Genomic DNA, 144,179 nt, shown 5'->3' with positions numbered 1-144,179 from the left:
TGTTATGCCGTAAAGTGAATTGCCTTTACAGTTGGCGAGATTTTTCTTCAAGGATGGCGAAGACATGACCCGCCCTACTCTGCCTCTGATTGGTTTATCCTGATATTCTTACCCCAACTCTAACCAATCTAAATGCTTATGCCTAAACCTAACCAACCCAACCAACGAAGGCAGCGAATACTAGCCAATCAGAGGCAGAGTAGGGCGGGCCATGACTTCACCGTCCTAGGAATAAAAGCATTATAATTGAGCTTCATTTATAATGAACAGACGACACTTTACGACACAAAAAATACGTAACTGGAAAATTGTCCCTGAGATGAATTGTACCTTTTGCCGCCCACAGTACAGCGACGGTCACACTCACACTACTTAAATGAGGAGACATATGAAAAATGTTTTTTATTTTTTTATATTTTTATAAACTGTTTTCTTGTATGGTGACTGAGAATGAGTTACAACAGCAGTCTACAACTGGCACAACCATAGATGAAAACTAGACAGATCACGCAAAGCTGCTTAAAAATACAATGAAGATTTGATATTTAATGGTAACTACTTAGTTGTATAATCAGAGTAGGGCTGCAATTTTCACCAGTGAAAGTCTTTGGTTAGATTTTTTATTTGATCAGGTAATTGAAATGCCTGTTACAATTTCTCTGAGACCAAGCTGATGTCATCAAACTGCTTTTTTTTATCAAATGGCATTGACAACTCATATATGTATAAATAAATAAATAAATATAGATAGATAAATCACTGAAACAAATAATTGATTCTCTCTCTCTCTCTCTCTCTCTCTCTCTCTCTCTCTCTCTCTCTCTCTCACACACACACACACACACACACACACACACACACACATTCTCCATTTACAAGTACAATCTACAGTGCTAAGACTTGCTCAAAGACACCCAAAAGAACAATAAAGAACAATGATTTTCGCAGCAGACATTTTGACATATAATTGTAGGAAAGACTGGGGTTACCAATAACATTAACAATGATTCTCTTCAATCAAGAGTCCCAGTACGCCATGACAGTGAGGCAGCACGCACAAAGCCAGGACCCTTAAACTGAAGCATCTAGCTTTATAGCTGTACTTTCCCTACTGTGGCATGTCAAAATGTCCTCTGTGAATTAAATTAAAGCAACAACAAAAAAAACCCTCTCTGTAAGCTATGAATGTTGTTTGTTTTTTTTAAATGTTTTACTTTAATATTCTTCTATATGTGCTTTGACCTCTGCATAGTAGGATGCAATTTTCTGCCTTATACCTCCTGCTACAAAAACTCATTCTTCTCTACTGTTCTCTGTCATTTTCAGTTCCTCTGATTTGCCTGGCTGTTGCACACTGATAAGGTTTTCTGCTTTTCTTACCCTGTAGCTCACTGTGATTGGGTCACTGGCTCAATCGCCTGAAACCAATCGCTTCCGGTGTTGCCAACATCATAGAGTATGGAGGTCGAGTGAGTGGCGTGAGAGGCTTAACTTTCACCCTAATCAGATGGGCCACGGTATCTGCCCCCCATATTAATTAGATCAATTTAAACTGTAATGATTTTCTCCTTCATGCCTGGAGAACATCTCCACAGATTATACCTTGGTAAAGCTCCAGTTAGAAAAAAATCATATGCATATCAGCGCCAATTTGAAGACTAACCCTTTCTGGCTTCATTTATGGAGGATCCTAGTGGGCCACATGCTATAGACATCATAGAATAATCTGCACTTTGCAATCTCTATGACATATTTATTCCAGGGTGTCATTTCCAACTTCCATCCTCCTATTGGTCCAGTGGCAATAAACACGGCAATTTAACACCAAAATCTTGGCTGTCATTATGTCTGGTGGGAACTGCACTGTTGTGCATAGTTGTTAACATTTGACATATTGGCGCTCTCCCACAAAATGCATATGATTTAGAATGCTGCAAGGTTGCAATGGAAGCTGTAAAAAAGCCTCAACCATAAAACTACACCTGTGCAGTATACTATTTGATGACTAAAGCCCTTGAATCTATTTTGGGTCTCTACATCGCCATTAGCCCATACCTCTCCCTGATGTATTTCCTCATCCCTTTTTATAACCATTGGATGGAATTCAGAAGAGCACTATGAAAGCGCTGTTCCACAGGACAAAGTATACAGTGTGGAAATGAAGGAGAGAGGTAAGTGAACTGGAAGACAAAACTGGCCGACCTGCTGAATGTGTAGAACAAACATCACTGCCAACAGAAACTGACTGAATATAATGCCAAGCTTTTTTGTTTTACCAATAAATAAAGAACATGTGCTTTTGATTTCTACACCAAACTAGATCTGACTCAATTAATCCAAATTGTTAGCAATAACCACTTCAGTTATTATACTACCAATATATAGAGCTACACTGAAGAGTCTGAAAAATAGCAGTAGATGGCAGCATTGATCCAATGATACGTCAGAGTAGAAGTGGGGACTTCATCTCTGTGGGGATGTGAGACAGTTGTTACTCACTGTGGACCATGGTCATTTTGTCTACAGATCTCTTTTTCTAATGGAGTACTTTTCTTCAGTTTAGGCAGAAAATGTTTGAGTGACAGCAAGTGTAGAGAACCTATTTGCATTTTACATTTGCAGCATACACTCATGACCAGTAATAAGGGGACATTTGGACATCATAAGGCCTTTGTTCTTTATAAGACCAGGCAGCCAATATCTTGTTTTACAGGGAGTCAAATTACATGTACATGTGTACGGATTGCTAAAACATCCCCCGAGACATCCCAGGTTCATTTTAATTGATAATCAGTTCACATCATATGTCATTAAAATATTTTTGCTGCCTTGAATATTCATTATTTCACACAACGCACTCAGCTGTTCAAGTTTATTGAACTGAAGAAACTCATAGAATTGCCTGTCTTTGTCTTCATGATCCAAGACATTGACAAGCGGAGCCCTGTTATGGCTTTTAATCTGTCTCTATACAAGTAGTGCTCATGCAGAAAAACATTGTGCTAATTTATGGCAATAACACAACACTTTCACAGCTAAATCCAGTATGAAACAGTGGAATGCACTTAAGCTTGAAAAGACATCAAATCATTAACATGAGTGCATCCATTTCTGTTTTTATGACTTAGTTCACGGATGCCTGCACATGAAATTTGGCTGCATTGTTTTAATTAATAGAGGAAGGAAAAAACATGACAAAATGGGAGTAATGCTCAAGGGCAAGATGGTAGCCAGTGAGCATTCAGCGAGGGGAGAAGTGACATGGCAGGACCTCAGAAATAGGCCCACACCAGCCACCCCTGCTCTGGTCAAATCTGGGTGAAATCTTATAGCATGTTTAGTGCCTTCACACAAGGTCACAGTAATGAGGCTATACATACGCACACACACAATGTCTTGTCAATTATGACCTCTGGGCAAGAGGGTCTGGTGGGACAGTGAAGTGATTGACTGGTGGCTAGACACATCCTTCTCCGCCAGCACCCTTGCTTTAGACTCCAACCTACAAGACAGACCCTTCCGCTGCTATTCCCTCCTGTTCATTCATATTCATAATTCATGTGGAATGAAATGATTCGGGATCATTAAACGCACATGAATATTTGTCGGATGAAACTTTAATTAAGCCATCCTTCTTTGAAGGCGTGATGTCACAGAGTGGCTTCCCACTCAATGTATCCAGTGCACGGCTTAATGGCCTGTACCTTTATAAGTGCTACTCAGCTATCCAGCAACAACCCCCACTATCCCCTCTTATTTTACACCTCTTGCGCTGCTATTGGATAAACACAAGTGGCTCCTAGGTTCCAATGCCATATGTGGATCAATCATACTTAACTCAGAAGAACAGGAGAACCACTTTTGTGAGGAATGCCATTTATTATTCAGGACTGCGGACTATACATACAGGCTCGCTTTTAGGCTACACTACTATTGTTGGAGCATGCATACTGCATGTTCCAACAATAGTAGTGTAGTGTATTTTTATGTATGCTGAATTCATTTACAACATGCATATGATCTGTTATGTTTGCATAATCCTGTATGGAAGATGATTTCAAAATATTCTTGGTATATTGCAGTAGAGCTACACTCATCCTTTCCGCAGTAGAATTGTAATAGTTTCTAATCAATCAATTTCTACAGGTTTGCTTCAAATATTAAGTGTACCACTTCAGGGAAATGTTCTGTCCTCACTTTGTAAGACACATCTGATGAAGTGACTCTCTCTCTCTCTCTCTCTCTCTCTCTCTCTCTCTCTCTCTCTCACACACACACACACACACACACACACACACACACACACACACACACATACACACACACACACTCAGACAAGAGCTCATCACTGGCAGCATGCCACCCCATTTCAGCACCGTCCTAAAACAAATGGATGCAAAGATCTTCTGAGGGGTGTCCGAGCCGCTTCATTTCTTTACAGTTTTCTCTCCCGTTGCTTGTTATCTCAATATCAGTGATGCATGTTGCTGCTGCGCTGACATGCTGTGACTTCATATTAATTTCTGACTCCCCTCTCACATTCTTTCTCCCTCTCTCAAACACAAACACACATACTCTCACACATACACACTAAAGGAAAAATCCACCCTGTTGCTACAGTGCTGCAGTACTGAGTAGCAGTATCAGAAAGAGGGAGAGGAGGGATGTCTGGCATCGGCCCCACACCACAAAACAGACTGCGGCAGGGCATCCAAAACTCCTTTTCCATTCCATCACTTACCTCTAACAGCACCCCCTTATTCCCCAGTTCCCCAGGGAGGGTGTCCGATGACTAATTTTAGCTTACAGTGTATGATTACGAGCATGGAAAGGAGCATCTGTTGCAATAAAAAGAATAAGGGGCATTTCTTTTGCATACCGCTACCCCACTCTCCCCCATTACCCCTACCCCTTTCACTGCTCCAAGAAGTAAAGTGTCAGCACATTTCAGATAGCCATGCTTAGCCCCAATGCCTGCCTGTTGAGGAACAGAATAATGTCCTTTGCAAAAGGTGCCATATGGAGGGTGTTTTATGGGAATGGAGGGGAAATGACTGTCCTAGAGGAATAATTAAGAAATGGATCTTCACAGCATAAAGCTCATCACATCACAAATCTCCAGCCACTCTGGATGTCCCATCTCCAACTCTTCTTCGCTTCTAATCTACGACACTCACTTTGCTGCTTTTTAAAGCCTCAAACACCCTCTGAGAAGATAATGAGCTCTGTCAAAAAAGTCTGCCTCTCCTTTTTTTCCCCTCTACCAAAGGTAAGCTTTTGCCTTTTCCCACTTCATTATAATCAACGGTGGAGTGTCCCATATTCCTGCTGCTGAGCAGAACATGCCCTCAGAGACAGTCAATATTGCACTCATAACCTATTACTCTGAGCTCAACCCCAGAAGAAGAAAGTTTCCCCTTTGAAGATTCTCATCACTATGCTAATCAGCCGATTGGAGGGTGTAATGCCAACTCCTTGTGATGCAAATATTTGCTTTACATGCAAAGTCTCTAGATTAGAACTCTAATTTGAGTTCTGGGTAGCAATCTGACCCCTGTCAGTGATGTAACTACAGAGGAAATGATACTCACTGGATAAAGAACAGTTAGGCCACCATCTGTAATGTCAGTGTATTGAAGATATTACACAGAAACTGGAAATAGATAAAACAGCTGTTCTCAAATAGGAGTTCCCCTCAATCAAACAGCACTTGAGAAGCAGAAATTTCATAATTCCTCTGAAGCAGTGGTGTCATCTTCCTTGTAGGTTTACAGTACGCAAAAAAAAAAAAGAGACAGACACTCTATACTGTAAAACCAGGCATGACTGCCACATAGTTAATAGGCTGTTAAACTGCCTTAGGCCCAGGCTAAAATTGCCATCCTCCTAGAAGTCAATGATGCAAATGAAATAAAATTGCATTTAGCCTTGTCATTTCATGGAGAAGCTGCATATGTGTTTATGGAGAGCATAAAAAGGTCAAAAAAATATTCAGTTTGCTGTTAATGCTTCGTGTGCATTGCTAGCAATATGGTTTTGTGGACTACTTGAACTGACTACCGGTCTTATATTGGCATAAAACCGCAGAACTAACCTTCAAATTTCTGAGTTGTTTTTTCCTCCTCACCCCAAGCCCTGGCCCTTTATCTTCACTGTCAGGGTGAAGCACGTTACTTCAAACCCATGCATGAGCTGCTCTGGGCTGTACTGTGCTCCAAACCATAAAATAATAGAATGAAAAGTTCAAGAGGAGTTTGACAGATACGGCAAGATGGGACCATGTCAAATCCATTGATGGCTGTTCCAAAGGTTTGGATCTGTCATTGTCACAACTAATTTTGTGTGGTCCCTTTATCCTTGGCTTGTGGGTTTCTCTGTACAAATGTTACACATTTGCCTTGACGTACAGTTAATTTATTTATGATGTCAAAGAACTGCAGATATAAAACTGCAAGAGAGACATTTCTGGGCTCAATGAAAACACAAGAATACAATCGCATTGTTTTAGGTAAACTGCCACCACTATTATGTCCACAGAACTATTTATCAGACTCATATGGGTTCTTAGGACAAAAAAAATAACCATTTGTGTATTGTAACTGATATATTTTAGTGCATATTAATTTCAAAACAGATGCACAGATAAAAGTACTATATAGATGAATACATTTATATTTTTTTCTTTTTCCTTGACTCCTCTGACTGGTGAAGTTTATCTCTATATCTCTATATAGATTTATGGCTCATTAATATGAAGCTTAGACTGTGTTATGAGTCACTTTATTGGTCCCAAATTTATAGACAAATAAGATTTTAGATCTTTACTTTTTTTGTAATGGCCATTTTGAGAAACCATTCAGATCTGAAATGTGACCGTGGCCCCTCAGGCAAGCTCTGGGCACATGCTGTGAGACCTGCAATTGTACCTCAAATGTCACAGTAGATAGCGCATATTTTAATAATTCCTTTTTAATATTTTAAAACATAGTCTATGAACATCTCAATTTTCAGGATTTGGTTTTACCAGGTATTCTCGAGTCTATTAATAAGTTTGTGTTTAAAGTCCTTCTTAGTCCTTCCTAATTAAATTGAATCACACCATTAAAACCTGTATTAACTATTCAAGCCATCAATTGCTAAAAATCATCTGTAGTTCCAATCAAAAGCAATCAACTAAGCAAACAGAAAGTCACTCTAACATCACAAGCTGTAACATAACATAAAGGTATTACTGTGTCCTCTGTGCATTCTTACATGGAGAAATATAGTTTCAGAAATAATGCTTCTCCTTAGTTATATGTTATTAGCATTGCATTTTGTAATTGGAGTTATATTGTTATTTTTGTGAAATGCTATTTAGTATCCTCCCAGTTTGCTGCACATCATTAAAGCATTTTGATCAAGTGTGACCACAATGGTCCTTCTAAGAGAAACAACAAAATGCATGGTTTCAGCAAGTAGCACAAAATGACAGAGTGCATTATAGTCTCTCGCCATAGTAATTATGACTGCAGCAAAGAAGGAAATCAGGTGATGTTATTATAGAGTCACAAAGTCCACATCAGGAGGATGTTAGTGATGATGGATGGGTCAACCAAATATTGGAGTGTAACACTGGAGATCACTTTTTGTTTTCTGTGACCAACCATGAATCAACATTGTTTATGTCAGGACAACATCATTTGTCCTGCCAATTAGGTTTACTGTCATAGCTACAATAATAACCACAGGGTTAAGGTTAGGGGACGATTGTAGTCACCCAAATGTAGCTGTCATTAATGGGTAAAGGTTGTATTTCCTGGAAGTTTTTATGACTAGACATAACATATTTAGTTTGGAACATTGAGTTTTGACACACAAAAAAAGTGATGTTGCTCTGCCAATAACTACAGATCAGAAATTGCTCTTATATGTCATGACCTCATGGACATAGTAGTAGTTCAAAGAAATTCTATTCTGATCCATTAACTACAATTGCAAACTGATATTCAGTCAGTCATAAATGTTTCTGTTTCCCAAATCCAGTTTAGATAAATACTTATTGTGTTCCCTGATGAAACAATGTCAGCTGTGTCAACATATGCCCTTCTGCTTTTCATAGTCCCAGACCACACTGATGCATGCTACAATGCATCAGTTGTCTGCCCCACTAGATTAAAGGAAAGAACCTTCCAAAAATAGCTCTTGTATCAACACTCCTACCAGCTGCTTCATGCTGCACCCGGGGACATCATATTCCATCAATCTTTCAACCATTTATTGACGGGATGTCCACATAAATTTGTCTGACAGGCGTTGGAGCACTATGAAATATTCATTTTTATATTCTCTGTCTGGTGTTCTTAGGTGTAGGGGCAAGTCCTGTCCCTCTGGAAACAAACAGTTGAGGCGCATGCATTAACTTAGCAGATAATGTTGATGGAATACTAAACAGTAGGGAATGTATTGATGACATGGCCTCATGTTCCACATAAGCACAGTGTGGAGTGACGACAAATGACAAAAAAAGTCACATTGTAATATGGGCAACAAGGGTGACCTAGTTATTAGAGAGACTGAATCATACACTCGTACATTTCATCCCCACAACAACAAATGTGCGTTCACCCTGATGAAGAGTTCTTGAGCAAGACGCTGAATCCCTACCAACTCACACAAGCTGTTGCCCTGGATAAGTGCTTCAGCTAAAAGTCGTCAAAAGGCTGGACGTAGATGTAAGTGACACTTGGAACCTGTTGTCACCACCTCGGGGAATTTGAGTGACAGTTCAGCTTGGTTGAGGACATCTCAGTGGACATACGTTTTATAATCAGGGTGGCATCAAAAAATACTTCATAGCCACTCATTGCGCTTTCATATTAAAGGGAACAGAGTGAGTCATTGCCTTCTAACTGTGGCCCTAGTAAGGGTGCGTAAAATAAAAGAAGGAAAATACATTTGCATATTCACACTTTGTTTTCTTCAAAGTGACAGGGATGTGGCTGCACTTGGGTGAGGCACCAAGGTTACTTCGTGGTTTGATGCTTCCTATTTAAAATCTGTCGGAAGGTAAATAAATTATGTACATCAATCCATGCAGCAAGTACAAGAAAAATGCTGTTGAGTGTAATTATAGCAGCAGATATAGATGGAATCGGAGGGGTGATGGTGGTGCTCCATAAATCATATCTGTACGGTGTAGAGCATACCATGTGGCTCTAATGGCAACACATGCCTCCACTTTATGGCTCTTCATTCCGATCTTCCAACCAGGATATCGCGAGCACATCACAATGACAGAGAATACAAACAGTAGATTTATTGTTTTCTTTATTGTGCTTTACAGATAGTCCGGACAAAGTCATAAACTGCAGCATGAGTGTATATCAACAGACTGTCAAGCTGTTGACAAGAAATATATATAAATGACTGGAACAGATAGAAATTCAAATTCAACAGATACAAAGATATAACAGGTGGAGTGAAGAGATTTTAATGATAGAGGGTAATCCCAAACCAATTCTTTATTCATCAGTGGGGTCAAGAAAGTGTTAGGCTGAGAGTTTGTGCAGTACAAAAATGATAGCACTAGAATAAGCAGTCCTTCCAGTGATATATGACTTAATTAATAGGTGACATGTAAAAGGGGAAAAGGTTAGGAGCATCACTTCTCTGGCAGCAAATGTTTTCCCCTGCGATCCAAACCTCTGCTCCCAATGTTTTAATCCCATTATGATGCAGGACAAAGATAAGCAGGCTGTTTGGTAAGTCAAAGACCTCTGACACTGAAATCAATATTGCTGTTTACCATGCAGCAGCTCAGTGACAATGTCTCTAAATTAAAATGACCATAAGAAACAGTCAATCTATTTTTTTGAGCAAGTCAGTAAAATATTGCAACCTGTGTCTGGTTTGTGTACTTTTTCAAATTGGTTTTAATTTATTCATGAGATAAACAGCATTTTTCTTCTTATGAAGATTCTTTATTAATTAATTAATTATTTATGTTAATATTCATCTTTGGTAAATGAATGTAACATCTTTAAATTTTTCCACCCTGCAGAGCCTTGCACCGGGGTAGGTCCTCTTATTATCCCATTTTAATAATTTCCATTTGGCTAATGAGGGCTTATTTTCACCGTGCCCAGAGGCACACTTGTTTGTATTGTTGTATTTCATCACTTGGTTAAATGTTAATTGAGTTTTTCATATCATTTTTGCTGAGCTAATGTCTTACTCAAAAGATTTCTCCCAAATTAGCTTTAAGGGTCTCTGCAGGTGTTGCTATCCCACTTGCAATTTTCATCTCACAATGTAATCATTGCAATACAGGATCTCTGTATGTGATTTTACAACTCCATTAGATCGTTGCTTTAACATAATCAATGGATTGCACTTTCAAAACACTTCTGTCTCATGGTACTGTAATTACTCCAACGTATTCCAACTACAGTCTTATTAGAATAATGCTAATCATACCAGAATGAGAGAAATGTGATGGAGTAGATAAATTTAGAATAGAAACAGTATTTGACAGGGGTCTGCAGTTGTTATATATATGATAACAGCATAGTAGCTTAAAATCCCACATGGCAGAAAAACAATATACAGAATTACAAAAGAGACTTTGGCCAAGGACATTTTCTGATCTGACTTCGGACAACATCACTAATCAGTGATTTTTAAAAGTATTCCAAATCACTGTTAGTAAAACACATTTCGAGTTGTTTAAAAAAAAAATTAAATCTAACAATGCTATGGTTTAGATATGGTTGGATTTAGGCAAAAAACACACTAAGAATAAGTGAATGAAAGTTGGCTGATTGGTGGAGGAAAAAGATGCTTGAGTAATTTTTGCATGGTGTAACAAAACCAGTTCAATCTGGTTTTGAAACACACACGCACATACACACACACACACACACACACCCTGGACAGCCTTTTAACCGTTCTAACTAAAAACAAGATGTACAATGTCTACATGTTATTCAAAGTATCCTAACATATGAAACACTGTTAAACTAATTGTTTGTAGTACTTTAAAAGGAAAGCATTGAATGTATCTACTCAACCACCACAGCCTCTTTCCCCTGTGGATTTTGTGGCTCTCCAACATTTGCACACGACTGCTCCTTTTGCTCCCAACAGACAACAATGATAAATACTATGGCTACTAGAGCGCTTTATCACAGGCACATAAAACATGTAATATTTTAGAATTTGTTGAAACAACTAATGCTGTCATTTTTCTAAGGAGGAATGTCTCACTTTATACAAAAGTTTCATATTTTGGGAAATACATTTCGCTGCCTTGTTGAGACTTAGAGGAGAAGATTTAAGACCATTCTCACATATGTACACGAAATATGAAGGGAGGGGGAACACAGCTATTTGTGTCCAGTTCTAAAGTTCACTAATTAACACGTATCTCATTTGTTTGATACGCACAAAACCAGAAGTGTAACTTCCTGGAGTCTCCACTGGTTGCCTGGCAACCGCTTAGAGCCAAATAAAAGTCAGACACATAACCCACTGTAAAACCACAACATGTCATTGTGAAAGTATTTTTTCCACCCTACTGTGAGAGTGCTTTAGATAGAAGGCTAACTCTTTCACTATTAATCATTCCAAACCCCTGACAACAGGAGCTGTCACAGTCTGTTATTCCAGGTAGGAGGTTCAACAAACTCTGAGTCTAACCCTGAACTCTGGGGTGACTTACTCTGAGATGGGAAACTCTGAGTATCCGGTTCCAGAACAGCTGATCTGAATTAGTTCAATCAACTCTGAGTATGTTCACCTTGAGTTTATCACGTGCACAATTTTACTTATTACACATATTGGAGTCATTGATTTTAAGATTAAAATGTGAGATCTGTAGGCCTACTGCATGAATATTAAATAAAATACTTTCTAAAAATAAGATTAACAAGAAGGCAGATATGTTAAGAAATGATTATGTAATGAACAGTGATACTGTTCTAACAGATATTCATCTCGGAATGAAAGCACATCCAATTGAGCCCTGAATACATCTCCCAACATAAAGCATTGCAAATTAATTCTGCCTCCATATCTATCAGATTGCGAAGAAACGGACAACCCATGTCTGGCAGCTTGCTTCAGGTAAGAAGAGACAGGTAGAAACTCAGGGTTTCTTAAAGAAAGAGTCACAGAGTCAGTTACCATGGTGACTGACTCAGAGTAGTGGGTTATGTGGAAAACTTACTCTGAGTTTTCCACATAACCCACTTTATGGAATACCCCCCTGCTCTTCTCCTGCTGCTGGTAACTTTCCATTCACCACACCCCTGCTCAACTGCTGCTAATCAGCCACACCCACCTCATCAGTTAACTCTGTTCACCTGGGCACTCAGCTGCAGCTCATCAGTAATCACCTGGACTCTCAGCTGCACCCCATCTGTAATAAAGCCTGTATATATACTCCTGTTGTCCACTGCTGACCTCCTCTCCTTGTGTCTTCCCCGGTAAATGCACCAGCTTTCTGTCCCTCACCTTGAGTATCGCCTGTTCCTGTTTGCCTGTGGCTGTGTGGTGTCCTCCAGCTTTGGTCCTGTTAGGAAGAGAGCCCAAAACTTCCAGCTTGGTCAACCTCATGTCCGTGAGTGCTACTAGCATAGTCTTACCTGCTGCCAACTGAGCCCTGCCTGTTGCCCTACACATTCTGCTTATACCTATTCAGTTACCTTGTGGACTCTAAAATAAAGATAATTTTAAAACTGTTCCCTGGTTCTGTGCTGCTATTAGGTTCTACCTCCACCTGTTACAGGATCCTCATATTGATGACATGCTTCATTATGATAACAGTTGTTGCTTCAGGGGCAGCAATCAATTAGCTATTGGACCGAAAGTAAACATACATCATCTAGTTTCCATATTCACGTACTACATCACTGTGTTAATGGATGCTTCAGAGAGGGCAGTCAGAAGCTTACAGCTGCCAGCTGCATAAACAAATGAATGGAGAAGGACAGAGTTTCATTTCATTCATGGAAACTGCAACTTAAAATAGCATGGATGTTGATGACTGAATTGAATCCCTTTCCTTTCTTAGACCTTTTTACTGTAGTGTAGTTAAAGTGAAACATTTAGTTTTGGCACTAGAGTAAATTACTTTCGGTTTTTGGCTACACAATACTTGTAAGTAGAATCAATGAAGTAATGGCTTTGTCTGCTACATGAGACTCATTAATGAAATAAAAGATACTACACTATATTAAGCATAAGCATGTTATATTTTTCATTGTTTTATTTATACATTTATAGAAGTAACCCATTAACTGCTCAAAAGTTTAAAAAAAAAAAAGGCAGTGCAATGGAAGCTTGAACGTGTTGAGAAAGATGAAGAACTGAAGTACAGGTAGAGAGAGGCATAGATCTACCGGAGCAGTGACCGGCAGGACTGGGAGTACAGTAGTGAGAGTTGCTCTGAGCATTGCCAAAATCATGCTCAGGGTTATGAGCATGCGACTGAGGCAATCTAGGTACTTCAGTGGCAGCAGTTTGTAATTATCACTGTATCAGCAACATGTCCTCTGTGTCGTCCATTTATTAAGCTACGCTACTGCTCCCAATATATTGCGGGGGAGCATCATTACCATCTCTCCCCCTTTCTTTTCATTCTCTATTCCATCTCTGATAAGAGTTAACAAGCTGCAGATTAAGAATATTGGATAGTTATCAGAGGTTTTGAAAACATATTTTTTTATATTCACAAGTTGAATGTGTTTTGTATTGGGGGAGTTTCTATCACATATTTACCTATGCCACACATACTGTGTGCTATGTGGCAAGCAACCACTTTAACTTTTTACAGTAAGGCATGGTGGAATTTTTTTGTTCAAACAGCAAGCCAAGGACCCTCTTCTGGGGTAAGAAATGCAGCTACCTGAAATTTGAGCAGGCTGGATAGCCGCAAGCAAAATCCAGCAGAGGAAACTACTAATGCATGAATAAAAACATAAATGTAAATGCAGATGTGCCTAAATATGCACATTCTTACCCACACGTAGACAAACACACAAAAGTTCTGGTTGCATCTAAGTTGGGAAGGGCACTGATAAAAGTGTTCAGCTGTCACAGAGACACATGGCAAAACATGGGCACAAGAGTTATTTACTTAAACGTAAGGCACACTCGATTCAGGAAAAAAAAAAAGAATTCTGGCTCTTTTTTAACCACTTCACCATATTTGACCATTTTAAGCAGGGGGAATGCATTCTGACAGCTTGAAATACTGCTATCAGAATGCGTTCCCCCTGCTTAAAATGGTCAAATATGGTGATATCAGCCTGAAAATCACAGGACTTATCAGTGGCGATGAAAGAAGTCAGCAGTATGAATTTGAAAGATGTGTGAGCTTCCCTTGATGAAAAACATAGGGGGAACAGTATCTGACAGTAATGTTCCAAGCTGTCAGGATGTGCTTTACCTGCTATAATGGAGCTGCATTTAAGACAAATATGATACATTAGCGATTTATATTTAGCCTATGAATGAATGAGCACACTTTCTTCCAAAAGTCCATAATATTAAAAATAATATTTGTATTGATAGAAATAACAGTAGTTGGTCGTGTCAATAAAGACATGAAAACACAAATACATGTGATATTGTCCCAGTCTAAAAATATAAGTAGACAGTCCTTAACCGTAGCTCTCTCCACAGTACCTCTGTGGTACGAGCACAACTGCTCGTGGACGAGCTTTCTGTGAACGCGAGCTTCCTTCGCCGTTCGGGCCATTTCGGACGGGGGCGGGACTAGGGGAAACGCATCTCGACGGGGAAACTCATCTCTCGATACGGATACAACAAGCTTAGTGTCATACACCGTTGGAAACCTCTGACTATTGGCTAAAAGGTTATCAACTTCATTTCACCGAATATTTCCATAGGCTAGAACAGCAGTCAATCAAAGCCATGTCGTCATTGTTGTCGGTCACGTGTCCTCATTGGCTTTGGAGACATGTACTGCCTAATCCTAAACACCGATTGGCTTGTGTGTGGTGTCGTCAGAAGCAGGAGAAGCTCACGGTCGTAAACATCTAGTCACGTGTACTCTGAGATGGACGTGCAGGTCAGGAAATGACGTAAACGGACCGTACAGGCTATGGTTTATTTGTGTTATTACGTTACGTGTTGGACTAAATACATTGGCATATTGAGGAAAGTATTTCGGTTTTATGGAAACGGATTTCATATTTCACAAGAATGGATACTTGGCGAGCTGTACAGAAAGTCCTGAGTCATAAGATGATCGTTGTGGATAAAGGGAAGACTTTGAAGGTATGTAGGCATTATAGCTTTTCTTACTTAGCTGAGTGGCTAGCCGAGCTAATCGCTAATACTATTACGGTTGTGAGCAACCATATAATTCGTGAGCGGTCTTGAATGAATCAGGACAATCTAAGCTTTCCAACGATGTACGGCATGAATATATATGTTTAAGGGTTGGTGTTTAAAACATTCAGAAGAACTTGTGGCTACCTCATAACATCCGTCCCGTCCCGTAGACGGAACAGCGTGTGTTAAGTGGTTAATGTCAAACTTGATCCAGTTTCATTAGTGATGATTTATGAGCAATAAGATCTAATCATAAGGCAAACTGAACAGCTCCATCATCTCCATCACCACCAACATCTTGCATTGGCATCTTTAGTTATGAGAGGCAGAAGTCCCCCCCACATTTATCCTGCACGAAGACATATTAAGGCCCATCTGCTCAGCAAGTTGTGAATGTGACATCAGCAATAGACTTCAACACACACACCCACAGATTTTTTTTATTTTGCCCTCCATGGATTCATAACTTTGGATTCAGGGGCTTTTAAGACCTTAGGTGACACATGTTGAGGGTAGAAATACTCCACATAAAAAAATAATAGCGTATTCTGTCACTGGGTATAGCAAATGGTCTTCGGATGTGCAGTCATCACATTTACACTTCAAACTGGCTTCTGAGTTTAGTCCCAACGTGACAAATCAAGTGCAAATTAAGCCCGCCTACATTACACAAACATGTCAAAACAGTGACGGCAATTCTCCCAATGAGATGAGAACGTCAGTCAAGATCATTTAGAACTTACTCAGTGTGTTGGCTGCAAGGAGCTGTAAGTGTATATTATATGATCTCCTCTTCAACTAGAAGACAGTGTGTAAGAGAGAGTAAGAGTCGGAGTGTGTGTGTGTGTGTGTGTGTGTGTGTGTAAGGGGGAAAAGTGGAGTAGGTTTCCCCTCATCATTTCTCTCTACCTGGCATAAATCATCCTCATCCAATTATGATAAAGTCTGTAGCCTAGATTACATGGTTTTACCGTGGGGTAGGGAAAGCATCTTTCTTACAGACATCTCCTACAGTGAATAAGAGTGAGATTTCATTTGAGCTTCAACGGGGCATGTCCTTTTAATTAATGGGACTCGGCAGAGTTGGTGATGGTGCAGCTATTTAAAATGCTAAATGGTTTTTCACACTTTCTCGCTCAACAGACCCACTCTTCATCAGTGCTGCACACAGACACACATAGGTTTATTTAAGTCACTTTTGCAGTATTAACATAGACTTACCTTCATTTCTGGAGACTTATCTTAACCATAACCACTATATGCCTAACTCTAACTCTTACCCCAATCTTAACCATAACCAAATCCTAATTTTAACTGCTCACACAAAATCAGCATTTTACCAACTCTGGTAACTTTTATCCCAAGTTGCACAAACTGTCACCAATCAACTGGTCTTAAGTCTGGGCGCTTCCCTCAAAGTGACTTAAGTCCCCCTTCCCCTCATCACACACACACACACACACACATATTACCTCTCTCTCCATGCTGTCACCCTCACTTTTGGTGGCTTCTGTGATTAATTTTGCCTGTGGTCAGAGCAGTGCTTGGTTTCTAGAGGAGGGTGTGAAGTGTGTGAAGTGTGTGTGTGCGTGGGTAGAGGTGGAAGAAGGCACAGAGCAGTGATGGGTTGATATACTGATGCCTAATGTCATCTGCAAAATGTTATTATATGCCAAGCGTTGTGATTCAGAGTGTTGTGTTGTGCAAAGAGCATTGGAAGCCAGAGCACAGCAGGACACAGCATCCACACTAACCTGGCATCTCTTGAATTTTGTCCTGAGGAATTTAATTAAAAGGAAAGGACAGACCCATATGTAGGGCAGCTTCAGATAAGCGGTTAGAAAAGTGGGCTAGTGACATGAATGTAGTAGCAAAAAATACATGAGGAACAATTTCAGTTAACAGCTATGAAAGACCAGAAACATTGCATTATTAAAGGGCCATTATGTTTCTGAATCCTTGAATGTAAAATATCCAGTTGTTAGAATAGCGCAAAAAGGAAGCTATTTGGCATACATGTTCAGAGGGATTCCCTCTGGATAAACTGAAAGCTTATTTGAATCATCAGGATGACAAAGGAGAAGTAATAATTATCCATTAGTGCATCAGGACATCATAGATTTCTGTTTTACAGAGTGGCTATGTTTTACTAAAGTACTAGCAGTTGGAATCAGTTTGTGCTGCTGCCTTAAAATAGACTAGATGTTTATATTTTCTTCTTATATAAAGGGTGCACTTTAGGATATACAAAATTTCATTTTCCTGTTGAGACTTAGATGAGAAGATCAATATTACTCTCATAGGTGTCCGCTGAATACGAGGGTCCAACCAGCAGTTGGTTAGCTTAGCTTAGCATATAGAGTTCTTTTTTCAAACAACTTTATTTATAAACCAGAGCAGGAGAATGACAGACAAATTCTTACACATACACATGACATATATACTGTATGTATTCCTTCAATAGTCTTGGAATGTGTCCCCTTTTTATGATATTAATAAGATTAGGCCTAAAACAGATAGCTTGCCGTTAGTAGTAGTAGTAGTAGTAGTAGTAGTAGTAGTAGTAGTAGTAGTAGTATCAACATCCTCATCCAACACTTGAATAAGCACATTTCCCAAACTGTGGAAATGTGCTCTAGTAGCCTGAAGGGACCAAAGGTTGTTAACCTTGAATGCCATGATGGCTTGACACAACAATCAATATATCTATATAGCATTTTCCTTAGCTGTGTCCATGTAGAATTGTACATTGTTACATTGGATAATTGTATTTGCACATCATAAGAAAGGGCAGATAGGTAGAGGGTGAGTTCTGGCTGCACTGTAGATAGTTTAACCTCAATAGCCCTTAATAACCTCCCAGCCCTCCTTCCCTCCCCATCATGCACCGTCACCCCACTCACCCCTTCCCACCTCCTTCCCCCTAACCCACTGGTCCCCGGGGCTACCATTTGTGAATTCATCTCTGCCCTCACAGCCCTGCTCAGCTGTCACATCGCATCTCGCACGCGTAGACAGTCAACGATAACAGTGTTAGGGCTTTTCATATTCCATACACCCATTTTCCACCTCCCACTATACCGATATGCAATGTTACCCACAGTCTCTACTATTACCCCAGTCTCGCTTCACCCAGCAACCACTGCTGTAGCTTGGCAGCAAAGACTTCAGCTCTTCCCTGATGTTTCTTTCAGTTTACGTTCTTTTTCTAAAATGTCTTGGATGTTTCTTTCACTGGGATCTTAGTAGTGATGGCCTTTAACTCCATGAGAAATAGTTTTTTAATTTACACCGCTTTCAGTACGGCTTCTTAAAAAATAATTACAAGGAATATTGAATGAATCATCTTAACATAGCAAATCTAGGAGGTTTAATTCAAAGTAAACGGCTAAAATACCATGGCAGCCACAGAGCTATAATATAAACACACACACACACACACAAAAAAAAACACACATACAAAGAAATTGTAATGAAACCATGTCAGAGGTTGATATCTCAAGGTCAGAGTTCCATTTCTACATAATATGTGAAAGTGTTTTCATTGCTGTGTTAAAAGTGACAATTGCCTCCCTTTATAGGGATGTTAAAGAGGCAAATTACTGCATTTCGTTAATTCATAAGTGGTGAGTACTTGAAAGTGCAACATTCAACTTTGCTGCTGTGTTTCTGTGCACCAAACATTTGCTGTAACTCAGTTTTCTCAGTTTGTGCATCATGTGAAACCATATTTTTTATGTTTAGAAGTTTTGCTCTGTTCTTTTATGTTTGGACAGCAGAAATAAAAACACTGTGAGGCACAGGGCCAGTCATTAAACAAAGCGTACCACATTTTTGAAATCCTGTTTACAGTTCATAAGACCCTTTTGAATATATGCAGCTTTGTTTGGGTCCAGAAATAAAGACAGCTTAACACCAGTGATCACTTACACATGAGATGAGTTCCCGTTAAATGCCAAATGAGTTCCAGAGAATTTTCACATGTTGGCAGGGTCTCATCACTACTATGCTGGAAGAAGTTGGGCCCCACACTGTCCCCATCATTATCAAACATGGTTGGTATTTGATACTGCCTCGCTGATTGTGTCACTCTTGCCAAACACGTGTGACATCTGAGCAATGCCTGCTGAGTGTGACTGAGAATTTTATCTACTGCCATTTTTAAGTCAAGAAGCAGCCCAAGTAGAACAGGGGTGGCAAATGGGGTCATTTTGGAGAGCAAATTGTTCTATTGCACCCACAAATACACATAATTTTGTACCCCATGTCATCAACTTATTTTCCAGTGCTGAATAAAGGTGTCTATGCCAGCAAAATCATAAAAAATAAATAAATACAAATTTAATTCAAATTCTCTCCTTTGTATCATCAGTTTCTTAATAGTTTATAAGTCCTATAAATGTCTTATTCTGTACTATGTGGAAATAACATCATCAAAAGAACTTAATCATAAACCTTGACGATTTGTGTTTTAATTGAAGGTAGAATTTAGGGCAGGATACAGGAGAATGAGCTTTGATAGGGGAAATAGAATGATTGTGAGAGCTGGTCAAATGCATTTTGGAGACTGCAGTGACAGGACAAGAGGCAAAGGATATGCCAAAGTGGAAGATGAAGCAACTCAAGAAATGTTTGTTTAAAGTGTACTGCTGAACAGTACCATAGACAAGACAGAAAAAAGAATCACTTAGAAGTCAATTTTACTCTTTTTTTTAGCTGGACTGGACATAAACCAGCTCTGTAATCCTAAATGTCTGTCACTGATTAACTCACTGAGTCAGTGACGGATGAAGGTGCACCATTGGTCAGTTGGCCCAGTGTTGGAATTTCCCCATTGACTGTTGCTCTTTCAAAATGAATCCATTCAATTCTATTACGTCCCCAGGGAGCGTTTACAGCAGAGCCCCAAGCATAGCTCACTCTCTGCAGGACTGAGAGTGAGAGCAGTCCTGAAATAAGTTTTAAAAACACACATTTACTGAGTGGAGCATTTCCTACAGAGGTTTAAAACTGACAGGAGCACCACCCCATAGATACAAAGAGATGTGACAGTAGCTAGCAGCTAGTTAGCATTGCTAACATTATTAGACTAGCCGTGACATGCTGTATGTAGCCCATAGAGTGTATAAAAATGAGGTGAAGCTGCAGTGTTTCCAGTTCAACAGCACTGTGTTGGGCAGGTGACTGGTGTATTTACTGTTTTTGTGCTCTGAAAGATGTCACGATATTTGATCTTGAAATTGCATTGCTACCTTTTTTTTTTTACTTTCACGTAACCAGAGCACGCTGAGAAGTGATAGATCCCACCGCACAGAAATTAATATAGCCTATAATATACAGAAATGAACAGAGGGGTAGGTAACTCTGCTGAGTTCACAGCTGTCCCGAGTTAGCGACCTATACCAGCCAATCAGAAAATATTGTAATTCTTGTTGCCTGGTAAATTCAGAAATTTGGTAGACTAATTATGCTGTGACGAGTCTGAATATGAACAGTGTGAGGGTTAAGGGGCTCATTTGGGGCCAAATATCTTTTTCTTATTGATCCATTTGGGATCAATATCATAAAATAATTTATTTCATATAGACAATTTGTCTTCTATTGGATTAACCCATCATGTTAATTTGTGCTGCTCAATTATGAATAGTATGTAAAATTGAACTGGTTTTCAAGTAGCAAAAATAACTTTGAGAACTGGTTAGTGCTGAGTAGCTGCTGCGGCCAAAAGGCACAGAATTTGGAGTGGCTCTGGTCCTAACAGATGTAATCTCACTCAAAACTTTTCATGAAACTTGAGAGCCCTGCATTAACATGTTATATGCTACTTCAGTACACTTTCACAACAAATATTACTGGAACCACTACAGATAATTGCAGATGAACATTTAATATCCAGGTATTCACACACACATTGTAGACACTACTGTGGCCACAATTACACACACTGACTATACATGATGCAGCCACATACTTGGTTTTGTTTTTGAAGAGACCGTCTATGGCACGACAACAGAAAATAATGATCAGTGTTCCGGAAATTGTTTTTGGTAAATTGCATTGCGTGCACAACCACAGCAGGACAAAGCAATGCAAAACATATCTGAGTAACAATTAAAATTCTCCCTCACAAACAGGAAATAAATAATTAGTTTTAATTTTATGGCTAAAATGTAACATGTAAAATCTAAAAGGTCATGTGAAGATGGCCCATGTACCGCATTAATTCAATCATTGGGCCAAAACTACAAATAGAAAACTTTCTTTTCATAGTATCAACTCACTGCTAAATACTCAACAATAACAATTAACAGTGTTATGTCAATATGTCAATCAATAATTAATAACAGTGATGTCACCTGACCTCAATTAAATTGTTAATACTGTTAGCAGACTAGACAGGTACACTCCAAGTACTCCAAGGAATTTTTTTGACAGTAAATCTGCCATTACAGTACCAGAGAGACAGCACTGCTGGACAGTAGGATGGAGAGACTTCAGACACATTTGGGTTGGAGTCTGTCAAATCGATAACACCACTATGTGCATCTCTGCCAAATCCGCTCCAATGACTGCATTAATGTGCAGTTTCAGACAGCTTGGGAAACTTTGCTACAAGTCATGTGAGCAAAGTAGATGAACCTCAAACATCAAGTTATTAAACATGATACACTCTCTCATTAGTGGTGCAAAACGTTTTTGGTCAGATGGTCCATCCATTATTTAAAACAGACGGAGGGCTGGAATACACTCTTCATAATCCAGGTCTATTCTGGTGCTTTAGACGAACACATTGTTTGAGAGATAAAGTCATGCAAAGCAGTGTTTGAAAGGTTGTCGTTGTGAATAACTGCGAGGACATGGTGAACCACTGAACCATTGCCTGTGTTGTGTCCTCTTGTGATGATATTCAGTTTTGCTGACAGTCCTTTCCTAAAACGCCTTTATCACCCATTCTCCCGGACATATTTTTGTAGCATGTCAAACGAAGGTCTCTCTCCTTCAGTCACAGGGATTCAACCTTCCAGATGCAGACATGCAAGTTTTCAGGTGTCATGAAAGAATGTTGCTTCAACCACCTGCCCCCTTCAGTGCAATGATGAGGAAAAAGTTGAACATGAGAGAAGAGGTGAAACAATAACACACTGTCACCCGACTTGTGTGAGTGAGTGACTGAACTTGTTATTGAACTACGTAAAGCTGACAAATAAAAAAGGAGATGAAAACACAGTATGTCAGTTCTTCAATTTCATGCAAGACTGCCTTGCATCATTGCAGTGTATCCCTATAATAAAGAGCCTTTGCGTTCTGAATAGTGATTACCTCTCCTCCTTCAGTGTGCTACACAGCTGCTCATCAAGCACCTAAGGACTCTTCACATACAGCGGCAGTTCACACCTGACCTCAATCCAGTCATATGAGGACACCTTGATGTTTTGTTTGCCTGCACATCTGTATGTTTGCTTATGTGCTAAAGCATTTGTTGAGCGTGAACGTGACATTGTGTAAGGGTCACTGGTGACATATTAAAGAGGAAGCCACAAAAGCAGGTGTCTTTCTGTCTCGACTTTGTCTTTGTCTGTGCCTTCCATATCTGCTGGGACACCTGTCACATGAACAGCCCTCTAGGGTACTACGCCGTTAAGGAAAAGAGAAGGAGAAACAAAGTGGTGCAAGAGGAATTAGGCCGACAAGGACACCTGTCAGACTAGCAGGCAGGTTGCCCAACATGGGCTTGCAACTGCGAATGTGATCGATATTGAGCTGACGTTGTAGACAGATACACACACACCACTACCACACGCATACCCTAAGCCACAACTATCTCTACTCCCTGATTACCCTAACTCACTTATTTGCGTGTCCACTTATGCCAGCAGGAAAAATGTCCTGCATCAGCATTGTGCCGCTGGGCTGTGTTTGCCATTAGGCTTTTGATTGCATTATGGGACATAAGCATGATTGATGCAAGAGGGGGAAATGGAGACGCTGCAGTGCACCTCCACACATAAATCGATATACTTGCAGACTGACCATTTTGATCATTGCATAAAAGACTTGTTCAAGTAAAGACTTGACTTAACTTTGTCAAAACATACATTGGAAACTACATAAGAAACACATACTGTACGGTCTGCATGTTTTTGTGGCTTGTCACAGTAGTTTTGGTACCACTTCTTGTTGTACCTTTTCCTTTCTAGAAAAGGTAACATTAGCTTATCTGCTCATCTGTTTCTGTTGGCTCTGTTAAATTTGTATTATTGCATTGGTGATAATCCGCTTATGATGTGTGGAACAATAATTCTGACACTTGAGGTCCACCCCAAATGTTTTGGCAGTGCGTCACTTAGCTGTAGCATGCCGATAGCATGCTAATTCATATATACTCACTTACTTAGCCAAATTACACTGGTTACCCATACTAACAAAATGTTGTTGCTGTCATTATTATTTAAATATGTGCTGTTATCCCTTTATTTAAAGAATATTGCATCTCCTCCACCTCCCTCCCTTCTTTGTGATGGTCAGCTAGAGCGCTATGCATAGGGTTGCCAACCGTCCCTTGAAAAACAGAATCTTCCCATGTTTAGAAACAAAATTACGCGTCCCATATTGAGCTGAAAAGGGATGCACTTTGTCCCGTATTTCCGTGAGAATCAAAATAGTCTGTAAAATGTCAATGAAATCAATGAGTGTTTTAGATGAACATTTATGGTAATCTTATTGCCAGCAGGACAGTTCTGTTAAAGAAAGATTTATTTCATTCTGTTAAGTTATGCAGGACAGATTTTTGTTAAAAAGATTTGGTTTTTTGCACTAAAGAATAAACTGTTGAATAATAATTTGTTTTCCATGTATTCGTATCACTCAAAAACCTGCATCGAATTAAATTCAGGTTCGATTTTTTTCAAATTTTAAAATCGTTTCACACACATAAAAAAGGCAAAAAATCTCACCAAGCCAGGAGGGGTGAACGCAATCGGGTCGGCCAGCCCTGCCAACTAGGTGTCCCTTATTTATTTTTCAGGGAGTTGGCAACCCTATGCTACTAAAATGCGTAATTGGAATGCACTATATCTAAGAGGCACCAGGAGTTTATCCACCCATGTTTTTTCTTTGGCCCATTTTTGGAGCTGACCTGTATTTGTTAATACTGACTACACCCCTGGTCATTATCAGAGACCTGGCTACTGTCTTTTATTCAATATGGTACATCACTTACAGGGACATAGAATTATTGAAAATCAAGATGCTGCTATAGTGCAATAGGCCAAGTGCCTTATTTAACTTCTGAAGAGGAGTGTATGTAAACTGTAGAGGAGAGAATATACAGTAGCAATCATCTCCTTTCTCGTTGCATAAAGATGCCTTAATATACTTGTTGGACTGCCGGCTTTTACTTACACAGACAAAAAGCTATTGTCTGAGTTTTGTTTTTTTTACAAAAAGTAGAAATGTAAAAAAAAAAAAAAAAAGCAAAAATGAAGAGCAGCAACAAAAGATCTTAATCAAAGCTTAACTATTTTTGACAGGCTTCAGCCTTATATGATGAATGGTGCCTTAGGATAGTGTTGCACTATAAAGAATGGTCCAGCATAAAAATGTCTCCTAATAATCCCCTTGTAGAATCATTAATTAATAGCCTGTTTAACTGAGTAAGGAGTAATTTACTATTATAATATGGCATTTGCCCTTTGAATTAGGCTTGGATTGCTGAGTCAGAGCTTCAACCTTGTTATTACCTTAGCACGCTCCTCAGGGCTGGGTCTACAGATGATGACCACAACTGATGACTTGGTTGTGCTGTTCTTGCCATCTGCATTTCTATTTCTTAGACCAAACATAGGGATTACTTTCATATCACTTCTGATTAAATCAGATATATGCCTGATGCTCTGTTGTTCTTTCTTTCTCATGATAGCCCTGTCACATCCACTCATCATTGCCATTTAATTCACTGCAGAGCTCCAGATGTAGATCCTAGTTTTGTTCATACAGCTGAAGTTAAGCATTAAGCACATTGTCATCTCATTTGGAGAGATTTGGTCACATCTGTATTTGAGTTCACAACAGAATACTCTATACCCCCATCCTCTACCGGCCCCCACCCACCCTCTTCTCTGCTGTTTCCTTATCAGTCTCAGTTGGCGAGAAATGACAGGCTGATGTTCTGGAGTCATCCAGACACGCTCTAGTGGATGGACTTTGGTGTAATGAGTGACAACTGCATGCAAGTCAGCCACAGCAAATCAAGAGTGAAAACAGAGAGAGCTGATCAGTAGGCCTAATGTAAAACACTGGTCCTGTAAGTGCCTGGCTAATGGGCCAGACACACACACGCACACACACACACAGAGAGAGAGTGAGAGAGAGAGAGAGAGAGAGAGAGAGAAGACACAGCAAAGTCAGAATGGATCCAATCCAAGGTTATTGGCCTTGCTAAAAATATTGTGAAATTCCACAGTTTTTTTGTCATTGCTACTACTTGACCATGTAAAGCTCAGAGAAAAAAGATGGACCTTTAAAATAGCAGAATATGTCTGTGCCAAGGCTCAAGGGAACTAGTGTACCCATTAATAATTCATGGTCAGACAATAAGAGAAAGACAGGTTGTCAGTTACCAGATTTTTTTTCTTAACAGTGTGTAGATGCAGGATACTCATTGCTGCAGGGGAGGGCAACTCTTCACTTTTTCTCCATTCTTTCCTGATGGCACATCCGGCCAAACCATTCTTTAGTTCCCCCAGGCAGAGCTGGTGGCAGACCAGGGTCATTAGTAACCGTCTGGACATCCTCCCCAAACAGCACCCACTATGGGAAAACCACCCAATATTAGGCCATGTGCCTATCATATTGTATTTCCCCTAAGCTGATGATGGCTGACACCTCTGTTGTCAAGTGTAGTCTCAACGCCCCCCATGCTCCAGTCCTGACAATATCCTGAAAATCCTGGACACCTTGTCTCCAACACCTCTTCAGTCACCCCCTCAGAGGCTGGCTGTGGTATGGATGGAGGGAGCCAGTGAGCCAATGGAGGAAAGACTATGCCTACAAAGGTCTTTTAGCAGCTCTTTGTGCATGCACTTTGATACACATGAGACAGACGAAAAGTAAATAATAGGGAGCTTTGTGAGAAGTAAAGAAGACAGGACTCACCTTATCTCAGTACTATGACCTTCCTGATTCTTTCTGTCACCTTTTATGGGGTTGCATCAGATCATCTTTTTGGAAGTGACATTGGTATTTATCTAGACTTCTGTCGAGAGTTATTCATATGAGACACATGCACCATGCAGTCCATGTTTGTAGAATATATTCTTAAGAAAACAAAACAGCTCCTGTTGATTACACACTATTTGATTGAAGATGGCAAGGCCTATGTAGTGCCATTTAATAAAGGATGATGTATAATGGTGGTGGTTCACAAGTGCATTTAAGCTGTGAGTAATGATGTTATTTTCTCACTTGTGTGGGTGCTAAAAGGTGAGCTTCCTCACTTGCACTAAACGAATAGTGCAAATAGGTGGTGCAGCAGTGGAATTGTGGTTTGTAACCAGCTTCTGGCTGAACTAAGCAGAGACTATCTGTAGGGGGAAACCACTGATCTTCTACTTATCCCTGCTGATGCCTCTCACTAAATGTAAACGGGCAGGAATCCTATCAGAGAGAGGCATGTAGCGTAACAGTGTGCGATCTGTGTGCCCACCAGCCCAACGTGAGTGTCTACTCCAATTATGATTCAATTTGCTATCTGGAGTGTGTTAGCCTACTTGAGTTTTCGCTTGTTTGGTGCCATAAGGTAACTGGCTCAATTATAGCCCTCACTGAAAAGGAAATGCCTGGATGTGAACTGAATTGCACCAAAGAAAGATAGTAAGAACAACTAAAAAAGAAAGGATTTTAGAAAATACAGAGATATGGAGGGTGGGGGGGTGGGTCAGTGTTGTGTCAGAACTAAACAAATGCACACTTCTCAAATGCATGAGTCAGCATGACTCACATTGATGATTTCCTGGCATATGATTCAGAAAAAGAGAAAATATTCTCTGTACCTGGGCACATTGTCAGAGCTGCCTCGGCGGTGTGATGCTTGCTCCTTCTGTGGGCACTTAGCCAACATTTGCATTTATTTATGCTGAAGCTCGCTCATCTAACAGGCCCCATGATATCCTGCCAGTATTAGAAATATCTGCTGCCTCACGACTTGGTGCAAACTTCCATTCTCACCTCAAGTCCCCTCACTGAGACATGAGTTGAATGATGCATGATCTCCTACCCTTACACATACATTATACACACATAGTATATTCCATTTATATTCCATTGTAACAAGACAAGTATGATTTTCAATTCATTTGACTTTTCTTGTTTAACAACCAATGGTTTTCCCAAATTGAATACAACATGTAAACTTTTTCAGTATGGTTTGGACAACCCATTGTAACAAATCGGAGGTGTAATCATACTTGGAGAAGTTTTATCATATTTTATAAGATACTTTTTGGAAGCAATCGCAACTGGCTCATGGAACACCTTATAGTACAGAAAAATAGTAAGATATGATATTAAAGTTCACCTGTTTGATTAGACATAGTACTTGCTATTTATGTTAGAAGGCATAACATATTTACCCATTCTTTTTTCAAGGTGTTGTCTCTGAACATTTTTCTAATCCTTTAACTGCTATTTTTGATATGCTATACTTCTCAAATTACCACTATTATAAACAGATCTATTTTTTCTAAAGGGGAAATGCTGTATTACTTTCTTTTTTCTTTTAACCTTAATTTAGTTATAATAGTTTTTCTTACAACTATTGTGCATTGTATACAACATAGCCTCAAAAACCTGGCCTAGCTCCATGATAAATGTATAACTTGGCTCGCAACTTCAATTAAACAGCAATATGACTGGAGGTGTAAGGAGATGGTAAATCCGTGTTAATTGGCAATTGGAGAATGTAGACAGGGTTAATGCCGAGGTTGTAAAGATTATTAAAAAAAATATGCTTTTCTACAGACTGCTGGATATCTGATCAAAAACATAATTACTAGTGTCATCCAATGGAAAGGTCATACTGACCCAATGAGTGGTGTTAACTTGTGTTCCTTGCAATCATCTTACTAATGAAATGGAAACTGAAAGTCTTCAGCTGACAAAATGCGATTATTTCAATATATGCAGAAATGTTAATTCATATGCTGTCACTTTTCCATCAACTTTTACCTGTTTAAAAGCAATCGTCACTTCATGATTGTTTTAGAATAGCAACACTGTATTACAATTACCATATTTTCTAATTTGATCAAAGCAAGGCTGTGCAACTGAGGAAGTTCTACATCTCATCTGAGGTGCAAAGGATTAACTCTGAAGCTCACAGGGCCTCAGAATGAAACTGTACAGTGTAACATAATCAGAGAAAAACATCACAGTTTACACTAAGTGGAAGAGTGACTCAAGTGTAAATAGAAGATTTCCTCCCCTCCGGTCTGGACTTGAAGTTTTGGTTTTTGTCACATTACCTGCCATGTAAATAGAGCACAGTGTCACAACATGTGAAAGAACATTGTGTCATGTACAAAGCACAGATCCCATACCTATCTGCCTTTCCTCAGTTTTCTCCTGTGTGTCTGTTTAGCTATTGCAAACGTGCACACGTGAGGGAGAAAAATAATGTGTCTCTGAAAGAAGTCCCTTTCCTGGATTCGCATATTTACAGGACTTTTGTTTTAAGTCGCCGTATCGTGAGAGTTTCCGTGCCTACAGGGTCTCCTTGTTCTCTGTAATTGCTTTCACTGCCAAACCAGCTCTTAGTGTTCTGTGCAGGATGTTGCCCGTCATCATCTCAAAATCCCAAAATAAACGGCCATACTTTCTTCTCCATGGGCCCATCTCTGAGGACGCCTCACCGACAGATGTCCAGGGATTACCCTATCCCAGTGGAAAAGCATAGGCTCTGTTTGCGTTTGAGAGTTTGCTTTATTCACTCGAAAATGTCAGGTATTTTTAGACGAGACTGTGCAGAAAAAGCTGAATAAATGGGCTGCGCAGAACATGCATCAACACACCGGATGTTTTCTATTCTAACAGCAGGTGATGCCTCATCCCACCAGGCTTCTGCTGCAGTATGGCTCAGCTTGATCTGCTTCCCAATTGTGTATGCACTGTATGAATGGGTCTGGACCAATATCAACAATTCAGGATCATTTATTCTATTTGCTTTCTAAATTAAGCTTTTCTTACAATTATGGTCACCCTTCATTCATCATTTATAATAATCTATAGACAAAGGTGATATCACTGAACATTTTTTTTATGGTATATATCTTTTTTGTTGTTTTATGTATAGATTGTGGTATGTTTAATGAAATACCAAGTAGAATTCTACTGTGTGTCTCTTAGCGCAGCAGTATCTATCTCTTCACCTCTCTCTCTCTATCTGTCTTAAAAGCTCTTCTGCTTGTCAGTTATTCTATTCCCACTCCCTGACTCCCTGCCATCTGGCTATCAGATGTATTGATACAGATTAGCACTGTAGAGACACACATTAAGTCATAAGAGAAAATTTAGTTAACCCTCTCTCACATGACAATCCATTTCCGCCAAGTTCCTCTGCAAACTATTTATGTTCTCCGCCTCCCACACTCCTATTAACCTTTTGTTTCACTCAATTGAATTTGCAAATGATTCTCTTGTGAAGGCAAACCCTGAGATAAATTCTCCATTGGACTGAGGTAATTGTCTATTGATGGAGATGTAGCAGTTTGAAGTGGTAGCTTGTGTGCCGCTGTGAAAGAGGATGTATGAGTGCATGTGATAACACATGCTACACGCACAAGCACATAATCACTCATACTCTAAGGACTGCTGCCTCAGTTAAATGAGAGACAGGCTGAAAGAGAGGTGACAGCGTCCAAGCCAAGGTGACCCTCTTAAAACTGTCAGCTGCTAGTAAGTGTATGCACGGTTGGGAGATACAGTGGGCTCCAGAGACAACAGCATGCCCACTAAATGTGGTTCCATCTAGGGATGATGACAAGCACATGCAGCTCTGAATAAACCTCTTTGTATACTGATGATGGGGTTTTTTTTCAAGGCTCAGCTGCAAAGTACAGTTTACAATGCTGCTACTGTATGTTATAAATGAATATATGAATGTATATTGATTAAAAATGTCTGAAACACAACCTTTTAATGGCAAAGGGTTGTGCACATCTGCAGTATATTTTATTGTATGTACTGGGCTTACAGTTAATTATAGTTATCATTGAATTATTCTATTGAGTTACTGTAGCTTACAGCAAGAGTTTGACATTTTGAGGAATACGCTTATACACTTTCTTGCTGAGAGTTAGATGAGAAGATCAATAACAATCTCATGTCTCATGTTTGTTGGGTAAATACAGACTACAACCAACAGCTGCTTAGCTTAGCTGCTTCCAGCCAATAAATAGTCCAGCACCCTGTAAATCCACAACTTGTGATTTTTACATTTAGGTTATTGTATAAATGAAACAAATGAGACATAATAAATAAATAATTCTTTAAAACTACAGTATGTCACATGTAGTTGTGACTGGTTATAGTTTGACGGATTTTTAGGGGCCAAAGTTTTCAGCATTTTTCACGAGTGAGGAAAAAAAGTGAAAAGTTAGGGGGGAGGGGGGGGGGGGGCACAACTGTATTCTTTCTTATACCTTTAATCATCTTTTGGCCTCAGATTTATTTTATTGACCCACAGATTAAAAGTGAATATAGGGATAAAAAGTGGCCTAATATTAATGTGCTTCCAGGGCCTCCCAGCTGAGCTCCGCTCTTAACACAGTCATAAAGACATATATTTACCTTCCTTAGATGTAATTAAAGTCCTCATCCACTGGGACCGTAAGACAAGCCTGCTCTCTCTGATATGCAGCTAATTGAGACCACCATCTTGTAATTCAAAGGTCACAGGGCGCCGTTCCCCGCCTTGCACAGAGCTCCTACAGTGCAGCCACGGCTACTGGGAATCATCCTTCAGGTATAAGTAGTACTGTGTTGACAGAGGGATGAAAATATATTCAATGAACCGTAACACCTCTGGGTCAATTTCACTGACGTGGTTGTCCTTGGGTTGTTGTTGAGGCAGGATTTCTATAAATGGTGGCACTTTTTCTTTGTCTGTGCTTATCCCCTTTTCCACACTTAGAAGCCAGTTCCTCTCTCTTTTCCTCTCACTCAATGTTACCCCCCACTAGCAAGAGTGCTTGCTCTTTCCTCCAGTTGCTTTGAGCAGACTAATTACAATAACTACACCTGCGGGATCCATTTTTTGGTTTGACACATTGGGTAATAGAAAGCAGCGATAAACCGCTGTGATTCATTGTTCACTGCAGTCATGTGACATGATGGGAGTTTGCGCTCCCTGCCCACTTAAATGTGTGCAGGTAGACATCTACTTTTTTTTCTTTTATTTTTAACTGCAGGCATTATTACAATAATAAACAATGTTATTTAGTGATTTTCTTTTTTTCATATCTGCCTTGGTGTGCTGGTTTTCAACTGAAATTAGTGACAAGCAATCAAAAATCAAAGAATAAACAATTTAATATCATCAATGGTTGTTCTATAAAGCAGAGATGTTATATAATATCTCTCCCTAATGACATTGGCCGATGGGTACACTAATGTGCTCCATAATTGTATGCACTGAGTAAACAACACCAACTGAGAAATTAGCCAGAGGAGCGCATAAACAAAATGTGTCCCTAAGCTTGTTAGCCCACCTTCTATCACAAACTAATTACAACAAAGTTCGATTTATCCATAAAATAATGAAAGTGTGTCCCTGGAAATACAAACACAATAGTCTCTGTGAGTGACACCTGCCAGCAGACAAGGCATCTGTCTGCATTTCCATTAAAGCTGATTCTTCAGGGCAAGGTTGCCTCCTCTGTCTGTTGTATGGACTCACCTTCCTTTGTCCTTTTAAAGGGGGTAAAAAAAAAAAAATCAATGCTGCTTTATTGTGGCGCACAGTCCACACATAGGGTTGTGAGTGCCTTGTAGAAGGGAAGTACCAAGTGAGGAGGGCCTTATGAGAATATCTGGATGAGATCAATATATTGCAGCAATAAAACTAATAAAAGTCATCAAATTCATCATTTTGTGTGCAAACTCTTGTGGAAAGTGCCTGTTTTGGTGTATTGATTTATAAAGCTTGAGTGCTTATCATTACATGTCAATTACAGCTTTGGAATAAAGTAATAACATGTTGAACTGGCAAAACAGACCACTGCAGTCGCCATTTTCCACAGTCATCTTCAAAGGGATTTGATTTGACTGTCCTACGGTCGTTCAGAGGTCCCATTGTATCCATTGAGCCACAGTTGAAGAAACTTCTTGGTAACAGGTTCCCGCCCTAGAAAATGAAAGCGGTGAAAGTAATCACCTCTTGAGTGAAGAAAGATAGGAAGTGGAGAACTTAAAAAGTGTGCTGTCAGGGTTTAGGACACTTTATATCATGGCCCTTTAAGACCAATCAGCCAAAGTCAACTCTATTCTTATACTGTGAAGGGCAACATTTAATTTTTCTACAAATCTGATGTATTTACATTACATTGATAGACATATGGAAATGTTTACAGCCAAGTTATTTAAATAGCACATTTATTTTTCTACAGACCTCGAGCAGCAGAGTGACCTCTTGGTGAACAACATTGCCTTTAGTTGCTGAAACCAGTGTGAGTCTTACTGTGAGTCAGTCAGCATGTTCAAGTCCTCTTCAGCAAAACACCTACCCACTGCCTTTATATTATATATTATATTATAAGCTGTTCTAGATATCTGCCTGTAAAATGGATATATCAGCCATCATCATTGGTCTGGGTGGTGGAAGGAAAAGACATATTCTACCTACAGGGAATCAAGGAATGACATAAATCATTCTATGGAGGATTTATTTTCTGGAGACTTAAAATATACGCACCAAATGTTATCATAATCCATTCCATAGGTGTCAAAATGTGCCATTCTAATGAAATACTGTAGCTTCATATGAACTAATATCAATTTCCTTATCTATTATTGTCATATCTAAAGAATGCAGAGGAACATTCTTTTATAGTCTTTCAAAGCTAATTCTGGCAAGATATTTGTCCAAGGCAGCATACTTATGTTGAAACTGCAGCTTGAAATAATAGAATTAGTCACTCATCTAAAGCACAATTTTGGGCACTTACCTACTTTCCATCCACAAGACTTAAATTCTGCGCCCAAGGACATCAGCTGCCCTGTGAAAATCTCCATCTGTCCAGTCCCATCTGTGAAGAAACAAGGATTTGCTCTCCGCTTGCTCACAGGTGAACTTGACCAATGATCAAGGTGAGCAACTGACAGTTGGGCAGAAGAAATATTTCAACCAAGAATCAAAGTGTTTCTCCTGAATGAGAATAATATTATAGATCTCAACAAACTGTTCTGTGAAATGACTGCTAACCTGCACTCGCTACTTACAGACAATCAATACTATTTTTCTGAGATGTCTTGCTACAGATAAAAATGGACACACATCCAAAAAGAGTGTTTTGTAACACAACGATCTATACTGCTTAATTTAATTTTACTTATCTTTTTTTATTTTTAAACGATATGAAAGTGTATTTCCGTTGTATTTTCCATCTGAGATAGAATCAATTTAACATGGTTATTACAAATCTGTATTAGGATTGTGCTGAAAAGATAAAGTGCCATGAGGCATTTTTTTTCTAATGTCAGCAACGTGCCAACATGGGGACAGTTCATCAAATATTCCTCCTAAAGTCATAGTTCCACTGACTAAGCGTTATGACCTTTTTAATTCAACTGACTAATCCAGCTATGACACTGTATCGTTCAGCACTTTTTCCATTCGGTGGGCAAAGCCAAAACAATGACAAGACTGTGCAGGAAGAAACCATCTGGCCTCCAATTTAGTGCATTAATATCTTATTGAAAATGTCCACAAGATAGCATTGTGTTCATTTTAAGTTCCAGCCTTATGTCCCATTTAGCCATCTCCTGTCAGCCCCATGCAAACTTGTCTCATGCACCCATGTTCAGTGTGGATGACGATCAGCAGAGGGGCTTTTGGACTTAAATTGTGGAGGCAATCTAGGCATCTATGCCTGTCTAAACGTCTCTTTTTCCCCCCCAAAGTGCTTTGAGAACAAAGCACAAGATGCATTTATGTCCGTGTGAATTACTTTATGAATTCCTAGCGAAAAATATCCCTGTTTGCTCTGTATTCTGTTTTTAGCTTTTAAGCTTTCAAGTGTGGATAGAGCTCAACTCCTTTGTTGTCAGTTCTATTCCACTCAGCAGACCTGGAGCTGTAATTGTGCCTGTTAGACAGAGAAAGTCTTAAGAAGTTCAACAAAGTTGCTGTCATGGTGTAAAAACGAGTGACTCATTTACAGTACATTTATTAACTCATGTACATGTGCTGTGGATTAAAGTGGAGACTGGAACATGGCCTGAAGAGTTTTCATGCACAGCAACAATCGTACACATCTTATGCACTACTTTCCCAAAGACTGTCCCTTAGGGAAAATGACTTGAATCATGTTATCCTAGATATTTTTTTTTTACATCACATTAAAGTGTTATGTCGACTTATAGGACCCGGGGGGGATGTAGATTTAGCAAAAATATTCTCTTGATCATTGCCTTTGAATTTTACACACTTTATGTTGAACTGTTTTTGTTACAATCACCAGTATCTGGTCTAAAAACTGTATCAGAAATGTAAAAAAATAGTTCATAACAGTCTTATGAATGTTTCAAGTTTGACCATGAACACACTAAATCTTGCATGTAAAATGTATGAAAATATGTTAGTGAGGAGGTGGAGCAAAACTTTGGCTTACAACAATTTATCGCAACTTTATCACCAGATAAGAATGTTGATGTTGGCAATTCTGCAAATTCCTGTATTACATTCAATGATAACATGTTTTATTATGTACTATCCCCACTAAGCCCTGAGAAACATAGTGTTTTTTTGGTTTGCTAGAGCTTTCATCACCAGCCACTTGTTTATTTCAGCTGTCCACCACTTTTTTTCTTGTTTTTAATAGAACATTAATGAAATCAACACAGTGTTTTAAACATGTCTGTATGTCCGCACTCGAACATCAACCCACCAGGTCTGCCTCTGACTCCTGAAAGTGGAGTCTGTTTGTCAGGAAGTGAAGTTTTAAGCCCTGCGGAGGACCAGACTGGAGCCTCATGGCAGCTCCGCAAAAGGGAGCTTTATTTTTAGCAGTTGAACAACAGGAAGGAGAAAAGGAGGCCAATTCTACCTGGCAAGATATGTAGGAATGATGACATCGGCTCAGTGGAGTGTAAACTGAGCATGGGGAGGTTGGTACAGTTTGATAGTTTGAACACTGTTGAGGGAAAGAGGAGGTGAAAAGTGAGGTAAAGAGAGAAAATAGACAGTGGAGCAGTAACAGAGGTCCCACAGCATTGGACAGAAGTCAGAAAGAACCTCTGATGATCAACCACAGGAATGACCTATAGATTTCCCACGGTTCTTTAGAAAAGGCAGGAAGTAGTATTCAATAAGTGCAGTTAAAGTTCAGGCATATACATTTAATACACCAGCTCATAACCCCAGTCAAAGTCATATTCTGGAGAAGCTATACATTTTTCTTCAAATATCAAACACAATTGCTCCTGTAAACAACTAACAGAAGGGCAAATGTACTACTACTAACATAACGTAGAGCCAACAAAAGCCATCAGTAAACAATAAGAGGTTTTAATGTTTAGCATTGCAGATAATATCAGCATATATTAAGTTTGCTATCATGTCTGAATTTATAATAAGAATATGACCTTTTACTGACTGTTGGCATTCACATGCACATAATAGGACAAGGAATACTTGCATATCAAAGTAACATCAGAAAATTAATATGAATATTAACAAAAATAACAAAGTCACAAAGCCAGAGGGCCTGGCTTTTAGTGTGTAGGGCAAACATAGTGTTGTACAACCACTTGTTTTGTACCACTTACAGATGACTTTATCAACAAGATACATGTGTCCTGCATCCTAGTGACCCAGATCGGTCTGCACGGTGGTGATAGCAAATACTAATTTGTTTTAATTCAGGATACTCAATGAAACTGATTTTTTCCTAGAGCACAATTAGCCCATTACTTATTCCTGGTGACCCATTATCAATTATCAAATTAAATAATGTTTGAAGAAATACCAATAGAGACATCTAAGTGAAATTATGTTTTTTTATTATTGTGAGAAACCTTGGAACTCTGTTCACAACAAGGCTTTTGTACATACTGAAGTGTAACTGTGTTGACTGCTGTCAGTAAAACTATGTGACTGTTACTGAAATCTCAAACTTGGCTGAGTGTGTCATTGATGGTACTGTACACTGGAGATACAGCTTGTCTCAGTGAGTGCTGCTTTTCAGCGATTCATTCAGGTACCAGAAACATTGAATTCAATGTTTGTCTCATGACAGGCTGTAGATACTGTGCCTGCAGGGTTTGGCGAGGCGGGCTTATGTGGCTTTGTTGTTATAGCTGTGTTGTTCTGAGTACTGGCGTGTTCGTGTATGAAAAGACATGAACTGCCAGGCAACACGTCAGCATTCATTTTTATGTAAAATACTGTACAGTATATGCTCTCAGTAAACTGTTTACCCAGATTCTTATATGTCAACCAAGATATGATAATAGCACCCTGGGTTTGAATTGTTTGAGATTTGTCAGAGTGAGAAACGACCTATAGGGTTCCCCACGTCCTTTGGCAAAGACTGGAAAGAGCATTCAATAAGTGCAGTTAGAGTTCAAGCATACACATTCTACACACCAGCTCATAACCCCAGTGTGTTTATAACAGAAGGAATGAATTGCACCCCGGCTTTGAACTGTTTGAGGTTGGCAGAGTGAGTATGGAATAATTCAGTTTGACATTCAGCAGCCCACAACGTGTCGTTTAAGACACACAGTGCAATAAGCATGCTCTCAATCCTAAGTGATCACAAAAGACAAGCATCATAATCTTAGCCTATGTTTCAGTCCATTGTCTTCTGTCTGAAACACCTGTATCTTGTGCAAACCACTGCCAGGTCCGCCTCCACCTGCCCATCCCTTGAAATACTGCCAGCACTTTAAATGCAAATAACATATCAGGCTGAAGTATACAGCCTGTTTAGGAGGCATTTTTGTAGATAGAGATTAGTGAATAATTTAATGGCAAATCCAATCTGCAAGTCACAGGGGTGGCATGAGTGTGTGTTAACTTGACTTACAAGGCAGTGCTGCAGGGGAAGGCCCTCTCTTCTTTTCATTACAGAGGGCAGATTGGGAAATGAATCAGGCTCTGCATTCATTAGTGTGCACGCAGAGGCGTGATTACGGCACACAGACCTCCAATTCCTCACCTGTCAGGATTTTCTCACAGGGAAGTATTCATCAAGGGGAGAAGGAATGTTCCCCCTCATAAACACCTTTGATTTCAGCTTTCTCCAAGTATGACAACCATTAGCAGTTAAGTGGCATTAGGTGCAATTAAAAGAAATGATGGGGAGGTAATCACAGGGCGCCCAGAGCTATCACCTTCACTGATGTGTCTGAAATACGCATAAGGAGAAGAAGGCTGTGGCTCTGGACCAGGTTCAACTTCTAATTAAGGGAGAATGCCCCCAGTAACTCAGGTGTCACAGAAACAACTTGATGGATAAAACCTCAGGGGATGAAAGGTCAAACTAGAGACTCAACAAATCAAGATAGTGTATTGTATGTAGACATAGCCTAAGAATATTGCAAACATCCCTCAAGCAGACTTACCAACCTCAAAGTCATAATATGATTATATATGGCCTTTGATTTTAATCTCTTATATTTTTAAGAAAGCTTCTCAGCTCTCACGGAGATCACTTTAATAATAGCCTTGTGAATCTGAATGCATAGTGAGCTAATTAACAAACATCTGATTTTCCACAATTCTTCCCCACTTTTGTATTTTTATTTTTTCAAAATGTTATCAATAAATAATGCTGGCAGCATCAGAGAGCGTGACTGAAATGCAAATGAGATTTGGTTTAATTCCCATGTTCCACTGTCGGTTTCTGGTCTTCCAGGGAGTTATTTTTGAGGCGAAATTGGGTCACGACTCACAAGGTGTTATTTTTAAACATCAGCCCCTTTAGCCAGTGTCTGAGCCACAATAAAGTCAGCCAGGCTTGATTTGCATTTTTTAAAAGGACAGCTTGGAGATTTGGTGTATTTTCTTGGTCCTATTCCTGTCTTCTTTACTCCCTGCTCAGATGCAAGTTATTTCAAGAACATGGACAGAAGCAAGTTGTTGTGTCTGGCTTTGCTCAGATCCATTGTGATGTGGAATGAGACAGATAGCGCTTGAAGACACTCAGTGTCTGAACACCCTCGCTCTCAGCATATTGAAGCGAAAGTGGCTGACTCGGATGCTTGCATGCGTCACACAGGCGGGCTTTAATTAGTTTCTCGGTTCCATGTTAAAATCCTTGCTGTCTATATTTGGATGTTGAAACACTTCTCATATTTGTTCTGCAGTTTAACTTCACCATTAGTGTTTGGCTCTGGTGACTGACCACATTTTGGCATTGGGTAAATGATATGAGAAAAATTACTTTGCAGGCCGCGGTAGGCGTGTGTGTCGCTTATGGCTTTTCCACTTGACCCCTTTTCCATTGCAGAGTTTGACAGAGCCAGTATTTAATATTCTGCTACTATTCTGGGCCTTTGAAAAATCCAATTAGGCTCCTGAATTTACTGGATTATGACACGACCATTTGGGATTTAAAAAGCCTTGGTTCAGTCTTTGTAGCCGAATTATCATAGATATTTTAGGGGGAGAAAATGTAATTGATGAACTATTTGTGTGTGAAAATATACAAACTTAGAATAAACTACGAATTTGCCCTCTGTTGTGATCAGAAATGCACACATCTTTTTTTTTACTGCAATTTTTAAATATCACAAATGAGAAAATGTGAGCAAATTTTGTCAGTACTGAGACACCGGGTGAACTGTGAACTGCAATGATGTTAAGTGTCTGTAAAATGTGTTCAGAATTTTATATGTGCTCAAGAATTTTGTGACAGAAATCACTGCAACTGACTCCGTGGAGTTAACTGTGTACTTGTACAGCTAATAATACTACCTACATCCAAGGAGAGTAGTAAGAGTTTATTTCTATCAGCATTACAGCGTGCCCTCAGAATGATCCCACAGTAACTCAATCAGATAATTCATTCAGTAGAACACTTAATTATGCTGTTTGTTTCGCACCTGCTCATGGTAACATACACACACTAATGTCATTCTGTTCTGTAAATGTATGCCATCTTGCTTCAAGGACTGCCTTCAGACGTTTTTGTGGAGGCACTGGTAGGGAAAAGTGTGGCCCACATGTTGTTAACAACAGTCTCTGTGTTACACTGCACATCCAATTTACACCTTCAGATGCTTTGTTTTGAAACAGTATTGCTTTTACATTGCCAAGGCAAATGGCAAATTAGGAATCATATTGCGGACGACTGGCTGTATTTGTTCTCCACTGCATTCTGAATTTCATCTGCTGTGCTTGAATGATGCCCCTCCCTCCTCCCCTCCCCCCCTCCCCTCCTTTCAAGTGGTGCAGAAGCCCACACCATTTGTCTTAGCGCCCGTGCACAGGAGGTCCCGTCTTTCTCTTTTCTCTTTTTCCTGTCACATTTTGAGTTATTTGTTTGCTGAATCACACAAAAGCCACTCTCAGTTCAACGAGCATCCCTCAGGTTCAGCCAGAAAAAAAAAAGTGTGCTCCTTCAAGCACAACTCTCATGTCCAAGCAATGTTCTGATATTTCCCCAGTTGTTTGGCATGCCAGGGCAAAACACACATTGTGTATTCACCAATCACAAACAGCAAGTGACAGAGGATATTCCGCCACAGTGGCCAGATATGTAAAATCTCCCAGAATGAGTTTCAGCCTGTACGGTGCCAGAGTGATCTGCAAGTATAATTATTCTGGCTTGCATGGGCTTATCCAAAGTAAGGGAAGTATTTAATGAATTTAAAAGACCTATTTAGTATTACACCATTGTGGAGAAAGGCATCCATCATTCGTGGGTGGATGTAATTAGAGTCATTGTATGGCACGGCCACACAATTAAGTGTGGCCGTCCAAGCATTGGTTACTTACCTCTTAAATATTTCCTCTAAGTGAGCTCCTCACTTGGCTTGGTGAATTCTCACTGTGTGTATGTTTTATGGTATGTCCGGAAATTATTCTTGTTTGCTGTGGACAAGCAAATAATATATCATCATGCCATCTCTGCCTTCCTCTTTCCCTCCATGTACTTCATTCCTGTCTGTTGGAGCTCATTAGACAGGGCTAAGGGACTGGGTGAAGTGAGCAGTATGTCCTGAGGAGGAAGCTTGTCTTCCAAAAGCATTACCATAACCTAGCGCATCTGTCCTCCAGGCATGTTGGTCTGCCTCTCCCCACTCTGTTTGCAGTGGCCACGAGCTATGTGTGTATATTTGCTATTATTAGGAAAATAACTGCTTGAAGGTATAATAAATGCCAGAGAGGGCAGCTATTTTTAACAGCTGGTGCTTGGCCTTGATCCTTCTTTTCCCTCCCTTTCTTGTCTTCTCTCTAACATCGTTGCAAATTGTATCATGTGCTGGCTGGGCATCAGTGCCGTTGCCCCCTCTTTCACCACCTGCCCAGTCCACCTCTGTGCTCATGTGCTGATAAATCATAAAGTGTCATGCTCTTACACCTCTTTTATCTCCCATATGGCAACAGACAATTAGACTTAAAAGTTGGCTGCAGGGAAAAAAGAAAATATAACAATAAAACATTCAGTAAAAATATCATACATTTGAATAGGCACTATTTTTAGGAGACTTATGCCTCTTTTAATTTGACTCATCCAGTAGCAAATTAATGAACAGCACAGACAGGCTTTTAAATAATCTCTTGCAGGGGCTATATATGTACAAATCCATTCATACAGTCAGTGATATACACTAGTCCTCACTGACATTGCAGTGCTAATGCAGGCAAGAGAACTCCTCCTCTTCCACTATGCAACCATCACAAGCTGAGAGCAGCAACAGAGCCAGCTCTATCTTTCTCTTTTGTGTTTTGAACTCACGTGTGCTTTCACACACTCTTCTTAAACATTTGTCATCTCAGTTTCGTTTGACTATCATTTCCCTCTCTCCCAACGAAAACTACAAAACCCCTCTCTCTTTCCATTCAGTTTTTTTTTCCTTTGACCCCTAACTATCCCTTTCCATCCTGTCAATGGAGAAGAAACAGAGCTGCCAGGAAAAAAAAAACTCTCCCATTTCCTCAGTTCAGCTGCTTGCCTCAGATACACAGAGCACAATGTTATCAACAACTTTAAAAATCTTCAGATAAGATAATATCTTGATTGCCTTGATCATATTGTTTCTGGGACACTTTTGAAGAGAGACAAAGACATGAGAATGATATGACTCTGTGATTATATCATCCTCTAAAAATATCCAATTTGTGAGCTGTCACTCTAGACTTGGAGAGTAGCAGCACAGTGGAACCTCTCCTCTGTTCCACCCATTCATCTGTAAAGAAAAGCAAAAAAAAAAGGTACGACTGTTCTGCATCCAGGGAGGTATTTTTGGTGCGGAATGTGGCATGTATAATTATGGTGGCCATATGGCGTTTTCTTATCTGTATTTGTATTTTGACGGCGGCGCAGAGGTCATTCCGCCAACCACGTTCAACACTGAAATGAACTGGGTTGTCAAGGCTACCACATGCAGGATGTGAGTGTGGCACAGAACACATCATTTTCTCATTCCACTTTTAAAGCCATGACAACAGACAACAGCCCATGCTTATGCATGGCCTAAATGTATTGCTCTGTATTCTTAATAGTCTGAACTGCTGATTAAGGACTTAACACCAATTTAAAAGAAGCTGCAATTTGTGTCTCATTTGAGCAGTAGTTGGAGAAGCAACTAACAGTGAATGTCCTCACCCACAGAGAAAGAGCAGGGAGAAAGAAAATGAAGGAAGACTGTACATGGAAAACAAGTTAAGAATTGACAGAATGTGAAAACAGAGAGGCTACACGACTGGCTTCGGCCCAACAAATTCATTTTGTGGGACCACAAATCAGTCAGTGTTATGTGAGTCAGAATCCACAACTTGTGTTTGCAATGAAACAGCAGCAAGTGCTCACAGTGTTGGAACACGATCAAAGTGGATTGCGATGCAAGTGAACACACCCACTGGAGAGGACCTGGAAAGCATTTTGCTTTTAATTCACTTGAGTTCCTTATTTAGCTTATTTTATAAACACTTGTGTTAGAAGCATTAAATACAACCCTGTTATCTACCTACAGCACAGCAACTGACCCAATGTGGTGCAGGCCAGTTCAGTCATGCATAAATGGCAAATATCCCCACAGGGCATGTTGTGTACAAAAGAATACCTTATTTAACCTTATCTTGTGAGTGTACATTCAGTAAAACTGACTTTCACCATTTTTGTAAGAAGGTAGCATTAAGCTTGACACCTCCTACAACAGAGTAATATTAGTGAATATTATTAAGTGTATATTACATACTACACACCACATCTTTTTTTTTCAGATCCTGAAATGCAAGGTGGATTTATTTTGTGTTGCATCAAACTGTGTCTTTATTATAAATACCTCTGAGACTGATTTATTTTTTTATGTTCAGCAGCCAGTGCAGTACAGTAATGAGCTAGGTGATATTTCGTGGGTGGCCCACCTGACTAAAGCAAAGTGACAGCTGCATGCTAGGTTGTAATTTGTTTCTTATAAAACCATAGTTCAGTGTCCAAGCTCGTTACGTTTGAGAATGTGTCAAGCTGTATTTCACTGGTAAGTAAACAGCAGTTTCATGCACACAAAACCTCCAATCACGAGGGCAGATGCAAGATGCAATCGTATCTATGCTGAGTTACAGTATACTGTATTGTACCAAACTGCAGTGTTGTGCATTTCAATGTAATGTGGTGTATATTTGGGGGGGGGGGGGGGGTTGTACTACTTATGGCTCATGAAGAATAAAAAGATTGTTTCATCAATCCGATTTATGTGTCACAATGGATTTTGTATTATGTAACTGCTTTATTAGAGGACGATATTTACACATATAACATTTAGGAACAATTTAGGAATTGTTTTGCCTTAGGACAGTTTGTACAGTGTTTCTAAACTTGCACCAGTCTTTCATGAAGCTTGAAATCAAAGCTATGAAGTCACTGAAATGTAATATCTGGGTCTGCTTCACAGACAGTCACACTTAAATGTATGCAGTTCAAATTATACATGACAAATGGGCAAAAAATACAATTTAAACCTAATATGTGTGCAAAAAGCTGCACAAAAAAATCTGATAGGCACACACAGTCAGTGCCCCATTTATATTTTTGCAGCAGTTCCAGATTTCACATCTTAACCCATAGATAAAAGATTGAGGAGATTCACTTTCCCCACTCTGACTAATGTTGGCATTGTGGTAAACTGTGTCATTAGACTTGAAAAGCTTCACTTCATCACCCAGAATGCTGTCAACCTCAAAACCTGTTGATTAGTAACACAATACCCTTTACTCTTCATCTGCCAATCAATTGATTGCACTGCCAGAGGCAGTACCATAAAGAGAAACTTGTAGGTAATGTTAGCCAAATAGCCGTCAGGATATGTCTCTTCATAATAAAGCAAGAAAGACATTCAGCCAGGAACAGATAAGTGCAACATGACACTTTCAGGAATACGCCAATGAAAATCTATCTTTTGAGTTTTGAATGTAAACCTCCTGTTAGCTTTAAAGAGTGGGCCTAGAAAGTTTGTAGCTTTAGCTTGCTCCTTTACTGAGGACTGTAGCAACATGTACCTTGGATCCACAACGGTTACATTGAAAACCAGCCAAAAATGTTTTGACACATATTATCAAAATGCTCACAAAATACTACTCAGACAGTATAACTGACTTCTGTGACAATAATCTAAATGTTCCAGATATTCAGAGTTTATCCACAAGGTATTTCCACTACTGTCTGTACTGCTGTTGAATCCTCATCATGTTGAAGATCCTCCACTTGACTTATTGGATAAGCAAAGACCTTTAATATAGGGGTCCCCTTTAAATTACCACACCTTCTGGCACTCTAGCTCACTAGCTCATTCAATGTAAATTTGTGAGTAGATTGTTTTCACAAATGTACATGCATATGAAACAGTACCCATTCTGCTTTATTTGTGTGGTTTGTGCATTTGAATAAATGGGAACAGCAAACTCTAAAGCCTTGTTTTCTTTGCGAGAGGTTGAAGCAATCTCTATTCAGAGTTAGCTGCAAGGCATCCCAGAGGACTCTGAGACTTGGAGCTGCATTTGATTGCGTTTCTTCTGTCCATGTCTCTGGAGCGTTTGCATCAACTCAAGCGTGATCGTTTCCACAGCATGTGCCACTTCACCTGATTCAAACTTGATTGACGTGAGACTGACCAAACCTCCATTATCATATTCATTACCTGTTATTGGAAACCGCACATGCAGGGCTGAGCTTTCTACCTTATATTCAGGTAATCACTCTCAGAAGACAAGAGGTTACTTGTGCGTCTTTTCTCTATAATGTTAGTCTTATATGGAACTACTCTCATCATGACTTGTCCTATCCAAGCTGTGACTGGGTCTGCACAATGGCGAGATCCTATCAGGGTAAATTAGGAGGACCATAAATAAATGTGTCTGTGAGGAAGGAGACAGAGTATCAAGACAGACATCAGAGGAGTGCCTCCAAGGCCTTAAAGTGAAGTTATTTGATTTACCCCAAATGGCCAGCCTGGATAAACCCAGAATGTTGGCGCTAACTGTTGTGCTTTCACCAGGAAGCAGAAGGAGTGATCTATATAGATATCTTTCTTTTCTCACTTTGGTGATGAATGAAACCTGTACCCAGCCTGAAAGATCGGGACAGAGATGAAGACTTGTGTGTCCAGTTGGAAATAAATCAAAATAGTGATAGCCAGAATTGAATTTTTTGTCCATATAGTCTGCTGCCTTGTTTTTGATAATCTGTTGCTGTACCGGCCAACTCATCTTTACCTTGAATCTTTAGTTTTCCACTTCCATTTTCCCTTTTTGAAGCAGACTTGTTATTTCATATGTGTGCATGTTTGTGCCAAAGGGTAATTCAATAGTTGTTTGAGATAGCTGGAATAAAAAAATCAAGCTGAACCAAACACCAGTTTGGACTCCTTATGAGTGGACAAATCAATTAATTGATTTGTTTAAGTGTGTAAATCCTGGTTGCCTGCAGATGGTCCTTAAATCCCCCCAGCATGATTAACAGCATCCCACTGAGAATGTTAAGTATCCCAAACGGCACAGATATCAGAGCTTGGACAGAGGGGGAAGAGTGAATGTTGGGGTATGTCTAAGGGCTACCGGCAACCTTTGATACTTCACTACAAGCGAGTTCTTTTACTTGTTTGATCACTGCACTGAGACTTTGCCACTGCAGATATATTTATAGAGCATCACTGGTATTTGATCAGAGTAACTCCAACTCAGTGAAGCAATGTGGGGCCTTGTGATCATTTGTAATAAAAGAAATCTCCGCATAATGAGATGTGTGTGTCACATGGTCCACAGCACCTATTAAGAGTGACATTACTTTTTTGCTGAACTTTTTGTTTCTCGTCATTCTTTCTTGGTGGTAGGCCTTGTCAAAGAAATGATCTTGCTTCACTGGCCACTACATCAGTCACGCATCAGCCCATAGTTTCTTTGGAAAATTGCTTGGACTTTAAAATAGTCCCCAGCTTGAGGGCATACGACCAATAACATTTTTTCCTTTTGAAAATGATTGTTTTGGGGTTTTGGAGTTTTTTTTATACCAATTATTGGGGTTATTCAAGCAGTCCCTAAAGCATACACAATACACATAGTTCCCTTATATTCATGTTGTAGAAATTAGATGACACCAGCTCACAATCATGCCCATGTATTACTACTGTGTACTTTCAGTATGACACAACACCTTTACAGAGCCTACATCTAATTAACCCTACTGTTTTGTTGACATTTACTTCCTCATTGTTTGGGTCCCACCAAACCAAGGAACCTATAAAATCATTGCCTTCAAATATCTGTTTTTCTTGTCATCTGACTGTTTCAAAACTCAATATGTAGAAAAGTTATCAATGAGTTTGACATACAGAAATTACCATAAAGTATAGTTATTACACCAAATAAGGAATACTCATAATTTTCTGTAATAGAGTTCAGAAACCTGTTCAAAATTGTGCATATTAGGAAAATAGGCAAATTTGGAAAAGTCATGAAGTATCAAGCAGATAAACCTTACCTGTTGGTCTCTTGGACCAAATAGAACATCAGGGTTAAGCATTGTTACTTTATCAAAATAAAGAGTGACTTTTATTTGTGTCTGTACTTGCTATGTGTATGGACTGCTGAGACAGAGTCCTAGTTAGTCCTTCGTGGCATGATCTAGCTCTATATGCTTGTTGGGACTTGAAGCAGAATCTAATGAGATGCATTTGAAGGCATATTTTAAACCCCAAATATCAGAGCCAGAATTAACATGCATACATCTACTTTCTTAACTGCAATGGCATATTTGTGTGATCAATGTGTTTTCTGCTTCACTCTCACAAGTGCATAATCATTCCCTTGCTCAAGCCTTGCTCTATAACAGATGAGTCATGTCTATAAATTGAAATAAAGTCATTTTAGCGATTGCTAAGGGAAGAATCGTGTGGTGCAAATCATCCTTTCAAAAATGCAATCACACACTTGACCTTGCTGGCTCCGCTGGTCTGGAGATCATAAGGGAATAGAGAAGCATCCTTCAGTCGTTTAACAGACAAATGGAATAGGTTTGTTCAAAAGTACCTTGACATGACAAAAGCTTTCACCTTTTAACATGCAGTTTGCTTGGTTGCTCTTCACAATCACAATGAGATGTATCTTTTTTGTACAGACTTGTGCTTCAGTTTCCATTGAGTACAGATTTAGATACCACTATTTAAGTAATTGGTTCCCTAGTGATATGAATACACTATCTGTTGGAAAGGGTAATTCTTAAATATACCCTGTGGTATTATACTCAAATTGTTTATCAACAGCTTGGTTATTTCCTCAAGTGATGACTAGAGATGTGTGGAAGATGGATGCCCCTCCAGCTACACCCACACCTGACACACAGTATGATTCAAAGCACCTGCTGATTTACACTGGCTCTTCACCACCATATGGCTCACATCAGTCACTCCCCAATGACCAGGATGGAGACCACTTCACCAAGGAAAGAGCAGCAGTAGTAATAGTCGTGTTTAGGATTGGAAAAGCGGGGTAAAAAGGGGACCGGAATCTCAAAATCAGTCAAATCAAACAAACGGCCTTAGCACCCCATCCAGCACCCACGCCCCCACCCCTTCCATACTTATTCCTCAATCAACCTCGGCTTGTTTGTTTGCTAAATGAAAACAGGCTCGCAAGCTCTCCGTCCCGTGCCAATAAAGCTAAAGAGGCAAGGCAATCAATAACAAAGAAGGCATTCAATTTATGTTTAAATCCGAGGCTAATTAGCTAATTTGCATGGTTCAATGTGGTATCCTAAGCTCTGCACAAAAGCTACTCAAATGTCCTGGTAATGAATGTAAAGATTGTTTTCTCATTTAACAGAAGTCGTTTGACTGTGGTCAGAGGGGTTGAGTTGTATAACTGTTACAATTTCTCACATGTGTTAGCTGTCAGAAATGTCATTATTGAGTTATAAAGCTACAAAAGGACAGAATGTGCTTTTTTCAGGGGGTGGGGTGGGAATTGATACTATTAGTAGATCATGGAATAATAATCATAATGAATTAAAGACAGTTTGTGTAAAATTCAGTTTATGTGTCAGGGAGCAAGATAAAGAATGGGACTGATTAAGGTGCATTTTTAAGTGTAGAAAAGGGAAAGAAGTTGTCAGACTACATACAGTATGATACCTTGATGGTGGTAGTGTGGTGTTGGTGTTCATGTCCATCCCCTAATCCACTAATGAAAACAATGTCAAAATAAAGCAAACAACCTCCTTTAATTAAAAATGCAGGTGCTCTTTTTGGTTGGGTTTCTAGAGACAGGCAGGCTGCAATGTTTTCCTGTATCTGCAAGTGTGGAAAATGCCAGTGTTCAGAAAAACAAATAGTAATGCAGCGTGCAATGTGGTGGAAATTATATTCAAATGTGATTGATCTGTTTATCCTGGACTGGAGCAGGCTACAATTTAACATTATTACCTTTCCCAAAGATGGAGTCATGCAATTTAAAATAAACAGCAATCAGTCTTATTTCACTCTTCCAAATGACACCATCATGTGTGTTAGGTTTATGCAGCCATTTACTCTTGCTTCGGCTGATGAATTCATTCATTCACTCAGTCATTCAATCATTCCCATTCAGCTCATTCAGTTACCCATTCACCGCAGACACAGGCCAACAGATGCAAAATGAAACAGGTTTGCTGCTGGGTTTCCTGGATGGGATTCAGTTGTCAGGCTCGCCTTTAATTAGAGCATGATAACGTGTTTAAACTCTATCCCTCTCTACCTCGTGTTCCCAGAGAAAAGCTCATAAATAAATTGAGGAGAAACATCTACTTTTGAACTCACTGGGCTTTACAGTACAAGAAGACGAGCAATGTGCTCACAGGAATGTGGAGCATTGACAAGAAATGGTCTACAACGGGCATCAGTTCCTTCTCCTTTATTGCAGCTTATAATTGATTATGTACGTGGTGACAGCAAAACAAATAATGTGGGGTTGCTGCTTAAAAAATATGAACAAAATCTGCTCAATATTTTCAGACAAGATTAAAAGAGCTTGTTAATATATTATGATTAGAAACATGGTGAACTTAAGTTGTTAAACCTTTAGGCACTCAGCTTTGCATTAAAAACATTTTTTAGAACTAAATTGACTTTGAATTCACAGTAGTTCTCAGAAAGGTTATTGATGTTCATTCTGTGTTCCATAAAGAACTTTACCTTCAGTTAACTGATTTTCAGTTCACTATATTAAAGAGAAAGTCTTTTCCATAGTTATTAGGTTTTTTTGGAAGAGATCATAGTCAGCTGCTTTCAATACATATTATACATATAATATCATCAACCAGGATCCTCAAATCCAAAATGTTATATTAATATGATTTCTCAAACCAAATATGATTAAAGGAATATTCCTTGCAAATGAACTGTTGAACAATTGAAATCATGTCTCATAAAGTAGTATACGGTTTGTTTCTGATTTGTGACCAACTCTGGTAGTTATACCACAGATCTGGAATAGGACACTTGTTATGTACGCAACAAATTACATGTTATTCTTACAATAACAATACAACATGGATGAAATAGAGAAAAAATAAACAAGAAAAAATATTAGTTATACATACATCTCAAAAAAATATTTGCACTAGCAGTACAAATGTATCCCATGGGGGAAAGTTTTTACATGCATCTACACACCTGTGACGTGTCCATTAGAATTTTACAACTAATGTACAGATAGTTGCCTAAAGAAAATCCTAAAGAAAAAAAAGGACTACCAATCAATGTGACTTGTACACATTTTCTGAGGACTAAGAGTCATTCTGTCATTTATTGAAGAGTGGATCTCAGTTTACACCTCAAATTTTCATCGTTTTCCTTTTAACCACAGTGTTTGGTGATGTAAGGGATGATGAACAAGGAAACAAACTGCATCTCTTAATCACATAATTCATTAGAAATATATATAAAATATGTGAAATTTAAAAGATATGTCAAATGAAATAGGTTCACATGGTTGTTGGACTTTGCACATAATGTATTCTGTAAATGAATAAACTTACATCTGTATTAAAGTCATGCATGACATGGAAAAGGGATGCAGAACCTTTACAGTATCAACTGCAGCCCCTTTACATCCATGCTTATTCTGCAGCATGACATTGCTGTTGAACGCATCTCAGGATCTGCTGTATGTTTAAAGAGGGGCTAAAATAATGAACATTGACCAGGGGTACATTTATTTTATTGGCTTAAGAAGAGGCTGACAATTTGTATGTTCCTGGGGTGGGGCTGCATGATGCAGGAGGGGAAAAGCTTTACTGAGTCATAAACAAACATCTGATTTGGATCAATAAGCCGAGTGGCCAATGCCGCCTTGAGATTCTTGCCATAAATCTCTGAGGGTTGCCCTCTCCCTCATTAAATTATAAGGGTTCTGTGAGCCGTGAAACACTAACGGTGAAGCATCACACTGGTGGCTAAAAATAGAGAGGCCTAAACAAAAGAATTTTTTTGCCTCTACATCCGTATTGTTACTCAAGAATCCTTTTAACTATCCACTCCTCTCATTCCCTGAGGTAAGAAGAGAGTGGTGGCCAGAGCCAGACAATCCCAGCGTGCTCGTGTGTGTTTGCAGGGTGTCGTCAGTGCGTCAACAAAACACTGACACGTCCCTGTGATGTCATGATGAAGGAGATACAGCTGTTCTGATGGATGGAAACACTCTTGGTGAGGCGCTCCGTCTCTGCCGGGAGGTCCGAGGTGCATCTTGTTGCTGCAATTTAAATTGCTAATCTACTTAAAGTGCATAAATCAAGAGTACTACCAGCTAAAATGCAAGCCATGTTAGGTCTGGAAGTTTTTAAAAATATCATGGACCTTGCACTTAGGAGAATTACATTTTTATGCAATAAAAAGAAAAATGGAGGGTGAGTGCCTACACATCATCATATCAAAAAAAAGGGACAGCACATACGATAAATAATGCTTATTCTACCACAATATCATACTTTTCTCCTAATGTCTTAAGATAAGTGTAATATCTAGACATATGTTTTCAGTGCAGAGAGAAACGGGTGCAGAGAGATTGTTGTGCTCTTGGTGATGTGAAACTAATCAGGGAGAAAGAGCAGTTTCCACACTAGTGACTTTTCAAGGCCCTGTGGTATAAATATCAACCATCTGTGAGGCCATCTGCATTGGGGTGCTATATCATGCACCAAGGCCAAGGCACCAAACGCAGACAGGTTGCCTCCCATGACACTATCTGGACTGCATGAGACAAGTAACCTATCGCAGAATCGTTGCTATCAACAATGCATCTGCCTCATCTCTCATGTGGAGTAGGTACCAGTTTCTATGTAAGTGAGGTAATCTTTTAAGGTAACAATCATGATAACCTCAGCGTTGTATAATTTGACAACTGCATGCTGTAGTCTGCTATAACATCTCATCTCTCTGGAGGAAAAAGAACCTGTTTTTGGGGTGGTCGGAATTGCAACATAGATTTAATATGTTGGCTGTAAGGTGAATTTCCAATCAAATCTTTTTATATCTGAACTTGGATTACAGAGGGACTGATGTGATTGCAGGTGCAAACATCTCTCTTATATCCAGCCATCCATCATAGTTTGACAGTTGATATTGCACCAGTTTAGAGTAGTAACCAATTTTATTTCTTTTTTTTGCTATTGTATTTTACTACACTTCTGTGAACATAGACTTCTGCAGAGATGAGTTGACCGTGACCTTTTACATTCAGCTGGTAATACAAAGAAAAACAGAGCAAAACGAGAAAAGGAAAAAAGAGGCTGGGTCTTTTTATGTTTAAACAAGACAGCAGACAGCACTCATTGGTGTGTCTTATCTGCTTCTTGCAACATCTGGAATTATGTTGTGTATTTGTTGCTCTGTCTCCCATCAACTGTTTTCTGTGTTTATGTATTTCTTCAATGTGTGTGTGTGTATGTGAAGGAGAGGCAGAAAGGGAGAGAGAGAGAGAGAGAGAGAGAGAGAGAGAGAGAGAGAGATTGTCTGTGTGGCTGCTTGTGCATGTGAGACATTGTTTCAAGCTATCTAGTTATTGGAACGGAAAGGAATGGAAGGCTGGTGCTGAAGTACAGGCCACTTGAGGGGGAAAGAGAGAACAAGACAGCAGTGGGGCCACCGGCAAGTGAAAATCCTTTTGTTATGTCTGTAGATTGTTGAGACACAGTGTAGGGGGATTAATTTGTCTCAAGGTCTGAGAGCAGCCATCAGCAGACAGCAGCATCCTCCTCTGCTGTTTGTTTACCCAACTTAGACTACGCTGCTCTTGTAAAGCATCTCTAACCCATAGCTGGTTATAATAAACCTTATGTAGCAGCTTTGAAAAGATTGATAGAATAATTCCAAGATTGAGAAGCGAGTGGACAAAATAAGGGAAATTGTAAACGGGGAACAATATGCCCTCTGGATTGAAACAGATGTTTAAACTGCCTTTGATCACAAACATGTGTCATCATAGCAAGAAAAATATGAACAGCCTCAAAATATATCATTTGAATTTGAAAGGTTACAGTAATTCTTGATTCAATTTACCCAGTTAGCCTCACATAAAGAATAACTTAATAATACTAATTAATATTGTAATTACTCATTTGTATGTATTTTTTGTACAAAAAGAGTCTACAAATAGCACTGTGAAAATTCTAATTATGCATAGTATACTACAGAAATCGTATTATGATAAGCTACAATATCGGATTGCAAAATATTGTGGTTATATAAATCCACCAAGGGCTCACTTTAAAACCACACTGTAGTTCTTTATTGTAAGACTGTGATTAGCTCATACTATGCTTTTTCATCAAGAGCAACTTTAATTCCAATCATATCAAAGACATCAGCTCAAAGAAATCGCGCATGCAAAACTTAACAATCGGACCTAGAGCAGCATACCAAGCCTTTACGTTTCTTTTTTGGATTGCAGGATGCTCGGGCTGTGCAAGAGAACTTCAGACTCTAGAGGTCTCCATCCTTCAGCATCCCCTCATCATCCACCTATTCTCCCTCCTCCTCCTCCTCCTCCTCCTCCTCCTCTCTGGCATTTTGTGCGGCGGAGGAGCAAAGGAGGAGAGACCGCTGAGGAGGAGACAGAGGGGACCCTGAGACAACACGTCCCACGCCAGAGCCAGACAAGCCAGGGAACTTAGATTTGACGCCAAGTAGCCTGCGATGAAGATGACGGTGAAGAGAAAGAGCCACGTTTCTACTTCTTCTTGGGAGGCTTAGACATGTCGGGCGTGTGCAACATATGATGTCCTTGGACTCATATGCTCTATGAAGATTTATTTCTCTCTGATTTCGCTCTTTAATTCGCTGATGGTGCCGCTTCGTTGTGCCTGCACTTAGGTCAGCCGAATGCGTTTGAAGGCAGTCTGAGCGCATTGTTTCCAGCTCCGTTGCATATGGGATTTCCAGCCGTGATGTCTGCAATATTTCGCTCTTTGTTTCTGGGTAAGTCACTTCCCATGCCTTTCAAAGATGATTTATTCATTTAAAAAGCAGTGGAGCATTTGTCTGTCAATTGTCACTGCGGACGTGGACGATTATGTATGCCGTTGTCATATTTGCAGTGATTTTATGTTTTATATGCATTTCTCAATCTTTAACACAATACATCTGGGAAATGTTTTCAGCCTCGATTCAGTCTGTTGATGTTTTTTTTTCTTTTCTTTTATTGCGCTCTGTCATTCCTACACTTCATTTCTGGAAGTGCACAAATTCAAATATTTCAATCGAATTCAATTTCCATATAGGCTGCTCTAATTGTTGCAGCCCTCAAAACGGGCACATTTAGAGAGGATAAAAGTTCATATGACCCCTCCCTTTAAATGGACTGTAGGCTACAGATTTTCTGAGACTGTATGTGCATATATTGACAACCAGCTCTTCAAAGGTAGGCCTGCTGCAGATGAAATAGCTTTTTGCCAGACAAAGGCAAACAATTCAAAATGTTGCACATACAGTACCCCCCCTTAGATGAGACATTTTCCATATGCGGGTGCTTACTGTTTGGCTTGTTTCAAGTGTTCTGAGCATCAGTTTTATTTATATTATTACATTTATTATTTCTTTTTTAGTTGGAAATAGAACTTGAAAAATATGTTTTCTCATGTCTCCAAATGTCCCATCTTCTATTTAGAGAAATAGACACTTCTGTTGTCTATCAACAATGACAGTAGTTTATTTAATCACTGCTACAATTGCCGCTGTTATTACTTGCACTACTTCTATTCAAGTAATGTACTGTGGAGGGCCTGGAGGAGCTTCAGGGTTCTGAGCTGAATAAGGGATTGTTTAATTCCACTGTGACTTCTCTGACTGGAAGTTACTGTACCACTGTGAGACCATGTGTAAAAACGAATTCCAGTAAGAGGTTTCACAATCTGCACTGCTGCCTCATCACCTGCGGTAAAACAGGAGAAAAAAAAGATCCCCTTTTTGCGTGGAACTGAAACTGTCTGGTGTGTCTATAAGCGTACTTGGCATGAAAAAGTTTGGAAACCAGAGTTTTATTAAGATCTGGAGGCTTGTTTGCTCTGATTTCATTCCAAAAAATGTGTTCTAGTCTATGTGACGCTTGCTGTTCATGATATTGGAGAGAAATCCAGCGACCACATCATTTGTGTTTCATTTTTCATACCATTAGTGTAGACATAGAGCTGATGTTATTTGCTTACGCAAGATGTGGCTTGTATTGGTGGTTTGTAATTGCCTCAGAGATCTTCATCTTCCATTATTCAGTTGGAAGATGTCAGTTATTCAGTCATAATGGTGACCTGTCTGTATTGGACCCTGCTCCTCTCCCAATGCATTATGGGATAGACTCCAGTCCCCTGTGACCCTGAATAGAATAAGTAGTATGAAAGATGGAAAAAAAAAAGTTGACGTAATATGTGGTCCTGCATACATGCTGATTTGTTAAGGCTTACAATGGTCTACCAGTGAATGTGCGGTATGTGCTCAGTGGTGATGGTCACTGATCCTGCACTTCAACTAAAGGAGCTGACTCAGCAGCAGACCCTGCATACCAGCACATTTTTGGTTTAGTTCATCAGCCCTGTTCTTTTTGATAATTATATGATTCACATTAAACACACAGATTATCTAAATACTAGTGCCTTACTGATGATGGTGATGAGGCGGAGGAGGATGAATGCGGAGCCAGCAATGGCAAGGCAGAAACCAAAAACAATATACACAATATTCACAATATCACATTTGTAAATCTTTCTTAAAAATAACCATCAGTTTGTGTCTAGAGTATTAGGTGATTTGTTGTTGCCATGGTGAGGCAATTTCTCCTTCCCATGTCACATCACAAGAAAGGACTATATAAAACAATCCATGCAGCTGAAAATGTTAGCCAAAAGAACATTGTATGTAGCCCTTCAGGCTAGACTGCTGTGCTGTGCAAGACCAAAAGATATTTACCTAAAGTTATCACCTGTATTAATTCAAGATCAACACCGAAGCCAAGTAAAGAGGGGAAGTAAATTTTATTATAAAAAAATCAATAGGCATTAATAGTGGCTCATTTCCTTTTTATTTAGCTTCAGCCTTGCAAGTCCTGAGACATCCTTAATTTAATATCTGTCGGAGATGTAATATCCACTGTTCACATTACAGATAAGTAGCGCAATTAATAGCCACAGAGAGTTCCATAGCTCCCTTCTGTAACTCTGCTGATAGAAGGTAAGAAACAGAACCAGGTCAAATAAAGTAACTCAGTAACAGCACGGTTCAGCCAGGTAAAAGAGACTAGTGATGGATTGCTGCTCTGTCCTTGTGCTGCCAGGAATAAATGATTTCAAATGAGGGAATTTGAAAATGACTGTCCAAGAAGTAATAACATAGTGTAAGTCACTTGACAGAAATGTAATTGGAAAGAATGATCAGCTTTTATATGTGAGATTCTAACCTCTGCAGCCTGACTTGGTGCGCCGCTTTGGAGTCTTATGTTCATTTGAGCATCGATCTATACGACTGTCAGAGATCATGGGAATGCACTAGAGTCTTAAAATTTGTGTGCAGGGATGTGGGGGCTTCTACATGTGTTTACACGCATGTACGCATGTGTATATGAGTGAAAAGATGGCAGCGCCTATGCATCATGTTAGATGTAGATAAAGAGAGCAGTGGATCCAAACAGAAATTCTGTCCCCATTCTATATTTAGCATGTCTGCCGGGGTAGGCAGAGGATCTCTGAAATGTGAAGATGACAGGAGCCTCCTGAGCCAGAGGTTATGAAGTGACATCTTGATGTGTTTGCGCCTGAATCACACTCCCACACACACCCAGCCACCGACTTCTGACATTCCTACAAACCCACAGACATTTCAATACTTGACATCTAGTTACCATACATTAAGGCTTGGTTTTGATCTCCTTTTCACTCACATTATTTTTGCCTCCTCATGTGGCATCCCCTATGTATATTCTCAGCTTTGAAAATATTTGTTTTTTTAGAGCGTGTGTTGAATTTGGCAGATACGCTTTGTGGGACCTGAACTCGTAAGATATTTGAAGCATTTGACAGTTAGGTTGAGAATCTTGCAAAATGTGTTGGCTTTAACCTTCATCTCACATTGCAAGAGCGTGAACCTTTAAATGACTTCCGTTCTCACTTTAATTGGCAGCTACAGTTAATTTACAGTTTTAATTTGATGAACGTGATGCAGAGACATTCTAACACTTTGAGAGTTTCAGCACATTCTTACATACAGGCTGAGCAAAAGGACAATACAAAACATCATCTATGCACTCAAGAATCAATATGTAATAGATATTGCATTCAAGCTGCAGGACATACAGTGCAGTACAGCTGCAGCTGTGGAAGGAAAAATAGCAAATAGCTAGCATTGCATTGCTCCAAATAGTTAAATGACTTCCCTTCCACCTACAATGTCAGCGATTTGACATGCAGAACAAAGTGTAAACAGATTTCCATCAAGAGAGGATTGTATTACTCAAAGCAAAAGTGGCAAATCTGAATGGCTCAGCAAGGGCACAGAAGTCTGGAATACAAAACCTTTACCAAGGGTGACTGAGGAGGCCTACAGATGAGCACAGAGGTCCAGTCGTCCTCAAAACAATTGACCCATATCATTAACAAACAGTGATTTGCCTCCCAAGCACTTTCCCCCTGATGTGTGAGGCCTTTGAATGACAGTATGCTTCCCTGAATAACAATTTGTACCAGAGGGATTCTTCATGTTTCATTGATTGTGGTGCTTTTAGTCAGAAGGTCTTTCTATTTTGTCGCAGAAAGCTGGATGCCACACTTAGAATGGGAGTGTTTGTAGGTAAAAGTGTACCTGCTTAGTACAGTAAGTGCTTTTATGTCTACTAGTAGAGGGTCGAAGTAGGTTGTATTTTTATAGCAGTCAAAGACATCTGAGGCCAAAATAAAGGTCACACTGATGGAATGAAAGTATTGAATTTGTCGGCTGATTCAACAATATTTCTTTCTTTCTTTATCTTTTTTTTCCCCCTGGTGTGTTTCAGCCACACCCATAATTTCTACGCTATCCAAGCATTCTTCTGTATGAGCCTTTTGTCACTTCTTGTAAAACACAAGACACATGCCGAGACAGAGCTGGGTTTGTGTAGAGTTTGTGACCTATAAACCCTCCCCCTTTTCATCCTTCACTAGGAAAATTACTGCCAGATTATTTTGGAACATATGAACAGGAACTGCCTATTTCACTTTACTGCTAATCTTTGACAGATGTTCTGGAGAGACTCACATTCACATTAACTGGAGCCACATGCACATCTACACATGACGTTACACGACACTAGCATGCTGCACTGCTGTACACAGACCATTAAAGACATTTTGTGCAGATAAAATTTAAAGTTTTATTATTTAAAAAAATAGGTCGACCATGGGCTCATTTTTATTAAACAAACAAATCATCAGGAAGATTGAGATGAGAAACATTTCATATGAATCTTTAAGTTTTGCAATACTGAGGACATGGATTTGATGCTAATGCCAATTTGACACATATTATACTATAGTTTAATGCTGAAACAATTAGTTTTTTAATCAATTATTTGATCAACAGAAAATTAATTTGTTGCTTGTAGAGTAAAACAGAGATGTCACCTTGACCTCTGGGAAAAGCTATCTTCTGGCATTTAGTAGACTCCGGTATCCATTGATCAACACAAAAAACTGTTGCACAACAAGCCATCAACGCTATTTTGCATACAGTGGTTTATTAGGCAACCACAAGACGGTAATGGCAATAGTAATCACCTGAGAAGATAACCTTTCACCTCTTAAATCTGTTCATCATACTGCCTTGGATTTTACCCACAGCTGACATAAGCAGAAATTGATTCAGATGACCATTTAATCAACAATAAAATGCTTTGGCATTGCATTCAGGCATCATGAATGGATGTTCTATGTGACCGCAAATGCCTCTATTCATTTTGGATAACTAATTGAAAATAGAGTATGATAATGACAGAAAGTAGGGTGCAAAAAGCATGTAAATTAAAATCAGCCACTCCAAAACTAACAGAAGAAGGAATCCCTTTAAAACCTATTGAAATGTTATTTTAGTCGCTAGTTTCCTGTAATCCTTACAGGCATGGCCATTCCCACCAAAGGGAGGATTTCTGATTTCTTTGCAGTGAATGAGTAGTGAATGACCATGAAAGTCAATGAAGCGGGCGCAATTACAGCTTTCTATTTTCTTAGAAAATGTGAAGTTATTTGCTTGAGAGCATAAATATTTTAATCAAGGTCTATGATTGTTTTATGCAAGCAGTGAGGAGATCAAAGAGAGAACAAAACGGTGAGATAAACGCTGATGCTGTCGGCGAGGCGGAGCATGGAATTGTCTCCCATTGATTCACCCCACTGAAGGTCTGTCTCGATATTAATTCTTTGCAGCTATTGACATTTCAGGAAATGGGATTCCATCTATTACCGACCGAGTGCTCCCCAAGAGTAAGGGTGATCAAAATTCACACGTCTTACAAAAATACTATTTAAAATGTTTGTTTGCTTATCAGTATTTGGGGGTTAAGATGCTATCATCACAGAGCTCCCAGCCCTGTTGTGGTGCTTTCAAGTGCTTTCTGCCTTAGTGAAAACTGGCAGTGTGGAATAAAGCTGGCATGCTTTTCTTCTCTAAGCAGAACATGCTTTTGATCTATGTTCTCTGTCGCTGAAACCAGGTATATCTGTTTTCTGTGCAGCTGTGTGATCCAACTGTGCAGGAAAATAAACAGCTCAAAAAAAGCAAAATCCCCATTTCTGAGGTGTCTTTCACTTTCAAGCAGCTTAGTATAGTGCTTACATCAATGACACAAAGGAAGAAAAAGCAAACTCTTGATGAAACATTTACATTCAGTGAGCAGCTCAGGAGTGGCATTGGTTGTGTTACAGTGAGGGTTAAACAGGTGTGTCTCTTTAAAGATTACCCTTGTCATCTAGAGAGTCTGGAAGCATGACTGATGTTGACCAAGTCTGATATTGCTGATTGCATGCATCAGGTCAAGATTGTATGAAATCATTGTGTCCTTATTTAGCAGAGAGTGGATATTTAAGTGTTTACATTGCTGCATGAGGCTGGTCTCATGTTGGTTGGTCTAACATTTTCAGTTGAGTGACAGAGTGTCAAAAACCCCAGTAAACTGTCTGCCAATAATTGATCATTTCATATCAGTCGCTTAGCACTTTAATTGGTCATGGGGTGCACCTGTCATACCCCAACCTGTGTGGTGCCTCATCTCACACTGTGATTATTGATTATCATGTCCAAATATCAACTTGGACTTTCAAACATGCTGCTGAGATGAGAATGAGCAAGAGAATACAGCTCAGTGCCAGACTGCCCCCGCAGGGAGTCTCCCCCACTAATCTTAAAGCACCAAATTTTTCATGCATACAGAAAGAACTTTGAAGTGTACATTTATTTAATGTATTCCAGTGTGGTGCAGATGCTCAAAATATTGACTTTCCTTTCAATCTACATTGCATTTAGGTGTAATTCAATCGCCAGAATTGATTGCAGATGAATAAAAGCAACTTCTGCTGTACCAAACAATGGCAACCCAGGCGAGTTTTTTTTTCCCCTCCTCTCCCGCTTTTCCAATTGGGAACTGACTGAATGAACAGGAGGAAATGTTCCTCGTCGCTCTATTTAGACGCCTGCTGTTCCTTTCAATTTGAAGCACTCTATTAGCCCAGCAAGCAGGACACTCCATTAGGTGTTTTGAACCTGCATGCTCCATTGTCTCACTCCATTTCCTCTTTTGCTTGCCAGTCTTCCCTAAAGCATTTGTGTCTTTAATCAGTAGAGGCCCTTCTGCCCTTCAGACATTTATCTTCAGTCGCTTTTGGTCGTCACAGAGCAGCCTGGAAAGACCTAAAGATGGATGGTGTTTGGAAGGGAGGGAATTCGGTGGCCATTGATTAGAGTGGTGGAAGACAAAGCGGTTACCTGCACAAGACCTGAACACCATCTGGAGGATCCCATTCACTCTTAGTGCATGATAGCTGAAGTCAGGACTCAGCCATCTGTCCAGTTTAGATCTAAACTGAATATGAGGAAGAAAGGAATTTGGTTTGGTTGGAAAAGCAAAAAGATAATTGACTATTCAGTACCTTTAAAGAGTTTGTTTAATCTATTTATTGACTGTAACAAAAATCTGGAAATTGCCTTTAAAGCTATTTTAAGCTCTTAGATTTGTAGTTCTGCTGATTAACTCTTTATAGGGATGAGATCCTTCATCATCAAACCATACCTCATCTAATTGCCCCTCAGTAAGAACTGTGAAGTGCAATAACTTACGTCCAGTCCAGTTGTAGTTGTCATTCCTGTTCTCTTGCAGGGGATGTTGTGTGATGGATGGTTTAATTATCCAACCACAATGACAGCCATTCGGCCATTCATACCACAGAGGAAAACACTGTGAACTGGATATCACTGATCAATTGCTAGGTTGTCCACAATTAAGTATGCAATGCCACTGATTGCACTACAGCTCTACCCGCAGTATTACATAGTAAAGATTGCGGAGCCCTTTATGAGGTCGAAAGATTGTGAGTTTGTTTCCACAGGAGATGAAATTGCTTATTCAGGGGCTCAGGCTGTGGCCAGAGTACAGTGCTGGAAAAGCTTTCTCCCTTCTTGTCCCCATGCTTCTTTTCCCTCTTTTCCAGTAAAGTGGTTCAGAACAGATGGCACTACCACCTTTGTTTTTTCCGACTCGTTAGACTTGACTTGTTGATGAAATGGAGCCTTTACGCTGTACTGCCCATGCAGATGTGTAGCTGTACATTTTTTAATGTTGCGTCTGCGGTAAAGTGCTCCCCAGTAAGGGTGGAATAATCCGCAATCTCAAGTACCTACAGTATATGGATGTAGTATTTTATCTTACAAGGCTCTACAGTATGTTATGCTTTCCCAATAGAAGGCTTGCCAGCTTTGTACATGGACATGAGCCCAGTGTATGTACAGTACATCAAGTGCATCTGTGCTTGTTAGCTGTAAGTTAGTAATGCTCTTGTAACTGTGTAAACTCACCACAGCAATCTAGTGTGGTGAGTCACATCAAAACTCGTAAGTACATCCAGTAAAACCATTTGTTTGTGTCATTTTCTGCATTTCAGTTTCATGCACACTTTTTTTAGCCTGGCCCATCATGCAGTTTGTCAGACCCAACTTATAGATCACCACATCTCTATTCGTGAAACAGACAGCGGCTTAGGACTGCATTCAAAACGCCCGTCATGGTTTGGCATTGTTGTCCAAACTGTCACACTTTGTATGAAATTATCTTATTGTGGTTTCTGGATGAGGACTGTGATGTTCCTTCAGCGTGTGAACGGCAGTGTAGTTGAGTGAAAACTGTGCTGTGCTCCGCGCTTCATGTCTCTCTCAAAATTATTAAACATGAGGCTTTTTTGGACCTCACATTCTCTACCAGCAGCGGACATCATTTTTTATTTTGTGTGTCTTTTTTCAAGAGGGAAATCAAGAGTGTTAGCGTTTGGCTTGATTTGCTGTCTAGGGTCCAAAGCCACTGTAGAGGAGGAAATAGTGGCGTTTGCAAATTCAAGCTCTTAAAATAATTAAAGTTGGCATGATGACTCTGCTTTCTAGACGGCTCGAAGCTTGAAACAGGACAGCTTTGGGAGTTACCACAAAGTAACAGTAAGCTGTGTTATTCTCTGAAATGAGTAATAATGAAGAGTAGAATATGCAATGTGCCAATAAGATGAAATCAATAGCATAATTCTGTCATTGGAGTGTAATGAAGCTTTTGCCCCCTGACACATAATACACGAAGCAAACATTTTTCCATTTAGGACAGGGATGCTATTTACTCTATTAACCTTTCCTCTCAGTTGCACTCTTGACATTGAACAATGTGGAAGAGGCCAACTCCTCATTGGCCCTTTTGCTAATGAGGCAATTAAGTCTATCTTGCCTTGGTTGAGCAAGGGGCAGAGAGAGCAAGGCAAGTCATCTGCTGTCTCAGCAAACACCAAGCATCTTAGCCGCACTACTGTCAGAATACATAACAGACCTCCTTTTGCTGTAATGGTTGCCCAGTCGCTGTGGTTCTCCCTTGTCAGTGCGACCCTTAGCACAGCTGGAGATCACAGGCAGCATCAGGCCATATTTATCTATGTGCACTGAATCGGAGCAAAGGGAAATGGAAGGAAAACACTGAAATAAAATGATGTTTGCACTCTTCTTGTAAGCTATTGTGAAGACAGCGTGGGGGACAATAATAATATAGCCACAACTATTTGTGCATTATTGTTGGATAACACGAATAGCACTGTGTATCGATCAAGTAATGGACTCAATGCATTACAGAGCATTTCAGGATAAATACTGTCTGATATTTATTTTTTTATGCTTCACAGTCTGTCTGAAGCAAAATTATAACTAAAGAAAGCAAATTAATAACCACAATATTATATCCAGAGCACTAAATGGATGTCAATGCTGCCTACATTTCCAGAAAAAAATACTTGTTTCATTTTTTAGCCTCTGTGTCCTGTTGATGTGAGTATTTACAATGCTTCCATTATGTTATGAGTTATTCATGCAGCTAAAAGAGCTCTTTCTGGTTGACAGACTGAGAGGAAGTTGGACTGCTGAAGGCCAGTGATAGAAGTAGCATGCACTTCAGTGGGAGACATACTGTACATACTGTACATGAGTGGAGTGAGGATGTTGCTCTGATTCTAGTCTAACAAGACTCATGAGAAAAGCAAGGTTCTTCCTCTCTTTTCTACCTGTATACTGATAAACAGAAGCCCAATCCAGTGTATGTATGACAAAAAAAGGACAAAAATATGAATATAGAAGTGCGTGTATGCAAACATAGTTAAGTGTCTGTCAGTGTGTTTGTGCTTGTGCCTGATTTTATCATTAGATTCCCTCACTGACACATGTTTAAGGGATAGAGTGGAGTTGCAGGCACCTCAAGAGCTTTCCAGGAGAACGTTGATTGCTGTCAAATGTGCTGATCCTCTGCATTCATTAAAAAAAACACCCTTATTACCCGATTAAATGAGTTTGACAGCAATTAGCATCTTTCTTCCATCCTAGCCTAGTGACTGGCTGCTATGAGCAGCTGCCGTGTCATACAAAAGAGGCCAGCATTAAGGTCTAAGTTAATGTGTTTAAGGGATGCACAATTCTAACGAGTGATAACGGAAAGGCTTACGGATGCTCAGAAGGGATTAGGGGACATAGTTGTCTGTCTTAAAGCTCAGGCTTAACTATCATACACTTTTTTTTCCCTGCAATCCTCCCTCTTCCATCTCTCCTCCCTGGTAATGGATCGTCGGTGTTTCCTGACACAAGGCATGAAAAAGAGCGTCTTACTCGGCAGCGGAATGAAGACGGCTGCTCATTAGCTGTGGAAAGGTGTACCGAACCAGAAAGAGGAGATGTCTGGACAGATTTGCTTGAAATCAATGCTTGTCTTCTGAAGCTTCCTCTACAGTATGTGGCTGCCACTACTTATCAGACCAAATTCATAGGAGGTTATGTAGGCAGGTAAAGGTGTGCTTAAACCACACAGACAGGGTTTCACGAGCAAGGACCACACCACCAATGAGATACATATGACGAATTTATTAACGAGATTTGAATGAATCGTTTGTGCTCTTGATGTGGTGTGGGGAGGCCGTATGGGAAAGGAGAGAAGAACAGAAAGAGAGGGCGGGGGGTGGGGGAACTCGAATACGAGAGCAAAAGAGGGGAAAGAGAAGAGGGTTGGCTTTGTAATATAGGAGCCGGAAGGGATGTAATTGGGGTGTGTTGCCGCTCCTGAAACTGTGCTTCACAAGCTTCGATTAAACAACAGGAAGAAAGTGAACATTGAGTCCTTTTAGCATCAAATTTCAGCCCTCTTGCTTAGGTTTTCAATGTCCACTTTAACATATTTGCCTTTGCCACATGACCAAATCAATATTGAGAGATTACCTCTGCTCGGTGTGTGAGACACGGATGATCCTGAAGTGGCAGCGGTGAAAAATAACAGAGCTGACGGTTTTCAGTTACAGGACACTAAAGATGCATAGTGGCAAGGACACCAGAAAAAGTGCACAGTTAGCAAAGGCCACTGAACACGTTTGTAAAATTACACTGACACTTGATGCCTTTACTGCAAAATACACTGAATATCACAGAAACCACCATCGTCACACATATGCAGTCATTTCTTTCTTTCTTCACTAGGATCCCCATTAGCACCAGTATAAGCAATGGCTATTCGTCCAGGGGTCCACCACCCATACGGTCATAAATACAACAAACCCTACCCTCTTTTTCTCATTTTAGAGACTGAGCATTTATGTCAGCATTTCTCTGAGAAATGCCTCTTTCATTCAATATTCAGCTCACATAGCGCAGCAGCACAAGACAATGAAAGACTCTTTCAGTATTTTGTTGTACTGAGCACATGAGCTAATGTGCTAGAGTCATTGTTTGATGCAGTCTGTTGCTACAGACCCTGGGCAGATGATATGACTAACCTTTGGCTTCATGTCTATACCAATCCTGTCCTTTAGCACAAGCGAGTAACCCTCCTGTGAAGACTGTTAAGCCTGGGTGCATTTTTTCTGAAGTGATGTCAATATTGTTGTCACTCACCCCTCTGCTGCCCCTGTGAAGTGTATCGGGAGACCTTTTCACTGACATGCAAGTTGGCGCCATTCTGTCATCTGGTAACTGCCTGTTCAGGAAAATCATCATGTAACAGTGCCAGCCCATTTTTGTATATAATGAAAGTTATTGCGTTGAAGCACGGAGCTCTCTTTGCAGCCTAGTTAGAGCACCGCCCCATCTCCAGTTTCTTTTTTCCACTTCATTTCACTATTATCATCTTCCTTAGCTAGACTAACTGCATATATAATCACTTTCTGCAATTGATCTGATGGAAGGGAGGTGTAGCAAGTATGGGTAGGGCAACAACAAGCATTTAATCTGATCAGACCGGTGGGTGGACATTTTGATGTTTTGTTTGCTCATTTTATCCTCTGAATGCATTAGCATGATCAGCAGAACATAGCCTGTGAAAGACCTCATTATTCTGCTATTGATTTTTGTTTAACTTCACCTGTAGTTTCAACTCAAGTAATCCCACTTTTTGTTTATTTATCACATTTGTCACAGCATTAAAATTTGATCGGAGGGTAGAAAAACAATTGGATTTTATATTTTTTCACACACCCCAAATAGCCTCTGTTTGCCATTGTTTGGCGACATGGCATTGGGACACAATAGAAGTATGAATGATGTTTCACTAGACTGACCAGCATGGTCATTAATCCTAATATATATATACTGTAGCCGCCATCCACTCCCAGCCGCAGCCTGACTACAAGTAATCATAGCCATACACCCTTGTGTACTGTGCTGCAGGAAAAACACTACAAGTGCAGAAGCTTAGTCCATCAATCTAAGTGGCCAGACTTTTTTTTTTCCTCCAAGCCCAGGATTTTACATGTCACCCTCCCCCCATCTTCAGGGAATATGTTTATGAACCCTTTTTCTTACTGTCCTGTCTCTTCCCAATCCCCCTCCTCTTATGAGACGAGGGATCCAAGCGGACCGAGTGTGCATACCTTTCTGCTGCGGGGTCGTGATGGATGGCCACTCAGCTATACGTGCCTTGCTCACCAGAGGCCAGCCATATTTCTCCTTCACTGCCCATGTAAACCTGCATCTGCATGAGGACAGTCGGGGATGTAGCTTTCTGTGAGCTCAGCAGAGCCAAGGAGGAGTATTTGATTAGATGTAATGGAATTACAGTAATCTGATTCCAAAAAGATGATATCTGTAATCTGTTGCAGTTACTGTAAATATGCAGTAATTAGATCATGGATGCCTATGATGCTTCAGAGTTTAACTTATTGCATTGCTCACTGCAAATGTGACATCTAGTTTGTGGAATTTCTTCATGTCTTGCAGAATTTTAGATTAAAATAAACCCTATTTAACCGATTGCTCTCATAGGAGAGTGATATAAATTAACTTTTCCAGCAGCACTGGTTACAATTTTTCACAAGTAATCAGCACTTTAAGTAATTGCCTTTGAATGTAATCCCCCTAACCCTCATCACTGGTGGTGTGGTGAGTGGTTCGCTGGTCGGGTTGGTGGGATATGTGGGGGATGGATGGATATGTTGAGGTGGAGTATTAGCAACGGGTTGACCCAAGGGCCTTATTGGAGGCTACTGCTCGGTCATTGAAGGAATAAACGCTGCAGGGTGCTCTGCATGGCAACGTGCTCATGCTTTTGGGTCAGAGAAACGAGGGGAGAGAGAGAGAGAGGATCTGTCATTGATCCTGTGGCATTAGCCTGGGCTGCAGTCATAATGAAGCCAGTGCTGTGTGCTCTTTGTGTGATTGTGTATATGTGTATGTGTAACGGACAACTCCTGTAAATATCTGCATTTGTAGTGTTTATATCCCAGTGATTTATTATAACACGTGTGGACACTAAAAAAAGTGTGCGTGCACATGCATGTGTTTATATTTGTGTATCCCCAAATGGCCTTGTGTGAGCATATTTGTATTTATATTTGTGTGTGTATTTTGTTTGTGCAGGCTTGTGTGTGAGTGCAGATGTATGCATCCAGAGATGCCTTTGTGTGAACATATTGCAGGCTATAAATTGTCATTGTGTGATTAAACTATGTACATGTATTTCCCTGACTTTGAGTGCATGTTTGTGTTTGTGTGTGACTATGTGTGTGTGTGTGTGTGTGTGTGTGTGTGTGTGTGTGTGCGTGCGTGTGTGTGTGTGCGTGCACGCGTGTGTGTGTATGTGTGTGGGTGTGTGTGTGTGTGGGTGTATGTGCAAACAGTGATGAAGCAGGAGAGGCTGCTTGGCGACTCATCCATCATTTTCCCCCCTGGCCCGCGGTGCCCCTCAGAGGAGCACTGTGCTGTCACGGTGACATTGGGCTCATTTTGGACTAGAAAAATGGTGCATCCGCCCCCAGTGTTGCCAACGCACATCGCAGCCCCCCTTGCCCCCCTTGCCCCACCCTCCAGCAAGCCAACTAGCTTAGAAGCCGCAGTAACTGTCCCTCTAACCATCTCAGACTCATTCCCTCGCCGTTAGCTTTACACACTGTATCCACAGGGACAGATTGCTAATCATCGCCAGCGCTCTATTGAAGGGCCCTCGCTTTTTCCACAGTCGTTTAGTGAAGCTGCTTCAGGTGGGCTGTTGCCTTCTCTGACCCTCCCCATCCCCATCACTGCTACCCTTCAACCCCCACCCCTTGCTGGATAACCTTGGACTGAGTGCGAAGGGTGGACGAAAGGAAGCAGATGGGGGAAGAGAAGGGGGGAGATGGGGCTGCTTGATGAGTATCTTGCAGTCTCTGTGCCCCATTCTGCATCTCTCCCTTGCTGGTAATGTACAGAGTGAGTCAGCACTGAGCAACTGCGGTATAGCGGTCCAATCAATCTGTTTACGCTTACCTCCGAAAAGACAATGCCAACACCAAGCTGCAGCTGCTGCTGCTGCTGCTGTTTTGTGTCTCAGGGAGGTGAATGTTTTTGCATGTCCTGCAACTCCCTCCACAGATTTTCCCACGCAGGATAGCACTGGCACACTCAGGACAAACTTCTGTCACTCCTGACAAAAGTGATATGTGTCATATGCTCAAGGGGACATGCTGTGAAATAAATATTCAATCTAGCAATGATGAAGGAGGAAAAAGTGCAGCAGATAGTGAGAAAATGTTATATGCTGGCATGATTTTTCTCGGCCTCAGATTAGTGCGTGCTGCTGCAGCTGGCCTGATGCAACACACACTAAAATGTCACTTTCTTCCTCATTGAGAGTTAGAAAGACAGTGCTTATGGTGCATTTACCACATTTGTGCAATGTGTGTATTGCAGGTAGGCTTCTCTGGACACACAATAATTAACACATGATGTAAACAACCATATTTATTCACAACCATACACACAGTCAGATGGCGTTGCTTAATATGTAGACAAATGAAAAGTCACAGATGCATGCAGAAACAGCTCATCCACCATCTCCCATTATGTAACTGCAGTCACCACATTTTAATTTTATTCCTCTCAAAACAGCACCTTCCGAGGGGATAACATTTGAAGGAAGAGTGGCTTGAAGGGAAAGAACAGAGGGACTGTGAGAGGCAGAAAGTGAAATTTGAGGAGGAAAAGAGGAGTTGAGGGTTTGCAGCATGTTTGCCCCTCTGCCATCTTGTCTCCTGTATCTGCAGCCACAAACATTTGCTAATCATTCCTGCCCCTTCACGCACAAATAGCCGTAAATATATGAGGAAAGAGGAAAACACTATATATATATATATATATATATATATATATATATATATATATATATATATGCTCAAAAAACTACTGATACATCAGCAGAGGCAGCACACAGATGCACACACACAGCTTTTCCTCAATAAGCCTCCTTTCATAGATAACCCCTCTCCAGCTGACAATAGCAACAATAGCATAAATCCTGATCCCAACGACAACAACAATAACAACAACAACAACAGTGATGGACAGCCGCATCCTTCACTGAACTCACGTCAGCAGATTTATACCCCTTTCTGTCTGTTCTCCAAAACTGTCTCTTTATTTTAAAAAGGATCAGTTTCCTAGGCTGCAAGCATCCTGTTAGGACGTGCCGAGTCGGTGGCCGATTGATCAGCCTTTTCTGTCACTCGCGATCAATTGCCATCCGTCTTCTTCTATTGGAGATCTTGTTTCCTCCATTTGCCTGGAGCAGTGTGCCTGGCAACCTTATATTCCCAGCTGACCTCACCATTACCAAGTCAGGCCGAAGGTCAATGCCTGTTATTAATTTGCATGACCTTGTCGTCTGTAATGTCCTATTGAGCTGCTGCATACCTGTATTGTCTTTCATACAGGCCTGAGTATAACTTCCTTCCTGTGCAGGGGATCAATAATGTAGCATAGGCCATAAGAAATATTATGCTATTTCCCTCCCAATAATGACAGGAATCGTGGAGAGTATATGCTGGCCAGGCGGAATCAATAGCCCCAATGTAAATGTAAACTCTTCCCTTCCTGTTTCGGTGATGCTTTAGTGGTTTGTCTAGGTACATTTCTATACGTTAAGAGGAGATTTCAATCTGAGAAAACTACATCAAAAAGCATTTCATTGTGTAGCTTACAGATATCACTTTTGAATATCACAGCCAAGCATTGTGATGCATTGCTCCATAGCCTCCTATCACAGCCTCTCACCATGAAGGAATGGTGAATAGCACATTTCAATCATCCTGTCATGGGAGAACTATAATCTTTTTCTTCTGCATGGCATATGTCCTTCCACTTCTAACTAATCCTTATTATGCCTCAGAAGCGAAGGTCATTGTCAAAGCCGAGGGGTGATTAAGTTAATCCACTTGTTTTCTGAATCCGATTTACCTCATTTTCCAAACTAGGGAACAATGTTCCGGCACAAAGACATCAAGATGATAGTGTGGCACGCATTAAGGAGGAGGGCCCCTACACTGGAGAATGCTGCTATTATCAGTCTGCATCATCTGCATCCCATTCTGCTTCCCAGTTCTATCAGCGGATTTCTAATGACTTCATTCAAAGCTATCTCTGCCGTATGGAGAGTAAGAATGATAATACAACAGTAGGGCACACAAGTTAAAAGCAGCGTCTCTTTTATTCATGAATCGATCTATGTCGCTGCAGTATAACCCACTAGCAAAGGAAGGCACAGTGCCCTGGTGAGCAGTAGCCCCATGCTGCAGCCGGCCAGCCTCAGTGAGTTACGCAGTGCAGTGGCATACAGTTGACTTCATTAGCAGGTCCCTCCCTTCAAGGGAATGGGTTATTTACTACTGCACCGGGCATGGACAGATGCTCCACACATATTATACCTTAGAGATTTGTGCAAATAGTTGTGTCAGTAGGTGCATGTGTATTTGTGTTGGAGGAGCAACACTCTTTGTATCCTGTACAATCAGTGCATCAAGTTTAACCCATAATGAATGCTGACTTAACTATATTTTAATTTGAATATTTTATATTCAGTAGAGGCAAATAAAATGCATCCATGTGAAAGCAAGTGAATTTGCGTGATTGATTTTAACTGTAACTCTGCATGTTACCTCACATACAGTACAGGAAGTGGCACTACCATGCTTTGTAATGTATGTCACACAGTGTGTGTGTGTGTGTTCATATGTCATGTAAGTCTGCATTTATGAATATTTATTTATAGATTTGTTAATGTGCGTGTCTGTCAGAACATTAGCGTTACCATTAGCATCTCCCTGTCCAATCTGATCACTCTCCTCTGCTTTATCCTCTCATGGCATGTGAGCTGCTATTAGACGTAGAGGGAAAGGAAGAATGTGGCTTTGAACACACTACACTTATGTCACATATATTTGCCCAATTGCAGATACAATTTCACTTTTACCTCCCACATAGTTAGCTCAGATGTACATGTATGAAGTGTCAAGGCTTTTATGTGTCTCGTAATGCAGACACACTCCTGTAGCATCATCAGGAACCCTGTCCAGCAGGTTAAAAATCAGAAAAATTACAAGAATAAAGGTTTTTTATTTTTCCAGTTGTGTGAGGGATTACATTTTCATGAGATCATGGGACTGTGCGCAATTAGAGCATATGTGATCTCAGTCTTTGAAGATCTGTATCCATACAAACATTTGGTTAAAAATTCAGCCCAAACCTGATCAGGTGTGTTTCATTCAGGTCCAAGTCCACCCATTACCAGCTGTAAAAATGAAGACAAACAGTGGTAACCTAGTTCTCACAGAGCATTAGTAAGGCAACCACACACCTCAGACAATATGTTGCCAAATGGCTTAATTGGCAGGTAGAACCTGTGTGCTTGAGCAAGAAATCTAAATGACTGTGCTGCAGAATATGTGTTTGATATAGTTAATCAAGGAGATAAAAAGATGTATAAACAGTATGCCATTGCAATTGTTTTAACTGGTATACTTAATAATAGCATTTATTTTGCAAATCCTACACAAAACACCAGGAGTACTGACATAAAAATGGGCTCGAACTCTGCTTAAATATGTCAAGCTCATCTGGAGTTTGGGTTGTGATACTGATCTCTATCATGTATACAAAGCAGGAGGTAGGAGAGGGGAAAAAAGACAGACACTCAAGAGGCACAGAGAGGGAGAAAAAGTTAGAGAGGGAACCAGAGAGTGAAAGGGAGATACTGAACAAATGTGGGGCAAACAAATAAACAGACAGTAAGTTGAAAGGAAGGAGGCACAAGTGAAAAAAAAGTGCAGATGTTTAAGGGCGTTTAGCAGTTCCTGTTGCGAAGCTCTCAGTCAGTCATAATAAACAGGCCTAATGCACAATTAAAAACACCTGGAGCCCCTCCATCACTTATTAAGTCAAGCTTATGATCACCAGGGGGAGTGTGTGTGTGTGTGGGGGGGGGGCAACGTGTGTGTGTGTGTGTGTGTGTGTGTGTGTGTGTGTGTGTAATGTTATTCCTCTCTGTGTCTGTCACTCCCACAGCTTTGCAAATTAAGGTGTGACCGAGCCAGAATGAGATCTCTTCTTAGCCAAGACAAACACCATAACAGGCATTTCCAACACAGACCCTATTATTTTTCTGTGACGGCTCGGCTGTTTTTTACAATATGTGACGCTGTTTTCATCAGCTTTGGTTCCAGATCTTTCATCGTCTCCATTCTGTTCAAACTTGTACCCTCCAGATAAACCCTCATTTTCACCCTACAGATTTGAATCATGAAGTTTATTTCCTCTCTCGTAAATGTCTTACTCCTACGCTCAACATTAATAATTATGTAACAGAAAGGTGGATCAGTTTTATCAGAGGAAATGCACAACTGACAGATTTGCTTGAAGAAAAAAATGGAGCAGATCAAGGTCACCTGAGAAGAGCTGTTTTCCACTATTTTACTATTTTTAAGCCTTTAACATGAAAGTAAAGCTAAAATCCAACAGCAGGCAGATAATGTGAAAACCACTAGTAATTGTTATTCGCCCATTTCAAAGCTATAAAATGATAAAAGATATTTCTAGTGTCTCAAAGTGGAAATCTGGTTTAAAAATAATGTCTGAGTTTTCAGGGTACATGTGCTTCTATTAGATGTGATTTTTGTAGAACAAGGCAGAAAGATAGAACTTGTCCCCATTTATTTTCATCTCTGAGGGAGTTTAAACTACACATGATGTAAGGATACTTTTTTTTCCCTGTTTTGGCTTTGTGCTGTGAAGATTATGCAGCAGCTGGTTGCATGAGTTGTGTTTGACTTGGACGCAAGTGCCAATATATACAACGTGTATTTTATCTTCTATGTTGCTCTCCAGCTCATATCCAGAACCGCATCTGTGCTTGCTGCACAGTTTTGGGTTGTTTATGTTGCTGGCCGGTGGAGGTAGAGCAAACTGCAATCAGCAGAACTTTGAAGTATGCTGCTTTTCTTTTTTAGTCCACCTGTGTAGCCAACCACCCAGGGTTTCTGCATGTCTGCCATATTTAGCAAAGCAAGTCTGCTAAACAAAGCCTTTGAACTCTGGCTGACTTAGGCTCATTTAGACAAAAGAGCAGAGGGAACAATCATTCCCAAGATGTAGGAGTTGCACCAATGTAAATATTTTATTACCTCAGACTCTGGAAGATGGCTGCATCGAAAAGAGGGAATGAGTAACTTTTGCTGAGCTACCTTTTCTCTTAAGGTCTCCTGACTGTGTCTACCACGATTAAACCCAAAATTAATTGTGAGCATTTCATTAGAAAAAAAAACAAGTACATGCAAGGGGCAGCTTAATTGCATCCCATTTGTTGTTTTATTATTTCCTGGTTGACTGTGATGATGAAGCGTTGTTGGTAGTTTCCAGTGTGGGAGCATGAATGTATTATAAGAGCTGGATAGTGCACCACTGCTCAGCCTATGAGCCAAATTTTCTCAGTGGCCACTCGCATTATTGCAGATAAAATTCCCAGAAATCATTTTCTCTATAGCCCACTATTGTAAAAGAGATGTTTATAAAAGGGTAACAGGACACCTTGAACTGCAAATAAAGTAAATTATGTTTTTGCGCATATTCACAGGGCTGCATAACACAGAAGCAAATCTGGAAAGTAGATTTTTTTTTTTTTACGTTTGCAGCCAACCAATTCTTATAGGGCTGAATGGGCACCATCTTAAATCTGGTATCCAGCTCTCATAATACATGCAAGTGTGGGAGCCGATCCTTATCAATTAGGTTCTCATGGCTTTTGCCAGATGGAGCTCTTGGTGGCAATTTCTGAGCTGCAGCACAGTGAAGCAGGAAGTACAACACACTAATGATAGAGGGCCTTAATGGTTAAAAGTGTTAAACCTTGTCTTCCCACACATGCTTATGTACTATTAGAGTTTATTTTAATTAGCTTGTTTAACAGCCCGACTGACCTCTTTTGGTCTGTCTATGCTCTTCCTTGAATCCTCCTGCCTACAAATGATCACAGGTACTTGAATCAGGGATGACTATGAGTTGGGGGGTTTTAAGAATGGCATTAGCTAATATACTAGTCCAACAGGATTTTATTAGAGGCTTGTTTTTCTCTCAGGTTTTTTTCATTTGTTGTAGGAGTTATGATGACTTTTGTTAACCCCTTTAACATCTTTCCACACCCTAGCCATCCAACTTAATCAGTCTACTCTGAGACTCTGTCCCTACAAATTATCTCTTGCCTCATCCTGGGAGCCGGAGTGCAATGATCCATTTGAGCAAAAGAGACACCGCCCCCATTACTCTGAGATTGAGCTTGGCACCCCTCACACTGCATGCTGGTCGTAGTAGATGGGGCAGAGTGGAAATCGTTTGTGTTTGAAAGAGGGCGTTAAAGCGCATTAATCTGCCTAAAATGGATAAAACTGGTAAATTTGAGAAGCTGCACCTGCATCCTAATAAGTCAAGATGCCATTTACAAAAGCTCAATTTACAAAGGCCATTGCAGCATCAATGAAAATTAGCAAGGGATACAAACAGACAACGACAGCAAAGCCTGAGAATCAGACATGACTGATAATAAGATGATTTGGTGAGTGAAATGCGTATTTGACTCACCGAGAGAGCCATTGAAGATGAGACTCAGAGGTTACGGGAGTGTGGTAAATGCTGTTTCATCCTTGAGGAACAGGAAGGCGACTAAGAGTCTGTACAGCTCAAGGTGTGCACTGTTATTTATTGAGAGGACAGACAGAGATCACAGGAAACCAAGATCCTTGGCTACTCGTTGCTTTCTGTTGCTGCGTATTGTTCTTTACTTATAGGGATTTTTACACTGTGGCAAAAAATATCAGTTTGCCAAATGTAATTACTACAATCAAACAATAATGAAAACAGTGTCATTTAGTGATATGCTGCAGCAGGAATAGAGTTTTGAAAAGCCACATAAGGCCCTGGAGGTGCATCTGATCAAGCTTTGCATATTTCACACAGTTACATTCCATTTAGTTCTCTGAAAGCTACTGATTCTGACACCTCGGCTCCACTTCATCTACATAGCTGCTAATTTGCCAATCACAATAAAACTGCCGACAATCCAAAATGCAAGAGGAAATGAGATTCACTTGGTGATAGCAAGTGCAAATCCTCTGGCACGCAATCAACATGTTTTTATTTGTACCATTTTTTTTTTTTTGTTACCAGAGCTGTTCCCCATCAGTCTTAATCACTTCATTATAGTACAGCTGTACTTCACCCTGCTTTGCGTAGGTTTTCTGTTAGGTTATTTGATGAATTAGCAATTTAGATGAACTGTAACTTCAACACAGTACATTAGAATTCAACTCAATATATTTAGTTTCTAATTACAACACTAGCAAATATCACAATAAAGTATTTGAGTTCAGTTAAGGAAGGGAAGTCAGAAGGAGCCCATGAGTGTATAACTTCAGACAGGCCTGTCAAAGCCCGGTTGGATTCACTAAATGAGAGGCCAGGGGGCTAGAGGAATCCAGTTTCTCGGTCACTGATGAGCTGGGATGGGTTGGGTGCCAGATGTTTGTGGACATGCAAGGAATATGGCAAGACTGACCCTTCCAGCATGCTGTGAGATGTGAAATAGCTTGGCACAGTTAAGGCGGTTCTCTCCTTGGCACAATGTGCTTGTGTGCAACCTTAATCCCAGTCCTTCTTCTTCCCAGCTTCAAACCAAATCCCAATCCACAGATATCATGTTCCTCTGATGTCATTATTTTTAACCACCCTTGCTATTTCTCACTCTTCTTTTTTTCCTTATAAGTCCCTGCTCATCATTTTTCTAATGCTGTGCTTTATTAGAGAACATGAAAGCATATTTTAGTGACATTATTTATTACAAGGGTATGATATTGTTCAAACACTCTGATATAAGATAAACAACCTCATTCAAATTCAGGGAATTTAAAGCGGGAAACTAATCGGGGAAATTAGCAATCACTATCTTTAGTGTAGCTCCTCTTGCTTCTTGCTGTACTGGCATCCGGTGGATCTTTGCAATCATCTCAGTAGAGGCCCTATATAATCCTGATTGTCTCTTCCGTTTCATACTGTCGTGCAGAATCAACGCTATTACAGGTAGACTGAGTTAAGAGATAGCACTTTGATTTCTAGTAATTGATCCAATGAAGAAGATAGATTGTGTCCACTGCTCACATTCATCTTGCAAATATGTCTGGTCTCAAGGTTGTTACTCCTCATGGCTGATGCCTATTTCATCCTGGGTTTATGGTGCAGCATTTTGCTAACTTGTCACTATCATGCCTAAGGGGTCAACTGGAGGGCCTGATCACTGACCTTCTGGGTCTCTACAGCCATGTTTCGATGACCCCACCACCCACTGCATCGATGACGGATTGCCTGTTAGCGTCACAGGGAGTGCCCATGCGTCCCTGGAGCTGATTAAAACACAAGCTGATGGATGTTATTTACTGCATGGCCCATGTGTGTATATCATGTGTTCTGTTTATGTGTGCTTGTGTCTCAAGGACTCTGGCCCCAACAGGCTCTTGGCCTCATAACCCACCCCCTTACCCCCCCCCCCCTCCCCACCCCCAATCTCACAGCCGTGCAATGGATCATGTGAAGGAAGGAGAAAGAGGAGGGGGAAGGCCAAGATGGCTTTCATTTCTTTCTGCTGGATGTGTCACCTCTTTAGCCTTGGTGAGAAGCTGGTTGAAGGTTGAAGGCTGCTGACATACGCTCAGAGCATTATATGCCAGAATGTGCCGAGTGTTCAGTGTTTGTGTGCATGTGTGTGAGTCGGTGCTCCTGATTGTTTTGTGTGGCCTATTACTTCATACTGTATGTGTTTGCACGCGCATTCATGCTTGTGCGTGCATGTATGTGTATGCACCTTGGACAGCATTGCAGCTGATGGCTTGTCACTGATAGTGGCCCCACTGTGAAACGAAGGTCACAGCACTCTCTGGGTTTCATCTGGCCCTCTCATAGGAGTACCGCTGTAGCTGTCAGCTAATGAGACAGTAGAAGGGAGTGAGGGTGTGTGTTAATGAGAGTAGAAAGGATAGAGTAAGAGAAACAGAAAGAGAAAGAGAAAGAAAACTAGAAAGACAAAGAGAAAAAATAAAGTCAGAACAAAATATGGGAGAGAAGAGAACGAGGACAGAAAGGGGAAAACAAGAAACCAAGAAATGTACTGCAGCAGCAAAAAAGAGAGAAGTCAGAGAGACAGAGTTACGCTCATGGGAAAACAGTAGACAATGGGGACAGACTTGGATGACAGACTTGAAGAAAATTAAAAACAAAACTCTGTCTCAACTCTATTTTCAAGCAAGTCATAAAATGTATATCCTCAAAGCAGCAGAGAGCTGTGGCAGAAATAGTATGGGAGTGGTCTCCTGCAGTCTGCCATGGCCACTGACTTGCACCACACCTCCTACTGAGAGCATCCTGTCCTGTCTCCCTTACCTACCCTCTATTTCCTTGTGCGTCTGTCTGTAGCTCAGTCTTTCTGTTTTGCTCCCTTTTTGACGTTTGCTCTTTTGTCGCCCCCCCCCTGCCCCCACCCCAATTCCTTTAGAGAGAAGGAGAGAGAGCTCCCAGACAGTGCCTTGAGGCCACCGTACTCAGGAATGATGGATTGGGTTGAGGGTGCATGGAAGCAGAGGGGGTTGCGGAGCACTGCAGTGTAGCATGACTGATGGGAACATGCATTATTTTCCTGGAGGGATCGGCCAGCGAGGGCCAGAATGTAGTATATCGCTAGCGCACGTTAAAGGGGCCTGCAGCACAGAGAAATGGGTCCTTTTATAATGGTCATTCTGTAACCCTGAATCATGACCTGCTATTGCAATCAGTGTGTATTAGCTCATGGTAGCGACAGAGGAGGATATTGGCAGATGTTCAAGCCGCACTACAACATTTGCTCCTTGATGGTTTTCAGAACAACCCTTGTTCTCCACCACAGACTTCAGAGCAAGTTAACGTGTCCGTAAAAGGCTGCTTGGCTGAGGCACTATCCAGTGACTCACCTCCACCATGGGACATCATCCCACGCCCACTGGCCTCACCGTTATACATCATACAAATGCAATGCTTGGGCCACCACCTACCAAGTTTTGTTTTTTCTCTTTCCAGGGTGAGGGAATAAGGTGGAGTCATATACAAAATAGCAATAAGCATCCACCCAGCTGCTCCTTCTATGCTTTTAAGTCGTGTCATAATATTTTAACTTAAAATCATTATTCTGCACCATGAATTTCCTGTGAATTGGTAAAAATGTCTGTAAATGCCCCTTCCCACTGTGTCTGTCATGCTGTGCATATGCACTGTAGCCTCGGCCTGGCTCATTCATTTATAATGAGTCGGTTATGACTCCCCTGAGTCACGCTGGAGACTACAGTCTTACTGTTCAGTCAACCAGAACCTCCTGTTGTAGCAGGAAGGCAGGGATGTGCCACCATACAGTGTTTATAACACAGGGGCTTGGACATTCTGCTGTGATATTAGCATCTAGTGCACAAAGGAGATGGAATAAACAGTTCTATTTAACATGTGGTGTTTGGTTGTAATTGTAAATGTATCACTTCAAAGAAAGCAAATACAAAAGAATTTATTTCACGGAAGCCAAATTTAAAAATCCACAACAAAATCTTGTTATGTCATGATTGATCAGTGTGAGAATAGACCCATTATCCTATCTTAAGATACTTTATTTTAAAGTTAACAATACATGCACGTATCTCTGTGCATGACATTTAAAAGGTTTCATTTTCTTTCAACATACCCACACATGACACCATTTCCTTAAACCATTTGCTTATAAATGTTTGATTTATACTTTGCCAACTAAGAGCTATTAGCCTTTTAGCTTCCCATGCATGCTGTTTCACGACTTCCCGCAAATGCATATTGGCTTTATGTTCAAATCATTGGGGTATAAATTCATAATGTATATTAGACACTAACAGAAGCTCACAAGTCATTTATCCTACACTTCCATTGGCAATGTAACAGCATTTTTTATGATCACTGCATGTAGCACATGTCTGTAACTTTATTGTCAGACTTCTTTCTGATTCCTTTGATTCATGGGCCTTGATACATGCAAACAAATCAGCCAATGACAAGCCAGTATTTATTTATGAACTCTGTGCCTGAGATCTAATGAGCCGAAAATAATGAGAGATCAGAAGTTTAACAATACTTTAATAGGTTTTCCATGAAGGAGATGACTGGAAAAGTGAAACAAATGTTTGCTTTTGCCCTGCATGCAAAACATATGTATATGTTTACGAAAGAAGTATACTTTTTAGGTCAAATTTGTCTTTGAATTCTTAGTCGGTCATCTTACACATGCAATTCCAATGCCCAATTTACAGTCTTGTTTTAAAAGTGAATCAAGCAGGGAAAAAATAATAATAATCTCCATACTTTAGATAACTCACATAGATTATAGCTGAAATATTATCCAAGTGTGGTGTATTGAAAACCCAGCCAAGTGGTTCAGCTATTATTCACACAGGAAAGTGCCACAATAATAATCATAGTGGTAATAGCCTGGGTGCAGTCTGCCCGTGTCAAATTCACAGAGCTCTGCAGGGTCCACACTTGGAAAAGGTCAAGAGTCCTGAACCAATACTATCAGACAAAACAGTGTGGGGGCCAAATCCCTAGAAAAATATCATCATTTCATTGTTTTGTTTTTAATAATTCAGCAGCTTTGTCAAACATTTGCCTTTCTTGTATGACACCTTAGAGTATGTAAAAAGTCGAGCTAGGAACAGACTTCTGTGCCTGGTGAGGAGTTTATCTTTCAGCAGATGTTGCACTACGTCTTCTATGTATCAGCAGTATAATCTGTGAAAATGAATAAAGGTGCCATTTTATATCACAGTGTCTTTGGCTTTAGCTGCTGTAAGTTTCTGTGCCCTACAACTCCTGGAATTTTTGCCTCAGCTAGTGGTAATGGTGCGTTAAGCTCTTTCCTTTCCCGCTAAAGATGTGGATGCAGGAATTCAGATGTCCAGGAATACACACATTTTCCATTTTCTTAGGTAGACCTACCAGTCAGAAGTTTTCTGCAACTCTGGCAGTCCACTATCTACACAATCTACTTAATTTTGTTATATTTTATCCTCGTGATTTGCTCTGTGCACCTGGAATACCTTCATTTGATAGGTGATAATTTGATATTTGACTTCTGACAACACCCATCAACATCAGCTAAAGCTCACATTATTTTAGATTAGCTTGTGCTGGTCTTTGTCAATTTTCTGCACAGGTGTAAGCAGTCAGATTCAATCTTTCATTCACCTCCAATGCGTAAATCTGTTTTGGCATTTTGATATAAGCTGGATACATTTGGCAGGCCATTTGATTAAGTCCTACGTCTCCTCAGTATTTATTTTAACAGTTTGTCAAAGTGTCAAGTCTCGTTGCTGTTCATCCTTGTGCCATAGCCTGTAAAATTATATTTTATTACATTGCATTATCCTTTTAGCCCTCAACACAAAAGAAGTCCCAACCCGTTTTATGTTACACGTCAGCAGATAGAACCCGTCTATGAAAGGATGACTCCATATTTATAATAAAGACAGGACTTAGTGTGCATTAACTCAAGCTGTTGAGAAGCTGAAGGTACATACTATTCCACACACTGCTGTCACAGTCCAGCCATCTTCACTCAGCTTGGATCTTGTGGGAGTCTCTCAGGTGTTTAGGAGTCTGGGAACAGAGGCTTTGTGAGGGGAAGAGGCTGGTGCCAAACGACTAAACCTAAACACTGTTAGAGCACACTTCATCCCCTCTGTCTCCTGCCGTGTCTTCCTCAGTTCTTTCATCTCTCTTCCTCTGCCACAGCCCTGTTCTCGCTCCTTCTCTCTCTCTCCCTCCTCCATCCTATCCATTTTCAATCTGCCCCTGCTTTTTATCTTTGTTTCTCCATCTTTCTCCCTCCCCCATCCTCTCCTGCTGCGAACTAGTTGAGCTGCAGAGAACACAGAGCCTGAGGACAGGATGTCAGGAAGTCAGCTCCCATGAAAGGCAATGGGTCGCCACCATGCCTGTATAAGGCCAGATGACTGGCCAGGAGTGTGTGTGTGTGTGTGTGCGTGCGTGTGTGTGTGTGTATGTGTGTGTGTGTGTATTTGAGTAAACGTATTTATCGTTCCTACGCACACAAAAAGGTTTTGGGTTTGCCCGTGTAGGCCATATGTGTGTGAGTGTGTGCACTCACTTGAGTATGTCGTGTCAGTGTGTGTGTATCTTTGTGTGACTGCAGGCCAGCAGCAGGCTGACGTGTGCCGTGCAGCCACAGGGACCAAAAAGGGGCTCTGCTCTCTCTCAGCTAATCCAAACAAAGCTCAGGCTGAGCTAGAATGAAGAATGTCTGCACTGTTGGCCGCAAAGGGTCAACCAGGATGAGTGTGCTGGGAGGAGAGGCGGGTGGTGGGGATGGTATGGTGTTTTTGTTTGTCTATGTGTGTGTGAGAGACACACACCATCTTTATGTTTGGTCCATGTGTGTTCTTGTATTTTCCTGCAAGTGCACACTTGTGTGTTTGCCTGCATGTGACTCAGTATTCTCATTGTATACTTGAATCAAAGTGCTGTGTTAACTTGGAGGCATCTCTTGGTGAGCAGGCTATTCTTATCCTCAGACTTACCTGATTGCCATGTACAGTCACAGAGAGATGATGAATTCACCCTTGTTATAACATATTCAGTCTGCATCAGAGTCATACACAAGGGAGAAAAACACATTCAAACACATACATACACATAAAAGGGCACCATAGCAACAGTTTTCTTTCTCACAATATCAATGTGATTCTTCTTCATGTGTTTATCTGAGTCTGAGTGTTTCCTCCAAGACTCAAAAGTTCTGTATACAAAAACAACTCATTTTATTTCCAAAAAGTGGAAAGCCCATATAAGTTTGTTGTTTTTTTTCTATCCCATTCCAGTAACATTTGCTCAACACATTCCCTTTTGGCTCTGTCCTCAGATTCCTGTTGCATTTCAAAACTCTAACCACTGAGAGTGAATCTGTACTTTTAGTCAGGGTGACTGGCGAAATGCGAAGTTGAGGTTTGGAAAGTTGACTGTTTGCCTGAGCCAAAGGGATCATTAGTCGCTTGTCAACAACAAGGCTATGTCGCGGGTTTTCCAGTGAGCTAAGAGGTCCGATGAGCACACATGAGGTTTGTCTTCACAGCCAACTTACTCTGAAGATCACAGAAATTTCCTCGTTACTTTTCTTAAACTGAGTCAAATCAACAGAAGAGCTCACATTTGAATGTAGACTCATCAAAGCTAAAGAGAAAGAAATATGATCTGTCCCCTAAGACCTACTCTCGCTGCAAAAATCTAGGATGTGGAAAAACTAAGGTTGAATCACGATGTGTTAACAGTCTCATAGCTGCACTGTCATGTATATGAGCAAATAATTGGAACTAAATTCACTGCAGTGTGTCTGAAGTGGTCGAAAGGCTATTGTGAGGCCTGGCACAAGTGGACACACCCATCACACACCCAGCAGTGTCACTGTGGTCAAATGGGAGAAAGAAGTTAGCAAAAGAGTTTGGTATGTGATGTGATATACAGTATACAGCATGTGTTTGTGATTGTATGCTTGTGTGTATCCGTGTGTATAAAGGAGAAGGAGAAACATAATGTAACATAACATCCTTTTCTCATCCTGTCAGTATTTCTGGATGTTCGTGGGTGTTCTATAAATTCATCCAGTCTGTTAATATGTGGGTAACATAATGAATGTCATCCTGGATAAAATATTTTTGTAGACTATAATGTCACTGACGCCCTTTTCGCTATGTTTGAGTATGCATGTGTGTATGTGTGTGGCAGAAAGAGAAACGACAAGTAAATTTGAACATGTGTGTGTCTGATTAGTCTCCATGTGTCCCGAGAGGCCATCGGCTATGGATTTTAGAGCAGCTGTGACTGGTTTGACCTCTGACCTCTGAATATTTTACTGCAAGGGTACATCCCTGGGTACTGCATTTGCTTCTATAGACTGATGTTTTATTTTGTTTTTTTTTCTTGGCTGTACTGTGCAACTGAAATGCTGTGGGTCTGTTACTGTAATCAGAAAGCAAATGCAGAAAGCTTTTATATATGATGATAATGAAACTATTTTGGCATTGAAAGTGAATCTTTTACCTTCTGTGCACTTTCCTCACACCCCATCATGAAGAATTTGTGGCTGTTATGAAACAATATAGCAGCGTAGGAGGCCATTTACGATGGGGTTCAGTCCATTTGCAGTGGAACATACTCAGACACTCTCAGTATTTGGCTCAGGCTCTTGTGCACTTCACCATAGCTTAGCCCCAAAACTGAAACTAGTTACAATATAATGAAATATTTGACAATTTATGTAAACCCCCTGCTATCCATCCATAGCTCCCAGGCACAAAGTAACACTGCCATTTCACAAGCAGGCCAATTAAAAGCCAGTGACATTCAGGTGTGGGAGACAAAGTGACATTATAAGTAATTCCTGCTAAAACCCAGTGACATTACATAACTAGAGCACAGGCGTTCACTGACCATCTTTAATCTACTGGGTTCTTTAGAGAAGAATGGGGTACTGTGTTGGGATCGCTGGCGGGAACTTTGTAGCAATGAGCAGCCCTTCAAATGTCATTAGGCATTTTTCTCTGTCATTTTAGCAGTTGAGATGGTCTACTGTACAGGGTAGCAGGGGGATTGAAGGGGAGATTTCCTTTTTCTAGCCGTGATCAGAATCTAAATCACCTTTATTACCAAGGATATTAACATGTTAGATTCATTTGTGAAGCATGCATTAAACACTCTTTTGTTACTTATAGATATGCATGCTGGGTATGAGTGAAGGGAATTGCACATTGTTACGGTAGTGACCAGAATACATTAGTTATTCAGAATAGACCTGCTAAGAAAGAGGGGGAGTCCCCTCCTCACACCTATTCTCCTGTTATATCCCCGCTCTCGTGCTTATGCAGATGTTATCCCCACCACCACCCCTTTGCATTAGTGTGGGATAGTAGCACTGAAGGCACTAATAAAGGACATCTCAAAGACGAAGGACATTGGGGTTTGAAGGTCGCACCACATTGCTTAGAGCAGCATTACTCCCTTACTCAAGTGTGCGTGCACGTGCATGTTTACAAATCTGCTAGGTGTGCATAATCTAAGTAGTGTGTATGTGAGTGCTTGTGCCACGTCTGCTTGCACAAACGCGTAATTAAGTATGCATGCTCTATCTAGTGAGTCAATGGGAAGAGAAGTAGACATTCTGTCTATCTGCTGGATGTGTGCTTGCTCCCAAAGACCTGGCTTCGGGCTAAACTCCTCTGCTCATTAAACCATACAGGAAAAGTCCCATCACTCTTGCACACAGAGCCTTAATCAGCATACGGTGCAGTCCTGATCGCACTGCCTACCCACCAAATGAACATCTGCATTAACAAGTCCATGACATCTCACTTACTGTATGTGCTCATATGCATTTACCATATGGCTATGCAGGCACAGATTATGTATATATGGCGCAGACTAGCAGTGGTGACAGATCTCAGGTGGAAAGAAATGTCTGTCTCCCTGACCTGACCTCTTCTTCTTTCCACCTATTAGCCTGGCTTCTCATGCGGAGCCACAAGTGTCACATCGCATCATTGGGAGGCACCACTAGTAGAAATATTAATATGGGCGTCCTAGAAGCCGAACGGTTACTGTGCATGCCACATAATCACAATGCCCCTGGTTCAGTTCCATCCAGGGAGCTTTGATGCATGTCATACACATCTATCTTTCCTTGTTTCCTGTCTGCCTCTTCAGTAATGTCTGTCAAATAAAGGCAAAGTGTCAAAAAAATAAGTTTAAAAAATAAAAGCTATTCCTCCTTGGCACCTTTCATGTCAGCCTCTGTCATTAGCATTTGAATAGGTGAATGTGGCATGTATTGTAAAACATTTTGAGTGGTCAAAAGACTAGAAGGGTGCTGTATAAATGTAGTCCATTTACCATGTATCATAATATGGTGAAGATTAGAGAGAAAAGCTTTTTTCGCTCCCTCTCTCTCTCTTTTTACCCTCAGCAAACAGATTAGTACCTAATCCACCAGGGATAAGGGGAGATGAATTGTTCCTGATTAGCTACATTGGGATAAAAAATCATGTCTGTTGCAAATGGATCCACGCTGCAGAAGGCATTTTTTATCAGTTAATCATTTATTTTCATGTTTAGTCTTAAAAATCCAACTTTCTGTGAAATCATTGAATTCTCCACTTTCTCTTCTTTTCAGTTTTAAGTACAATAAGTTAGATTGATCTATAAGTTTAAAGAAAACTTTTTACAGTACGGTACACATTAATTTGCACTGGATACAAATTAAATTTCCTCACCCTATCCAACATGAAAGGATTTTTTTACATGGGTCTTTCCCATCCTTCTCTGTCAGCTTAATCCTTTTCTTTCTTTGGTGTTTCTCTTATTATAAGGCATACAGTGCCAGTCAACAGTTTGGACACATCTTCCTACTCCCTTTAATGCTGAAGTGTGTTCATACTTTTGACTAGTACTGAATGTCTTTTTGTGGCCTTGGTTTAAGCAAGGCTGCATTTTGGCCTTGATATCAACTGGGGTGTTCTTACTTATTCCTTGATACTTCTTCAAATAGAATTAGCTGTTAGAAATGTACCAGGCCAGCATGTGGCACGTCAGAGCAGAGGTAAGATGTGTGAACAGTTTCTTCTTTTGGACTCAGGGGAGAACATTGTCATCTTTGTGGCATTGGTCCAGCCATGCATGGCACAGGCATTATGTACTCTTGGGTGAGCAGGCGCCATGCAGGGGCAAAAAGCGTGTTTCCCTGGCAATGACTATGTCTGTGCATTCTCTATGAGGTCTGACGTACAACAAGGCTAAGTGATAAGAGCGGTGTAAGATAAATGATGATGGTGGGGGATGGGGCAGTAGAGCTGATGTTGGTAGTAACCTCTCCCTTTTGGCTGCCAGCCTAATTTCCCATCTGAACAGACAAACAGGTAAAACATGTAAAAATGGAGACTGTGCAGTGCACTTTACAGCAAAGATCGAGGGTTGCTGTGTAGCCAATGGCACATTTCTTCTATATCAGGTCATTAAAGTTGTCTTTTTTTCAACACTCTTCTTCGGAGGCCCCCAGGTTAGCCAGCGGGATTTGCACTTTTCATTTTATTTAATCATGCATGAAGGTTCTATGCTAATCCTGAACATTGTCAAGTACAATTTGATGTCCACACCTGCTCCTTTTAGACACACAGCAAGAGATTCTAATAATTTATCCCAAGGACAACCCGGTACAACATTTGAGCAGTTTCACTACATCAGATCAGCGTACAGTAGGTGTAAATAATGTAACTAATCTGAATCCCGGAGCCTGGCGAAAAGTTCAGACTTGTTTTCCTTAGTTCCTGAAAAAAAATCTGGATACATCAGAGAGCTTGTAAGTCACCTAATGTCGGCCAGACAGATGAGATCTATAATTTCCAACTGGATCTCTGAATCATTCCTCAATATAATAATAGCTAATGCAGCACACCCATACAATGTTCAGGTTGCTTGTTATACAGTACAAAGCCTTTTCCTGACACAGACATACATTTACCAGATTGTTTGTTAACTTTGTGGACATGGACACAGACACTGCAGAAAACATGAATTCAAAATTTGGGCTAATGGCATTTATTTTGTAGAGTTAACTGGAATTTGACAGCACAAGAAAGACAGAGGCAAACTAAGTTGCAGATCATTTTTTGAAATACAGCTGAGCTTCACTATTTTTTTATTTGTTGTTCTGGTAAAAAATGGAAGAGAGAGGGTACAATAAAAGAATTGCTTTGCAGAGTGAGCAGAACATTCTCAGTGGCGAGCCGCATAAACCTTTCACTGGTCAGAGGCCGTTTTTAACCTTTGTGTGGGATCCAAAATGCCAAAGAGCCAAACGTCTTTCATTAATCTCAAGACACAAAGCTCCTTGCATCAGCACAACCTGCAGAGTGCTGGCAAAGTGAGAATCATATCCCAAACTTTTAGAGAAAAAAGAATCCACCATCAGGCTGCTCCCATCTCGGTTACAGCACACTGCCTACATCGCTTTCCTTCTCCACCTTGTTATTTTTTTAATTAGGGAGGAAATGTTGCCATAGGGCTGATGCATAAGGGACAAAGCACTTAGCATGTCTGGCCCTAACTAAGATTCTACATTCTGGTTCCTAAAATAAATCAATTTATTACTCCCTCCTGGGTATGCTTTCTCATGCCTAAAAGAAGCACGATGTTGATTATATCTTTAGCTGCCATACTCTGTAGACTACCCAAGCTTAAGCTGTGTGGCCAAATTTAAATGAAAGGACTGTGGGACATGAATTTGCATAATACACACATGGAGAAAAAGAGGGGGCATGAAGGTAGAGCCTGAGATGAAGTGACTGCTTCTTCTATGAAGCAAAAATTAAAGCCCCATCGCCCCTCCAAATCTCCATCCCACATCCAGATGCTATCTTCTGTTAATGTAAATCACAACCTCAACTCAATGACATACAATATCCTCAGATACACCTCATCCACATTCATCCTAATGTTTAATTCTCTTGAAAGTTGATCACAGGGCATGTTTTTCTTTCTCTCCACTCCCTTTTTTTCTCCGTCTCCCCGTGGCGATGTCACAGGGGATTAAGTCATGGCGGCCAAGGGACTTGTTTATGATTCATCTGGAGGGGGGCTGGAGCCGGTAGTAGTACCCACAGGGCAGGCAGCTAGCAGGCCACTTTCCCAACTCCCTCGCTTTCCTGGATGCTAACAGAGCACTGAATCTCTAAATGGGTCTTGTAGAGATGACGTAGGGGGATAACTCTTTTACATTCAGATTACACATTTCAAACTGACGTACATCTTTGTGTGACGTAAATCCTGCATCATGTGGTATATATTAAAATTCTGATAAATTAACATATATATATATATGATTTTTCATTTGCTGTTATAGAAAGGAGATAAAGGATGATTGAATTTTTTTTAATTAATAAATTACCTGATTGAATGTCCCGGTACAATCATTTCCAATCTTATTTTGCCAGGAAGGCACCACATCTCACCTTTATGCTTTCCTTTAAGCCACAATGTGGTGTATCTTTTCTTAATTTTTTATCTATCCTAACACAATAGTTGCTCAAAATGAACAGTGACTAGTTTTTGCTGCAATCATTCTGCCTGTACATACTGGTCATTAAGAGATTCATTATGCATTTACAATGTAAGTGATGGAGGAAAAAATCCACAGGCTTTGTTTTGAGTAAAATTTTATTTAAAAGTTTGAGTCAGCCATCAACCATTGAGTCAATGTCTTTGAAATGTATTGTATTTTTAATACCAGAGTCCCTCTATTTTCACTCTACCACCGCTGAACACATAAACACTGTCATGTGAGACACAAAGAGAATTTTAAATAAAAATGTGAAAAATATCCACTTTATTTTCTAACTCAGTTGAAAAAAATAAAGGCATGGTCAGTATGAACAGGAAGAATGATTGCAGAGATAAAACCTGTTTTAGTGTTTATATGGACTATTGTTAAGACAGACTTCAAAAATTGTGAACCTATCCTTTAATCCAGCATCAACTCTAACCCTCCTTTACAATTTCTAGTCTTGTGCAAATCCTCCATAGCTTCCCAGAAAGATTCCAAGTCCTGTTTTATCCGTATTCCCTTACGGAGTTCATCTAAGTGCTCTAAGCTCAACTAATTGCATGTCATATTTTAAACAACCTGTAATAGTTCATTAACAGCCTTAATAAGTGTGTGTCTATACTGTGGTGAGGCTTGTTTTTAATAAGGCTTCTCACAGTAGGTAAACCACAACTAGTGCTAAAGCTTAGTTTGAAGCACATGTGCAACCACAAAACAAGCAAGTCTCATGCCAGGTTTTATTTCCTATTGTTGTCCCATTACTATTCTCTTTAGTTGAGAATGAAAAGTGGTTTTTCTATTAGTGACAGACTACAGGAGAATAGTGTTATTCAACTGCACTGCACTGGCGTCAAGGGAACTAACATATTACTGCCATTCAGTGGGACTTACTGTCTTCTTTTAATTGCTCTTTTAATTAACTTGTGTTTAGCCCTCATCTTGTCAGAGGACGCCCGAGCATGCCATTTAGCACAAGGTAATGAGATTAACCTCTCGTTGACCACGCAAATGTAGATTAAACATTATGGTCAAATGAAATGAGCTGGGCTTTATTTACTCATGTGTACAGGCAGGCGGCAGGGAGGCGAGCCACAACTCTCTCAGCAGTAACATAGCTAAAATGTCAAGGGGATAGAGGGGAGTGTGTTTGGCATTGAGTCGTGAGTGTGGCCAACCAGCTGCATGGGGAGGAAAGAGAAAGCAGCCAGCGCTGGAAAATAGTACGAAATTCTCCCACTGCTTCTCTATCTCAGGAGAGGCGACTGCAAACAGTTGATGAAAACGCTGCTAATCAGTCAGTCACACTCACACGTGTTAAGCTTCACACACAAACACAGACATACACACCTACAGCACCCCGGACTCCTTCTACGACTTTTTCTCTCGCTGTCTCTCTGTACACATTTAGTTAGAAGGGAATGCAAATGACACCCTCTCCCTCCCTCATATACACGTATACAATGACATGACCTAAACTGAGAAGACACGCAGTGGGTGATCACGCTAAACGGCCCAGGCAGGAGGGAACAACACGTGGCATGTTTAGCTGGGTTTTTGTCCTTTCCTCTTCATCCCAGTGAATTCTTTTCCAAACATTGTAACATTGCACAACATTGATTGTAATGTCTGAGGACAAACACATGAACACTGTTCCTCAGAGATCTTGAGAACAGAGTCATATCCTCACAGTGTTCAGGACTTATTCTTAACTTACACACAATAAATTCCACTGTTCCTTCAAGGATCTGTAGCTACATGTCATATGAATCTTTTAAGGACTCCCGATACATGTAGAAACATACATTCTCAATGATTTGTTTTTTTAAAGGCATTGTCAGCACCATTCGGGGAAAAAAACATCATAATGTCATCGTAATGTAGTATCATGCCACATTCTACAGTGTATGTAACTCTGATCCTAGTAGTTGTTGCTCCACAATTCTTGCAATTTGCCCTCATTTCCTTTGGCACATCAGTTAACAGTTTCCATGCCAATGGCCTACTTTATACCTCCTCAGCCGCTGTACCCCCCTCCAAAAAAAAGGGGCACGTGACCCCTTGTTTTTAGGCTGAATCAAGTTCAGTCAAAGGTATCTTTAAGTAAAGAACTGTGCTTTTATTTTGTCTGTTAAAAATTTTGATCTCTGGCTTTGCTTTATCGAGGGAACCTTTAATGGAACAGTGTGAGCCGATTGCAGAGACTTAAGTTGTGACCTTCACCTCGTTTCCTGCTCGTCTGAGGTGTCACTGCAAGCAAATGTCCTTCTCCCTGCCGGAATAAAGCTTCCTTGGCCCAGCTAGTGCCACACCTCGTTTTAATCAGGCTTTGGGGAGTAAAATATAGGCCTGGCGAGCAGGCTGCGCCCGAGCTCCATTCATCTGGTTTCAATCTTCTCTGCGCCCTCGGATGTGGCTGCGTGGGCATTCCTTTTCTAGACATTTGGGGGGGTGGGATGATGTGGTGCTGAGCAGCACAAAGGGCAGTATTTGTTTGGAGGAGTGTGTGTGTGTGTGTGTGTGTGTGTGTGTGTGTGTGTGTGGTTATATCATTGTTAAGAGTCAGAAACATGCAGACAGTTACTACTAATACATGGCGCTGCCTTTCTGATGTGGACAACACATATGTCTTGAGTAGATAGTAGATAGTAATTCATACTTATATTGGCCAATGAATGCATTCCACTTACATGGTCTTTGGATTTTACATCTTGTTTTTTAATTGCAGACATATCCTGTAGGTTACTTTGTATGTTTGTTGTTCCTACCACATATATGAATAATCTGTAGGTGTGTTTCGTACGTATGAGTGTGTATGTAGGTGAATACGGTTAGTGTCCTGTATGAATGGACTTAGCTAATCATACAGACAGATGGTAGGTTGGTCCATTAGCTCTCCTAAATTAGCATAAGTGAGGCCTTTCCTGGAAGCCTTGCAGGGCCTGTTGACCTCCCTAGCCATCGTGCAAACACCACTCTGCCTATGTCAGCTGCCCCACTAGTCAACACCTTTCAGCATACAGCTGCCAAAACAGACGTGGCATCTGCTCACCTCTGGGGAAATGGCAGCCATCAATGTGTCCTTCCCAGTCACTGGCTTCGATGGATAGGTTACCTCTTTGTCCTTTGCAGCAGCTGTAACGCTATAATCTTCTCATTTGTGTATGAGGCGCCCCCTGCTTTGTTTTTTTCCACTCAACCGATCAAGTAAAATGATATGTCAGATGCATACCATAGGACTGGCGACAGCGCTAATATGTCAGTGACGCAGCGCACTAGTGCTGGGCGGATGGAGAGAGGGAGTTAGCGTCCCGTCTGTTTTCAATTAGCCGATGAAATGTACAACATGGGAGCTGCTCTGTTGTGTTCAGTTCCTATTCTCCCATGAATCCAGTGAAGTAAATTAGTGCCTTCGCTGAGAGAGGCTTCACTGTCTAACCCCAGGTGAACTTGGACTTTAGACAGTGATAAATAATCACAGTGACCTAAATAATGGAATTAAATCTGTGTGTGCAGAGAGGCGAGGAAGAGGAGGAGAAGAATAGGAGTGTCCAGATTCCCTACATGCTCCCAATGTAACACTATAAGCTCTCAATGTGTACTGCTTATATGTCCCGATTGGGGTTATCTCCCAGTTCTTCTAAAGATGAGTTTAATGTTACTCTAAAGTAGCAGTAGCTCTTGTCTTGTTTTGGCCCCGTTCTCCTTGTTCGTCACGTGCTGCCAAACTTAACCATATACCCCACTGTGGCTTTTATTGTCTTCCCACAAGTTGTTAAATGCTTCTTTGAAACAGCACTGGGGTATTGAATTGCATTTAATAAAAGTCAGGGGTGCAGTACTTTATAGTGCATGAGGCAGATAGTATTTGAAGTTTTCATCAGCCTCACACTATTGTGAAGCATCCATCATCAGAGAGAACCTGGGCGACCGCGATACATTCCACTTCCTGTGGTCATACACCTAGTCAGCTCTATTTTCAACCTAATGGACATAAAAAATTGCAGATTGCAGCAAAATGGACTTGGCAGCACAAAAGCTTATTAAGTATTGATCCGCTGAGGTCAGTGCCCATGTGCAGCTACTCCAACAATGTGAGAGGAGTTCGTTCACACTCTTGCCAGCCGCAAATTGAGATTAGACCACATAAATAACTGGGGAAATTGAGGAGCATTTTGTGTCTTTGGGACCAGAGAACTGTGCCTGTGGTTGGCTGATGTGCCAGGATAAGGGGTAGGAGAAAAAGGTTGTTTATATGTGCACTGTAGGCATTATGGCTGTTTATATCACAGCTAGTCCATCTGTCCAAACTCCAGCAGTGCTTTGCTGATGTATACCATATCAATGCCCAACAGGAGAGCTTTAAGTTGATCAGCAGCAGGCGTGCCTGTCTTCTAAAGTGTTTTAATGAATACAGCTCATCTTGTCTCTCACTGTACCATCTGTCAGGCATGCAGGGTCAAACAGAGCTTTCACTGTGTTGTCTATACTGTGGTGTCTGTTCCTCAAGATCTCTGTCATGAATATTATCCCCTTATTTTCAAAACCCCACCAACAAAAATACCTTTATGCCCCTCAGGGACAAAAGCTTTTTGAATACAAATGAATAAGAAAAATATTCTTTGCAAGAATTAAATTCTTGTTGGTGATAGGAAACCAAATTTGATATCTGTCAAAACAAATGTAATTTTTCTTACTGGATTTGGAGTTGTGCTTTTTTGATAGCCCTACTTGCTGACTTACACAGCCATTCTCTTCTGACTTATACACTTTTTAGTGAAAATGAGTTTCAGCAGATGTTCTTGGAAACAGCAAAAAAATGTTTTATTTTAAAGTGAATCATTTTTGTCAGTGTCTCAATTTGTCAAAGGATCCACTCACCTCCATCAAAATGTGTTTTCTCAGTGGGGGACTGCAGGTTTATTTGAGGCTGTGTACGCTTGCTGCAGGGAGGAATTGCCCTTTACATACAGACTCAGTAACCTTGGTGATACATTTCTGGAAGGCATTAACTCTCTCATCTTTGCTGCTTGCTCTCCATAGACTCAGATGTTGAGATCCTCATGCAGAACAAAGTGAATGTGCACACATGCTGGTTTGTTTAGACCTTGCCAGATGTTGGGTGGATCTGTTGCTGTAGCGAAATAGAGAGGTCACTGTCCAAGCCCCATTTAACTGAAGCGTGTTATCTGGTGCAAAACAGACCATTTGACATTTAGACCTTGTTCAGTCTGAACACATTAAATAGAGGAAAAATGTGTTGAATGCTGTTTTTGAAGCTGAATGTAACCCTGTAAACGGTTTAACACCACATAAGCTTCCAGAGATTATTCTGCAAGTCAAGCTGAAGTCTCTAAGATGCATTGCTGCAATTAACATTTTAAATGGGGACCATGCTTTCCAAAAATTATGAATTGTTTTTTAATTAGAAAAGAAAAGAAAAAAAACATCCAGCCACTGACAATCACTTTTCTTTGTGGAAGAGACTGGAGTTCTTCAAAGTCTCCTGCATGTCATTCTTTCCACTTGGTCACGTCTCCAGTTGCAGTTTTTACAAAAGCCACAATAAGGTGGAAAAAATCTAAAGTCAGACTGCTTACAATAATGTTTAGTGTCTAAGAGCTCTTTTCCATTTGAAAAAAACATAGTAAACTGTACAAAGATGGTAAAGGGAGCGGCCCTCGGAAACTCACAGACCACTGTGCATAGCCAATCTTCTCACGTGATGCTAATAAAATCTGTACACACGAAGAGACTCAACTGTCAGTTAGATACACACGGAGAAAAGAGTCAATATGTGTTGAGATGTTTTGTTATAAAGTAATTAACTTTATAACAAAATAACAAGTTGAGTGTAAATACTAATAAATGTTGCCATATTATAGAATTCTACTGTATTTATTTGACAGTCTACAATCTACCCTATAGACATAAATGCTGATGTAACTACAATGCTACTTCAAAATACTGAAAAATAACACAGACACTATGATGTTGTGGACCTTCACTTTAGGAAATTTTCAGTACTGGACTTCAGTGAATTTGAACACCCTTGCCCTAGACCGCCAATTAAAATAATGAGAAAATCCCTTAAAAAAACCCTTTACCTTAAAAAAAGGAAGAAACCTCAAGAAGAGCAACAGGGGAGGAACAGGCATGCAATAGATGTTGCGTGTGCACAGTAGAACACAAATTACAGAATACAGGATGAAAAAAAAAAAGATTTATATATGTAAAGAGTGTGATGAGGAGGATGGCAACTGGCTTCCAGGTGCCACCGGAACAAAATAAGACCGGAGCCACATGACCTCCATCCACATGAAGACCTGGCAGGAAGACAGACTACATATGCACACTGGGGAGACCCACAACACACCATTCACGTACACAGGAGAGAGAGATAATAAAATACATTACTCACACAGGAGAGAGAGAGAAAAATAATGTGTCTCTCATAGAGAGAGACATGAGTTGAGGTTGAACTCCTGCAGGATGCGGAACCAGCTCCAAAACCTCATGAAATGGCACCTACAGTCAGGGATTCAGAGCAGTTCTAGGATGGGTGCTGGTCCAGCAAAAGATGCGTTAAGAGAGGACAGGAGGAGATAAAGGGGAATATAGAGGGGCACACAGCTCAGATGCTCACAAACAAACAGAAGGTTAGGGAGATGCAATGATTATCAGAACAGTTGCAATGCAGGTTGGTGCATGGGGCCTGTGTAGGCCTTTATGAGGAGCTCTGTGCTCTTTGGACCATTTCATTTAAATGCAGAAGATTTATGGAGCAACCGTAGCATCTTCGACAGCTACACCCATGAGTGTGGGTGACTCCACCAGATGCAGCATTGATAAGATGAGTATAGCACTGTAAGCAGGTTTCACTGACTCTCCCTCCCTTGGGGTATGTCGTAATTAGCTTTTTCCCCCATCTCCTCCCTACTTCCTTATTTTGCTGATGGAAAGTGCAGTATACTTTGGAGGAATTGGAAGTGCTTGTTGTGAAACTAATTTCGGATCTATTTTGGGGATCTGACAGCGGGATGGCATCCCAGTCGCTCAATGTGACAGCAATGACAAGACCATGAAAGGGATTCTAATGAAGGCAATAAGAGCAGCACAAGGTGAACATTTACCACAGGGCCTTACATTTTCCAGGCATCAGTGACATTTTATCTCCTTCTTTGCCATTCCCAGTGGTCTTCCCTCTCTTTTCCCATTTGCTTCCCGCTCCAGGTTCAAGGGAATAGCTTGGAAATGATTCCATCCCTTCTTTTTCTCCTCAAATCTAGTTCTTAGAAACCCCTCATCAAAGATGAACATAAAAAAGATGGCCCTCATTTTTAGATGTTTTCCTCTCAAGCTTCAGTTGGCTCACTCCTCTAGTGGCTCTCATAACTAGAGGAACATAATATGATACATATGGTGGCTCTCATAACATAACTGTAGTGGCACAGAATGGTGCTGCAAATAAAGGCAATATAAAAGGGTGACACTCATGCTAAATAGCACATAACAAATAATTATTTCTCATAAAAGCTCGGAATGATAAATTACCTGCTAGCAATCCCTAATTACCAGTTATTTGTTCCTTACTCATTCCTTGGTAATGACTTAATGTACGTTATTGTAAAATGTTACCAACAAAAGTTCCATGTCAGCAGAAGGGTGTGTTGGTCGCTGGGTGTGAGGCAAGGAGGATTATGGGATTTTATCCCTTCAAAGAGCCAGCCTCCAGTCAGGGTTAAAAAAACCCAGCCCCTTTGATTTTCACAGGAGCAACATATTCATGAGTTGGACCTTGAAACTACAAGGAGACTAGTGTAGTGTGCCATATGCAAAACATGTGTTTTAATAGGGCATGATAACTTAGTTAATTTAAAGAGACATACCCCTTAAGAAGCTGTAATTAAAAAGGGAGCTGTGGCTGTGTGGAAAAAATGGTCTCTCATAGTGAGCATGAGGGTTGTTTTTGTCAGCAATCTGTTTTTGCTAATAACTGGAGGTGGGCTCTTGTCTGCTGAGACATCTGAAGATTTTCTTCTTTTTTTGCCATTTCAAGCAAAGCTGTCTCAAAATCTTTAAAGACAGTAGGAAAACGAAAAGGTCAAGATGTAACTTCCGATATGTGAATCTCTGTGCCACATTGGTGGTATTTATAGTATATAATGTTTGTCATCTGAATAACTAATTCAGGTCACACAAGACTGCTGTACGGTTGGGGCAGATGCAGGCTTTTAAACAGGCAACTGAGCTGTGAGCATTTCCCCATTATCTCATCAGCCCTATGCTCCTCTCAGCATGTCCCCAACCAGCTAAAAAAAGTAGCTATATGTCAGCAATAAGAATTGATGCTTTGTATTTATATTTGACATGTCAGATTTTGATAATTACATGCATGAAATTCTATTTTAGTGCATTTGTGTGGAGGTTATACAGCCCAAACGCTTCTCTTTTTCTGTAACGCCATGAGCCTATAATTGACAGAACATAGACAGTTTCTGTGCTGATTGGCAGGGTTGGGAGATGATTGTTACTGTTTCCTGCTGCAGTGAGGCATGTGACTTGAGTCTGTATGTCTGATGATGGCTGTATTCCAAACCATAGGTCTCTATGCGAAGGCATTGTGATTTCCTGTCAGTAAAATATAGTCCTCCACATCTCCTTTATGCAGATAGGCGGAAGCGGAACTGTGTATCTGACAGAGCATAAAGCTAATTCATCATACACACCAGCAATCATGCATGTACATTATATGTAGATAAGCACACACGTATTCTACACACAAAAAGCAGTGTGAATGCATTGGGAAATAGTCAGCAGAAATAAACAGTGATACCCCCAATCTTTTCTGCTATTGTGTATTTTCTAACCTGTGTCTAAAACCACCTTTGTGATACTATAATCCATCCTCCACACCAGTGACTTACAGTAAGTGCTCAAAATAAGGCATTGCACCATCCCTCCACCCCTCCCTCAACCCATTTTCTTCCCTTTCACTCCACCCCTCTATCTCTCTCCATGTCCCTCTCCCTTCTCTGATCTGCTGTGTTTGAGTACCAGAGGTCATAAGCTTTGGACATGGCAAAGGCCTCGGTCAGACCGATGTGCTGACTGAGGGGATATGGGGCTTGACTTTGGGCAGTGTGAAAGATCCAGGCCTGCCTTGTTTGTCTGTCTGTCCGTCTCACAGGCCACACTATAATAAGATTGCGGGGCTCTGTAAGGCGGATTTACTGGAGCACAACTCCCCCTAGGGCCTTTTCATAGAAATTGGTTCCTCCATATTTCACCCTAGCTTCTCACTCTCCCCCTTTGTCAAAAGTGTCTATCTTATTCTCTCACTCCCTCACTCTCTCGTTCTAAACCTCTGGTGTTGCTCCCCACTTTCTTTTGTTAATTATGATATGCTTCTTTCTTTTCTTTCTGTGGGTGAAGATTGAACTTAGCCACAAATGGAAGCATGAAGCTGAGCCAAATGGAGCTGCAAAAAGCAGACACAATGAAAGAGAAAGAGGGATGTGGAGAATATGTCCTGGGATATGGTTAAAGTTACCATTTAAAAAGTCCTCTCCACATGTATGTCTCTCTCTCACACCATGTTTATTCAGATGGATTTTCCCATGTCCTTATGGAATCTCATAGAGACATGTGAATTTTTACACAGCACTGCTATAAGGAATTTTACATACATGTCTGGCTTTAAGCTAATGTGGTTCACAGTTTTTAATGTTTCTAGGTCACCTTGCTGCAATTTGAAGGGCCATGAACCCACAAAATGTTTTTTTTCATACTATGTGTGCAACGCTGCCACAGAGGTGAAATCTGCTGTGTCTCATTATTGATGTTGACACAAATGATGTGGTCTTGCAGTCCAATCATCCCAGCTGTGCACACTGTGACTGAGGCCAATACAAAGCAAGCACAAACTCACACCAAGGCTAGCTTATTTTTGGACCACTGTGTCATCCATTCCAGAGCACAAAAGCCCTTCTGCAAGACCATAACTAAGCGGGAAAGTTAGGAGCAGTGATTGTATACCTCTCTGATTTCTCTGCAGAGTCTTTCTGGTAAAAACTAAGACAGATTACTTTCTGTTACAGATACAACATATGTGCTACCCATTGCATCTTTGAAATGCAAACAATTTATGGCACTCTGAGCCTCATTGTTGGGCAATGAAGCATATTTTGGCACAGTTAGTGAGGTGATCCTTGTTTGAGGGTCAATTTAAAGTTGGTTAGTGAAAAGTCAAGTGCATTTTGTGGAAAAAGATTGCAATGCCTCACTTTATCTATTTTTCAAGCGAACTCTTCCATTTACAGAGCCTGCAGCTGAAGCGGTGGGCAGTTGAAGGGGAGGTGGGAGGTGAGAAAGGAAGCAGGGAGCTCTTATCAGGCCTGCTACACTGTGCAAGGTTCAGGCCTGGGCTGCTGATGAGTGATTGCAGAGGCACTGATCACAAAGGCTAGCCTGAGGAGTTGAAGGAAGACAGTGGGCAGACCAGCAGACCCCTTAACCACCATCAGACATTAACTCGCCCCATTAGGTCAAACCAGCTGACAGTGTGACCCTTCTCCCTCTTGAATATTCTTTAAACTGCAAAGCTCTCTCTCTTCTGACATCCAAACTAATATGGGTGGGGAGTCCACAACATGACTGACCCTGCAAATGCTACATTAAAAAGTCATAAACCATGATACCTTCAGGTCCAGGAGCTCCTCACTGAGGAGGCCTTTATTTTTGTGCTGACTGATGATTTGAATCTAGTAGGTGGTCCAACAGTAGGAGAAGGACCTCAGTACTCTTGGGCTGCCAAAAGGACACACAAACACACTGACACTAAAAGGACACACAAACACACTATGAAGTACTCTTTCTCTGTCCATCTGACAAATGTCAATTGGAAACTTTAAGTTTGATTGACAATGAGAAGCCCTCAGCTCAATTTCACAACAGAAAACAAAAGAAAACAAAACTTGAAGAACTGCTGAAACCCACCAGATGATGTTATCTGTATGGGTGAAACTCTCCACTTTTCTCCTCTGTGTCCTGCGTCAGCATTGACTCATTGATTTCACAGCACAGAGCTGACATTTTCATTGGCCCAAAGATCACTTATGGGACAGGGTGTTGGCTCCTGTGAGGGTGGACCAGTAGACAAGTGGACAGGCGCCCAGTGAGTGCTGATGCATTCACAGACCACATTTGGCCTCTTGTGGAACATTTGACAGCCTGTGATTTTGTCTAGTGAGCACAAAGGCATTCTTTCAGTGACTGGCTTTGGGTTTTAATCACTCTGCAGCATACACATAACACCTGTGCATGTACACACTGCAAAAACTGATTTCTAAGAAAGTAAAAAAAAAGACTTGTTTCAAGAAAATTGGACTTTTTTGTCTAAATAGAAAAATAATCTTGTCAAGCATTTTTTACATACATGTTTAAGAAAATATATCTCACTTTTTCTTAATAAGTTTTGTCCAGCTAATATCAAGCTGTATTTAATTAGTAACAAGGTAAGGTAATAGATTACAAATGATTCAAGCAAAGACACAAGATTGTTTTCCTTATTTTAAGACAGGGCTATTCTTAAAATAAGAATTCTAAGGAATGACAATGATAATGTTTTTTTGGTTATTGTTGTTTGTTGTTATTTATTCATGGGCTTTGAAAACATTACAAATATGATAATGCAGCTTAACACAACTACTGCTGAAACCTCTATTTCAACAACTGTATACCATTTAAAAGTTACAGCTAATAGCAGAAATATATCAAAACAAAGTGCAAGATCGACCTCAAGATCAACCTAAAGAACCTTACTCAAAACCCATAGCAATTGACTTGCAATTGAATGCTACATGAACTCAGAGATTGCTGAACTATTTATCTTTCTTGCAAAACAAGTGTGAAAAGGCAATTGAGTATTCAGTGCCTAGACTCTTTTACTAGTTTTAAGAATTCTAACCTAGCTGGATTCAGGATTATTTGTCTTATTTTGAAAGGGGCCGTTTTTATTCAGCCATGATGTTTATTTATTCTGTGCAAACAGGAAGAACTATTGAACCTGTAAGCAGCTATTAAGCAGCATAATAATGAAAACGAGATATAAAAATATTTACACAACCTCCTACATTCCTGTATGATTACAGATGAGAATCTGCCAATAACTTTATTTTAAGCGTTCTAATTCCCCGGGAGCTAATGACTCATTCAACTATTAAATTAAAGGCAGGTAGTTAAGCTAAATTTTGTCAAGCCAAAAATATCCGACGCATTTGTGTGCATAAGCTCAGTGGAGCTCTGTATTCTTGTAGAGTCTTTCTACCAGGTGGAGGGAGTTGAATATCTCAGCAGTGTACCACCCCCTCTAGACACACACAAACACACACACACACCAGCTTCGGCTTCCAGCAAACCCCCGTGACGCCTCTGGCTAATTCCACTCAAGCCCACCGGGCTGTCCAGCATCCTCCAATAAATTAGCCTTGCTGCTCCCCCACTGAGACACAGGCCCTGACAGTCTGGCTTGTGCCCAAAGTCACTTGCTTACACACACACATGGTTATTGCTACTTTTCACTGCAACCGAAGCACTTCACTTAGTAGACTAGGCAATGCTTTGGATACATTCCATCTGCAGTAGCTGTGGATGATGTCTGTCCTATATCCGATATTCCCATTTTGTCCACATGGTTTGAAACATTTTTTGTAATTCAAATGACTTAATTTATCTTTTCTGCATGTTTATCATAGCTGACAGTGTAGTTCCTCACCGGGTATCTTTCCATTCAAGGCTACAACTCCCCAAGTACTTGCTGACAGTAACATTGCAATATTTGACCACCCCTGTCAAAAAGGGTTAACAAAAAGATCATTATAATGCTTCTCTTTGACCTCCTGTGTCAAACTCTTTTTCCTGTTTCAAGAATCCCCATTCTGTCTCCCCTCAGAGTCCGTGTGATGTATCTTAGCATCTGTCAGACAGTGATTGGAATTCTGGGTCATATCTCTCACTGTGTCTTTTGTCTCAGTTTCCTGTATCAGCATGGTGTTGCTTCCCATTCGCAGCGTCTGCCTCTTGTCTCAAGTGTGGATCGAGCTAGTGTTCTCATCTGACATCTCTCTAACTCCTCTTTTTTTTCTCTCCCCACCCTTCATCTCCCTCAGTTCTATTCAGCCTGCTGTCGGTAGGTGCCCAAACGGAGATGAAGAAGGTCGTTGGGGACAATGCTACCTTACCATGCCACCACCAGTTCCCATCATCCAACTCTCTTGACATTGAGTGGCTACTTCAAAGACCAAACTCCAAACAGAAAGTGGTGAGATAAGGTTACTTTTTCTTTCGTGTTTTATCCTTGCCTCCCCACAGGGTTAATTGAAAGGATTGTAATATCACGCTATCATTACTTTGGTAATACTGACATTATTACTTTGGCTTTTAGGCTATAGCTTAGTTACTTTGATATAAAGTTTTAGCCCTTAAGATTTCACTCATGGTTGAATTTGGCAACTCTCATGGTTACAGGAGATATCAGCAAGCGGTTAAATACTGCAAATACTCCTAGAGAAGCTACTTTGAATGAAATACAACAGAACAACTTATCTGTTTCCTGTGCAGCCAAACAAACTCATGTTTTAACAATGCAGCGCTAATCTCAGTGACAAATTCAATGTGGTTCATGTGACAGCTTCACACAAAAAAGCTACTCAGTGTTACACCAGTTAAATGCTTTAAATGTGAAGCAGTAGCAGTAGGATGTTTCATTTGCTTTAACAGAAACCTAACACACCTCTGACATGGCTGTGGGACAGTCAACAGTGAATCTGTAGCTCGTATCAATGAGATTAAAAAAACAAAACAAACCAGTAATGCTGAAATACATGCATGTCACATTTCCTGGTATTTGAACCCAGCACTAGAAGGGCAGACTGTGCTACTAGCAATGGCAGCTACTATATAGAAAGGTATTACTATATAGAGAGCATTTTTTTATTAACAGACTAAAAAGAATGCTGAAAAAATGCTTAGCATAAATGGTATCAAAATGCAGTTTGATTTCATCAGTTGGGATTTCTCTGTTCTCCTGAAGTAGAAAGTAAAACTTTTTATATGCTATGGGTCAAACATAAACATATAGAGAATATATTTTTCTTGGACAGACAGACAGACAGACAGACAGATTTGTCATAGCTTTTTCAATTCTCTCTCTCTCTCTCTCTCTCTCCCTCTCTCCCTCTCTCTCTCTCTCTCTCTCTCTCTCTCTCTCTCCCTCTCTCCCTCTCTCTCTCTCTCTCTCTCTCCCTCTCTCTCTCTCTCTCTGTCTGTCTGTCCCCTCACCCACTCTCTCTTACACACACATACACATGCATTTTTTATCTATCTCCTGTCTTTCCTCTATTGTAGTCACGCTGATTGATTTCCAACAGGACTTATTACAGTTGCAAATTAACTCATTGCCCAAAGTTACTGTAGCACTTCAAGTTTTATTGCCCTCAACAAAGGAACAATCATTCTGCAAAATGTTCCCCCCATTTTTAACTTTGGACTCTTGACTTTTTAGTCTTCACACACCCTTTATCTACTGCATTTAAAGCATAAATACTCTAATTACTTGATGTTCAAGGCTTCTCATTATGAGACTGGAATTCGATCTTCTCAAATACTATCTTTCTTTCTCTTTATCAATCTCTCTTAAACTATTAAAAAAATTAAATCAGACAAACATTTGATTCCAAATTCATGCTCTACATAAGATAATACATTGCTTTGGTTTCATCTGCTATGTCCACATGTAGTCTAATAGAGGAACTAGAACTAGAACATTAAATCAGCAGTTGGCAGCTAATGAAACAGATGTTCTTTATCCTGGAAAAATGCTGTTGACTCTATCCTATCTTCCATCCTTAAACAGCAACAGAGCTATTCCGTCTAAAGTAAAGCTTCACCTGGCTGAAAGTCTTTAAATGGCCTTAACTTAGTCTTTTCACAGCCTCTGAAGATGTCATGGTATCGTTTCACTGGTTTTGAATCATTGCCTTTCTTCACCCAAATTGAACGTATTATCTGATGACAGACAGAGCGTAAAATCTCACCAGCTTTCTGGCAGAAGAAAGAGATTTCCTTTGTCTTTGGAAGTCGTTTGTTCGTGCACTGGAGTGTTGGTTAGCACAGAGAAGTGTAACACTGCGAGAAAGAAAAAGAAGAATGTGGAGGGGGAGAGAGAGGGGCTGAGACTGAAAGAAAGGGGAAAACAAGTGTCTTACGCTTTGATGATTCAGATGGGCGCTGCCACATTGCGATGAATATTTAACAGGAAGATAACATTAAAATCAAATGTCTGAAAATTTGATTAGGAAAGAGACTGCGCCTGTAGCTGAATGATTAAATCATTCTTTTGTTCTGCTGGAAGGCCGTGTTGAGAGGGGAAGAGCATCTTGTCAACATTTAGCCTATGTTAGGAAATGTACAGGCTACATGTGTTAAGGACAGAGAAGGGTTGGAGATGGGTCTGAAAAGGTCCATTCTATGAATCGCACCTACATTGTCCTACATTGCTCAGGATGAATAGCAAAAGACCAGCTCTCCTTCACTGTGCTGATCTGCAACCTGTCTTAACTATGGTTATGTAAAAGTATAGTATAGTAAAAGAAAAATAACAAAAAAACTTAATGAACATAGTGATACAGTTTAAACTGATGTAATGTAATGTCATTTTCCAATAAAAAACAATGAAGGTAGGCTGTGTAAAGATAAATAAGTAACAAATTAGCATCCTCTCTTAAAAACACAACACACTTTAGATTTACTGTATGCTGTTGATTTTCATTACATGAAAATATGAATTTGAGTTTATTGGTTTATTGTGATTTATTATTACAAGGACAATCATGAAAGACTTATACACTTATTTACACTGTATTTACTTTACTACAGATGGATACATTAACAATATGTTTAAATTATTTTGGTTTCTGTGTTGTTTGTTCCAAATAATCCTTAACTCAACATATATAACATATATATAACATATAAAGGCGATCTCTGTATAATTGTTCTAAAGCCTGAGGCATTTTTTGAAAACAACCTCCTAAAGCATGTTAAACAATCACAAGGTTAATCAGCACCGGCAGTCTACTGCTGCTCCCTTTCTTCATTCCCTCTCTAGCTCACTTGACCACAGCTGCTCTCTCTCATTCGCTGGTGCTCTCAGCTCTCTCTCTCTTTTTGTCTTGTCTGTTTTCAAATGAGCTGGGAAGCCAACAGCAAAGTCTAACTTTACTTTTAATATTATCAAACGAGGAGAAATGTCCACCCCTCATCCTAGTAACGTCTTTGTACTCCCTCATGTCTGGGTTTTACAACTCTGATCAGTCTAATCACTGGCTGTGATTGGCCACCTCAGCGTGACTTTAGGTTGTGTTTCTCCAAAAGTTGACTCTGGATCAACTTCCTTACTGCAGACCAGTCATTGTGCCAAAACCTCCACAGCCTAAACGCACGACATCCATTCAAAAGAGTAGGAGGACCCTGATGAATTTATTCTGCACAACTGCTATGGGCCCAATGCACCCATAGAGTGTGCCCATCAGAGACTTCTGCCAGCCGGGCCCAGGTGACTTCCAGTTTAGCCCTCTGGCTAAACTGAAGCCAGAGGGCTTTGAAGCTCAAAAAATATATGTTTTACAGCCACCTATGATTGTGTGTGTGAAAAATGCTTTTTAGGCCATGCCATATAACTTGTAATTCCATGGTTTGGCAACTATGTCAAATTGGCTTCAAAGGCCAGTGCTCTTCCTGGGGCTAGAAAAAACAAACAAAATAAAATGCATCCCATAATGCATTTCATAAGATTTCAGCTAATCACAATGCACATGTTTGACAACGATGATATCACATGAAAATCGCTCACATCACATCCGGCTCTGAAGGTAGAAACACACAAATGTCACATACAGTCTTAAAGGGTAAAACAGAGAATATTGCAACAACAGGGTGCAATATTCTAGTATGATATGAAAATAAAATAAATACCATACATGATAATCTTATATTTGAACATACCCAGTATAGTACAGTTAATAAATATTATTCATAAAAAGTAATCTTTCTGTTTTTGCCAACAAACTTGTGTCTTAGCCTTTCAATAAACCCAGAGAAGGCAGGGACACAGCATGTCTGCATAGTCATTTCATGTATTACTGAATATATAAACCTTATTTTAATTGTTAACTATGCTAACAGCCTGTGGCCATTTCACAAAATCCTTCTTAAATTCCTCACAGTCACCGTCACGTTCACTATCTCTCATTTGTGTTGGTCTCATAAGCATATGTTCAGAATACCCACAGACATAAGCAGGAGCTTTAATACACATAGAGATGTAGTGTAGTCTAGATTCATATATTTGTGTGTAATAAATGTCCAGAATTCATGAAGTCAAAAGAAGTATGCCCATAGGCAGATGTTTTTTAAAATATGTCCTATTTTGTTTAGGTGCCAGAGCCATGTGGCTTTGTGCCTGTAGCTATGGCACTGTAATATATGTCTGCATTCACGGTGTGTTTGCTCAGAAGCTGGGTTGAGTGTGTAGGTCTTTGCATGTGTGTGCAAATGGCCAGTTGTCACCTGTGATCACAGCAGGTGCCCCTGTTTCTTAAGCGCTGATGCGCTGTGGCACCGGCATTTAGCAGTCCCCATCTGCAGGCTCTCACTTGCCCTGAGTAATAGGCCACTGTGACAGCTGTGTTTGTTTGTGTTTGTGGATGTGAATAGAACGAGAGAAGCGAGAGAGAGGGTAAAAATTAAGGAGAAGATAGAAATAAGCAAAGATACAAACAGACAGAGATGAGAAAATGAAAGCTTTCAGTGTATGTTTACAGATGTTACACTCAAATTTCAAATCATCTGATTTTTCCTTTGAAGGCCAAGTCTTTGCAAACAGCAATACAAACACAATTGGCTTTTGATGCACTCTTTTACTTTTTATTTATTTTGCTATGCAGAAATATATTAAAGTCCTCACATTAGTAAATCATAAAGAAAACAATATAAAGATACATAGAAAATATGTAAGAAAGAAGAGTATAAGTACATGCACATGTAAGTATGCATACATGCAGACGGACTGATACAAACATACATATGCGTCGACATATACACATTTACCTCAATGTAATTTATATAAAGTCATGCTAGTCCTATGTTGAATTCCCTCACTGAAAGATCAATTGAAATCAGACTACTCCATCACCTTATCATAATTATCAGGTGTGTTTATTGTATTACTGAGAATAAGCAATGCAATGCCACTGATGAAATATCAACAGTAATAATTGTTCAGATCTTTATTTTTTCATTAACTTTAAATATTTTTGTATCTATATTTAACTAAACAACCATGTTAAATATGTCAAAAAATGTTATGTTATGTTATGTGAAAAATTTCAATCAATTAAAAGAATATGTCATAAGTCTAAAAAACAAACAATACATTATCTACTTTTTGTTATTTTTATATATTTGAATGGCTTCCTTTTAGCCCTTTTAGATTTAGCTCCAAACCATAATCAAACCACTTGTTATTTAGCTTATGACCTAATTTTCTACCAATTTCCATTGTTTAGTAGTTTTTTGTTTTTTAGATATCCAGCTAAATAACAAACAATACAACCTAGATGTGTCAAAAAGTAAAAGAATATGTCGGACCATGTGTATAGTTTTCTGGTCTGATATTTTATCCACAATGCTGCCATCACTCTAATTCCACTGTGGGTACTTCAATCTTTTATCTCAGTGCCAGAATAGATTTTGATTTGGTCAATTTGACAGATCTGCGAGTAGAAAGCATAAAGAGATAACAGTGCTCACAGATAGTCAGCTAAATGAACACTGGCAGGATACTGGCATTTCAGCAAATGCATTCATTTGTAAAATATTATTTCCCAAGTGTTAATTAAAAAGTGATTGTTAACAATGTTACCCATGAGTGCTGGTATTATATTTTTCTCCAGACGGTGCACCCACTGAGAGATTATGAGGATATGCTTTGCACATTATCTTTCGAGTTATATCATTTTAAATGTTCATAGCAGGCTGCTAGTTAGATATATTAAGTATATTTCAGTTGAGAGATGAAAAACTGACTACATCAAACAGGCTGATAAGTGACATGAAAGCCTTTTTTCAGGGAATTGGTTGCATTAGTTAGATGAAAAGTGATAAGAGTCAAAATGTTAGTGTACAGTATATTACCAGATTCAGAAAAATTGAAAATTATTGCATGTGGGTGATACTAAATGATCAAACAACAGGCTCTCTCTCTCTCTCTCTCTCTCTCTCTCTCTCTCTCTCTCTCTCTCTCTCTCTCTCTCTCTCTCTCTCTCTCTCTCTCTCTCTCTCTCTCTCTCTCTCTCTCTCAGGGCCAGACTGTAATATAATAAACAATGTTAAAATACATCTTTGATTGTCTTCTCTTCAATATGTCTAGATCATTACTTTCTTCGGGGGCCAAGTGTACACCAATGAGGCGACGAGCAGCGAGGCCAGCCGTCTGTCCTTTGCTGGGGAGTACCTGGGGGGAGACGCCTCCCTGCTCATCAGTGACCTGCTGCTGACTGACTCTGGGGAATACAACTGTAAAGTCAAGACTGGGGGAAAGTATCACTGGAGCCAGGTCAACCTCATTGTGCTGGGTGAGTGTTGTGATACGCACACACTCAGGTTGGAGAATGATACACACACAGGTGCATGAACGTATGCATGTCCGTACACATGCCATCAAGGTTATGAAAAGACCCAAACCAATTATTTACAAGGAAAATGCTCATATACACACTCTCTCATGCACGTACACATAGACACACACACAGACCTAATCACTGGATCATTAGCCTGGCACATTTCCTCCGTCATGCTGACTGATCTAATGATTCAATTTGATTCAGACAGTGTGATTTGATTTCGCTCATGCTGTTTGGGTTCGTTTGGATTGGTTTGTTGATGAGGTGAGACCAGAAACATGCGACTGGGTCTGGAGGAGCACAGAACTGATTGATTAAGTTAGAGTCTGAGTTACATGGACAAGCATTAAGTTCACTTTTCACAATACGCCTGTAGCACATGTAGCTAATATATTTGTGTCTTCTTCGATAAGAAAGAAAACAAACAACAGACTCTGCTCTAAGTTTGAGGTGCATTCTGTAATCAAATTTAGCTGTTGAAAATGACATTGAAAAAAGTCAACTACCATCAATCTAACGACAGATAAGCTACTTAGGGAAATTGTTTGTACAATCATGTCTTAGCTCTTGCAAATTTGGAAAATCTTGTTTTGGCCTGATAAGCCGCAGAAAAGTCATCATAGTACAGCATATCCACCCTTTTTTCCCCATGCTTATTGTTTTCATCATTTCCCCAACATACAGATGGTTATACATGGCTTAGCTTCACAACCAGCTCAGTGGTAATATGTGTCTCCGCCTGCGTATCTCACATAGCTAAACAACTCTGAAGGACAGACAGCAAAAAGGGGGAGTGGAGCGTCTGTACCACAAAAGCCAGCCACAAAGTCCAGCGGGAGGAGCAAGATCATTCTCAATGTCAGAAAAGCAGGCGATTTATTAAAACATCATGGGAGATTAGTTCAACCCACGGTTATTGGTTTTCTAATGGAACAGTCTGTTAATCCTCTCGCTCTCACTCTCCTCTCTCTTCCATGAAGACATTTCAGTGAGTTAGTGCCTCAATTTTTACAAATTGCCCTCAGCTTTGCGGTGACACTTTCGATTTTGAGAGAGACGAACATTTGCATTTTTCTCTTGCTCCCCACGCTAAGATAATGGCTTGGCAGCTGAGCTGGTAGCTGGCTTGGCATGAGACAGTGTGCGAGTGTATGTATTTATGTGCGCACCAGGGTTTATGCACGCCTCCAGTGGATGTGTATGTGTGTGTGTGTGTGTGTGTGTGTGTGTGTGTGTGTGTTCATGTGAAAGCTTGCATGGACGCCTAAACTGTTTGTGCTGCAAAGTGAGTGGATTTGCATATGCAGGTTTATGACTGAGTGTGTGTTTTGCATGTGTATTTGTTTGTATTGTATAGTATAAGTGTGTATGTACTGCCAAACATAGGTGTATTTGTGTGTGTCTGCAGTCAAGCTCTCCAACTGTTTCTGCTGCAGTTAGGCCTAACTGACCCTGAAAGAGCTGTGAGATGCACAGACCAAGTGTCACTGCTCCCTGCTCAGCTTCTGTCATTATATTCCTTACTGAGTGTGTGAGCAGAATACACTTGGCTTCTGAAACAGGAAAAAGGGGGTTAGATGAACAAAGGGAGAGATACGCATAAGCTGTCTGGGTTTATGTACCTAACTCACTACATCATAGTGGTATGCTACCACTAACTCGTTACATCATAGCATTACAGAGATACTAATACTGCATCTCTGCTGAGAAGCAGCAACAGCCCAATGCACAATAGTAGACACTGCTAATATGACAGCATAAAAAAACACAAACTAGATGTTTAAATATAGCTCAGTACTGATCTAAAAATATGTCACTTGGAAGGGAGAAAACTGCACTATTGTCCAGCTTTCATAGCTCAGTAGTGCCTTTCAGCGTACATCTAAACAGAGTGGCTTTACAGGGCTCAGCAGGCTCTGGCTATACTGTACTGTGCCTCAAGCTACTGGACTATGACCAAGACCTTTGATCTGTGGAGAATATATCACCACAAGCATTCACAGCCAGCTTTGGGGTCACATTGATCCATTCCCTATGGGATTTTTTTATGTGTTACCAGCTCTGAGAAATGACTATAATGGCAAGCGTGGATTCACTTACCCCTCATTAAAACCTGTAAATGACATTAGTTATTGATATAGATTGACACATTCAAATAAAGTTTATACAGTATGTTAAGCATTTCAACTTTATGTGTGTCAAAGAGAAAAGAGAAAATCCCTTGTAAACTATAATTAAGCCCATCTTGTTCAGTTAGGCCATATAGTTATCAACATATCCAACAAAGTCTGGAAGAGTGATTGTATTAATTCATGGAATGTAACTATATTTTATAATAGCCACAACAGTTTAGGAAACGTATCTATATTTCCTTATAAGTGCAATAGCAAGAGTTTTCATTCATTGCCAATGGAACAACTGAAGAAGGTTTAGATTAATCTTGTGTCTCTGGCTAACTGATAGATTACTTCATTAGCAAAAGATCATGTAAATTTAGATGAATACATTTACTATACTTTTCCATTTTTCCATCAAAAGCTATAAACACATTAATAATTTATATAAGACTCGTAGGATAACTGTATCTGCTATTACTTTGCTCAAGGCATCATAAATGCTTAAAATGTAATGTAAAACTCACTCTTCACTGCATTTTGAAGGTATCTATACCCATGTGATAAATAAAATAATGGATTTCATTGCACAATTGGATTTGACTGATTCCTTGTGTATTCCTACAGTCAAACCTTCCAAACCAAGGTGCTGGATGGATGGTAAACTCCTGGAAGGCAGCGATGTCAAGTTGAGCTGCAAGTCCAGTGAAGGTTCAGATCCCATCAGCTACAAGTGGGATCGAGTGCTGGACAAAGGCAAGAGTCTGGGCAAACTGCCAAACCTGGCACTGATAGGTAAGAAAAATAATTGGTGGTATTCTGGCACACTGATTCACCATTCATCCACGCTAAAGCTCTCTGCAGAGGAATGCTATGAAGATTAATTTTCGTATCAGTGATTTTTATTGGCTGCATTTATCCAAGGAAGTGTTTTGCTGAGCACACTGTGTTTCTCTCACTTCCTCCCAACTTTATGTTCATACATTTACACACACTGACAGCTAAATCTGCCTAGTACAACTTATTCTCCTGTTGCTTCTCCCTGAGCTGCTATACCAAAGTAATTAACGGTTACAGCGCTTTGCTCAAGGGCACTTAGATAGGCTTTGATTGTTCCAATTAGGCCACTGATTCTGCATGACTTTCTTATCATTAGACTTACAGTACTGCTGCCCCCCAAATTTGTGCAATAAATAGCTACATTATGCATGCATATTTTTTTTTGCTTCCAGAAAATGAAACAGAGCACAGCTATCTCATTTCTAGTCATACTCTGTTGGGATAAGTTATATAAACACAAGGATCTAGGCTGATACTGTGATCTGATGGAGATGTCTGTGACACTGAAATGTCAGCCTGGCTCAGGTGAATTATACCTGCATGCATAAAGTCAGTGTGTTTCTTGGCTTGTGTGTTAAATGGAGAAAATCAAATGTAATACACAGAACTGGACTGACAGCTCCCACAATACTCTGAACCAAAAAAAGGAAAACATTGGCTCAGTAGTAACCCTGAGGCACACTTCATTCACATGGTGTGGATTCTGGCATTCCTCTTGGATCACAACCAGACATATCTTCCTCTAAATAGTAACAGAGACAATTTATAGAAGAAAGGCTAATGGGCAATTCTCCCTGCTGTGTATTCTCTAAACTGGCATAAACACCCTCGGGGTGCAAACCCCTCTGTCTCATTTTTTCCCCCTAGCGTTCTACTGGCATCCTTGATGGCACGTGCCCAGACAAAAACCTTCAAATTAATGACCTCCACCAAACAACACCTGTTCAGTCTAATTAGTTTTCATTGGATGATAACACACAGCGTCAGCAGCCATTATTTATGTGTCTAGCGAAAGGTAATATCACATGGTTGTCATTGGTGGGAATGACTAAATATCCCATGGGGCTGTGGGGCTTCATCGCTCTCTAAGACACGCTCCTGCTACTCTCTTCCAGTCATCCTCAGTGTGATGGACCTAGGTCTTAAATAAACACTCCATCAACACCTCTCTCTCTCTCGCTCTCTCTTTCCCTTGCTCTCTGGTGGTCTATCTCTCTCTCTCTCCCTCTTTCTGAAACCATGATATATATTACAGTTGTCTTTCCTGTCCTGCAAATGTAATTGAAAGTGAAGATAGTAAACATGCAGCAAACAATGTACACTAGACACTAGATATTCACTCATATTTGTCTACTCTGCACTCTACAGTAACTGTTTTATTCTCCAGATCTCAAGAACCCAGAGATTGTGACCCTGAGGAATCTTACCATGGACAGCACAGGTGTCTACAGGTGCACAGCCAGCAATGACGTGGGAGAGGAAAACTGTACCATTGAGGTCACAATGCAGCGTGAGTTTTGGGAGCGACCTCGCAGCATTCACCTCACAACAAACTGCCACTCTGATTGATGGTTATTGTTTCAAACTGCAGCTTATTGTTTCAACCCCACAACACCACCCCCTCGTGCTCCAACAAAAGGAACTGCACTAGACTTAAAATTGTGGCTACTGGTCACCACCTATGCTCCAACAGTTATGTTTCACTGTCACACTAATACATTTCCTGAGAGGCCCAAGGTGGTCAGGGTCATGTATAGAGAAAATGACACATCTAGTAGCTCAGCAGAAAATATTTATGAGCTCTGGTGTTAAATTGAATTTGGGCACTATGGCACAAGAGTTGGAAGAACCTCCAGTAAATTAGCATGGCCCACAAGTATCTGTAAATTTAAGAATTACAAACTACAGCAGTCAGCACTGATTATCAATAAATAATATGTAACAGGCGGTGAGCGTCTCTGTCTCTCATCACTCACCAATTCCTCTTTTATCTTCACAGATGTGAGGGATGTAGGTAAGGTAGCAGGTGCAGTGGTGGGAATATCCCTCGGTGTCCTCATTGTCATTTTAATCATCTGGCTCGTCTTCCGGAAGAAGGAGAAAAAGAAGTACGAGGAGGAGGAGACTCCAAATGAGATCAGGTTTGTTCATCCACCTTTTCTTACTTCTTTATCATTGTTTCATTTTTTCACAATTTTGTAAAATAACAAATGTAGTGCACTAAAAACTGTGTGAATGACTGGGATTAATAATACAGATTTTCATACGTGTGTGTGTTTGTGTGAATGTGCATACATGTGCTTCCCGTATCTATCTCTTTGTGTCTGAGGCTGTTGCTCTGTTAGCTTACCTATTAGCTTGAAACCCACTGCCACTACATCTGTTCTGTAGATAAACTCTTAACAACTCCCCCTAAGATAGCACATAGCTATGTGTTGACTGATGTGTGTGTGGTGGAAATTTAAAGATTAATTCACAGAGCAAATTGTCACAGTTATAGTGCAATAAACACATACTACATTTGCAAATGTGGGTCTCCCAGTATTCTAGGCTGAAAGAGATATTGTATGAAGTCCAATAATCGTGTTTGTACATACTGGAACATCCCATATTTGTCATCCTATCTTTCCTTCTCTGCGTCTATTGGGGAGTAAAAGTTGAAGGCCGAATTACAGCTCACTTTTGTTAACTCATCCACACCTGTCAGGAACCAGCAGTGGAACATGTTCACACAAGAGGCTGAGATTTGTGCACTTAACCGCAAGACAGCACCGCATAAGACAGTATAACATAATCTCAATAAACGTAAGAGTGTAAGCTTCCGTTTTAGTGTGTTACACCAAAGCTAAAGTCGTTTTATAACACAGATAAGTTAAATGCTAACTGACACAGCAACAGCCTTTGCAGTACGTGTCTTCTGTCTACCTGTCTTCCTGCCTGCGTGTGTGCGTGTGTGTGTGTGTGTGTGTGTGTGTGTGTGTGTGTGTGTGTGTGTGTGTGTGTTTGCATCCAAACAAACATAAATAACTACAAGGCCAAACAGTCAGTTATTACCTTTTAGGAGCCTCCTTTTCACACCTCACTTACCTCCATCTTTGTATTTGAGTGCGTGATCAGGGCTGAGAGATCACGCAAGTGCACTCTGAAGTCTGCTTTCACTAGTGGATCCTGTGGACCCACTAATGACACTTGTAAAAGCACCAGCACTTTTTGTGACAGACTGGAGTTGGTGTATGCGCATATTTACTGATGTAACAATGAATAATGTAGCATGGTTGAGGGACATCCTCTAGTAAATAATGTACATGTGATGAAGTGTTTTCTGTTTTTATACCATGTTAAGAGTCTGAGCCTTTCCGCTAATTTGCTCAACTAAACCACCACACATCTCTTGGGTGTGCATTCATAACCAACCTTTGTGCTGTTTGAAAATTTGGATATTCTTTTTCTGTCATGCAACTATCTCCAGCACGTCTGAGAAGTAGCATGTAGCCAGCAGTGCACAAATGAGGGGTTTCTATTTCTGACTTTCTCCAGCGAGTCATATAAGCTCTATATCAATAGAGATAATATTACCTGCTGACTTAACCCTAACCCTCACATCCTACACATCCTTGTGACCTGGTGACAGTGATTTATAAACACTGCAAAGATCCTCCATGATTTTAATTTCATCAGTAACGATCACAGCACAAATGACCTCAGTTTTGGCGGTGCTTCTGTCTGTGGAACTCTTTTAAGCAGTAAGTTGTTTTTGCCATATAGTTTTTTGATTTTTAGCATCCTCTCATGAAAAAGTGAGGCAAAAGTGGAATTATACAGGAAAGTTTTCATTATGTTCTCAGAAGAAACTTTTTTTTATGTCTTTAAATTGTATCTGGGGAACTAGTGATTTCAGCAGATTGCAAATGTGTTTCGCAAAAGTCAGAGCTGTGGGGTATCTCATGAATTACATGAGGTCCCAACATAATATTGGTCCCATGTGAATAGAACCTTAGAGTAGTGTTAGAGAATGGTAGTGTGTGGCTTATTGTGTATGTGTATGCTCTGCTTTTCTATTTTGAGAGGAGAGGATATAAAATAATGGTACCTTTGTCATCATTGTATGCTTTCTGTGTGTGTGTGTGTGTGTGTGTGTGTGTGTGTGTGTGTGTGTGTGTGTGTGTGTGTGTGTGTATGGGTGGGTGGGTGTTTCTTATCACAGGGAGGATGCTGAGGCCCCCAAAGCCAAGCTAGTGAAGCCCAACTCCTTGTCCTCATCCCGTTCCGGCAGTTCGCGTTCCGGTGCCTCCTCCACCCAGTCCATGGTGCACAACAGCGCCCAGCGTGGTCACCGCCCCCGCCCACCTGCTGTTGCAGCCCTCAAGGAAAATGGACAGCCTCCAGGCTTCCCTCAGTCCCCACCAGCCTACACTTCAGTGGTGCCCTCCAAGACCCCCGAGCCCCCTACCACTCCCAAATTCAACTCCAGGAACATGTCTGGGCCCACACCCCCAACCCTCATGGTCCCTGCCCAGACCAAGGCCTTCCAGACTGTGTAGGACTGAAAGCCAACCCTTTCCTGCAGCCATGTGAGACTCCCATCCCTGCCCAGCACCTACACCCCCCTCCCAAAGACTAAGACTCTTCCATAAACAAAGAAATGCAACTAGTTAAAAGGATGTAATTAAAAGAATCAATACTATAAGTCCAAAAGTACTTTTAATGAATGCATACTTAAAAAGGGAAAATAGAAATGCTTGCCCCCTACTGAATTACATAAAACAACAAAACAAAAGAAAAAACAAGACCCGAGATGCAACACTGTTTGTGTCTCATGGCTAAGAGGCAGAATTAATTTTTTTTTAGTCCCTTCGTTTGGCTTCAGAAGGCACAGGGAAGCACCATGTGCAGCGAGGTGGAAGGAGCCCCCCAGCAAAGCTTTTATTTATTTATCAAATCAAAGGGTTAGGCGTAATGTGGAAAAAAAAGAGGAGAAAAAGGGAAACCGTGAAAGCTGGATAATAAAGTAGACCCAAACTCTGATCCTGGTACCAATGGAGTCATACTGCTGTTGAGCTTCGGTTGATGGATACAAGCACGGCCTAAATAGGGAAGAGAAGAAAGTGCAAGATCATAAGACAGCCACTGATTTTTTTTTTTTTTTTTTTGGAGAAAGGGGGGGATTTGGGGTCACTCTCTGATTCATGTCACCCTGCACCTCCAAGTCGCTGCTTCCAGCACCTGCTTTGAAGCCACAAACCCCTTTTGCCTCCCGTGGGTCAGGACGATTGTACCCATTAATGTGGACAGACACAGTGTGCAGTGTGTGTGCATCATCTGACTCAGTGCTCTCGGTCTTTCGTGCTCTCATAAAAGAACCCATGAGAATCCACAGTGGTCCTGAGACAGACTCATCTGGCTCGCAAACAGTTCATCTACTTTACCAATCAGCAGGGGAAACTTCAGGTACAAGGATATAGCACTGACAATGGAGTCAAATCAAACGGAGTTGTTACCCCCTCCTGCATCCTGTCTACATCAATGGACACCCTTTTCTGGTACTGAATATCTTCCCTGAGTAATTAAATAGTATGTACTAGGCCTATAGACAGTCAATATTTTAAATATAGGGGATAAGCATCTGTTAGACCACCTGGTCTTGTTTTTCTTTTCTTTTTTCTCTGTTCTCCTTTGTCTCTTCTATCTGAGCAGGTCGAAAGGGTGACAGACAGCTGTGTGTCCATTCATCCATATTAAGAAGTGCCACCAATCCCTAGGATGGGTTATTATTGTTGCTTTTTTTACTCTTTTGTTTACCTGCTACATTTCTGAACTGAAACCAAAATCTGTCACCATGAATGTGTGATGTACAAAGATGGTGGATCTCGTTACTTTCAGCTTCCTGTAAGGTACTGAATGGATAGTCAAGCTGAGGCACAAAGAACTGACCTTGACGTTCAATTTTACAATTACTATGTCTGAATGAAGGAAGCAAAAGTATGATTTTAGAGACTTCAATTGTATAGGGTGTGTATGGTATCATTGTCAGTACTCTCCCTGGATCCATAACAATGGAGTGGCACTCGATTGCTGTCTTGCTGAATCACTGGGTCCTGCTTGGTCATTGGTCGAGCCATGCTATCGGCCAATCGCCCTTTTGTCGTATCCTCAGACAGACCCAGTGCGGTTCGATTGAAAGTAGCTGAAAAAAGGGCAAGTAGCCTATCTAGTGTGCCTTTGCAATCCCTCTACTCTTTGATGGTTTCTTTCTTTGTCCTTATCTTCAGCACACCAGTGGTTAAGTCTCTGTTCACATCCAGCTTTGAGGGTCAACAGCAGCAAACGCTGAGAGATACAACTTCACAAAACTTGCCTAGTAATAACAGATAATGCCCAGGGAGCACAAGGCAGAGTGAATTATCCATGGTGAGAAAGCAATCCCATGCCACGGGACAATGTACTGTAAATTCTGTAATCAGTCTTGTTTTATATTGTACATACAGATAGATATACGCACATGATGTCATTTAATTTAATAACTATAGGTATGTGATGGGAGATTTTCTCCCTACAAAAGAGTCAAATGGGAAACCCAAAAGTGAATTTAAACCATGTGTTTTTGTACATTTGTTGTATTCCAAGTGAAAAAGTCAACTCCCTATTTCACGTCACTTTGGCATTTTTGTCTTTGAACTCAATGTTCATATGAAACAAATATTATCATATGTAAAATTAGAGTGGGAAAAAGGGCCTATGGATGGTGATGTTGGTCAGTCTGAAGATCAGTTTGCTTAGTTTTCTGACCATCTTGCTTATCCAATAGATTGATCAGGAGCAAGATATTTACACAACCAGCAGTCAGATTCTCTCATAAACTGTATGGATTTTACTGATCCTGTGAGATTTATTTCTTTTTTTGTTGTTCTGTCATCCATGATCAAAACATGATGAATATCTTGGTGAATCCCTTACCTTTCATTTGGTGCACCATCCAGCTAAAATGTCTTGTCCAAGATATATCAAAATCTAATGGGCACATAGCCATTAAATTTTGTGAGGACATTCATATTATAAAGAAAATAAGCTGATTTAACAACCCCACAGTATTTACTCTCAGGACAAATTTTACAATTCAAGCTCCACCACTGGTTCTAAATGATTTGCATATTCAGTGTCTTCTGTCCAACACTTAAATTGTTTGTTATTCTCAAGTGGGGCTTCTGTTTCGCTTATAAACCTAAACGTTCACATTGAAGAAAAATCTGTCACATTTGATAGAGGAATTTAATCTTAAAAATGTTGACCACCAACATCTGTCTGAAAAACACATGTTGTTTGACTTCACATAATGGGACTTTACATGTGATGTTACTGTAAGGAGATGAGAAAAAAATGCCTTTTATATTCAACCACAAACAGCAGTTCATATTTGACCAGGGATGCTACTCTGTGTGTGTGTGTGTGTGTGTGTGTGTGTGTGTGTGTGTGTGTGTGTGTGTGTGTGTGTGTGTGTGTGTGTGTGTGTGCGTGTGTGTGTGTGTGTGCGTGTGTGTGTATGTGTGTGTGTGCGTGCATGTGCATGCATGTGAATGTGTGTGAGTATGAGTGTGTGGGTGTGTGCATGTAAATTCAGTATAAGCCCTTGGGCCACACCCACACATTCTCATGTTAGCCATTCAGTGACTGAGAAGGATCCAGTCAGGCAAAGTAACCTCTGTCTAAATTGATACGACTGCAGACTGGCAGTGTTTATTTTAGTTTTCACGGACTTATATGCTTATTGAACCTGGCTTCACAGGCAGCAGTCATGTTTTTGCTTGTGGGGGTGGCGTCTTGAAACAAAGCACGTCCATAATTCATAACTATCGTCAGCTCTGGAGGCCACTTGTACACTCTCTCCTTGCTCATGCTGTCTCTTAACAGAGAATGCACTTGGCCCTGGGTGTAAAAGCATCTCAAGGCGCACGCACACACACGATTCAAACAGGTAAATGTTGTATATACACACACACAAACAGGTATACACGTCACATTCAGGTGCACACGGAAATACAGGTACTATGTGCTTCATGCACACTCACATTTGCACATGCACAGACTCGCTCACAAACACACATAGTTTGCACAAACAAAAGCCCAAACAGCAAACCTTGTTATTTCTGCTCCTTCAGAATCAATTTGATGGATCGAATGTCTGGAGGTATTACGACTGACTGATGGAACCAGGATACTAAATGCAGCACAGAAAGGGACACTATACTGCATCACCCTAGGGATACACACACACACACACACACACACACACACACAAAACAAAAACAGCTAGTGTAACAAAACATACATAGGCACTCAGACACTGCTATACATTTTAACAATCTGGACAGCATATTCTCCAAGACTTTTTTTTTTCCTAGGATTCTGACAGTAGCACTGGGAATCAGGAGAGGTATAACAGGATTGATATTGAGCCAGGGCTGTAGGCTCTTGCCATTGAAATTCCCTCCACCACAGATGAAAGTAGCAGTGGAGGTGGAGGATGGGATGCAAGTCTTCCAGCTGTTAAATTCCTCCAAGCTTTTTGATTTGCTTTCCAGCAACCTCAAGTCTCAGGTGGCAGATTCCCCAGTTTATGAGCCCTCGCATTGCATTTCCCCTCTCATGTGTGCAGCTTTGTGGCCTGACAAACTTGCACTTTTTCCAATAAATTAATTTTAAGAAGCTTTTGTCAGTTCAGTAGCAAGCAGAGAAGGAAAGTCTTAACACACCTCAGAGAGTCAGCAGCACATCCAGTATCATCCTTTAAAACAGTATCCATCAACACTATATATTGTCATATTATTAACACTCAAAGGTGCAGTAAACATGAAGCCATTTATGGTTATTCTGTGTTATATGATAGGAATATGAATCTCATGTAGCCACAATGTTTTATGTTCTATTAAGCAATTTTATTTCTGACTAAAGATGCTGAGCAGGGCAAAATGATGCTCAGACTTTGTGGTTTGGCCTTGTGTCTGAGTATAGGGGAATGTGATGTATCGCTACTTTAAAGAGAGGAGATGGATGGGGCTGATGTCAACCTCAAGAAGGAAAGCAAAGGTACCTGCATGTCATAGGAGATTGAGCAGACGAATGGGAATGCTTTGCTTTGATGTAACATAACTGTATTCGGCTAAAGAAAAGAAGAAAAAAAAAGAAAATCTACAATTGTAAATATATTCACACAGAAAATTTTATGAAGCTTTATTTTTGTCTTCTTCCTTATTTGGAATTGTTCATCCATGTACTTTGCACTTTTTTGTGTGCTATGCTCATCACCGGCCTGTGTGGGATCTGTGTGGTTGGCTGTTTCTCTTGACTACATTGTTAAGATGTCAGGGGGAGACATGCTCAGCGCGGCATCACTAAAGGGAAATGTAAGACACTTTTGTTTTTCTTTACTCCATCTGTCTTTTCTGCCGTGGCTTCTGTTTGGTTTTGTATAACCATACAGAACTTCTGTTTGTTCGTTTGATGAAAACAATCCATGTAAATATCACAAGTAAAAAATGTATATTTTTACGACTTCTGAGTTATTACTCTTTCATTTGCAAATAAAATATTCAATGACAACCTACTTGTTCTTGTGGCCTCTTGATTTGGATTCTAGCCTCCACGAAAAAAATAACTTTATTTAACAGGCTGGAATGACATAGACTTATAGTATATTCAGTGCAGGAATTTTTCAAAGCTTTCCTTTGTAGTGCGTTTGTGAATTTTACTACTGTTGCTCCCCTATCTCCTCTGATCTTGGGTGTATGTAGGTGGGGAGTGATGAGGTAAGAGCCTAGATTCAAAATAGAAAGTCTGTAGGCAACATACTCTGTAAAATACTGCACATATAGATTCACAGTAAAACAGTTGCATTCTTCATGAATTTGCTGACTGAACTAAAATTTGACAGCTGCTGAAAAGCGTTACATTCATGACCAACAGTTGTCAGAAAAATCAAACCCTGAAGGAAAAAATAAGCAAGCGTGTACAGTATGCTGTTGAAAGCATAATGTGAATATTTTAGCTTTTGCATTAAACAGATTTCTGTTCAGTGGTCATATCTCCTGTCAGAGTTTAAAACATCTCTGCACACAGTTGTTTTGCAGGGTGATGTGACCGTAATGGTGGTTATGATTTAATGTTCACCGTGATGGATTAGCTATCTCAAGCCAGTTTCAAGACTAAGCAAGATGACTTCCTCAATGTAGGAAATCTATAAATTTGCAGCATGCTTGATAACATGTTCAGCATTGATTTGCATTAGTTATGTGTATTTATATCAATATGAAATAAAAAATCATGCAGGACCATGTTCTCACTCAGTTAAGCAGGGGTCTCCTTCTTCTGACAGTCCCTCTTGATCTCCAGCCTCTTGACGTGACACTCAAGGTCAGAGATATCTATTGACCTAACAACCACTTATTGACTGACATTCATCTCTTCCTTCTGAAAGGTCCGTCTTACTATATGTTGACAGTCTATTGAACTGCCACCTGTGTGCTTCAACCTTGTTATAGAGACAGAGTGTGACTTTATCTGTGCTCCAAGGATGCACACAAAGGTATGAGGAAAAGTTGCAAAAGTGGGTTGAATAAGTGGAAAGGGTGCCCTGAGTACATGCATATGGGCAATCCATGGGGGATAATACAATTACTGGTGTGTTTGCTGACATCTGTTTGTTGAGGAGTTGGCCGAGCAATGCTTGCTAAATTTACATCTTTTCAAAACACAGCCCCCGTATTAAGCCAGATCAGATTTTCAAGGCCAGATCACATTTCTCCGCTCTCTACTCCATGCCTCCGTGCCCATTGTTCCACATGATTAGCCATGTGTGATGACACTGCCATAAACCCATCTCAGTGGCATACCCATGCACACACAAAAACACACACACTGATCAACACATGCATATGCTGTGGTTACAGCTAGGACTATCCGGACGGTCATTTCCAGTGGTACAGATAGTATACTTTATAATATAGTTGTTTTTTTAAAGGAACTATTGTGTGGCATTCACATTTGTTTGCTTTCCAGACACTTCCATATTATTTACTGTTTCTTTATGAAACTAGAAAGCATTGGTGTTGCAAATCATCTAACAGCACATTGTGTCACAATATGAAATAACACTTAACAGGGACACTCACACTCTAATTAGCTCAAATACAAGTGATATCATATAGATAACACATCTTTTGGCTGTGAGTGGGCTTTGCTGCCTAATTAATACCAAATCATATTTTGCTCTTGGTCTCTGTCTGTAATCTGCTAAGTAAATACTTGTAGATTTCCACACCAGGCTTTCATAATTGAAGTCACTTATATAATTGCACCCCCTGGTGTTTATTGGGGATAGCTCTGGTTATCTGTGATGGTGATAGGCTCTTAATGAGATGAGCAAAATCTGAAGTCACACATCAAGCATTATCGCTTTAGATTAGTTTGATCTACAATATGTAATATGTATAAGTAGAAATGGTTGCTACCAGCAAATTTTGTATTTAGTTGTCTAATTTGTTTAATCTGAGATGTTGTGCCTGTGAGGCCTGGATAATATGTTCTACTTTCTAAGGATATTGACCTTAGCACTAATCACAAGATCTTATTTCCTGGGTCACCACAGATAACTTCAATCTAATTCAACTGTGTCCCTTGTTTGTTAACAAGGTTAGAAGAGAAAATAAAAAGTTATCCACTTATGTAGCAATCCATTGTGCACAATTGTCCTACATGACTCAATGACAGAACATAATAGCGGTATTGCTAGTGGGTGTTGTTGGGTAAAGAGACTGTAGAGTGGCTTTGCTTAAAGCTCCCTCTGGTGGAAATTGACATACTGTAAATACCAAGAGCAACACATACTGCAGGCACACTGATGAAAAGAAGTATAGCAGAAGTATGGACAGAAAGTGTGTTTGGTCTGATAATGGAATACAGGCTTCGTTTGTTAAACAGTATACACCTTTACAGCATAAATGCAATTCATTGTCAATTAATAAAACTTTTTATCCATGTCTTTTATTCATTTAAAAGCTGATTATTTTTCAAATGTATCTTTAAAAAGAAGGGTTTAAAATCATGCTATTTTAGCACACAATAGCAACAAATTGGCTTCACAGCTGCCTATCTTTTTGAATGTTACTGTGAACTTTTACCAATGCTTTGTGAGTCTTTGCACTGATTATCTCTGAGTAATGAGCATTGCGCTGTGACCCACATCTTCAGTATTTTTCACTCTCTGACAACTACACTAATTATGGTGATGCCATAAATTCAGATAGAGAGGTTAATAGAATGCTATTTTTGACACTCTGCTGCAATTCCACTTTAAAACTTAGGTTGTCTTCGCATATAGATGAGCTATCCATTATCTATTTTCTGAGGCTCTATTGCAAATTAGCAACCTGATATCTGACAGCCCCTATTAGGATTAATGCAACTACAATATCCCTAATAAATGTGAGCATCAATTTGCATTGTAATTATCTGACCTCTATTGCTAAGAACAAATGTAATGTGCTTTATATAGAGATTTTAATTAAGCCAGTGCTGGATGTGTCACCTTTTCTGGTGCTGTTGAAAATACACACAAGCTCTGTGTCCAGAACATACATAGCCAATAGCATATCTTAATATTCAATTATGAAAGTTCTGGTTTTATTTATTTAAGAAGGAGACAAAGAAGCATGAATATCAATTTAGTAAACTAGATTCTTAATTCAGAAAGCTATTAGTGCGTCTAATTGAAAAATTTGATTAATTAATTATATCTATTAATGGAGCAAGCAAATAAAATTAACTGAAGACTTAAGAGGAGAAGCACTCCTTACTTTCTCAATAATATAAATATGCTTTGAAGGTATTGCCACAGTTTGCATCATTTTCAAAGTCACATCAACATCACAAAGCCATAATCAAAAATGATTTAGATTATTACAGACAGTATTACAAAAGCAGGTGAATGAAAAAAAAACATCAGCATGAAATGTCACCTGATGACACGTCTCTTCTCTAAAATTAAAACTAAAACTAGCAGTGAAAAAATAATTTAGTTAACTGAAATTTTAAAAAAATGTTGAGTTTTGTAATAAAGGAGAACTAAATAAAAGCTACAAATGAACAATGCAAAACGAACTAAAACTAAACTGAATTGCAGATGAAATCAGCTTAGTTTTAGTTTTCGTTTCATTTTCTCCTTCCATTTGTATTGTATTCTGTTCAGTTTGACTTCTTGAGATAAGGGGCAGGTACCAGTAGGGAGACCACAAACGCAGCTAATTTTACCTCAGTGTCAGGCATTATTATCTATCTATCTATCTTTCTATCTATCTATCTATTGTACTTTCTAAGATGTATGCATACATATGCAGTATTTTTTTTTTTGGTATAATACATATCAAATAATACACAATAATAATAATAATAATAATAATAATTAATACTTTACAATACACTTAGGTGTGTGTAAAGTTACCTCACAAACATTACAGTCAGTTTATGAAAGTCAAACATTACAGTCAGTTTATGAAAGTAAAGTTATTTTATGCAATTACTAAAAACTGGAACACTGAGTTGCTTTCACTCGTGTGCCTGCAGGCAAAACTTGAACGCCCTTTCATCTGAAATTAGGACATAACAGGAGAGGACAGAGACGCTCCAGCTGCATCTTGATAATAGCTAGGGTAGGTAGCAGGTAGCATCCCCACACTAAATTGCAGAGCACAGCAGCTCTACCTGACAGTGGGAGGATTCAGTAGCAGGCAGTTATTGTCAGGTTAGATCGTTAACAGTGCACACGTGTTGGGGAGGACATGGCCTTTGGGCATCTCATCCCTCAGCTGAGGCTGGAGGAGCCAGCTGAGGACGCCATTCGCCACTGCCAGCGTGGACACCACCGTGGGAAGTCAAGTTCACCCAGCTGTGACAGAAAACGACACAAGTAAGAGTTATAGCTGTGGTGGGGTTGAAGGGTTAATGCTTCCTGTGAAAAAAAAGACAGTTATGAATGCACAAGGCGATGCTGAAAGGATTTTGATGCCAAGAAATGCAGCTGAAGTCTTGCACATCATATACTGTATTAACAAAAATAAACCATAGTTATCCACAGTGAGTGTAAATTCAACCCTCATCTTTGCCTTTTTGATGTCAGAGTTATTACAGTGAAACCACAGAGAAGAGGAGGCAAAAAGAAAATACATCTTATAAACCAGTTATGCTATCTGCTCAGCAACAAACAGCCTAATAACCAGTTAAAATGGATGCATAAAATGAAATGTTAAACCAGTGTGTACCAACAGAATTAATAACAGGTTTTTCAAAAGGCAGCCATGGCTTTTCTTGACAAGCTGTTTCTTGTCATCCTAATGACAGTTTCACAGATTGTAATGTGAGAATTAAAGGTGTCAGATTGTGAGCTTAATGAATGTTTTTGTTTTTTTTTCCACAGCAGGCATTTTAGACATGTCAGAGCAGGAAAAGCACAGGTGCAATTAATTACATTAACGAGGGCTGAATCCCATTTAGTTATTCCAAATACGGGACTCACCTTATACAGTTTGAAGATACAATATTACAGGAAAGTTTTTCAGATGAAAGCCTGTTATACATATGCAACATGACTTACCCATTGCTACTGTAAACTAAAGCTACAGCTATACGGTAGAGAAAAACCCACAAAAAACCCTCAAAATTTGTAAGAGTGTAATTCCACGTTCCAATTTCAAACTATATAGGCTAAGCCCATTTATTTTATGACTTGAGAGTGTGTTCCCACTGCTGTTAAGAGAGACTGTCCCTCCATGAAAAGCTCTAGAGAAATTAAATAGATACTCGAAGCTAATAAAAAATCAAAACAAATCTTAGATACACAAAAACAAAACATAAAATCCCTTGGAAATAGTACTTGCTTATTTTAAAACTGAGAAAAAACACTTAATTTCTCAAAAGTTTGTTCAGAAGTAAATGTCAAAATAGTGAACAGTCAATATAGTTCACTGATGCATACTTTATATTCACACATACACAACTGGGACACCATATTTATTCTACAGTGAGGTTTGATATAGTTTGTTATAGTTTTCTTTGGTATGACTGAGCCTGTGTTATGAATTATGATCTTCAGTTAAAGTTTAAGGAATCTGACTGTTGCAAGATGTTACAACATGACTGTGGAATGAGATATTGCTCTGAAACTGAAGACATCCCTGCCTGTTGCTATGGGAGCAGTCACCTGGGACAATTAGGATCTAATTGGGGCATTGTGTAATATGAAAACTGGCTGTTAGCAGGCACAGTGGCACGGCGATTAGCCATCCATCTCTTCCTCTACTGAACGCTTAGCAGACCCTCCAATGCCATGAATCTATCTTGTGATTCTCTGGGTGGAAGTGATGCATTCCAACTGTGTCATAGCTGGATTACACAGCTCAGTGATAGTGTTACAGCACTAAGGGACATCTGTCTAATGATGTGGTTTCTAAAGACAGCTTCTGGGCTGAAAAAACTTTGTTCTGCACAGTGATCAGATTAGATCAAAAGTGTGGAATATGCCAAATTTCTTATGACATACCCGCACACAGAGCAGAAATTCACAAGGGTACTTTCTGGCCTGAGGAGCTGCTTCAGTGTTGTTGCTTTAATCACATAGAAATCATGTAACCAGGGAAAGAAATTGAATATTTTGTGTCTTACTTTGACTCTTGCTGGAAACAGTACTTCTCTTTTCAGTTCACAACATTCCCCGATCATCATCTTTGTCACACGGTCATCTGTTTGATGGCTGTTACAAATGACAAAGAATGTCTTCACATTGCCATTTTTTAAGCATCATAGTGCATTTCAATATTGCAAATTGCATTGTCTTTAAATATTCTGCAGTAGAGTCTGTTTAACCTGCTTGCATGAGGATGAACAGGTGACATCAATTTTTCATGAAAATACAAGCTGAAAGAAAAATGTCAGCTTTAATGAATGGTGCACAGTTGGTACTTGTCAGGTGCCTTAGCTTGTATTAGGTGGATGTAATTTGAGGTTTCATGTAACTGAGGTGCCAGCCCCTCTGGCTCTCTCTGTGGCTGTATTACAATGTAAAAATGTCAGAGCTGTCCTAACATTTTTCAGTGCTGCGTTGCTACGGTTTCTTGCTGGTCGCAGGTTATAAACCTATGCAATTACTCATCACTGAATCATTTTTCTGTATTGCCTGCAAATAAGATTGGCATCATTGATCAAATGATTTACATATCAAATCATAATATGATAAGTTACAAAATTCATGTTATGCAAGTTTGTTTTTAACACAACATCACATTGTCACAGTACATCTACGTGTTATTTAGAAAACCTTTAACTTCTGCTCTGGTCTTCTGGTGCATAGTGTACAGGTTCAGTTACTGGGGGTTTTACTGCCAGCTGATTAAATTGCTCTTAGGGAAGCACTAATAAAGGATTTATCTTTTCCAGTCCATAATGTTTCTGCTAGGCTGGCATTACTCCAAATGGATGAGTATGGATGCTTTCTTTATTCCAGCAACTTATTTCCAGTCAGCAGAGTTAACAGCCAACCATGATGTCATATACCTGTTTGTGGATACTGAGGGCAGAGAAGGAAGCAGATAGATATCTAACAGCTAAAAGAGCAATAATGATATTTTGTAAAATGTTCTGATGTTGTAACTTCTTCACAGAAAAGTGTTCTTATCATTTCTTTTCATTTCTTTTCACATTTTTAATAACATTTATTGTGATATGTGACTACACCTTACAGCTATACATTATATTTTAATACATATGTTAAAGGGGACATTTTTTTTATATTTTCTTTTATTTGTATACTTTCATGTCGGATGTCTATGTTAAACATGTTTACATTTTCAAAATTTAAAGTGCTTGTATAAAGTGATTGTAAGTCACAAGCCAGGGCTTCAACCCTCCTCTGAATGCTCTATTAGCCTTCGTTGCTAATGCTGTTGCTAAGGTTGTTTGTGTTGTCTGCTCGTATATTTCACATCAGGTTCAGGTTTGAACATTCAGAGATATATTTCCATTCAAGAAAAGAGTGAGAAAAAGATGAGAAAAGACACAAAAGAAACCCTACTACTATTATTTGTTAACGTAGCCTCTAGAAGTCTGCCAAGAACAGAGGGGGCTCATTAGACAGGGTCCTTATAGAGATAGATGCTAAAACAGCCTGTTTCAGAGGCTGAACTGAGGGACCTGCATAAAGGGACGTTTTTTAAAATAAATCCTGCAAAAATATTCCAGTAGAGGCCTAGAATATAAGTATCGACCTAGAAATATGCATGATATCCCCTTTAAGAGTCTACAGCCATGCTAGCAAGCCTTTGTGTGGCTATACTTTGATGATGGTTTGAGATAAATGTTAGCATGTTGCCGCACTCATAATGACAATGCTAACACTGATATTAAGCTTGTATGATGTTTAACACATTGCCATCTTTGTTTAGCATGAGCTGTTCTGACATATGAGTAAATAGAGAAGCGCGTGTTGGAATACTTTCTTGTCAATCAGGCTGTGAGGTTGTGCACATGCTTCAGCTTTGCCTTCTGATCTCTTAAATCCAGCACAGACAGGAGCCTAGTGTCACACTGTGCAAGAATGACACCATGGTTAGCAATCTTCCTGTTATCTTTAATGTCTTTTCGATTGAGCTTACACCTTCACAAGTAACACATGACTCAGCAGCGATGGGGGTGGACATGGCTGGGGTGAGGTGATGTAAACGCTGCATCAGACCATGTCAGGGAAGCCCCGCACTGTCAGCAACGTATTGCCTCCAAAAATAGATTGTTGCCAGTGTCATGAGTCAAACCAAATGTAAAGGGTGACTTTGATGGAGAGTGGTTGCGAAAACATTATAACACACACATGCTCAATGGGTGCATAAGGTGTCACATGCTACAAATGCAGTGAAAGAAAATATGGGTAGAAAGAAAATGAGAAGAAGTGGCTCTATATTAGGTGCTATATTAGGTGCTACATAGCAATTGTTTTAAATGACAGAGAAAAGAAGAAAGAGCTGCACCCTTACTGGATTATTAATGATCAGTCATTCTGTCTTCTTCCTTTTTCACTTCAAACATTTCTTTAACCAAGCAAACTAGCCGCAGTTTAATTTTCAAGCAAGAATTACAATATCTGTAGCGAAAGGTTTACATTTTTAAATTTAAGAAATCAAAAGGCTCAACAGGGAAGTCGACACCAGTGGCCACAGGTAGCTTAATAGGTAGACAATGTATTTCTTGAGCAAAAGTTATAAATGTATCAACCCTTGTTAATGTGTCCAAACTTCTGCCATACCAAGCTTTGATCTGACCCTGCTTATAAAATGTGAGCATATATGTACTTTATGTACCTCAGAGAAATACAGAAACATGTACATTTCAAATTAGACTGTGTGTGATATGAGGACTGAGTGCTTTAAATAATGAATTGTGTCAGTTCCAACTCTGATTCCAGAGCACTTTCTTCTCTGTCACAGTGCTCTGCATGACTGCTGTGACAGTGGATCCAGTCTGTGTATAAGGCTACTAATGAGAACTCAGTCAAAGCTCCGACTGGTAAATGAGGCAGATCCAAGCCTTGGTCGAGGACTTGAACTTTTCTTTTATCCCCGCAAAATCTTATGTACCAGCTCCCTCTGATAATCCACAAACACAGCCAGGATCAAAGTCATGACGTAGTGCATTTTAAATCTGGGTTTAAGAACCAGGCCACCCCATCCTGGTCTATTTCAGCAAGCAAAACTATTCAATAGTTGCTTGTCGACAATAGGGAGAGACATGGATTTCTTACATTCACATTTACTTGAACGAAAATATGAGACAAAGTCGTGTTTTTTTTGTTTTTTATTTTGACCAGGTTTTCTTTCAAAGTACATTTGGACCACGTGTGTGTATTGAAGGAGTTCTGTGCTACTTATTTTGTGCACTCATTTGCATTCAGCACTGCTGCATTTGGTCTTAAGTCTTCCTCTACTGTACAGTTCTCTGTGAAACCTGCTGGGAGGCTTGGGAAAACACTTTAATTTTAAATTCCAAACTCCACTTGCAATGAGAACATTACAGGCTTAAAATAAATGCCTTCTGAACTATTGTGAATATTTCATCATTTGAATGAAAAGTTGGTTGCTTTATTTTGGGTCCTTCACCTGGATATATGATTTAACATTATGGCTGATAGTCCATGCTAGACCTGATTGCCATAACATGAGGAACTGTTTGTTGCTGCAAGGAATAAGCTGAGCATATGAATGCAGATAGCTTTAGTCTTATTGTGTGCTCATTTTTGTCCAAAGATTATGAATTGAGATTTCTCTCTATACACTCCATTGCATTGCATTTTCAACCATTTAAAATTAAACATAAAAGTGAGTAATATATTTTAAAAATCTAAAAAATATATACATATAGAAAATGGTTATTGAAGAAGAAGAAAGTTGATACAATACAGACTAAATGTAAAATAAAATAAGTGATTAATTGTAGGACTAAGGAGGAGCATGTATGCTAGAGAAGGAGGTGAGTGTACTATAATAATAGCAGAGCATGCTGCTGGACTAGCAGAGGGGGTGTGTTCAGCAAAGAGTCCCGTTTATTCATGCTTGATAGTTTGAAGCTGAAGTGTGAACTTTGTTGAGCTTCGAAGCATCAACAGCTGACTTGTTTCCATCATTCATCATGCTCGAATTATATTTAGAAGAGGCTCAACAATGGTAGTGAGTTTTCTTTAATATGTCCCTGTTTTTTATGACCACCTGTATGCAGGACTTCTGATTGCCCCATCTTGATATGTTAGCATGTTTTTATTGCCTACACCACGTTGCTGTTTTAGTCTCTCAATTTACCCAGTAAAAGTAAAACATAGTTTGAGACTTAGAGATGTGACTGGTATCATTGGAAAGGAAACACTCTCAGGATTCTTGTAAAGGTGTCTGTGTGATTCTGTGACTTACTGACAAAGAGTGGCAGAGGTTACAATGATGGGGTTGTTTACTCACCCATAGGTTTGCCTTTACAATGACATGTGTACAGACATTCAGCCACAGGTCTTGGCTTCATGCAGTCCAAATTTGGAGTCAAAAGACCAAAAGAGTTATTTTTCAACAGGTATGTCCATGCGTTTTCCTCAGGTCCTTTTTGGAGACTCTAAATGGACACTTGGTTACCAAAGCTGTATAACCGCAATCAAACACCTATAACTTCACATCCCCTTTGCCTACAATCAAAATCTTGGTCTCTAATGAAAGCTGACGCCATATTATTATTATTAATAATATTATTATTATTATTATCATTACATATAACCATAGTTTTGTTTGGCCATATCTATCTATCTATCTATCTGTTTATTTTGCTATAAGTCATATGTCAAGTCGAAGAAGAACCAACCGTGTACCAAAATGCCGTGTGCGTAATGATATATGGTTCAACTCGTTTACGCACAGGGCGCACGCCGGTTACGCTTGGAGTTTGTTTATGGACAGCCAAACCTAATAGCTTAGTGTCATACACCGTTGGAAACCTCTGACTATTGGCTAAAAGGTTATCAACTTCATTTCACCGAATATTTCCATAGGCTGGAACAGCAGTCAATCAAAGCCATGTCATCATTGTTGTCGGTCACGTGTCCTCATTGGCTTTGGAGTCACGTGTAGTCTGAGATGGACGCGCAGGTCAGGAAATGACGTAAACGGGTTATTTGTGTTATTACGTTACGTGTTGGACTAAATACATGGACATATTGAGGAAAGTATTCCGGTTTTATGGAAACGGATTTAATATTTCAGCAGAATGGATACTTGGCGAGCTGTACAGAAAGTGCTGAGTCATAAGATGATCGTTGTGGATAAAGGGAAGACTTTGAAGGTATGTAGCATTATAGCTTTTCTTACTTAGCTCAGGGGCTAGCCGAGCTAATCGCTAATACTATTACGGTTGTGAGCAACCATATAAGTCGTGAGTGGTCTTGAATGAATCAGGACAATCTAAGCTTTCCAACGATGTACGGCATGAGTATATATGTTTAAGGGTTGGTGTTTAAAACATTCAGAAGAACTTGTGGCTACCTCCTAACATCCGTCCCGTCCCGTAGACGGAACAGCGTGCGTTATGTGGTTAATGCACCACACTGTTAGATCACAGATGTGCACATATAAGGTTATGGGGGTTTAATATAACATATGTTTTCAAATATGTCAGTCATACCCAAAGGAATGTTTTTTGTATTCAAATAATGTAGTTAAGCTCAAATCTTACGAACTAATTAACAACACCAATAAACTTTCAAAGGCAGAGACTAACTGTAAATCCCTGCTGTTTGCTGTGTGGGAGACCAGCCAACCTTAAACACATCCTGTCATCATGTCGACCAAGCCTGATGGACGGAAGATGCAGGTGGCAGCATGATCAGGCTATGGCCCAACTTGCTGAGGGATTGGAGAAGGAGCATAAATGAAAGAATACCAAGCTCCAAGGTAAAGGCCCTCACTTCAACTCCTTCCACAGGCCAGGGGAGAAGGCAGTCGAAGGGGGCTGAGGGTACAGGGTTCCTCACAATGGGCAGTAACTGGGAAATGAAAGTTGACCTCGGAAGGCAACTTAAATTTCCAGGAGAAATTACCGATACCAACCTCAGATCTGACATTGTGCTCTGATCTAAAGCAGATGGCCTTCCTGGAGCTGACAGTACCCTGGGAGGAAAAGATTGAGGATATGCACAAGCGCAAGCTGGGAAAATATCAGTTGCTCATCCTTGAGAGCCAGCAGAGGGCATGGAGAAATAGATTTTTTGAGATTGACTTGAGATGTCACAGCAGGAAAAAGTATCTAAATGATAAAATTAATGATGACTGAATTCCATTTAGCTGTATCAGTATCAGAACCATTCCACTCACCTAGTAACTTTGAAGTTACTGCCTTTTTGTGCCTTGTTATACATATATATCTATATATAATATATAATATATAATATATAATGAATATTTTAAATATCTATAGATATTTAAAATATTCATTTATTTATTTATTTGCTGTTTTTCTGTAATGAAGCCTCCCAGCCAAAGATGAATTTTGAATTTTATATCCCTCAGGCAGGAGTATGGTGTACATCCAAAGCATTGAAACCACAATTGTCTGTTGGCTTCAACATTTATCATTGTAGAAGTTCATTTCCATAACATATTGAATCTCTAATGGGTGTGTTTGGTCCATAAATTATCAATTTGCCCAGCATTCAGCGACAGCAGAGAAATCAAGCCGATAGTCTGCAGAGCCAGTTAAGCTCCTCTGCAAGGTAATTAGATTCAGATAATCCAAACAACAAAAGCTGTAATCCTACTCAAATTCACTGCATTCTGTTGGTGTTAAACTGGCAGACCTGTTAACAAACTGCAGCCAGAGAGATTATAAAACTGAGCTGTTTATTGGATCACAAGGAGCAAGTTTACCCACAGTAATGTTATGCCATATGTCATGGTGAGAACTGTATGCATGCCTCACACTGTCAGCAATATGTGTGTGTGTGCGTGTGTGTGTGTGTGTGTGTGTGTGTGCGTGTGTGTGTGTGTAAGTATTCCTCATGTTGTGGGGACATAAATCTGTTTACACAGTCTCCAGGAAATTAACATAAGTCGTAATGTCCTCTGAAGTGATGGAAACACGGCTTATGTGTGTGTGTCCAAGCATAACTGTCTCAGGAGAACCCCGCAGTACACCAAATTCACCAAGGACCAGATCAGATAGTTAAATGTTACAGTACTTATAACATGAAGTTTTCATTTATTTACGCACTTACTATAAGATATTTAGAATAATTTATTAAATTTTTGAAATGACCAGTTGGATAATTGTTGGATAATGTGTGTGTGTGTGTGTGTGTAAAAAGTTAAAGATGCTCATTGATTGTAATTAGAAAATTAGTTTTTTGTGATTATTGTAGGCAGATATTCATTTTAGAGTAGGTTTGCTGAAAAATATGCAATTTGTTACATAAAAAGTTTACTTTAATATTGCAATGAATTAAATCAACCATCAACCACTCAATTACAACAATGGCTGACAGTCAAGTTCGCATTTCCTTCTGCCATCCTTTGATCTGTGCTCAAAATAATGGATGGCAGCAATTGAAAACATTAGAAAACATCTATATCCTGATGCATGCTTGAAAAATGGTGGTGCATAATGGTAGTTGGTGAACAACAAAGTTGGGGTGCATGTCAGGAGTCAAGCAGTAAGGAAAGTCAAGCAGGTGTGGAAAGTAAAAAAAAAAAAAAAGCCAGGGGAGGACTCATTGGATCCATAAAAAACAGAGGTAGAGCATAATTTCATGCTAGCAAGACATGTCAGTGACAGAATGTTAACCAAAATGTGTGCACTCAAATTAGCAAACAAACACAAGCCTCACTGCAAGTGACTTGGCCTTGTTCCTCCAAGGGCATCACCATGGAGCTTGGCTAACCAAAGAGCCCCAGCTAATGAGCCAATGCAAGGCAATTGATTTAGTCTCCACCTTCCTATCTCTTATCCTATGAAGGCCAAAGATAAAACAGGGTGAGTCCCCGGGGTCATGGTTCAGTAAAGCCCTCCAAAGTCATTTCCTTTCCTCTGGCTAGAGAGCCAGATTAATTATAGACCAATAAAAACTAGGATTAGGTCTAATTAGTGAGCATATTGAATAGACGTAATCCTGCACTGTTTGCAGGTACCTTAATGGCTTTAAATATGTGCCTGTTTATTTCCTCAGACTAATTTACTTCTCTTGTATGACCAATTTAAACAATGCATTTCAACATGCAAAGCTAATTTGCCAGAGATTATATATTACAGAATCTAATGTGTTAATGTGCCTTGTTACTAAATCTTCACTAAGGGTGTCCAAATAAAGTTGTATTTATTATCCCTCAGCAGAAATCGAAATGATGTATTAAAGAAAAAGAATTGATAGCAAAAAGAATATACACAAAGTAAGATACAGATAGTTCTCTCTCTCTTTCTCTCTCTCTCTCTCTTTCTCTCTTTCTCTCTCTCTCTCTCTCTGTCTCTCGCTCTCTCTCTCTCTCTCTCACTCACACACACACACACACACACACACAGACAGACATATTTAAGGTGCGACATGTTCCTAAAAGGGCGTTTCATTCCTTAAAGCTACCATTTGCAGGATGTTCCTGAACACTTAGCACACACTTAATACTCTGCTAATGTAACAGTGCACTCCTGCTATATTCTACTGTTCACCATTATGTTCAATTTCTAGTCATGTTGGGATGAAGCCAGTTATCTTTTTGGCATAATGGACTCCGGTAATTGATGGATCCTGACCACACATACAGTAGATGCACAAAAACAGTAAATAACCAGAATTCTGTCCTAGATCCACATAATAAAATCTATCTGTTCACACTACTTGCCACTACCAGTAGTATAATACACATTTTGTCCTAGGTTAAAATAAATCCTATGATCCTATATGTATGACCAAGAAGACTTTATTTGCTCTCTCTCAGTGCCATGAAAACTGAGCCTTCAAAAATGATTAAAGCACTGGCATACCAATGAATTGTTATCATATCATTCAGTGTGGTGTAGATCTTTGTCCAGATGGTGGCACAATAGCATTACTCTTCCTCGCTAAGAACCACTGACAAGTTATTTATGTTCAGGAAAACAGCCCCCTGAACATTAAAACCATACAAAGATAAATGAGAAATTTTGTGTTATTAATTAACGGAGCCAGACCAGCTTATCCCTCATCGCCAAAATTTATTATAAGGTCAGGTTTCTGCCAAGACTGTCAGACAAGTCAAATGATGTTGCATCTGCAGGCGAGAGAGTAATGGTTCTTCTCCTCATGGGGATCCAAACAAATCTCTGGTCTTCAGCGCATCACTAAAGTACAATTTTAGTGATACACACACACACACACACACACACATACACACACACACACACCACAGACTGTGTCAAGTTTAGTGAGTGACTGTCCAAGGGTTAAGTTTAGTGAGAAATGAGCATGAAAGTTGCCTTTTAAGAGCATTTTCAGGTCACATGTCAGAGACTGAGTGGAGAGATGCTTTCTGTCTGCTGCTTCCTTGTTTTGGATTATTAATGGCCATCGAGGACTAGATATGAAGGATGTATTTTTAAGGATAATGAATCATATTTAGGTCCATGCCTAACAATTTGCACATTTCAGCTTACCTCAGGAGTGAGCAGCAGTAGGTATCTTCACAGTTAATTAGACCATATTTTCAGCAAAGGCTCATGTGAATATCCATTTCCTTACATTGCATTCTTCTGAATCAACCGAGATAACAATGCATGTGAAAAGAATATGAAATATTGATGAACGATCTGTCTTGTTCCCCCTCCAGCTGTCTGGTTATTATACCACAAAAGTAGAACTCAAAATCTTGCTGCAGTTGGCAACTAATCCTGCAGCTTGGAAGCTGTTTGCAAACACACTGCTGGTGAGTAAGACAGTGTATTGCTGGGCATTAAAATATTAAAGAGAGGTCTGTTTGTCATACAGGAGCTATAATTTACAGTGAATATACAGTTATTTTGCTTAACCGTAGCTTATTCAATTGCCATATTAATTTTGTGTGTGTGTGTGGGGGGGGGGGGGGGGTGTAATTAAACAAATAGATTTGCAGTTTGAAAGCTGGATTTTCCATTTTCGCAATAAATTAGTTGTGAAAGATGAAATAAGTCAAACAATAGTGTATTGTCATGGTGTTCTAAACAGATCATCCTCAACACATAACATGCATACCAACACACATATTCAATGGATATTGTTTTGTCAAACTTAGCAAAGTGGTTGATTTGAATGACACAGTGGTACAGAGCAACAACAGTAACAGTCTTGTAAAATTGAAGCTATTGTCCAAAAGCCACAATGTAACATACAAACCACCAGTTCTCTACTAATGCATAGATATTGTACACGTGCATGTTATCTGTACACATTTTCATGTACCACACAGCTATGCTACCAATGTAAATTATTCAATAGTACATACATCAGTAGAACACATAAACACAAGTGTATCTTTTCCCTACAGTATGTCTATCTCACTCTCCTTCACCCTCTTCTGTAACAACGCCCTGCAACACCTATCATTTAGTCTACGTGCTTAATCCTGCTAATGGCTACTCTGTAATCATACATCATTCATCCACCCTAAGAAAAATTAGTGTCCTCTGTTGCTGTTTATACATTTATATTTCATATAACACAGTGCAGCTCCTCCACACATGCTGCCTCATCAAAATCAAGCTTATAATTGTATCGTCATAACACATGCAGTAAGCAGGAAGAACAATTTTACTGTAGCTGGAATTATATCTCTGCAAACCTACGCAAAGAGGGGCATTAAGGGTAACCGTGAGTTGCACATTGCGCATCAAATACGCTGATTGGTTGATTCACTTCCTTTCAGGAGGCCGTTGTTGAACACAGAGATTAAAACAAATGTAATCGCACCCCACGCAGGTATATAAAAGAAACAGCCACCGAGCGACCCCATACACTTTCACCCACGTGAAGCCTAGTTCCAGCTTCCTCAAGTGTATCTTTGTTTTTTTCTTCCAGCCTATAAAGGACAAGAGACGGTGGTATTAAGTGTCACACATATCTTCATGTGCCACAACTTTAATCGATCTCCTCTCTCTTCTGTAATTATACTCCTAATGGTAGCGTCTCTCTCACATCGCTTTGGAGAGAGAGGTTATGTTGAGCGGTATCTGCAGTGCTCAAGCCTTTCAATTATGGTGTTGTTGAATTGAGGGAATGGAAACTAGAGAGAGGTCATATTCATCACTCAGCTCCATTATATCAAGGAGGATAAATAGTGGCTCATTGTAACAGGGCATTTACTTTTATAGTGAGTTATAAAATTCATCCTTTTTAAAAATTATTATTTTATTGACAATTTGAGCCTCAATTTGACTCCCTAAACCTGTTCAAAAAACTAATTTGGCAGGCACATTAGGTCGAAAAATTTGATAAAATGGAATGGAAACTGGTCAAACTCTGTAGCGCCACCTAGAAACACTAAAACAGCCACTACACCTGATAGGAACTACTACTACAGTCTAGTCGGCTGACTCTAGTCCAGCTGAGCTAGCCGCCGAGTTAGTCGCCGACCTAGCCGCTGAGTTAGCAGCAGAAAGCTCTCAAACCTAGCGTCCATGTTTCTGGTAGAGGTGATGACTTTGATTGACAGGTGACACTTGGTAGGGGGCGAGGTTTCAGCGAACTCGGCGGGCACGCCCTCAGCATTTGGGAGCAGAGAAAGAGGCTGATTTTTACACAACTTTGAAGCCTAATTTCATATATTTGGCAATTTTTTAATCATTCAAATTTGGCAGGGTGGTTAACAACACACTTTTCTGTGTTATGTCAAAATCAGAACACATATTCTTACTTTACACAGACTTTAAATGTGTGATTTTCTATTATTTTTGGGCTCCTACAAACGTTATCTTGTTTTTGGGTTTCTGACTAATGTAATGACTCTCATTTAGCTAGAATCAAAATATCTGGGTCTATAGCTGCTAGATTTTCAGCTTTCTTTAGAAGCTAGTTACTAACTTTGTCTCTGTTTCTGGGCAGTTAGTGACTAATTGAAATGTACATAAACTGTGCAGCCCTGTAAAACCACAGCATTGAACTAAAATAAGCTTACAATCTATATACTGTAAGCAAGTTGGGTGATAATTTTATGTGTTTGTTGTTATTTGATGTAATGTTATTTTATAAAATATTCATTAATGCAGCATAAAACGTACAAAACTGTGAAGTCCTGCAGCTCATCTCAGAGGCAGTAATCAACTGACAGTGGGATATCTACTTGTGTCTCTCAAAGTGGACACCAAGTGATTCAGAATGACAGATGAAATGGCTTCTGATTTGAGTTAAGGAGCAATCACGTTGATAACTGTGCTTTGTCTTCATTTTTGAATTTATTTACAATTAGAACACATTTAAAAGGGAGAGCTCACATAATGAAGCAGCATATGGGTATGGAGGCATTAGTTTTATTGCACAGAAAATGCTCGCTCTGGTAGCTTAATGCCACATAAATGCAATGTGTCTGTTTTTTATTCTAGCCAGGGACCTTTATTGCATTTCATACCCATCTATCTCCCATTGTTTCCTCTAATGATTCTTTGATAAAGGTAAAAATATGTACATTAATACTATAAGTACATTTTTGAATGTACTTTAAGCCCTTAGTGAGGTGGGGAATGTGAGTTTTTCTAAAAAGATGCAGGAAGTACAGCAGAATTACAAGTAACATCCAGTCCTTACTAGTGCACCCATGGTCCCAGCTGGATGGGACTCATTCCAATAAAGCACCAATTACTGATCAGTATTTGACCGTATGTTTTGGCTCAAAATATGCCAGCAAGTTTCAATTTAATCTTCTCTAATAACCTCTTTTTGTATTCATACCAAGTATATTGCACAGAAAATGTCCCTATTTATTACCAGTATAGAACAAGATAATCTGCACAATCTTCAGCAGAAGCATAGTGAATGTAACTGATTAAAAGAGAAAATAACCTCCCCACATCCTGTTTACTGTGGTTAGCAGATACAGTACTTGAGGAAGTCTGAGCAGAATTCTTCAGCTTTGAGACAATCAAGATGATGATGTGCTAATAATATGTTGTACATTGAGTGTATCATGAAGCCTTTCAGAGAGACTGGGTCAAACTGACATTTGTTTCATGGTCAGGTTGGCAAGGTACTGTAACATCTCTTGCCTTGTTAAGAGTGTTATGCTGCGATCATAAAAAATATGAGCCATTGTCTATAGATATGTGTGGATACTCAGCCATCATCCTGTGTAAGGAGAAGACGCACACAGCTGTCAGCCTGACCTTACAGCTGTCTTGCTGTAATGCCATTTTGTATAAAAACCTGTTTGAACACTGGCACAGAATACAAACCTGTAACTATTTAAATGTTTAATGGTTACCTATAGAAATAAGGGAAATCACAGTTTTAGGATGACACTGTTTACCAGATTTTTTTTTCTTCAAATATATGTTGTTTTTTGGGAACACAGAGAGAAATAAAACTCTGAAACACAAATAAAATACAGCACATAACAATAACCACAGTCATAAATTAAATTAAATACACAGCAGGTTTTCTTTAAATAGCGAGAAGTGTGTTTGATTTAAAATTTTAAAAAGGAGTTTACACAGCGAGGGGCTTTCCATTGGACACAACCCATTAGTTCATTATAAAATCTACTATTACTATTTCAAACAACTTCATACTTATTGGCCAAATATAAGGAGCTTGTTATTCCACGGATGGCTATGTGTAAGAGGATCAGGATCCTAGAACTTCCCAAAAGTCTTGAAGAACAATCAAGTATGTTTTTCCAAATTTTACTGCATGAGAATGTGTTAAATTGATCCAAGGCTCAAATTACAAACATGTGATACATCAGGGCTTGATTTCTTTTTTTTCTTTTTTTTTTACAGTCAGTTTTTCTATGAAATCTTATTACATTACATTATACATTTGCTGTCATGTTTTACAGATTTTGTGAATACTGATTTCTAATTACACTTGCAACATTCATTAAGTATCATCTTTGAATGTTTGTCACACAAAAGAAATGCAATTTTAAAATAATTTTAATGAAGTGTTGAGTATGACACACAACTGCAGCGTCTAACAATAGACAGGTTCAGTAGGTGCTAGTTAGCAGAGAACTGTAATCTTTGACCCTGTCTCTCATTAGCTGTGTGGGAAAATCTGTCATCAACACACTTTAATAACACAAATTTACTTGTTAACAACTGTTACAAGAGATAAACATGTTTTTCTACTCTTTGAAAGACTGTATTGCAATTGATGCCTTGCTGTACATGTTACTGTGGGTTTTGTACAATGGCTTTAAAATATACATCACAAAACCAGTTTAATGAAGCCTGATGATGGTGATAAAGTAGTATACTGTAGTTTTACCAGCAGAAAGTACGGCACAACGAGCAAGTCTGTTCAATAATTCAAAATTTAATCTCAACCATTGAAACATTTTTTTTCTTTTTATTAAAACAAAGCTACAGAAGGCATTTTACTTCTTAGTCTTTCCTTGTGGAGCTTCAGTGTTCAGCTACTACACTGTACTGTAATGGTTTTTCGACAAAGACAAACTAGTGAAACTGAGTGAGTGAATGTGGGTTTTTGTCTCTAGCTGTGTGTAAGCAATAAGGCTGCAGGCAGGTGACCATACAGAATTTCTAAACCTTGAGCTAATCTACAGATTAGAACTACCATGCTTCACTTTTTAATCTTTGTGCTTTTTTTAAATTCTTGGAGGAATTTCAAGGCTGATTTCAAAATGTTCATTCTTACATGTTGACAGTGCTCACTTTATTGTTGGAATTGAACTTGTTTATTCTTAAATAGTGTTTTTTTTCCTGAATAGTTATCACCATACAGTCTGAGCTTAACTGGAAAAGCTGTTTGTGCACAGAGGTGTGCAAGTACATGCAAATTGTGTGTGTGTGTTACTTTGTAGATTGCACATATGCCCTTCACAGAGAAACATTCGTTCAATTACATCAAGCAGGTAGTGAAATATTAATATCCTTAGACCAAAAGGTATGTGCTATTTGACACAGCTGACCTTTCCTTATCTACCAACGCAAACTCTGTGATCAAGCTTCTGTAAAAAGAGCCAATAGCGACTTAATAAGAAGACTTAATTCAAAATGTTTATCCTCTGTATAGGCTATTTATTTTTGTACTGTGATGTGAGTCAGATCTTTTTAGATTTTGTTTTGGTAGATTTAAGTTTCAGATTAAACCTAGTTGCCATAACAATCTGTAACTGCACTTGGACTTGATTGACAGTCCTTCCACTCAGGAAGATGATTGATTCAGCTGGCATCATTTCCACTCAGCAGGGCGGCATCATTCACATCAACAAAGCTGGTTCTGCTACTCAGGATCCAACACTGTGGAACTTCATGTAGTTGCATGAAATCACTTATTGACTTTATGTAATTTGGTTAAAAAAAGGCACGATTCAACCAAAAATGTCTGAGTCAAGTTTACATAGCTGTCATATAACTACGCATCAGTATGTTAGCTGCTGGACCCCCCCCCCCCCCCCCCCCCACCACTTGCTAATAGCTCAGGTCACTGCAACACTATTTTTATCCCTTAGCCAAACCTCTCCCTCGCTCCCTCCTGCTGTTATCCCCTTAAAGCATAGAGAATTTCAACATGGAGAGAGAGATGGGGAGGTGGCGGTGGTGTAAGGGGGTTAGTGGGGGTAGATGATGTAGTTTTAGGGGAGATTCTCATAATAGCGCCTTGCTGTCCTCTTTCTTCTGTTGTGCATTACGACTAAAGGCTCAAAATAGAACATCTCTAGAGAGCATCCAATCGCGTGTATGGTAGCTTTATGCACACAGGCACACACACACACACACACATACATTATAGCCCATTTTTTATGTGATCATGGGGAAACATGATTAGCCAATGAAATCATATCGTTATGAAAGATTAAGTTTATTCATAATATCCGTTTTTTCATCACAAGACACTGAGGTATCTTCCATTCTGTCTGAATCCCTCTACACACATTGCTCCTTGTTGAATTGTAATTGTAAATTCTTGTCATCCACCAAGATATGAATATAATCCAGTGTAATTGCACAAAAAATGGGAATGGCATTGACTGTTATAGCCACCAGCGCTTGCATTTTTTTACTTCCACAGTTTGGCTCGTTTGAGAAGATTTTGATAGCAGGAATACAGCACAGAAACACACGTTCCTCTGTGTAACAGCAGGTAGTAACCCAATTGATTCTAGAGAAATGGTCTGTAATTAAACTGACAGGAGATACTGGTATGTTCCTATTATTTGCATACTGGTATGTTTGTGTTTGTGTACAGTACTGTGTGTGTGTGTGTGTGTGTGTGTGTGTGTGTGTGTGTGTGCATGTGTGTGTGTGTGTGTCTGTCTGTGGGTGCCTGAGCCTCAGTGGATAAGAATGCATGCCAGAGTGAGTGAGCAAGCGAGTGTATAAGTGGAGCAGGATCAGGAAGGAGAGAGAAAGAGCACAGAGAAGGAGAAAGAAGAAACACAGTGAGAGGGGGGCTTTGTGCAGTGGTAGATAGTGCCGGAGCAAGTCGCGATTCCCCGGAAAAGGGAGGTACATCCTTCCATCTTCTCACAGGGGATTTAAACTGGCTTCAGATACGTTTTTTTTTTTTTTTTTTGTCTGACCGAGGATTCCCCTGTTCTTGGAGTACAGCTCTCTCCTGTAATGTAACACAGGACTTTGTTGTAAAGCAAGAGAGCACTGCACAGAAAGGAGGGAGAGGGAGACTTGCGCTTACTTCCTTTGTACCCAACCTGCTTGACAGATGGCACTGGCAGAGTGATCTTTGACTCTCACCCAGCGACCAGTCCTCGTTCCACTCACTGAGGTAACGTATGTCAGCTCCTTTCCACAGCTTTCAGCAAAAGAAGCTATGTGCTCGTACATGCATTCTGCTGCACTGTTTGCCTTGAATGTGCTTGTATGAATGTATAAAATGAATGTGACAGCTCAGTGTGTGTGAAAGCATGTCTGAGATTTTAGTTCACAGGAAGGGCCAAAAGGGATGTGACAAGGGACAGGGATAGCCGAGAAATACTGTAGCTCAAGCACCACCCAATCAGCACCTAGTCAGAGCAGAGTTATTTAACACAGCTCAGTTGGTGGAACTGTTTATCAAGTGTGCTTATCAGCAGTGTTTTCTCCTCTTGTGATAGCACGGTACCATGACTGACCTTCATGTGTTGTAGGGTAACCTGAAGTCCACAATAAAGGGTGGTCATGACCAGCTGAAGGACAGCGCCCTGCTGCCAGTATTTTTTTCACTGAGTCTGCACCCACCTGCACTTTTTT

General features: G+C 40.0%; 1 protein-coding gene across 1 annotated transcript; it reads left to right on the top strand.

Moving 5' to 3' along the window:
- Window positions 1-53,365: 53,365 nt before the first annotated feature.
- On the top strand, window positions 53,366-116,225 carry clmpb (CXADR like membrane protein b). Its single transcript, XM_053321085.1, has 8 exons — window positions 53,366-53,457; window positions 53,623-53,727; window positions 101,677-101,828; window positions 107,997-108,201; window positions 110,991-111,158; window positions 112,591-112,713; window positions 113,203-113,344; window positions 115,408-116,225. The coding sequence occupies exons 2-8, from the start codon at window positions 53,679-53,681 to the stop codon at window positions 115,742-115,744; spliced, it is 1,176 nt and encodes a 391-aa protein (XP_053177060.1). The 5' UTR covers window positions 53,366-53,457; window positions 53,623-53,678; the 3' UTR covers window positions 115,745-116,225.
- The last annotated feature ends 27,954 nt before the right edge of the window (window positions 116,226-144,179 follow it).

The sequence above is a fragment of the Scomber japonicus genome, chromosome 6, assembly GCF_027409825.1.
Source record: "Scomber japonicus isolate fScoJap1 chromosome 6, fScoJap1.pri, whole genome shotgun sequence".
NCBI lineage: Eukaryota > Metazoa > Chordata > Actinopteri > Scombriformes > Scombridae > Scomber > Scomber japonicus.
This window is presented reverse-complemented; position numbering and strand designations above follow the sequence as displayed.

Bases quoted from the DNA above. Each gene is read 5' to 3' on its own strand.
- clmpb (XM_053321085.1), top strand. From the start codon at position 53,679: ATGGGATTTCCAGCCGTGATGTCTGCAATATTTCGCTCTTTGTTTCTG. The intron at 101,829-107,996 runs GTGAGATAAGGT...CAATATGTCTAG, and splicing joins CAAACTCCAAACAGAAAGTG to ATCATTACTTTCTTCGGGGG. The intron at 113,345-115,407 runs GTTTGTTCATCC...TTCTTATCACAG, and splicing joins GAGACTCCAAATGAGATCAG to GGAGGATGCTGAGGCCCCCA.